Here is a 129,099-nt window from a genome sequence, read left to right on the forward strand (position 1 = left end):
CGCTGGCTGTTCCGACAATCCATTTTATAACATTTCCTGGTCAGATTCGCCAATCTCTGCACCAGGGTTTTAAACGTTTTGCCATCTTCATTAGTTTTTATTTTTATTTAGCTTCGACTCCAGATTTTCAATTTTTACCAGTTGTAATCAGTTTTTACCAATCAGTCGCTAGTTTAGTCTAGTTTTTATTTTCTGAACATCCTTAATTTCAGTTTAGTTTTGATTAGTTTCAGTTATAGTTTTAGTTGTGTTTTGCAAAAATTAAGTGTAACCAAATCCCAGTTCCATCATATCAATCATGCTCTTCCGCTTATCCTTGGGTATTGAGACTATTAACTCTTGCAGCACCGGGTGTTCCTAATTTTGGTTCAAGTGAACTGATAAACTTTTTGAAGGCGATTGACTCACACAATTATTTAGATGTCCCAGTCCTGTTGTCTCGGGACGCATCACGCTGCCTTATCTGGGGTTAGCTGTTTTCTGGGGATGCTGGTTAAGTGGGGGAGCTCTTCAAGGAGGGGGGGGGGGGGGGGGGGGGGGGGGGGTGTGCTCCCCCTGATGAGCTCTTCAAGGTAAGCTAGGTTAACCTTCTTGTGTGAGCTTTTCAAGTGCACTTCAAGGTTTGTGGGATTTTTAGTTTTATAAATGTCCCTCATAACCCCCTGATGACCCAGTAATTCATTTTTGCACACTGTAGTACACATTTAGTTTTTTTCTTGTAGCTCTCATACTCTACTTGCCACTCCTCTAAGTCCTGATGTTTCTTAGAGAGGACAACAGTACCTTTAAAATTATATCACATGTGTGGGGGTGTGGCCTTGCCAATTGTTTTCCCACCTTTTCAAAATGGCTGGCATGCCCACCAGCACATTTTAAGGAAGAAAGAAAGGTAAGCTTGATATTTACATTTAAAATGTTTTGTTAAACTCAGATTTTTATTAATTTTCAAAAAATAAACATCTAGTAAATAATTTGAGGGGTCTTTAAGAATTAGGCTTATTGAGTTTCACAGAGAACATGACTAATTTATTAATGTGTACTCTAGTGCACGTCGGGACTTTGTACTTATATTTATTTCACTTTTTCCTAGTAGACAACTCTTTGACAAAGGCAGAGAGAATTCTTAACAGAATAATTGAGCGAGATTCAAACAGAGATTTTTCAGAAGATGAGAGTCATGTGAGCCAGATAGGAGAGGGTGAGAACCCAGGAGGAGCCACACAAAGATTATCGAGATGCAGTGGCAGATGTGATAGAGAAAAACACAGGGCCACCTGAAATCTGTCGTCCTATCTGGTCCAAAACCAACATGTAGGAGAATCTGGAATTTTTGCTTTGAGTTAAAAATAAAATATGGGTAAAATGCAGGAATGATTTCCAGTATAGTAAAAAATAAGAGTCGCATTTATAGCTGAATCCATGACACCTGATTGTTTCTACACGATCACGTCTTTGCTGAAAGTTATCAATGATCTCAATGTGCGAAAAGAACTCCCAGTATCTGGAGTTCAAGCTCCTCTTGGCTGAGAAACCAGGGACAAACATGTGAACAAGACCTGAATAATACCAGTAATGAAGAGTTCTCTCCAAAAATCAAGAAAAGGAGGCCCCAATCAGATGAGAGTGTAGCAAAATATGGTTCCCTCCACTTGCCTGAGATGGTTAACAGTCCAAGGCATTTCAGTTGTAGAATGGTTGGGTGCAACAGTAAAACATATGTGAGATGTGGGAAGTGCCAAATGTTGCTTTGTGTCTCCAAATAAAAAAATCACAGTACTTCCTCAGATATCATAAATGAATTGATTTTTGTGAAATAGAAAGCCCAGTGCAATCACTTGTTCCTGAACCAATGGCTTACAGCTAGTGAAGTGTCAGTGACTTCTAAGTTGGTCCCTGATCTACATTTTTATTATTATATTGTTATATAAATAAGTTTTAATATCCTGCTTACAACAAATTCAGTGGAGCTTTTAATTTTCTTAAATAGCTCTTGAATGTTGTTAGTTTCACATTCGTGATCAATGAACTCCCCTTGTGCACTGTAGTGCACATGTTGTAAAATTTAAATAAAATTGGTTAAAAACAATTTTGTTTTTGTAATGTGTTTTTTTTACCGTCCCAACACTTGATTTATCTGAAAAAGAAAAAAAGAAAAAGAAAAAAGGAAAAAGCTTTTCCTTTTTTTCTTTTTTCTTCCTCCCTGGGTCTCAGGAGGACATTGTGTCTATCTTACTTTTAAATTGCTGACTATTTCAAGAAAGCACCCAAAAGACGGGGACCAGTGTTTATCATTACATATCTCCATTTTGAGTGTGGCAAGTCTATCATTCCCCTGTTATTCATAGACCTCAGTGGAGGTTTTTGTTTTTTTTACCTCTATAAAAGTTAATTGACTCTTTACAGTGACCTGCTATGGTTAATAATAACCTGCTCCGTCATGAGTGGAATCAAACCTTTTCTTCACTTTAGCATTTAACATTCCCAACCATATAATATGATACATTAATCGAACTACAGCTACTAAAAACACAATTTTCTTAATGCAAACATCAGTAACTCAAAATTAGCAACCAAAGGGTTCAGTCTGCAGTTCACACTCATGTGAAGCTACAGCCTCCCCCCTTAGTCTCTATCATCCTTCTGTTCTTGCAAAAACAAAACAAAGCAAGACAAAACATCCACCCTTCTTTTACAGGCTGGGTGAATTGTTGTGGACATTCACTAATCCTAAAGTCGGTACCGTTTTTGTCTCAATATCAAGTCAGTTAAACTTTTAGTCGTCAGTCCGTCACAGTCCAGTCACATGCATACATCCACACACATTCATACCAGATATTGCTGATAATGGAGTCTCACGCGCAACCTATTCGAGCCTCCATCACCAGCAAGATGACGTCATCATTTTGAAGGAAACAGTTCCTTGTTTTTGGACTGGATTGACTCGCTGCAATCCTTTTAGGCTCGGGACTTCTCATTCGATCAGTGTCCCATATAAGTGAATTTCTCCCAAGCTCATTATAATCATGGAGAAAAATACTTTGCGACTGTTTTCAGTAAGAATATTTTATAGCGCTTTAAAGTTCAATCTCTCAGGCCTGGATTAAAGAGCTGATTTGTTAAATCAGGAACTCACAAAATACCAAAATATCACCACCGGTGGATCATACAGTGGGGCAAAAAAGTATTTAGTCAGCCACCGATTGTGCAAGTTCCCCCACTTAAAATGATGACAGAGGTCAGTAATTTGCACCAGAGGTACACTTCAACTGTGAGAGACAGAATGTGAAAAAAAAATCCATGAATTCACATGGTAGGATTTGTAAAGAATTTATTCGTAAATCAGGGTGGAAAATAAGTATTTGGTCAATAACAAAAATACAACTCAATACTCACCAAATACCAAACAGGTAAGGTGTAATTGAGCCATAGTGCTTGGTCTCTTTGTCCGATGTAAATCAATTGCAGTTAGAGGCTACATTAATTTCCCCTCTGTAAGCACTTATTGAAATTATCTGAGCACATTACAAGTACATATTTGCTTACTCTGTATGCTCAAATGTGACCCGTTATGGCCACTAGAAAAAAAGAGGAGGCCCGAAAAACAGGTGGGGGTCCTCCACCACCACCACTCACAGAGCCTGGCCACTTGGCTTCCACATTTGTGATAATGTTGGCAGCATCACATATGATCTTCACAGTGCAGAGAATACAAATTAGCATCCATTACTATAATGAAATGATTTGTTAGTTTGAAATGCTACAGGGAACTATGTACCTGCACATTAATGCTGTGGAACGACTTCCTGTTCACATAGTCTCCTTCATTTACTGAAGGAGCAATGATTGGAATGTGAGTGCCATCTGTACAGCCAATCACGCCTGGGAACCCTGAAAATAAATGTAAAATTTAAGTAGTAGTTCAAGTATCACCACATCATGAATTAAATTTTGTTCATCCTGCTACCTGCAATTTTGTGGCATCCCTCTTTGATAAATCTTGTGGGTCTATGACCGGGGAACACCACAAACGAGTACAGGAGACGTTTCAGTGCAACTGTAACATTCCTGACTGCCCGACAGACGGTAGCCTTGGAAACGTGCTCAGCGTCACCAATATTATACAGAAAGCTCCCGTTTGCAAAAAACCGAAGTGCGATACAAATAATATGTACAGAACTGAGAGCATGTCCACGATGTGTCACATGAGCAATATTAGGCCTGAGGATGTTATTCAAATAACTTATAGATTGTGCTGAAAAACGGTAACGTTCACACAGGAAATCATCAGGAAATGATAAAATGTCCGAACGCGCTCTAATCACTCTCTCCCGGCGGAGAGCTCTGCGGAGAATTTGGGCTTCAACATCTACTGGCTCTTCAAGGAAGGAGCACGCCATGTCTGACACTTCCTACAGTCAGGTTTCCGACACAGAGGCGGAGAACGTCAGGGTTAGTTGAAGTAAACCTGCTAGGGGGCAGGTTAGCTTCACGGAGTGTGTCGTCATAGTAACTCACTCAGGATTAATCTAAACTCGCTTTGTGAAACCGAAAACCCAGAGTTTTCGTTAACTCAGGGTATACTTACTCAGAGTTTGCACTAAACCGGCTTCCTGAAATAGGGCCCAGATCTAAATCCAATCAAGAATCTGTGGCAAAATCTGAAAACTGCTGTTCACAAACGCTGCCCATCTAATCTGACTGAGCTGGAGCTGTTTTGCAAAGAAGAATGGGCAAAGATTTCAGTCTGTAGATGTGCAAAGCTGGTAGAGACATAAGGCAAACCGGATTATAAGGAGCACTGTCGATTTCCAGAAAAATCAAAGGACTGATTTTTAGAGTGCCTTATTTTCCGAAAAGCACAGTAATAACATAATAACAACGGCCCGCTAGCATGCTCTTGGTTGCTGAGGGCTATGCTGTGGCTGAGCTGCAAGATTAACTCTGCAAAACCAACTTTCATCAAGTAACAGGGCTCTAGAGTGCAACCAATTTGGTCGCAAATGCGAATCCGTGTAAATGAGAGCAGGTACACTGATTCCACACAAAGACGTAAACACAGAACGGACCGACGCATCAGAATCAGCTTTGTCTTTCTCGGCTTTCTCACCCGACGGCTCGTAGACGGACACGCTGTCGGAGCTTAGCGATCCTGATGCGTCTGGTCCGCGCTGCGATTACGTCTTCTTGCGCTGATTCTGAGCTGCAGGTTTTGTCTCTCCAACCAAAATTCACAGAGCCAGCAGCAAAAGAAGCAGCAAACTGCGCTTCACATTTGATCAATGTCATTAATTTTGCTGTTTTGCTTCCACGACTATTAAAATCACACTCCATGCACAGCTAGCTCTCTCTCTATCTGTCTCTGTACTTCAAGAACAGTTTCCCGTCTCCAATCTCTGTTTTCTGTATTATTCATGCGCTTATTACCCACCAGTCTACCGTTGTTTTTTCCCTGCTAATATTAGCATCACACGGCACAGCTTCTGTATCACGTGGTATAAGGCTCCGCCCTTGTCATTTGTTGAGCAGGAAGAGTGAGCACTTGGTTTCATGCAGAGTACGTCCCGGATCAAAATGCGGTACAATCGTCGTCGTCTTTTTCTTTTTCTTTCTTTTAAATCGTCATTTGGAAATGAGATCGCACATAAGTATGAATCGAGATCGCGATTTTCTAACGATTAATCGTGCAGCCCTAATCCTATTAGTCGACTAATCGCAAAAATAATCGGTGACTAGTCGACTATCAAAATAATCGTTTGTGGCAGCCCTAATGCACACAGGGAAAAGTTAGAGAGGAAAAGAGAGAGCAAGAAATTACTCTTACTCTTAGGACGTATATGGCCCAACAGGCCTCGTGATACAGATGAGCTACATCCTCCTGGAAAGCAGCTGCCAATACAGTCTCCCCCATCTGCTGGAAGGCAGATGCTTCAAAACAGAGTGAGAAGTAAAGAGAGAGGGAAGGAACTCAAACAAATTAACACTATATTTTATCTTTAATAATCATATATATTGCTTTACCAAAACAGCTTGTTTTTGTGTTTTTTAAACTACCATCTCTCTTAAACCAACTTGAATTGAACAGTGAGCACAGCCACTAAGTTCTATGTAACAAAAATACAGGGATGGAAATAAAGAAATAAAGAACCTTGAACCTTGATGGGAGGGAGGGAGACGGTACCTGTACTGACGTTTAAAAAGAAGGAATAGGAGGAGGAGGGGTGGAGGTGGTGGAGCTCTCCGACAGGGGGAAAACTGAGATTTCAGTAAAGCTCAGTCCAAAGCACTTTCCTAATGATTTCCCTGTAACATTAGTCCTCGAGGTCCCCGTCACAGCAGACTACTGTGAGCGCCACCAGACAGTTAATGAGACAAAAACGAGACGCTCTTACAGCCAGGAGGATGCTTCCAGATGACGCTTGATTAATTTGATTGATTATCTGTGAATAAGTCTTGAGCCTCTCCTCAGTTCTTTATATTTTGCCTGTGCTGAGCCAGATGTTCTTCTTCTTCCTTTCTTTAGACTTTCTGAAGGTCATTTAAAGTTTTTCTTTGGACATTAACTGCTTTTTCACCCATTTTCAGTCCAGTCTTTGTACCTGATCGCTTTCAGAGCGATATTTTTGTTTTTTGGGGGGGTTAAACCACTTAACCTAACTCAAGGGGACAAACCCGAGTTGTCAAATACAATACAAAACACACAACTTAGCAAAGAACCAATTTTAAATTTTATCTTTAGGGACTTTGTTACTAGCAACCTGTCACAGAAACACACTATTTAATTTCTTTGGATTGGGAAAGTAGAAGACAGAAAAAAAGGGGACAAGCTGAAAAATCTATCTACAGTGGAGGAACAGTACCTGAAAGTCATGTCAAAAAAAATTCAGCAAACACCTGACACAGGACCTGAAAGATGCACTTGGTCCTTCAGTTGATCCATCTAGTGTTCACCAAAGCCTCATCTCATGGTGTCAGTGAAGGGTGGCTGTCAAGAAGCCATTATTAAGGAAGGGAACAGGGAGAAAAGGCTGAGGGATGCCAAATTACACAAGAACTGGACTGAAAATCAGTAGCAGCAGGTCTGATGGAGTGATGAACCAAAATTTGACAGTTCTGGTTCAAATTGTGGTAATATGTCTACAACCACCTGTAAACTACTGTACAGCTCTGCCATAGTTTGGGTCTGCATTTCAGCCAGGGTGTTGGATTTCGTCAAAATTGATGGAATTATGAAAAGTACCACCAGACTTTGATGCACCATGCAATACCATCTGGAAAGCGTCTGATCGGCAGCAGCTTACTAAACACATCGAAACACCATCATTCATGGACTGACCTGAGCCGTGTGGGATCATCTCGGCAGAGAATGGAACAAAACGGCAGCTGATATCGAAAGAAGAGCTCTGAATGTCCTTAAAGAAGCTCGGAGAACTATTCCTGAAGACTACTTAAAGGAATTCCAAAGAAATGTGCCTAAGAGAGTTCAGGGCGTGCTGAAGATAAAGATGCTCAAGCTCATTACCTCATTATATCAACTCTGTTTTTGCCTTTTATATTGTATTTTCATGTAAACTTTTCAAATTTAAACTGTTGCACCCGTTTCCCATTACCCAGCAAGTTATATGTTAGAATTAAGGTGTGGCTCAAACTTTTGCACAGTCCTACATTTCCCATCTATAAAATGATTTGACACCTGATAAACCTTTAAAAGCACTGACCTGCCTCTCCAACTCTCTGTTTTAAACAACACACACTTACCAGCAGTTGTGTTGCGTTTTTGTCAGGTTAGTGGCTCAGACCTAAAACAGCCCAACATTATCTCTAATTCAGGTCTGGACCCAAGCTGACCCATTAAAGTACGTGGTACTCCTTTTATTTGTACTTGTGTACTCAGGCATAAATTAGACTTTTCAGGTACAAACTAAATAACACAAAGAGGAGCTTATGAATAAGAATGAAACTGAGAGGCCCACTGCAAGAAGATACACACCCAAGTGCTGAGATTGTAAAGATGAAAAGTGAGCAGAGGAAAACGAGCGTTTCAGGACACCGAGGCGGTTTCCTCTTCTTCCCATCTGGCAGCCTCACAGCGGGGAGTTATGAGGTAGCCCCAACCTACCTCACATCTCCCCGCTGTGCAAGAACGAGCTCAGCAACACAAGCATCCTCTCTCTTTCGCGAGTGCATACGTGCACATCTACAGTGCTGCATGCCAATGAACCCATTTTCTTGGAGCACCTACACAAGCTGCAATCTACAGATCGTGTTTCACAGCGCTACAGCGAGAGGCAAACACCTCCCTCTGTTTGTGCTTCATTCTCAGTGTTGGGACTAACGCGTTACAGTAACTACGTTATTATTGTGGTAACGAGCACGGTAACTAGTTATTATGCCAAAATCAGGAACACGTTAGTCGTTACTGAGATTTAGATAGGGTCGTTACTCGTTACTTCGTGTGGTGGCTATCGCGGAGTTTCCACAGATTCAGTAACATTAGCAAGTGGTGGAGGGCAGCAGGTGGATGAAGGAAAGGGGACACAGAAGGAAAAGAGACCCGAGGCGGCCGCCGGTCCAAGTGAACTGAACTTCAGGTAAGAAGTTATGACCTGCAGTCTCTCTGGGTCAGATATGAACCAAGTTTAGGTGGAGTTTATTTTTGTTATTCTGACTTTTTCCGTACTGCGTGCTAGCTAGCATGACGGAGTTTCTATACAGCTGGGTGGTGCTATGAAGTTAATGATGTTGAACTTTATTTTGTTCATAAGTTATTAGAGTTGCCAACCGTCCCGTCTGGTATTCAGAGAAAATATTACGCGTTTCTTATTGAGGTGAAAAGGAACAGTTTGTCCCGGACTTCAGCTACAATGAAAAAGACACAAAGCTGGATTTATTCTGTGTCTTTACACTGTCATTCTCCCCCCTCTCTCTCCCGTTTCTACTTCAATCATGAAAACTGATCAATGATCAGCTGATCGGCTCTCTTGTTTGTTTATCGCTCACTTTGCGCCGAAAGAGGAAACCAGCGGATGTCGCGCTAAACAACAGCAGCATGTTTAAGCTTGATCAGCTGTTGTTAGAATTTATTTAATATTAATTTCTAGTATCAGCTGATGTTTGCTGGAGCCACAGCTGTAAAGCTGCTGGTCATGATATCGGTTTGGTTATGTGGTGAGAGGGAAACATGAAGATGAAACCAGGAGATGTCCTTACTGGATCATCAGAGCTGAACAGGTGATGGAGAGATGGAGAAACAGGTTTACCTTTTAGGTGACATGAATGAGTTGAAGGGAAGTTATGAACTGTTTCTGAGAGACAAATAACACCAGGATCCTTTTTTAGGTAGCTGACAGCTGGTAACTGTGCAGGTGCGGATCTAGCAAAGTGTTGCCAGGGGGGCATGTAGGGCATTAACAGGGAGAGGTGGGCACAAGGAAATACTTTTCTTTCTTATTCTCATTTAAAATGTCTAGCTTTTAAAAAATAATAATCTGAATCTTACAACAAACGATTGATAGATTGATGCATATATACCATCAAAACAGTGTACATCACTGTCACAACAGCGTTTGTTTTCATTCAAAGGCTTTAAGATTTTTCCTATAATGGTGGGCCGGTCTCTAGTTAAAATACCCGGGCCAATTTTTTGTCCCAGTCCAGCCCTGTATGCAGCTCATCTGCAGTCTGGTGTTACCTACATCTTCCTATTCAGAAGGCAGAATTTCTGAGTTCTGAGTACAATCAAAGCACCACGACTGCAGTTTTTGTGTTGATGTAAAAGGCGCACATGACGCTGTGACGTAGGCTAGAATCATGGCAGCAGTCAATGACGGTCCAGACGTGGGATTTCTCTCGTGGAAATGTGCACATTATCTTTTCCTTTCTATTGGTAGGTGGCACAGTGCACTGTGGCAAGTAAGCAAGCTAGAAGACTGGCAAAGTTATGGAAGCAACACATTAACAAGAGAATTCTGAGTAAAACCAAAGTTACTTTCCCTAGTAACTAGTTACTTTGAAAATAACGAGTAACTTGAAGTAACTGAGTTACTTTTGAGAGAAGTAACTAGTAATGTAACTAAGTTACTATTTTAAAGTAACTTACTCAACACTGTTCATTCTAGCTTCGCCCTTCTCTTCCCAACCACACACACCAACACCTTCCTCTTGTGAATTTTATTTTAATCCTTAACATAAAGACAGCTATAAATTAGGATAATCAAACTTGATTTATTACCTCCTGCACCCCCCCCCCCCCACTGTGTGTTCAACAGGAAGCTAAAGACTGGTGCTGTTAAAGTGTTCAAAAAACAGCAGGAGCTCGGTGTGAGGCCACAGTGGGCCAAAAAACACAAGATGACCTCCAGCAAGGACAAAATGTATCTGGACGTCTCTGTGAGCATCTGTCTCACTGTGTAAGTGTAGCACAGTGTCTGTGTGTGCATGGCTGGGCAACAGAGACAGCACAACTGAAAGCCAGCACTCAGACGAGGACCCGGTGCATCGTCTGTCTCATCTCAGCCAGTTTACTTACAAACTCTTTAAGTTTGAATTTTAAAGCCGACAATGTGCACAGGGCAGTGATATTTAAAATGAAGGTAAACTATTCCAATCTCTGCAGCCCCAATTGTGTATCTCACACACACACACACACAGTCCTGAATTCATTACTGAAGTCTCATCCAGACATTCAATGTGCTCTGTAATTAAATTGAGACGTGGGGTCAAAATTCCCACCTAGATTGAGTGAGATGAAATAGAAATCGGCTCTCCTCTAACTGACTTTATAGAAATAATTACATAAGCTGCATTTATAACTGTTATTAAATAACAGCAGCACACGAGAACTAAAGTGTAATCCCAGCACATTTCGCTTCGCTTGCACTGATTCTTTAGAGATGACGACCGTGGTGGGTAATTAAGGGCAAACAATATACAAGTGGCGTGAAAAATGGAGGCTGCATTACCTTTCCAAAGCTTCCTTTCCCGATGGCCCGCAGTATCTGGAAGTGGTCAAAGTTTACTGTGGAGAAAATGAGAAGCAGTTAGTGAGAACGTGTCAGTTTGAGCTGAGCTATAAAACAGGGAACATGACATGTACAGCACTGTGCAAAAGTCTTGAGCCATCCCTCATTTGCTTCCAGGGATCCGGACTTCCCTGTAATCTTTAAAGTGGTATTAAGGAATAGCTCTCCAGGCTTTTTAAAGTGTTTCTGATTTTTAATCCAGGGCTTGTATTTGACCACTTTTTGTCTGTTAAGACCCTTCATACTAATCTCTGAAACATTCAAACATAAACAGACACCTAAGTCATGGAAAGGACCAGAAAACTTAACAAAGAACCAATTTTAAATTGTATCTGTACACATTTACTTGCAGCCTATTGCAAAAAAACAAAAGCCCACATCATTTGTTCTCACTTCTTTAGTTGAAGAATGCAGTTAATAACACCGTTAACACAGACTGACCTGGCAAAACACGAAAAAATAAGGGGGTGGTTCAAGACTTTTGCTCGGTACTGTATGAGAAATGGAAATGTGCACTTCACAATGTATCGCTGCACTTCGGCAGTACTGTGCAGATTAAATGTTTTTTCCTTCCCGATGCATGTGAAAGGTTAAGACTTACATCTCCAAATGTACTGGAACTGATTTGAAGCAGAGGACTCAGCCACACTGTTACTATGTACTGCATAAACACGTTTACCGATGAAGGTAAATCAGACGCTGTCCTGACTGTGTGGCTAAATTTTGTGCTGAAAGCATCAAATCAATTGAATATGATTAACTTGCTATGAGAGGTTTTTACTCCAAGTGTGACTTTTTCTGGCTTCATACACCTTTCAGGGTCAAATTCAAGCACTTTGTGAGCACGTTTAATGTCCATTTTCAACATTTTCCAGCATATTACCATAAAAAGGATGCATATTTCACTTCGCATCACCTGAATAAGACCACGTGAAAGGCCAAATTAATAATAAGTCTTCTCATCAGATATTGATGCTTCTTTCTTATGTGACACAAAAAACAGGAGGAGACAGATCTTTGCTTGTGTTGTTTTTTAAGTTCATTCATTCAAAACTAACTGTAAGACGCTTAACTACATTGCAGTCTGTGTTATTGTTGTAGACCTAATTATCACCTTTAAAGTGTTTGTGCTAATAACATCATGTAGAGTAAGACAGGCATAGAGAACAGCACTGACTGGGAGAGGCTTTGAACAGATGACATACTCAGATCAATTCAACACTTTAGACTTTAAAAATGCACAAGCGTCTTTCAAAAACCCATTTATTTAATCTATCATCATTGATATTATTATGTACAGTTATAATGTACTGTTCATCTCCCTTAAATAAACAGGCAGCCTTAAAGTGTGAAATAGTCACTTGTCTACTGTCTCAGTGGCTGATAGTGCCCCACAGGCCTCAATGTCAGCTTGAAGCCATCATGTTTCAATTGTTTAATGAGAAACAGATTTTGAATGAAAGCGAGGAAACTTCGGTAGCACAAAAAAGTGCCTATTCTTTGTTCCCATATGGTTCAGTCATATTACCGTCATTTCCCCCTAAGCTGTTCCCAAAGACACCAGGTTAATACTTGAAAAGGCTGCAGCGATACACAAAAATATCATCAATATTCTGTTTACTTGGTGACAACGTCGCTTTTAGCCTTCAATCAGAAAGCCTGACGTTGGCTAGTTAAGCATCGGGCTAACGTTTAACGCTTTCACTTGAGGGAAGTAACTCGTATTACTGCTACTGCTGTGTAATCTTGGTTCAATTCACAGCATATTCTACAAGTTACCCTGCAATAACTAACTGTTAGAATAGCGCCACCGTATTGTATCGCACTGAGTGCACTTCAATCCTTTATCCCGCGAGTTTGCTAGCTAGCAAAATAATAATACCAATTTTAAACAAATAACATGTGTAACGTACACACTCGAGAAAATTATTTACTAGTACTTACGCAAACTCCCCCGTTGTGAAAACGTACAAATCCTTCTTGTATTTTTCGTTTTCCAGCAAACACTCATTAAAACGGCCTCCAGGCACATTAGCGCACTCACCCCCGACTGATCAGGGAGGGGGTGAGGGGTCACACACTGAAACAGACTAACGTGCAGAGGTACAGCCCAGGCAGAGAAATGTTGCTTTTAGACTTTGCGACTCGTTTTATTTCTCTATCTGATAAGAAAAATATTCAATCAGATAGTTATTTGTGGTGAATGAAATACGGTTACAGTTTCAAGAAGTTTTAAGCACCAAATCCGAAATCCAAGCACTGCAATATTAAAATCCAATTCAATTTCTTGTTTGCTCCGAAATCTACGACATGACTATATACAGAAAAGCTTGACATGGTATGCAAAAAAAAACCCGAAGACAATACAAATACAAATACATGAACAAAAAAGGTTTAAACTGTCAGTTATGTCATTTTAAAATTTTCCAAAACTAACATTTTCTTTGATTGACTGATATTAAATTGATTAGGGTCAAGTTTAGTGTGAACAATATTACACAAACAAGCACGTGTGTGCGCATGCGCACATATGAGAATCCCTTCGATCGCTTGTGACGCGGTAACTTTGCTTTGATCCTTTCTGACGTTATAACTTTGCTTTGATCCCAAAACCCATAAATAGGAGCGCTCACCTGTTACTTTATGCTTAACGGACGTTGACCTGCAGCAACTGAAACCCTTTTGAGAAGTTTTGAGAGCAATTTACGAGAGAAACCAAAACAAGTTCAGTTTTGTTTCTCACCAATCCACAGCGCAAACAGACACATTACACCATGTCAGCCAACCCATCCTTCGGCTCAGATGAGCTTGGAATATCTAAAGGGACCATTTTGGGAGATCACCACATGGTGGAGGCTTTCCTTGGAGAAGGAAGCTTTGGTGTTGTAACGAAATGTCGCGATACAAAAAACAACAAAACTGTTGCTATTAAAGTCAACAAGAGCGACCCTGAAATTCTGCTCCAGGCAAAACTGGAAATTTTCATCCTGGAGCAGCTACAACGCTTGGATCCAGACAGGTGCAACATTGTCGAATGGAACGGCTATTTCCTCGATGGAGAGCGCATTTGCTTGAATTTCGAACTCCTCGACCAAAGCCTGTGGGACTACATTGGGGACCGGAATAACCAAGGTCTCCCAATGAGAGAAATCAGGCCAATTTTGCATCAGCTCGCAAATGCTCTATTCCACCTGGGTTCTGTGGGAATAGTGCATGCTGACCTCAAACCTGTCAACATCATGGTTGTGAACCGCAGTGAGTCTCAAGTCAAAGTCAAACTCATAGACTTTGGCATCGCATGTAACACCTCTGCAGTGATTCCTGGTGACTGTGTGGGGACAATTGGTTATTGTGCACCTGAGATTATGCTTGGCACTCCATATGATGAAGCAATTGACATGTGGTCTCTGGGGCTGGTAGCTGTGGAGCTTGCTACAGGGGTGCCTCTCTATCCTGGGGAAGACGATTATGATGTTTTGAAATTCATAATTGAAACTCAGGGTCAGCTACCAGATCATCTTCTAGAGTCTGGCTTGTACACTGACAGCTATTTCATCGAGGATAACCACAACGAACAGCGCTGGACATTTAAGACCCCAGAACAATTTCAATACGAGACAGATTATCGATCCAAGGAAACTCGATCGATAAAACTTAAGTGTCTCGATGACCTCGAACAACTGCTGAAGGTTAGGCGAGGACCGGAAAATGGCCAAACATTATTTGTAAGGCTAATCAAAGAAATGTTGGCCTTGGATGCAAATCAGCGCATAACACCCTCGGAGGTTCTGAAGCATCCCTTTTTCGACCCTGGCCTCTCAAGGAGAACCCCCTGCACTGACATGAATAGTACAGGGGGACAAAACCTTGTGCTCTCTCAGCAGCAATCATCGTTTGGGTGGCCAGAATTCTAGGGGAGCTAGAAAATTCTTGTGGAAAAAAAGCCCAAAACAATAACATCAACAAAAACAACCAATGAATGTGGTCTTAAACTTGGGCACAATTTGGCTTGAAATCCATCAACTAATCTCTCAATATTCAAAGCGGAACAGCAGACAACTTACCATCACATCAGTCCTTCAATCAGACCTACAACAAACGTCTTCCTTCTCTCACCCCAACCGGTCGCAGCAGATGGCCGCCCCGACCTGAGCCTGGTTCTGCCGGAGGTTTCTTCCTGTAAAAAGGGAGTTTTTCCTTCCCACTGTCGCCAAAGTGCTTGCTCATAGGGGGTCATATGATTGTTGGGTTCTCTGTATGTACTATTGTAGGGTCTACCTTACAATAATACATACAGCCTTGAAGTGAGTGGTGATGTGATTTGCTGCTGAATGAATTGGGAACTAATTGGAAATCTGGATATTAATTAAATAAACCTGCTTTGAGCATCAATTAATTGTTGTTTGAAATTCTTTATAAATATATAAATATAGTGCCACTCTTCTACTGTTTAAATTGCAACTGTTTAAAACTGACTAATTTATTCATACACTTGAGCATAAACACACGCACAGTAAATGGCCTGTATTTGTACAGCGCTTTACTTAGTCCCCAAGGACCCCAGAGAGCTTTACACTACATTCAGTCATTCACACATTCACACACTGGTGATGGCAGCTACATTGTAGCCACAGCTGCCCTGGGGCGCACTGACAGAGGCGAGGCTGCCGGACACTGGCGCCACCGGGCCCTCTGACCACCACCAGTAGGCAACGGGTGAAGTGTCTTGACACAACGACCGAGACTGTTGGAGGCGGGGCTCAATCTGGCAACCTTCCAATTACAGGATGAACTGCGAACTCTTGAGCCACGATTGCCCTATATACACATATACTTTACAGTACTAGTCAGTGCTTACATACTAGTTCTTTTCCCTACTTTTTCATGCTTACTGGTACAAATGCCTGTTACTAGAGTTAAATGCTATCAATGTATTCTCACAGTTATGGAACTGTACAAATGCATACAAAATAACGCTCACGTAAACATAACTGTGCACTAGTTTGCCCTTATTGCTGCAGTTTGTTTCAAGTTGTTCTCACACACACACACACACACACACACACACACACACACACACACACACACACACACACACACACACACACACACACACACTGTAACGTTTCAGCAAGAAAATACCGCCCCTCCCCCCCACAGTGACACCACCACCACTAGTCTGCACAGCTGACATGAGGCAGCATGGATCCATCCTTTCATGCTATTTATGCCAAATTCTGACCCGACCATCTGCATGTCAGAGCAGAAATCAAGACTCATCAGACCAGGCAACATTTATCCAATCTTCTCATGTCAAATTTTGAGAACTGTAGCTTCAATTTCCTGTTCTTAGCTGACCAAAACGCTCTTCTGCATTCTTTGGTTGCAACAAATGGTTGTATGAGCTACGGTTGCCTTCCTATCAGACATTTTTCTCTGACCGTTGACATCAATAAGGCAGTTTTTCCAAGAGAACTGCCTTTCACTGGATATTTTCTCATTTTTGTCACCGAAAAGGGTGTCTGTGTTACTTCTTGTCTTATATATATTGTCTCTGTTTTCCTCTGTCCTTTGTCAGTGTCTGTTCACCTACCCCTGTGTCTCCATATTCCCAGTGTTCAAGGTTTCCGAGTGTGCTGAACTAAAGGTAGGCCTAGTTTCATTTTCATGGTCATTATTATCATGACAATGATTACGCCTTATTCTGATTATTTCTCCCTTTTGGAGATGTAACATTTACATGAGGGGTGTAGGAACATTTCCCCCTAAATATTTTTAGATAAATTTTTGTTGAAGTCACTGTTTTTGTCGTATTGATGATGCAGCTAGAATAAGTGCTTTTAAATAAAAGAATAACCATTCAAAGTGCTCAGTGGTGAAACTGTAACTCTTTCAGAGTTTGACAGCTGGACAAGTGATGCCGTATTTAAAGAAACATGAGATGAGTGCAGCATATTATCTGAACAGAGATCATTCAATGAGCAAGAATAAACACTGAAAGAGAAACACTTCACTGTTGATTATCATATGAAGTCTAATAAAAGCTGTTAATCTGTTAATATCCTGCTAATCTGCATACAGCAAATACAGAACATGCGACTTTAAAGCATCCAGCAAAGTGATAACTGTCCTCTGCCCACTAAGTAGTGACTCTACAAAAGATTATTTTCAATATCATCTTTATATTATATTTAGTTATTCTCCAGCGCAACAATGTGAGGAGCTCTGTGATTGGTTAGGAAAGGACAGACTGGCCACCTCGATTTTTCTTCACTGCACATTGATCCATAGCTTTGCTCTGTAAAGGCTAACAAAGTGCTTTTGCTTTACAAAGACATTCAGCGTCGGTATTCACTCTTTTAAAATGCCACTGAACACTGGAGTGAAATGGAGCCCTGATCCTCAGAGTTTTATTGTTGCTAACATTTCTTATAGATAGCACAGATAGTGCCCCACTGCAGTAATCACTCATGTCTAGATATTCCTGTTAAAAAGGAGTTTTTCCTCCCCACTGTAACATGGCAAACATAGCAAACGGATAATCCAGCTGAAGCTTCAGACAGCCGTCAGACAGTGAAACACTGCCATCTGCTGGACGCGAATAACAAAGACGCTGCTTTGACGGGTGAGGGAGTTTCAACAAGTCTGCAACGACTCAAGCATCAAACTACAGAACTATTCTAGCGGACATGGTGCTCTAATGACTGCTTCATTAACGCAGCTCAGAAAGGATCAAACATATCAATAAATCATAAAACACAAAACGTCTCTTATTGCCCAGGGCTCAGGAAGTGAGTGTGTTCCTTATAGCCCAACACGTTCTCACTCCCAACTCGTCAAACGTGTGACGCATGGTCAGGCTCCCTCTGCTTCACTTATGGACCATATGGACCACCAGGTAAGACCATTTAAACGGACAGCATTTATAGAATGACTATTAAAAGTCTGCGAGTGTCAGTAATGTTAATGTGGTTATGTTAGTAATACACCGAGTGCTAATATAACAGCTTTAAGATGCATTTGTAGATATTATTACGTGTTTTACCGTCTTTATGGTGCTAGCTTAAAGTTACGGTGTAAACGTTAGCTTATATTGGAGGAAAGCTGTTACTGTTTAAACGATGTTAGCACAGAAATATTAGCTTCTGTCATGACTGATGAAGTTACTAGTTAATAAAGTTTCCAGTAAAGTGTTTAATCGCAGCCACAGACTGACAGCAAATATCTCGATTAGCTTCAGTGCATCTGTAATAAATATGTGCAAGTTTCAGTGCTTCGTTTAAACTGTATGATACTTATACTGACCCAGGGTCAGTGTAAAATACAATCCTAGCTGTGTGAACAAAGCCTGGCTGCTTTAATCCTGCATGACAAACCTCAGGATGCAGGTTATTATTACTCTTTCCTGCTGGCACACCTGTCACACCTGAGAGTCAGCTAGAAACTCACAGTGACGTGGACATCATGCAAAGACTGCCAGACTCTGTAATACTGCAAATGATCAGTGACTCAGGTTATCACTAAACTTTAAACGGCACCTCTGTGTCTCTGTGTGCTGAACATCTAGGATTGAGTCAGGCTGCATTGACTGTGGGACTTTAATGTGTTAAAAGCAGGTTGAAGACGGCTCAGAAACATTTGAAGATTAAAATTTAGCATTATGGCTGCTGGTGGTTTGTAAAGCCTCTACTCAGCTGTATTTTTGTTACTAATTTATGTTTGTTGTTGTTTAACACAGATTTCAGAAGAGCAAATATGCTTAATAGTTTAACTAGATTTCATTTGTCAGTGTGGGACTGCTGAGTCACCTGAAGAACTCATTTCATTCATTCTCCACATGATGTTCATTTACAGAAATGTTTCACAGGAACTGATTTCTCCCAAAGGGTGAACTAGTGTGTTTCCATAGATTACCTCTGTATGAATGTACTTCTTAAATGAAGGCAAGTGTTTGTCCTTTTTTGTTCCTCAGGTACAGTACGTGATATCAAGGGCAGGCGGTCATCACTGGGGGTAGACAAGAAGCAGACGTACTTCCAAGAGGGAGCTGCAGTGAGGTCAGAGGTCAGAATCTGAAACGGCTCAGGTTTATATTTTAGAGGTTATAAAAAATCAAAATGTATTATTTAAAGAAACCTTTAAATAATAGTCATAATTATGATTATTATAAGAAATATCAAACATTTAAGTGGATTTTCTGTTACACATATCGTGTTAGCCCTGCAATAAACTGGCAGCCTGTCTTTGTCCTGTATCAGCTGGGATAGGCTTCATCCTCCTGCAACCCTGAATTGGATACATTGTATTCCAATTATGTAATCTGATCATTTACAAACTCAAGGTATCTAATCAAAATGTAAGTGATGCCACCCTTGACAGACAGGGAGATTTTATTCCTCAAAGACCATCATCCAGTCGAAGTACTAGTTGCCACGTGGTCAGTGTTCTCACAACCATTGATTTTATCTCACAACTAGTTTTCACCAAAGAATTTCAGTAAGTAAATATTCTTCAATCTCTTTTTCCCCCCAGTGTCTGCAGATCAGCATCAGTGTCCACGTGAAGAACCTAGTTATGTTGCCAGTGTCAACCCAACAAAAGGTACTTTACCTTCTTGTATATATTGTGATTCCTTTACTTTTATATTTGTTGTTATAGTTGAGTTAGGCAGGGCTTTTGTGCAGTCCTAAGAAACATACTGCCTAGAGTGTTTTTCACTTTGTGGAAGAGTTTCTTTATTTTTTTTCTGTTAGTGTGTGGAACTGAGGTGCTTCGTCAGGAGCTCCTTCAGTTGTTGGAGGATGGAGAAGAGGACGCAGCCATGACTTGTGAGACGTTGTCTGAGTCAGCTGCTACTCACTGGGCGATCAGAAACATGGTGTCCTTGCTAAAGTGGAAAGAGGCCAGGCCTTGTCTTATAGACAATATGTTAGCTACTCTGGATCCACAGTCACACCGTGTGTGTCAGTGTGGCAAACAAGTAGTTGTGAGGTGTCTGGACTGCCTGCCTCTTCCATTCCTTTGTGCTGACTGTGATATTGCAGTTCACACACGCTTTGTCCTGCACAGCAGAGAGGCAGTAACAGGAGGGTTTTTGCAGCCTTCATCAGAGTTTCACAATCCAATAGGTACGGTTTTTAAGTCTTATGCATTTATTGCTATGTACTATGAGTGTGTGCTGTTATTGTATATTTATTGTGTATCATTTAATTTCCAATTCTTTTTATATATATTGTGTGTTTTTAATGTTAGTTCGGCTGTTGCCTGTGCAAAGACCAGACTGTGTGTGACTGCCCAGCAGGTAACGTTGAGGTTTCACCCGGTGCAATTGTGGCTCTTGTAACCATAAATGGTAAGTTGCTCTTTTGTCACACAGTACATACACAATAGATGTGTTTGCAGGTTTTAGTGCAAATTGTACATTGCTACATTGTTTTGAATTACCCTCGGCCCGCAGTATATGTGGGCACCTGTCAAAGGTCATTTGGATTTACCAGACCGCTTTGAAAACAACATGGGAAAAAATGAATGTCTTTGTTGAGCCATGACTGGATTTCTCCTTATCCTTCCTAAAGGCCGTTATAACCTTGCACTGCCAGTGGTGAGCTGCACCAGCTGTGGCCTAATGTGGTCCCCCTCAGTTAAGGACTTCCAGGGTGGTGGATATTGGCCTGGCACCTTAAATTTCTGCACCCTGTTTTCAATGGATGTCTTTCAGTCTTTCTATGACATTAAGAAGCTGCAGCAGGGATGTCACTTAAGGCCTTTGTCAAAGTGCTGGATGAACGAACAGCCCATTTTGGAAGGGTGAGTTTCTAAATTTGTCAAGTTTAAGGAAATTGTGCAAATCAATGTTTATGATGACTGTCCGTGAATATTCTGTTGTTTGTCCTCTACTTAAAAGACTGGCCGAATATCAGCTGATGCCTTCAGCAAAAGTTTCTTGGAGTGGAGTGCTGTAAAGTGTGAGGTGGACAGGATGTGCAAGGAGCCATGCTTTAGCTGCCCTGCCTGCACTCCAGACATGCTCGCCGTCTCAGTTGATGGAAACTGCAAGCTTTATCGCTTTCAATCAAATGCAAGGTACGTTATGCATTGTGTACATAAATCAAATATGGATTTGTACAAAAATTGTATTTTGATGTTTCTTTTCAAACAACTGTCACCGTGTTCGTTCAGCACTTCAGAGCAGGGGAACTTTGAAGGTGTCTTCATTGAGAAAGATGAGGAAGTTGCTGAGTTTGTGAAATACATCCAGAGACACACAAATGATGTAAGATACACATATATATCAGTGCTGTCAGCGTTAATCTTGTTAAAATGACGTTAACGCCATAACCATATACTCATACGTGTGTGTGTGTGGATACATATTTGGATGGGTGGATATTTATTTTGTTTTTCTCTTGGTGTTGTCGTAATACTATTTACTTGACTTTATCTTAATGTGTACTTCATTTTGAGTAGCTCACACTTGGATGTGCGAGGTATACTGCAGCTTGTAGTCTTGGATACGTTTAAGACATTTTGTTATAAGGTTGAATGAATTCAGCAGTCATGTATTGTGACCTCCTTTCTATAGATCAAATGGGGAGGTGCGTTTCAGGATGGGGCCGGTTCTACAGTTGGAGAAGAGGTGGAGCAAGTAAACAGTTTCCTGTCTAGGGCGGCCATCACAACGAAGTACATGTCTAAAGCAGGTGTGTGTCTGTGTGTGAGATTCCACTCAGTCTCCTGCTCATTCATTCTTATTTGTATACTAACTGAAATGCAGGGCGAACAGACATGCTGAGCCTCCTGGCTTTGGGCTGGAACAAAAGGAAAGTGGAACAACTGGGCCGCACTTTGAGCCAGAGATATCTAAAGGTCATTTTTTCAACACCCATTTTAATGTGTGTGGTAATGGGGGAAAACACCAGTACTCTAAAAATGTCCATATGAATGACATTTATTAATGTATTCTTAGATCATAAGGATCTTTAGAGAACAAGTGGAGAGCCTGAATGCGAGCAGAAATGAGCTGGGTGTGGATGACGACACACTGCAGCAATGGGCTGAAGGTGAGTCTCAATATAATGCACTCGTGTATAACAACAGGACCCACCATGGCCTCATTAAAGAACTTAGAGTTAAGATCTTTCTGACAGTGTCAACAAACAATGAAAAATAAGCTTGTAAAAGCAGAATTGATGGCAGAGTTGTTGCGTTTGATCAAATTGGATTGGACCTGGGTTGAAGTGATGTCGTACTAGTTGGTTTTATAAAGCTGAACACCAACATACTTGTTATCTCATGATAATGCAGCACATGAAGGCTCCAGATGTCTTATAATGAATATCATCAAGTCAGTGATTACAGAGTCCACTGTAGTTTGGTGACTGTTACTCATCCTGTGTTCTGATTAATATTCCTCTCACTTAGAAACGGATCAAACTGATGGCAGCCTTGGAGCGTTGCAGGCACGAGTAGAGGAGCTTGTCGTCATCATCAGAGTGCGAACACAAAGTCTTTACAGACAAAATGGTGTCACAGTTTCTTTGAAACGGACCGTTTGATGCTCAGTTTGTACAGCTTGTACAGCTACTTTGTAAACAGAATAAAATCAGATCCAGGTTTGTTTAAGCTGGATGTGATTTGTTCTAGCAAACGAATTGATGAGTGTAGATTAAAATGTAAATATATGCATTATGTGAAGGTGTTCCTTTTTATGATTATTTACAGATAGCAACAAGAGGCGACACAGAATTCACAAGGTCATCTTAGATGAGAAGAAACGCTTGGCGGCTGCTGTTGACGACTACAACAAGGAAACAAGCAACAAAGCAAATCGTATCCAGTGATGCCCTCATGCAGAGCGACGTTTGGCCCTGGCAGAGCACAAGTGAACGTAAGCTCTTGATTTCTAAATATCCTTTTTAAACAAACTCCCAGTATCTGAGCAGCAGTTGAATGTTTTGTTCTTGAATCATAATATGCTGCTATGTTTTCCCATCTGATGTTGTTAAACTGCAGCTGCTGCTGACCTCCGGACAAAGAGAAAGGTCTTTGAGAAGGTGATGGCTGTGAGGCGCCTGAGAGAGGAGGAGATGATCCTTTGCAGGGAGATGCAGCATCACTGGACAGTGTTGCAAATGCGATCTGTGGTGTTGGGGACAATCTCCTCAGACTGTAAGCACATCTTTTATTTATTTATACATTTGGTGATGAATTGATTGAAAATAATAGCAGATGCTAAAGTCTTACTGGATCTTTTACCTATATTTGGGTTGCTAGCTAACACTGCCTTCTCCCTTAAAAAAAGCTTAATTACATGATCCTAACTCCTTGTGTTTATGAGGTGAGGTTTGTTTGTTTGTTTGTTTTACTTATATTTAATAGTTTTGTTGTTTTTACAGCCTCCCTTGTTGGCATGTCGGAGGATGCACAGAAAGGACTCCATAGCCTGGTTTAAAAACAAAGTGAACTGAAAGCTGAAACGCTCAAAGTAAAGGACGTGTACAAGAGAATCCTCAGCCACCAACCACTCCTGGAAATGGACTCGGAGGAGGAGGAGGACGTTTCAGACGATGAGAGTGATTTGAGCACTTCTGATGAAGACTGATTGTGTCATCATTGATGTTATGTTTGCTAGAATAAAAAGTTAATCACATCTGTTTAATGTGATTTTTATAAGGTCTGTTTCAGAAATTGCTTATCAACAGACATTTTACATGTTGAGAAGAAAAATGTAATTCCCTTGGTGCAGTTGTTTACCCTGAATCATTCTTTCCCATCTAATTTAATGACTCGTGTACATGTTCAGATACAATAACATCATTGAATTCATGGGATGCTTTCTGGGCTGCTCAAATTACCACAAAATGTAAAAGCACCAGGCAGCACACTCACAAGGACATGTTTTGTTCAGTGTTTTGTTGAAGAAATCAACAAGTACAACTGAGATGTTTGCTGTAGTGGTGTGTTTGTTAAGAAGCATGCCAGCACACTGGTGAACTGACAGTCCCAGAATGCACCCGAGCCAGTGACTCGCCCCAGAACAAATGACATTAATTATCTAGAAAGACAACCGTGATCAAAGACTAAGTAAAAGAGTAGGAAACAAAAGATAAGGAAAGGTACTGTGGGGTAGGAAAGAAAGGCCAGAGCTGTGCAAAATGACCTCCAGCAGGCCACAAATATGCACGTCTGCTCAAACGGTCAGATACTGACTCCATGAGGGTGGTATGAGGGCTCGACGTCCACAGGTGGGGGTTGTGCTTACAGCCCAACACCGTGCAGGATGTTTGGCATTTGCCAGAGAACACCAAGCTTGGCAACTTTGCCACTGGCGCCCTGTGCTCTTCACAGATGAAAGCAAGTTCACACTAAGTACTTGTGACAGAGTCTGGAGACATATTGGAGAACCTTCTGCTGCCTGAAACATCCACCAGCATGATGGTTGGGCAGTGGGTGACTAATGGTGTGGGTGGCATTTCTTTGGGGGACCGCACAGCCCCCCGTGTGCTCGGCAGAGGTAGCCTGACTGCCATTAGGTGCTGAAATTAGATCCTCAGACCCCTTGTGAGACTAAATGCTGGTGCGGGTGGCCCCGGGTTCCTCCTAATGCAAGACAGCGCTAGACCTCATGTGGCTGGAGTGTGTCAGCAGTTCCTGCAAGACGAAGGCATTGATGCTGTGGACTGGCCCGCCCATTCCCCAGATCTGAATCCATTTGAGGACATCTGGGACATCACGTCTCACTCCATCCACCAACTGCACCACAGACTGTCCAGGAGTTGGCAGATGCTTTAGTCCTGGAGTCTGGGAGGAGATCCATCAGGAGACCATCTGCCACTTCATCAGGAGCATGCCCAGGTGTTGTAGTGAGGTCATACAGGCATGTGGAGGCCACACAGACTACAGAGCCTCATTTTGACGTGTTTGAAGGACATTACATCAAACCAGATGAATGATTCTGTATTGCACTGATCAAGGAACCAACCCAATAGGAGCTAAAGGCATCCTCTTCACATTACTTAACATAGTGAGTTTATACTATGTTTAATGTGCATTTTCTTCATCGGTCTAGAACATAACATGTTAGCGCTCCCTGGTTCTTTTTGGAGACAGATCCTGAGACAGCAGGCAGCTTTGGAGAACTCATGCCAGCTGTGGTCATTAAGGAAAACTTTGATTTAATATTGATTTCATGACAACTATCCTCAGGCACATATTCCTGGATATATACAATGACACGAGTAGACACTAACCCCCAGCAGTCTGGTGCTATGACAGCATAACTAAGGGCTGACCTGAACCAGCCCCAACTATAAGCTCTATAAAGAAGTGAAGTCTTATGCCAACTCTTAAAAGTCTTGACCATGTCCACCTCCAAAACTCATAATGGACGTTGGAGGTGGACAGCTATCAAGCTCCTCACAGAGGAGCAGCTTGACAGCTAAAAGCTCCCAATTTAGTTTAGTCCAAATACATGAATTCAAATTGAGGTGATAACTATTTATCAACAGTATGAATGTCTGTTCCCGTCCAACAAAGTTGTTACTACATACCATGTTGAGCAAGGCTTCCACTTGACTTTAACTTCTTTTTCCTGAAAAACATGATATAAACAAACAATTAATTCAGAAAGACATGCAGGTTGCATACAAAAAGGAGCCTACAAACATTTGTGTACTGTTGAATGGCTCAATATATTATACAGTTAGTTTACAAAAATATAAGAACCACTACAATGCTTGTACTGCCAGCATCGAGTGCATGTCAGCAAAGCAACACTGCTTACATTGTGGCTCACAAGCTCCACTCCTTTTCATCAAAACCAAAATTTTATCTACATTCTGTTTTTTACACTTTAAATCCCAGTTAGGTTAAATATTACCAGTAGCTTTTCAGATAAAACAGTAATAAAGTCCTAATGGTTTCATAAATCTTCATATTTTTTTTTCATATAAGCATCGGGGACAAGGCTGTCTTGCAACTGTTGAGGTCACTAGTGTGCGCCCTATTTCTTCCAGGATCACTCTTCATTTGTAGGTTTTAGTGGACTCCTACTACTGTGAAGTGGTTTTCATGGGACAGGGGCTTGTATTCCAAGATCTGGGAGATTGTAGAAATGAGCTGTGATGCCCTTCTTGCCATCTTTCCAGAAATATCAGTGATCTGGAAGCTGTTAGGCTGACTTACAGCAGCAGCACTTTCTGCACCTGCAGAAACTCCAGGACACATTTACTAACAGTGTTTGTTGCTGTGTGTGCTGCAGCTGCAGCTTTGAATTTTTTTTGAGAGCTAATATTTTGGCTTTGGTGTCTTGTTATGAAATGTACAAGAGTAAGAGTGTTAGCATGTGTGTCAAAGCTACGTTTGACTGGGAAACTCAAAGCTCAATAACCTGTATCAACAACAATTCACTGCAGCCTGTGTAATATTTGATGCATCATAATTTATTCCAGTCTATCTTGCAAATACATGTTTGCGTTGCAATGTCATGCACAACACACACAACTATTAGAGCCTTAAGATCAAACCTGCGTCATTCTTTTGGTCCACTGCAGTGTAGCAGTCAAACAAGGAGAAGTGAAGTGGCCCCAAATGGCCAGGATAGAGATCAGAGGGTTAATGCGTAAAATGCATAAAAATATTATTGATTACAGGATAATACATTAATGTTAATATCAACAATAAGCTTTTTACTCTGAAGTTACAAGTATAAACAATGCTGTTGCATTTACACTTACATTTTTTACTATAAGTATGGAAACAAGTGAACAGCATTTTATAATAAGTTTAACTGGAATTCTGTACACTGAAAAACAAACAACAGATAAAAAACACAAACAAACAGCCAGTGCCTTCATCTGTCCATTAAATGTCAAACATCGCTTTGACCTGTAGTCTCTGCTCGTCAGCACATGCTTTTAAAAAGAGCTCCATGTCCTCTGCAAACTGAAAAACAAAGAGGAAGAAGTCCCTCTACACAAAAACACTGTGGATGACAGGCCAGGCAAACATCTATTGACCTGTTTGAATGCCTCCTCATCATGTGAGCCTTGAAGTTTTTTTGTAAGAAGACTAAGACCACAGTGAGGACGTTTCATTTTCATGGACTTTCCACAAGCCCCAGTTTCATTTAGCACAGAGGGTGGAGCACATGAATGTTCTACCCAAGATTCAGGAAATGGTTTAGATGCTGGAGACGAGACATGGAGAGGGAGACGAGGCTCCACGGAGAGTTCAGTGGGGAGCAGTCCTGAATGCTGACATGACAATAATTGCCTTGCCATATCCCCACGCTGTATGACTGTCATGTTACAGAAGGGCAGTGAAAGTGCACCGGCACATCATTTTGTCTGTAAGAGAGAAAAAAAGAAAAAACATGTAATTTAAATGTAGTTGTATAGAATGCAGTCAGTTTATCTAACAATCAGATTGTACATATTAACAAAAATATCCAAGCCGTCCTCAATAATGAAAGCAAAATGGTGTGGATCACAAGAGCTGTCAGGAAATGTGGTGAACAGGAAAAATATTTAATGAAAACACTTTTTTCTCTCGCTGATGAATGAACTGAACTGTACAATGTGAAAAATAACTTTTAAGTCAACAAAGACCTGCAGAGGTGCTGAAAAGAAGTGCATATTTATGACTTTAACTATGAGGTATATTTAATACCAACATACCTTTGAAAGGCAAAGCACTTTGAATGTGTCCATTTATATGCTGCTCAATCTTTGCCCTGACAGCAGGGCTGAGAGTGGGGCACAGAGGGCAGTGAAACAGCCAACACGTGGTGCATTCCTGCAATTCTGGCCTGGAGGCAGAACTCCAATTTGATATTTGCATCTAAAACAGAGAGAAAAACAGATAAACACCATATACACATTTAAGTTCAGGTTTTAGCAGAAATAACACGTTACAGTTAGCATGTAAGAGATTTGGGAGAAAATTCTTTACAAAAACATAATTTACAAGAAACTTTTATTTGTGACATACGTATCTATTGACATATAAAAGACAATTGAACAAAGGCTAACTAACATCTGGGCAATAAAGCAGAATAAATAGAGAATATTAGTATTTATACATACATAAAACTCTCTGTGACGACCTTTACAATGTTTTTGCAGGTGGAATGAGAGACATGAATAAAGTGCAATATGCAGTAAATGGAACAATGTGCATTGATGTTACAGATCGTGACATGCCGCCCTCTGCTGGACAGATATCGTGTTGTCCCTGAGTCCTTCTGATCCTCAGCACTTTCTATCAGGAGACAACGCACTCAGGTCCCATCTGACGTTGTTCACTTGATGTTCTGAAGCCCAGTACGGACCTTAACACGGGCTCCATGTGGACACATTAGATTAACTGTTTTTAAAACCAGTTTCTTAAATTACATGACGGTGTGGTTTTTATTTTGTGCTTTTAGTGCAGAGAGAGTCTCTGTGGAGGTTGGATGTTCTCCCCGTGTTTGTGTGGGTCCTCTCAGGGGACTCTGGCTTCCTCCCACAGTTCACAGACATTCAGGTAGTGAGGTTAGGTTAACTGGTGAATAAGTGTGAGCGTGAACGGTCGTCTGTCTCCTCACCCTGTGTTAGCTGGGATCCACTCCAGCTCGTACATGCCCGTCAGGCACCGTCCTCATACCTGTTCTGGTAAATCCAATCCTGGAAGACACAGCTCACCTGGAATCTGTGTTCATGTTATAAAATGTTACATTTCATTAGAAGTTGGTTGTATTCCAGTTTTATGTTGCAGTTTTCACTTTTGAAAGGGAAGGTTAGTCCAGCTCAGTCAGATGCTGAATGCTCTCTTTCAGTACGTTGTTGTATTAAACGATGACTCAGCAGACGACACATTGTAGCCATGTTAAAAATCATGCAACAGACCCTTGGTCACGATGTCATTGTGGGGATGTCTAAAGGCTGGCTTCCTTCTAATAACCGTAACAAGTGTTTATGGCGCTCCTTGTGATGCTGGGTCAAAGTTCAGCCTCTGAAGACCTCGACGTGTTTGAAGTTATCCACAGGCTGCGAGGTCCACTTCAAAGGTGTTCTATGTTAGATGTTGGTCAGGTTAATCAAAATGGAAACTGTTGAACGTTTCAGAAGTTTACACATTAACCAACATGGTCCAGCACTAAACATCGTAACGCCTTTAGTTTATGGAGAGAGGATGCTGCCATCAAATTCAAAATGGGCTAATATTTTTCTTTAAATGTTTCATTTTCTCACTTTGTTTAAAATACTGGTTTATAGGATTTGCAAATGATTGAATTCTGTTCTTAATCATATTTAACACAGCGGATCAAACGTGGGGAAGTGGGTGTTATATTCAGATTGTGGGATACATTTAGGAAATGTAAAACTTTTGATGTCAATGTTGTTTATTTGCAGGCAGTGGCGGTCCTAGCCTGTTTGGCACCCTGGGCGAACAATCCCTCTGGCGCCCCCCCCCCCACACACACACACACAGACACACACACACACAGAGAGTATGCATTGTATGCAGACGGCTACCAAACAGCCATCATAATTCGTCATACAATGAGAACAGGACAAATCAACAATTGACAAGGACTAATTAATATTTAAATCTGTAACATAATGTATTGTTTGGAGTTTAGTCTGTTACTGTTTGTTTTTTTTACCATTTCTTCTTGGAGCAACTGTAACCCACATAATTTCTGACTCACTCTGATTCTGATAGTTTCAGGATGACCTGCCATTATCCAATCACACATCTGCTTACCTGCATCTTTTGCTCGTTTCTCCTCCTCTTCTTTTCTATTTTTTCTAAGTTGAGCACCATGATGGCTTTGAACTTTTCTTGTCCATCTTCCATTGGTTTTAAATTTGCACTCCAGTATGAACACAAATCCCCCAACACAAGGATCACCACAACATGATCTAATAGACCGACACCTTAGTTCACAGATTCACTTCATCTAGGGTGCATTTCTGAGATTTCACACAACCCAGGATTCAAATCACGAATACATAATGGACTTGGATTTACAACATTATAAATGAAATGTGCTCTTTTTGGAAGCAGCAGGGGCCCCCTCCCCTCAAACTGTAAATTTAAATTGTTATTGATCCTTTACCCCTGGTCCTAAAGTGTATATTTATTTTCTTACTCTTCTTATTGTTTGTTTACTTGCACTGCTGTAACTGGAGCCTCGTCATCTCATATCTCTGTATACTGGACTGTCTGTAGCGGAGATGACAATAAAGTTTACTTTGAGTTTGGCAGCGAGCAGGCGCACCGAGGGCTCTCGCGCTCACTTTCGTGTATAGAATTTCGAAAAAACATTGGTGCAAATTATAAGTCTGTATCATGATGCCTGGTGTTTTTGTGTTTGTTGGTTTGTTTTTATTTTTCTTTATTTTGTGAGTTGGTTATTAGATGCTGCTCCAGCCGGTCAGACTCATCTGGCTAACCTAACAGCAGTCCTGGCCAGGCTAGAAAAATATGGATTGAGAGCAAACAAAAACAAATGTGAGTTCTTCAAGGATGCCATTGAGTATTGTGGACACAAGATCGACAGACATGGGCTCCACAAAACCGGGGACAAAGTTGAAGCAGTCCTGAAGGCACCAGACACTAAAAATGTGAGTCAGCTACGTTCATTCTTGGGCTTAATTAATTATTACCACAAGTTTCTACCAAACCTTTCAACAGTCCTGCACCCGCTGAACTCTCTGCTGCAACAAAATGTCAAATGGAAATGGACAAAAAACTATGAAGAGGCATTTCATTTAGTTAAGTTAAACAGCTCATTACATCAGAGGAGGTTCTGACACACTTTGACCCCAAGCTACCACTTCGCCTCGCCTGTGATGCCTCACCATATGGCATTGGTGCCGTGCTATCTCACAAAATGCCTGATCGATCCGAACGACTACTTGCCTTTGCCTCAAGGTCCCTAAATGCAGCCGAGCACAACTATACGCAGATAGACAGAGAAACACTCAGTCTAGTGTGGGGAGTGAAGAAGTTTAATCAGTATTTATATGGACGACACTTCACCCTGATCACAGACCACCGACCGCTGGTGTCCATCTTTAACCCTCAGAAAGGTATTCCAACCATGGCTTGCGTACGCTTGCTTGGGCTTTGTTCCTGGGTGCACACACCTACGCCATTGAGTTCAAAGGGACAAAGCTACATGGAAATGCAGATGGACTTTCACGTCTTCCACACATGCAACCCACCGAAGAAATGACTGATCCAGCTACTGTGTTTCATGTTACACAAATGGAACCCCTACCTGTCACAAGTGCTCAGGTGAAAAGAGAAACGAGCCAAAACACAATCTTGTCAAACGATCTTACTGTGAATGGTTGGCCGTCCTGTAGTGACACTCAGTTCTCTGCGTACTCCACCCACAAAGACCAACTATCCGTTTGCCAAGGATGTGTCATGTGGGGAACTCGTGTCATCTGCCACCCAAACTACGTACAAAGGTACTGGACTCACTGCACGATGGACATTTGGGTGTTAAGATGAAAGGTCTTGCTAGAAGCTATGTTTGGTGGCCAGGCACTGATTGTGAAATGGAGAATATGGCTAAATCCTGCATTGTTTGCCAGCAGACGCTGCGCCAGCCTCAAACAGCACCTGTACACGCGTGGGAGTGGCCATCCGCTCCATGGCAACGCATTCATATAGACTATGCTGGCCCATTTATGGACTAAATGTTCCAGGTTGTGGTTGATGCCCACTCAAAGTGGCCAGAAATCTTCCCCGTAAAGCAAGCAACAGCTGCCAGCACGATCAATAGTCTTTGGTCACCGTTTGCTCGCACAGGTCCGCCACAACAGCTCGTAAGTGACAATGGTCATCAGTTTACTGGAGAGGAGTTCCAGTGTTTCCTTGGGAGTAACGGCATACGACATATCACTTCAGCTCACCATCATCCTGCAACAAAGCTGAACCAGCCAGTCGCACAGAGGGGAAACCGCTACAACAGAAAATTGACAATTTTTTTACTGTCTTACCACTCATGCAACAACTGGACACACACCTGCAATGCTCTTCATGGGATGAGATCTGAGATCACATCTAGATTTGCTGAAACCAGACATTCGCAAGGATGTCCAAGATAAACAGTCTTCCATGGTGGAAGCAACAAGAAACAAAACCAGGTTCTTCAATGTTGGACAAAGAGTTCTCGCCAGAGACTACAGAGACCCAAGTCAGAAATGGCATTCTGGCACGATTCGTTCACGGACCGGACCGCTGATATACACCATAAATGTTGGAGCCAACTTAGTCTGGCGTAGACATGTTGATCAGATTCTAGATGCAGAATGTCACGTGGTTCCAGAGCAACCTGAGAGGACACATCTACACCTCAAGATTCAGAAGAGTTTGCCCTCGCTTCACCACCTGAGGTTCAGGGTTTACGTGAAACCACCAATGTTCAAACACCTGAACTTTCCACACAGAGCACTATGGACTCTGACCAAACAGGCAGACGTTACCCTGAGAGAAATCCCAGAGCACCTCAGAGACTGAACTTATAGGTTTCCAGTTCATTTTGTAAGGAAAGCGGTTAAAATGTTTAAGAGGAAACAACCTACCTCTATGTTGTAAATCACTGAGTAGGTGTCATATTTCAGTTTAAGTACAATCTTATGCTTATGCATAAGCTTATGCTTATGCATAAGCTTATGCTAGACGAGTCCAGAAGTACAGAAACCTTGTGTACAGCGTTGGAGATGAAGTTCTTCTCTTGAACATGAAACGTGGAAGGAAGGGAGGAAGACTTGATCCAGATTTTTCAGGACCCTACACCATTCAAGACATCGCTGGCAAATGTGTGAGATTAAAAAAACACAGAAGAAGCAACTTTAAGAAATCACTACAGCATTGACCATATCAAGCCATACAGAAGAAGCCACCATGTAAATATCAGTGACAATTAAAAATACCCAACTCGCAGTCAGACAGTGAACAGCAGCACAGACCTGAAGATGCCTCCCTGCCATCCTACTGCTAACCCTCAGTGCCAGCAAAGTCCAGAGGATTCATTATGCACCCAAAACGGCTGACACAAGGAGTTTAATTGTGTTCCAGGACCAGAAACGCGTGAACAAGAACTTCCCTCCCGGAAACAAAGCTTAGAAAATGAAGGTGACATAGTGAACAACTCTTTTTGACCAGTTGGTCATTTGTTGCCAGTTTGGCGTTGCAACTTAATTGACTGTTGCATGACTTTGTTTGCATTTTGAAGTCTTCAACTCATATTGGATATAAAGAAACATGCAACGTGCACTGAGCTTGTGGAAGTCTGGAAATGGATCTGCCTGTCAGTAATTTTCTATTTTGCCCACCCGCTGTACCTTTCCTACTTCTCTGCGTGTAAATGCATGCCTATTGTATTGACTTTTTTCCTGTTGTGGCCCGTTGGCCTTTACCAAGCTTATCCACTACAAATCTCATGCATGCCTGAGCTAACTTATCATATTTTTCTTTTAGTAAAGAGGCTATGGCGTGCAAAGGATACTGGGCGCTTGGAGGCAGCTGTTGGACCATACAAGTTATTGGATTCCTCTTTTCGAACACTGCAGGGGTCACGGTGGTTTCTGATGAGGTAAGAGAACTTATTATTGAGTCTGATTTCGAGGTTCTGCTCCTTCTGAAGCATTTGCAGTGCAGAGACCATTAATAGTTTAAAATGTGCGGGTAGGTGGGGGGGGGTTATATTGCAAAACTCTGATAAGGTTTCACCCATTCACTTCAACAGGAAAAAATGTTATCAACCACAACACAGATGTTGTGACATCTGTGACATCATAATACCCAGTTTCAGTATATGCAGAAAGAACCTTTATCAGCAATTCGATTCCTTTAGATGTTTTTGTGTACAGCACTCAAGCAGTTACTTCAAAAATTGTTGCTGCTGTTTTATAAACTCAGATTTTTCAAAACAGGTCATTGATGCATATCTGCACCGTGTTATTGACAGACGAAAGGTAAGTAAGAAATGTCATTTACCTACTAATTTTGAAATAAAAAAAACCCTATTTACTGTTCTATAACATTTTTGTATACTTGTGCAGAATGCTGCACACCTGCTCTGTTCAGTAGTTGCAAGCTCGTTGTTTTCTGGGCAGTTCAGATGCCTCAACTGGTATGTTGAAAGCTCAGAAGTGGTCCAAACAGTTGACTCCTTTCTGTTGCTGAGGAAAGAGTTCGGTTCCTTTAAAGAAGACTATATTTGAAAACACCCTGAGACGCATGGTACCTAAGTAAATCCAAATTACTCTGCACTTCCAATCCCACAGATGAAGTTCCCAGTTGAAGACGTGGCTGTGCCCTGTGAACTTTGGTACACACTGGATTCTTGTGGTATGTGTTCATTTTGTTATTAATTTGCGTAATTTGTTGTGAAGCAGTTTCTTGCACAAAGTGTTATTTTTAAATAAGTTTTCAGTGGCACAAACAATTGTAATTTTTAATTTAACTTTTTCTTTAGATTGTCAACATTTCTGCACAGAAAATAGTGCTCATAGACCCCATGGGAATGAAGGTGTTTATGACAGGAAAATTCTGCGCAACTGGAGGTATGTATGATACTGAGGTGTTATTCTTAGATTAAAAAAAAAAATCTTGTTTCATTACAAACACTTTTGTTCAACTAGGAATTTTCTGAGGATGAGAGGGCATGAAGACACCATGGAGTGGCAGTTACAGACTATGCAACACAACAAGCGACAGGATTCCAGCAGTTGTGGAGTTTTACTGTTAAAGGTAACCCTTATTCAAATGATTCAGTTTCTTGTTAGCTAGAATTAAGACTTTAAGTGAATTTAAGTGAAGTGAAAGTTATTTCGGTCAACAACAACAAAGATGATCATTTTACATAGAAGTACTTAATCATACAGTAACTGAAAAAGGAATAGGCTGAAGCCTTGTGGCTTATAATTATCCTATCCTTTACCTAATTAAGACTTTACATTCTAATTATGATCAATCTCACAGTTTGCAGAACACTACCTTGATTTTGGAGAGGTCAGTGAGGTGTCAACCACTACAGAGCCAGTTGTGCTGGAGCGAATGCAGATAGCTTGCACCCTACTTGAAAATCGAGGTAAGTCCAGTAAAGTCCTTATCACGTTAGTGCGTACTTCCAATTTAAATAGTGCTTTTCAAACAGCACAGTACAAATAGTGCTCTTCAAACACTTTCAGATAAGACCCTTCTCAAAGTCTAATTTAGACTAATTTTCCAGGAAGTATATTTGGAAAAAATGTACTATTATTTTTTAATTATTCAATAAATAATGTTTGATTAAAACCTAACTATGATTGTGTTTCAGGGAACGCTGAGGACTACTGCATTGTTTGCTCCATGTTAGATGCTAACGCTGACCGCAGCATGATTGAAATGGTAAAACAAAACAAAAGAAACACATAAGTCTTAGTATCATTACTTGCCAATCATAATTAAAATGTTGAGTAATAGTATTCACCAAACAGAATATGAGCCATTTATTTTTCCTTTCCAGGTGCAGTGTGAATCTTGCCAAAGATGGGCACATTTTGCATGTGAAAAATATAAAGAGAGCAACCAAGAATATAAATGCCAAAAATGTAGCCAGAGTCAGACAGAGACTGTGCAGAGACTGTAGAAGGACAGAGCAGCAGCAGAGCAGTCCAGATACACTGATGATCCTCTGTCAGATCCAGAGGGACACACAGGGATGATGCTGGACTCTACATTGTGTCTGACAGTGGAGCTGTTCTCAGAGCAGTTCACTCTGCAGCACTGACAGTCATCTGCACTTCTTCTCATTCCTCTGTCAGTCACTGCTGGATGAAGCTCTCCTCTCCACCTCCCAGTAACATGGCCCAGTCAGAGCGTCTCTACACACAAGCTGCTGCTGCTTCAACCTCTCTGGATCATCAGGACACAGCTCCTCCTCTCTCAGCACACACACCGTCCTGTTTACCATCATCACCTCCACCTGCAGAGAGAAGAAGGAAGAGCAGAGGAGATAAACGAGTGTTTCCAGAGACTCTTCATCAGCTGTCAGTCAGTGATGCAGCACATCCAGTATAAAGAGCAGCAGGGACTTCAGTGCTGGGACTGTACTAGGACTCATTGTTGCTTCACTTTTTCTAATCTTTGGATTTTTATTGAAGTTGATGAAAATGTTTTTCCCTCCTAGTTTGAGTTTGGACTTTCATTCATTAGAAGAACCTTGGTGTGTCCACTCTGAGCTCTGTAGGAACCCCAAGAACAAGCCCAACAATCCAGATGGACGGTTCCAGCTGTTAACTGGAGGAATTCCATCCAAACATCTGCTCTCACTAAATTCTTCCTCACCTACAGACTGTGTTCTTCACTGCTTTAAACTTGGAAATGAATGCAGTCATTGGTCTGCGTGCTGCTTTGTTCAGAGAGCTGATTGGCTGTTGACAGTATTTGATCAGAGCGTGTCAGCCGTTACCATGGTGACCATAAAGGTCAGAAACAGGAAGTGTTTGTGTCCAATCCTGAAGCCTGTCACCATTCTCCTCTCACAGCTTCACTGAGAAGCTGCAGCTTTACAGGAAACACTGGATCTTTGTTTCATACTGACTGTGTTTAGTACAATACTGCTGACAGCACCACCCACTCACTCCATCACTCTACTGACCTCAGAGTCTCCAGTCTGTAGTCTGGACTCTGCTGAAGATCAGACAGCTGCTTCACATCTGGATCCTTCAGGTTGTTTCCCCACAGGTTCAGCTGTCTCAGATGGGAGGGGTTGGACTTCAGTGCTGCTGCCAGATAATCACAGCTGATCTTTGACAAACCACAGCGACTCAATCTGTATAAAGAATGAAAGATGTAAGTTTATTAGACAAAGTGTGAGCTTGAAATCATTCAGTGTTTCATCATCTGTTCAGAGCTGAAGAAGGTTCAGAATGTAGAAGTTTAGAAAATGGAAACTCCAAACAGCTGAAGCCAACAGGAAGCAGCTTCAAACAGGAAACTGTGCAGAGTTTCAGACTATATGTCCTGATGCAGCCAGTTGGATTTTGGAGATTTGAATCTCTGTTCTGTGACTAAGTCCTTGAATCATTTCTTCCAGTTGGTCCAACAAGACAGACTAAGTGTTGGACATGTGTTGTGGCTCCATTAGGGGAGCTTCTAAATGTGATGTGATGGCCCCTCTGGGTCTGTCAGGTCACAGGACTGAAGAGAGCTCAAACTGGGCACACAGTTGTTCCAGTCTGGACCAAAGACTCTATACTGGGACTGAGGGACTGCTTTGACTGCACCCACTGGGACTTTTTAAAGGCTCATGTTCTCACTGAGATCATCGATTTCTACTTACATTTCTTTCTGGGAAAAATGGGGATTACTTTGGAAACAGGAAGTATTTTCCCCAATAAGCAGCCCTGGATTAGTAAATCACTCCAACATGTTCTCAGGCAGAAGAAGCTGTCTTGTTATGAGGGAGAGAAGAAAAAGATTGAGGCACAGAAACTTGTTGAAAGAGAGATAAAGCAGCTAAAATCAGGTGTAAAAGTAAAGCAGAGGATGAGCTGAATAAAGGACACTCAAGGCTGGCTTGGAAAGGAATGAAGTCCATGGTGGGGATGCAGAACAAGGAGCAAAGATGAATGTGATGCTGAATCAGCAGAAGACTTGGACTCATTTGATTCCAGCTTTGATATCATTGATTTCAATGAAGAGCTTTGTGATTGTAGCAAAGGGCTGGTAGCTCTGAGAGTCCCACTGATGAGGTGTTTGTGTGGAAATCTCTTAGTGGGACCAAAGAGAGAAAAAGCCCTGGTCCTGATGCTGTGGGAGGGAAATGATTGAAGTGTGCTGTGAGGAACTGACTGGGAGATTTTCACACATTTTCCAGTCCTCCTTGGAACAACAGGAAGTTCCCAGCATATGGAAACAAAGGTTAAGTGTCCTATGGCACTCAGTGATGATGGTGCTGTGGCCCCACCACCTCCACCTCTTTGTAAAGGAACTAACTGTAATCTGAAGCTTCAAATGGAACTAAGACTTCCTCCACTAGGTGGCAGTGTCTGATGAGAAAGTGTTAGTGGAGCTGGCCTGGAGTCAGAAACAGGAAGATGCAGGATTTGGGCTGAAATGGGGAAAAGTGGTTGGCACTAGTGCCTTAAAGCAAGAAGGTTGTAGGTTGAAGCTTGTTGGCCTTTCTGTGGAGGTTGGATGTTCTCCCACAGTCCAATGAAATGCTGCTTAGGTTCATTGGTGCTTCTAAATTGGCTGTAGGTGTGGATGTGAGAGAGTGCTTCTCTGTCTCTCTCTGTTGGCCCTGTGATGGACTGCTCACCTGTGCAGGTGGACCACGCCTCTTGCCCTATGACAGCTAGGGCACAGGCTGCAGCCCTGTGAGCCTAAGCTGAATAAACAGTTAGCAAAATTGATCCATAGATGGCCTGAAATCCCCCAGTTAGCAGTTTGGTAGATAGCTATGACATGCTAATCCCATCCAGCAGCTGTATTCTACCTGTAAGCTGATCCCTGCTGAGCCAAAGCACTTTTTCATATACAAATTACAACCTTTAATAGAAACCTATTGGTCAGCATCTTATTAGCCTGCTGTTAGCTTCATTCCACAGAAAACTGAGAGAAACTAACAGAGTTGATAAAGAATAAAGAGAAATGTGCTGATTTAAAGCCTTTGAAGTGCTTCAGATGATCTCTGTCCACTTCTGTCCACTCATTCATTCATGTAAGCTTTCTAATGCAGCTTTGATCTTCACAGTCTGCTTCATGAAACTCATTCTAACCCTGAATGTCAGAGTGTTCCTCCTTCTCTTTCCCATCATTCATGCTGGCAGTGGAGGAGATTTGGATGTTGGACTGTGTTTTGGATGATGTGTGTATGTTTGTGTTGGACTGCTGTCTGTAAAGCAAACGCACATTTTGCTTTGGATTTCAGTGTCAGACAGACTTTAAGGTGGAATGAAAAGTTGGAGAGTTTCACAGTGAATTATCCAGTGGAGGATTTTTCTTCTTCTTTGAAGGTTTGAAATGTGAACATTGTTCTGCTGCAGTCAATGGACTAAACCAGAGAAGAAGAAAACAGACTTTACCATGAAGATCCTCAGTGTGCATCAGTATAATATCAGCCTGATGTCTGCAGTTTAGTGTCAGCACAACTTTCACATCATATTCATCTCAGCACAACTAAAACATGCTGACTGACCTCAGAGTTTCAAGTCCACATCCTGGACTCTCCAGGAAACCACACAGATGCTTCACTCCTGAATCCTGCAGCTTGTTGTTGATGCTCAGGTGCAGCTGTCTCAGATGGGAGGGGTTGGACTTCAGTGCTGCTGCCAGATAATCACAGCTGATCTTTGACAAACCACAGTCTTTCAATCTGTATAAAGAATGAAAGATGTAAGTTTATTAGACAAAGTGTGAGCTTGAAATCATTCAGTGTTTCATCATCTGTTCAGAGCTGAAGAAGGTTCAGAATGTAGAAGTTTAGAAAATGGAAACTCCAAACAGCTGACAGAGTTCATACGCCTTTGTCAGGGTCAAATTCAAGCAAGACCATGTGAAAATTAAAACACATCATCCTAGGTGAACTTAAACACCTTTGTTCCCCTTTTGTTAAGACATAGAAAAGTACACCACACAAAAATACTGCAAAAGGAAACGGTCGCCTTATATACATAGTGTATAAACTCAAAATGCACATTTCACTTCAAATTAAGATTAAGGCTTTGAACAGATCACATAGTTCAGTTCAACATATAAGACTTTAAGAATGCACAAGCATCTACTTAAAATCTATTTAATTTATCATCCATGATATTATTTTGTACAATTCCAATGTATTTTGTTCATCTCCCTTAAATAAACAGGCAGTCTTAAAGTATGAAATATTCATATACAAACACATATAAATGTGTGTACTGTCTCAGTGGCTGATAGTACCCCACAGGCCTCAGTGTGAGCTTGAAGACATTTATAATGTTTAAGTAGTTTAATGTGCAGGTGCTGACGATAAACACATTTTGAATGAAAGCCGGGGAACTTTGGTAGCACAGAAACAAGTGGCTATTCTTTGTGACTATATGGATCACTCACAATACCATTATTTCACACAAAGGCACCAAATTAATACTCAAAAAAGCTGCAGCAATACACACAAATATAAACAGTACTTGGTGACAACTTTGCTTTTAGCCTTTAACCCTTCTTGACTACTTTTGATGTGGCCTCTATATTTTACCTTTAAAAACAGTTTATCTTGCCAATCTGTTATTTTCTCATTTTGACCAACTGTATCAGCACAATTTATCTAAATTCAGACAAAATTTAAAATACAAGTAGAAAGTGATATTTTGACTGTAAAAACCACACACATGTTTAACGAATCATCTTCATAACTTGAAATGCAAATAGAGATTGTACATTTTTAAAAATACGCACACGTTTTGCAAACAACAAAGTTATATGGTACTATTTACCAAAAAATGCAGCCAAGGCTCAGACGTTTTTCATATAATCATTTCAAACTATTTACAGAACAATCAGGTGTCAAACAATAGTTTGTGTCACTCTAACACATATGAGAACAGCACAGGGATAAACCTGCAGGTCTGACAGCAGGTGTGTCACTCAGCGTTTACACTGCAATCTGCCTTTGTTGGCTTTAAGGCAGCAACTGTGACGATCACTAGTAGAACTGACACACAAAACAAAACAACAGCTACACACTAAATACACAAGACAACAAACTAACTTGAGACCAAACACGGTAAACGTCACAAATCTCTCACGTATCAAAACTCTCTCTCTCTTTCGCTCACTCGCTCTCTCTTGCCGGTCACTCCTAAAACTTCCCCCTTTTGCTAAACAACCAAATGTCATGTTTCCATATCATTTTTGATTGGTCGACATGGTACATTTTCCCACCTATAGGGCTTTGGAGCGTGATGTCACGGGAGATGGGCCACGCCCCCTTCCGCCATGACAGTAGGCCAGCCAAAGGATACCATTTCAGCTATGGATCGTACGTGTTGTGTTGTCGGTTGCAACGTTAGATCACACGATCGTGAAGGCAAGAAGCTGGATAACGGGCTCTCTTTTGTTGAAAACACGCAGTTCTTTGAATCTTTGGGCTGAAGGAAGGACAATACTCGGTGTATCAATGCTCAATCAACAATCATTTATTTCCATACAATTCAACAGTCAGAGCATTACAACGTCCGGACGGGAGAGATGCTACCAGAGGGTCAGGCACATGTCTCAAAATGGTGACGGGTTGCTCAGCTTTTTATAGTCTCTAGTGGCCCCCAGCTAGTCGTAAAAGCCAAAACATCACATTTTTTCTCTGTTACAGCGCCTAAGTTATGACCTCGGCAGTTGTTTCTCTGCTTTCTGTAAGGTGGGGGTGTGGAATGTGGTCTATCTATCTCCCCTGTCTTTAGACACAGAGTCTCCTGCTTACAACCTTCTCTTCATGATTCAACAATTAAGCATGTCAAGAAAACAGTGTCACACATTCCCAGCAGATCAAGGATACAGAGTGATGCACATTTATCTAATGAACTAATATGTGAATATGTTCTGTTAACTCAAAAGTATAATGAGAACTAAACTACATACAGATCACACACTCTATATTAAAGGGTATAATATGATCTACAACAATATCATAATTCAACTATTTTGATTACATCTATAAGGTAACATATAATAACAGAATAATATCACACTTTTCATCGTTTTCCATCCTGGAGGCAACGTGAGGGATCCCATGTATCCGATATTACTAAACAAAGACGTCAGGCTTGGATTGCAGCGGTGAGACGAGCGGATATCGAGTTCTCTGCAATCCCCAGCTTTTTGTTGGTTTGCTCACGGCATTTTCTTTCCGGTGAGTTCTAAATTAATTCATATCACTCTTGAAAGGCTTTTAGTGTGATTTTCAACGTGCTGAGGTCATAGATAATGAGATAAAACATGCTAATGTGTGATGCTGCAGAACCACATCATGTCGACTGAGTAGCTTATGATTTGGCATTATTGCAGGCAAACCAGCATATGAAATGGATGTAACAAATCCAGACTGGGCACCAACACTGCACATGGGGCATGACGACATACCTGTATCAGACTCGGACCGGCACTCAAGGCGTACGCAACGGAAGCGAAAAAGAGCACCCATCGGAGGTAAACAACCCCCCCCCTCTAAAAACATACTAAATTGCTATCACTGTACACTAATCCGCACATAACTTCCAGATGAATCACACACCTGTCATTGGAATATTGGTGTACATTTACCTTATGTCTAATTTTATCTTACAGGCTTTCGTTATGCAGCTGCAGAGTCTGAAGGTGTGCCCCGTGCAGAAGTGATTGATGAAGATCTGACAGAAGACCAACAGCAAAATCACAATGTCATGGAGGCAGTGGACAGCAGTTGTGTTGGACAAGTGGAGGTTGAGGTAGCAGCTGCAAATGTGGATATACTGAAGAAATGTAAACCTTTTAAAATGATGACAGATTACAAACTCTCAGCTGTGTCTGTAATCAAACCTCTGTAACTTTGCTTCACTTCAGCAGCATCAGCTCATGTTCACATGTTGATTCATGGTTTGCTTCAGTTTTTGATGGACTGCAGAATATTTTGAAGGTTATCTGCTATAAAAAGCCAGAACAGGAAAATCTGCTTCATGTGTTTCTGTTTGATCCTCAGTGACTTTGACACAAAGGCCTCTGCTGTGATGATCACACCTCTGATCAAGTCTCACAGTGTCAGCTTTGTTTTTATACATATGGATATGTGCTGATAAATGATCAGAGTTATAATATTTCCCACTGTCTGCTGTGTGCCGTGACCTTTGACCTGCTAAAGACAGTCAGCTGTGGATTATTCATTGTTGTGTCTGATACTTAGAACTGTGAGGAAGAACACTACACAGTTAATCAGGGTCCCCTCTCTCTGAATCAGGAAAGGTGGGCAGGCCGCGTGTGGGCCGCGGGCCATACGTTGAGTCTCACTGTTTGAAATGTGAACATTGTTCTGCTGCAGTCAATGGACTAAACCAGAGAAGAAGAAAACAGACTTTACCATGAAGATCCTCAGTGTGGATCAGTATAATATCAGCCTGATGTCTGCAGTTTAGTGTCAGCACAACTTTCACATCATATTCATCTCAGCACAACTAAAACATGCTGACTGACCTCAGAGTTTCAAGTCCACATCCTGGACTCTCCAGGAAACCACACAGATGCTTCACTCCTGAATCCTGCAGCTTGTTGTTGGAGCTCAGGTGCAGCTGTCTCAGATGGGAGGGGTTGGACTTCAGTGCTGCTGCCAGATAATCACAGCTGATCTCTGACAAACCACAGCCCCACAATCTGTATAAAGAATGAAAGATGTAAGTTTATTAGACAAAGTGTGAGCTTGAAATCATTCAGTGTTTCATCATCTGTTCAGAGCTGAAGAAGGTTCAGAATGTAGAAGTTTAGAAAATGGAAACTCCAAACAGCTGAAGCCAACAGGAAGCAGCTTCAAACAAACACAACAAGAGAAAAAACTCTGAATGTTTCACATTAAAGTCGTACATTTATCACAAAGCTCAATTATGTGACAGACATTTAATCCCATGTCAGTTTGGCCTCATCCTGGGCCGGATTATCCAGCACACACTCTGACCACAGGCCCAGGGGCCACGCACAGCTGGGCTCCATCCAAGAGACAGCAAACAAACCAACACAATAATAAAAAGCACCATGTGATCTTCTTACATCTTCAAGACAAACATAGTAAAAACATGAGCATATTTGTTTCCTGATAAAATGATGTGACAGGTAGAACAGAGTAAAGTGGTGGTGTTACTGTTAAGTCTAATTGTTGAATGTTGTCATTGTGTTTCTTAAATTTGTACAGTCTTAGTTCAAGCAGTAGGATCAAAGCCATCCCTTTGATCCTGACCACCTCTCCAACCACTCTGTGCTGGGGGAGGTTTTATTGTAGATACATCCTATCTGAAAGATCTGTTTCTTTTGATGTAAGCTTCCTGGGTTTATGACCCTTTGGTCAGCAGGAGGTAACACACACACACACACACACACACACACACACACACACACACACACAGTGCCTTGTCTATGTAACCAAAGGGGGGTTGCAAGGGGAGGTGCTTTGTAAACTATTGTTTGAAGATTGTCAATAAAAGGCAGCGAGAGGAGGCCACCATTGGGGTCATTGTCGTGCTGGACACAGACGAGGCCTCCCTTGCGCAAGTAATGGATCGATCGACTGTCTTGTTTTCTTCATGATGAATAAGTCTCTAGAATTAGCGGGGTTTGTGGAAACACAGACCCAACATTTATTTGGTCCTTCGGAGCCGGAGCCTAACACATTGCATCCACCGAGGAGAGGGAGAGGACGCCACCGCAACGTCTGGGATGATTGACGTAAAGCCCTGGTGTTTTTGGCTTGCCACCAGGCCGGGAAGTTTGCTCCTGACCTCCCCTCGGGATGGATGACGATTGACGGGATCCAGAGGCTCTTCCCATGAACGTAAACAAACAGTGAGTACAGAAGGCCTTAGAGAGCGGCTACGGGCTGTGCGTTAAACGTGAGTCCGGGAGCGCGCTAGCCGCGTGAGAGAGACGCAGGCTTCTCCGCCATTTGGGGCGTAGAGAGTTCTCCGCCATTTGGGGCGTGGAGATAACCTAGGTTCGGCGTCTCCGCCGTGAAGGAGTCCGGAATCTCCGCCATTCGGGGCGTTAGAGAGTGTCTGAAGGTTGAATTCTCCGCCATATGGGGCGTTTGAGAGTTTTCAACAGAGAGCGCTAGCTGTGCGTGCAGACGCAAGCGATAGGCCTATGTTGTGTGTGTGTGCGGGCCAGACGTGGTCTGCGTGAGTGTGGCTGATTGTTAATGGAGAATAAAATGTGTAAGTCTGCCTTAGAAGGAGATTTAAAATTTATGGAGAAATTTGTACCAGGCAGCACGCAGTATGTAGGTTGTTGGCGTAAGAAATGTGGATTTGAAGGGACATTAGTGGAAGTTCAGTGTAAAATGCTGGTAGAAAGAATAGCTGTAAGTGTAGCTGGTAAAACAGGTAAAGCGAAGCAGAGGAAGGAATTGCAGTTAGCAATTGCTAAGTTGTGGCTGGAGCAGGTTCAGAAGAGGAGAGAAGCAAGAATGTTAGCAGAAAGTAGAGCCAGAGAAGAGCGTGAGAGAGCAGAGGCTGAGTATGGAGAGACATTGGGAGAAGCATTGAGTCCAAGACAGACTGGGCAGGGTAGGAAACAGAAAGTAAAGTTAGTGAACACAAACGTTACAACTACATATCCATCCCTGACACACAAAAAAACATATGGTGTTTCTGTAACAGAGTGTGAAGATGAAGAAAGTTTTTCTCCTGATCCAGTCCGTGAGTGTGTCTGACGTCATGGTGTGTGTGAAAGGTATCCAGCTGGGGCAGACGTGATTCTGCAGGTCACCTGCCCAGTGGACAAAAAGAAATAAAATAGTTGTGTGGATGAATGATAGCACGAAGAGTGTTTGGTGTTTCTAAGTCTGAAACAGCTGTAATGCTATTTTCTGTTTTGGAGAAAAGTACAGTTAAAGAAAAAAAAAACAGAGAGAGATGTGTGTTGTTTTAAGCAGTGATGAGAATAATGAAAGTGTGATGAGAGAAGAACACAAAAACATACTGAAAATGCATTAACTATACTAACCCTACATGCATTTACACATAAATGATACTCATGAAGACCAGACAGCATCTTAAGCATGAGATTCTGTTTGTCATCTTGTCCAAGTCACTAGTAAGATGAAAGTGATACATAGACTAGTGGACTGAATATTATAGGAGGACAGATGGTTGCATCATAGATGAGAGGTCTTAAATGAGTGAGCTGAGTGAGCTGATTGTGAGTTTCTGGTGTGTGAAGAAGTTTTACCATGGCACACATTTAGTTACATGAGAACTAAAACTTATTATGTGCTAAGACAACAGGGTTATGCTGTATGTTGTGTGTATGGCTGATTGGATGAATGTTTGAGATTAAACTGGCTGTTTGATTTGTCTTTTGTTATTTAAGTTGAGCCTGCCAATTGGGTTGTGACGATTTATCCCCCTGGCATGAAGAACACGTGTCATGACTTAAACAAGGCCTTTCTTTCCTTTGATTTCCTTTATTTTCTTTCTTTTATTTTGTTACTTTCATGGTGCACTGAAAGTTTTGTTTGATGATCTCTGTTTGAGCACGATCAGAATCGAAGCGTCGTCGAGAAAACTGTTGCAAAGTGAGCTTCTCCAAAATTAAAATGGGCTCAGGAGAAATCCACTTATTTGAGACAAGTTCCTGTCCAAAAGGATTCAGCGAGAAAATCCAGTCTAAATTATTTTTCTTTTTGAAATGATGTTGTTTTGCTGAGCGTGGAAACGGATGCGACGATAATTTCCACAATTAGCAAAAGAAGGAATCACTGAGTGAATGAGTAAGAGTTTTAAAATAAATGGGAAACTGACTGACTGACAAAAGCTGACAAGACTGACTGACTTAACACCATTGTGTGAAGTCAACCCCCACCTGACAAAGGTGTGGATGTGTCTCTGTGTGTGTCTCTGTTGCAGGAGCAGAAGGAGACCACAGGAGGAAACTTGGGTCACATGACTATGTGAACTCTGAAAATTTAACCTTTTTAGTTTAAATTCTATGTCTGTGAATTTACCATGTGTGTGTCATTCACTACCTTGTGTTGCTCACAGAGATTACTGTGAGAAAGTGTGTACACACCTGCGCAGCGCTAACATTTACATTTCTCTTTACAGCAGATGGTTAATCATGTGATTTGATCATGTGGTTTACAGCAGGACACAACTTAATGATGTTTCTCTACCACAGGATTACTGAGATTTTGTATGAAGAGAACTGTAGTTACAGGCTATATGTTGATGATGAAATTACACTGTGTTTTTGAGAGAATGTTACAGGGAAGAAATGAATGCAGTGTGAGACATACTGTGATGAGACCATTGTTACTTTTTCCACAGCGAGTGTTAACTTTATGACTTTTCACAGCTCCTCTGGAATCTGGATGGCCGACACCTGACAACCAGGATGAACCTTGTGTTTGGCTAATGTTGTTTTTCTTTAAGAGTGCTTGTAAAGGATTCAGCACAGACAGACGAGTGACAATTGAACAGATGTGCAGTGGTTACAGAATAGTTACATCGGGGCCGATTATCTGACCACACTGTTGGGCTCATGGTGAGTAACAAACTTAAGGGACGTCACTGATTACAATGTGGAATGACGGTGAGATGTTAAATAATTTGGAACAAATTATGGGGAAAAGTAGGAGTTTAATGAGTTTAGAATAAACCTGCAATGATACTTGTCTCTGTGATGCTGAATACTTTATTACTCTTATGATCTATAGTTGGTTGCAAATGTGAAGTTGTTTTAATTTTAAGACTTTGTCTTCTAGGATACAGGAGCTGGGAGCTAAACAAGCTGAACATTTCAATACTGACTAATGTTTTTACACAGGGTTACAGCTTGGAGTGAAGCTGCTCCAAGGGACAAACCTTGGAGATTGTTTTAGGGAGACTGTGCAACACTCTTGTACATGTCTCATTGGGGAGTTGACACATGGCGAAAGCCGTGTGGCGAGAGGAGTGTCATTTTTTAATTTGTAGATATCGTGAGGTGCCATGACGAGAAGGAGTGACTGAGAGGATCGTCCACAAGATGGAAGCTGAGGCCAGGAGAGAGTTTTCAGGAGGATCGGAGATCACCTTCAGCACAGAGAGCTGTGTTACTGGTCTTCCAAAGGATCGTCACGAGGAGACTTTGCACAGCAAATCTTAAATAAGATGAAAGAGTTTCGACGTTGACGTTAAGGAAGACAACTAAGCTGTTTGCGTGTCGAGGAGCCTGTGCCATCACCAGGGAAGTCTCAAATGTCCCAGGAATGGGTGGACCAAAGACCAGCTTTCCAGAGTCATTATTTTGTTTTAGGAGTTTTATTTTTCATTTTGTTAGACATGGCACAGTTGAAAGTAAAAGAAGACCACTCTAATTTGTCATGTGTTGTCATATTTTGATATATTTGATTACTTTTCATTGGTTATATTATATCGGGTAAAAATCACCCGGCATTAGTGATCGTGTTACTATTTATAGCGATAGTGTTCTAGGGTTAAATCTTCAGCAGCGTTGGAAAATGGAACCTGAGGGAGCGTGCCAAGCTCCAGAAAGTGACAGCGCAGAGGAGGTCCAGCGATGGACTTGTGGTTCTGTGAACAGCACAAATGCCAGGTGACTGTAAAATAACTAACAGCACTTTTTCCACAAGTGAAGCCAGTAACTTACTATCCTAAAAGATTAGCTCTAGTTGCTCGTGCTTTACCTCCATGCGTGAGATCAGTATGTGCAGCAGTTTAAGCTGTACAATGTTTCAATAGTTTATTTCACCTTTTGACATTGTTAGTTCCACACGAGGTAGATGTCTACTACTGCAGACTAAACTTACATTTCTGACACCTACAAGACACTTGTCTTTAATGTTACTCTCACAACCACACATATTACCATAAAGTGGTGCACAATTCTGAATCTGTCCAACCCTTTTTGCCAACGGAGGAGGGCACTTCTCATGAGTGTAGAGAGCGCGAGGAGAAGAAGTGTAAGCTGAGGGATGACTTAATAGATGTGCCACTCGTTGAGGGAAAGGTTTGGTTTGCTGATGGTTTGAGTTTTACAACAGCAGAGGGACAGACTAGAACACGTTTTACTGTAGCAGACAGTGAGAGAGAGTTATCTATGTAGGACAACTAGCATGTTTCATATTTGCTTGAGCAGCAGAGATGCTAGCTTTAACGGAAGTGTGTAAAGCTGTAGAGAGACAATATACACTGATAGGCAGTATACATTTGCTACTGTACATTTCATCTTCCGGCGCCCCCCGTGTGCGGCAGCCTGTTACAGCAGCTCTGCTCAATCTGAGTTTCTTTCTTTCTTATCTTTTCTTCTCGTAATTTTTTATAACTAACGTATCAGTAATTAGACTCTGCAACCATGTTCTACCGTTTTGTGCTAGTTCTGGTCGTTTTTCTTAGTTTATTTCTACTTTTTTCACGCGTGTCTGGGGACCCAGAGCAGGGATCCTTTGTTTACAGTAAGGATCAGCTGTTAGCGCTGCGTCCCGCAGCGGTACTGCCGGCGGACAGACCCGACATTCCCAGCGAGCTGAGGAGGAAAAGACGGGGGTGTCGTGCTGGGAAGGAGCGCCGTCGCCCGAGAAGGAGACGTTATCGACCATCTCTTCCTTCTGTAATCATTGGAAACGTAAGATCTTTGCCCAATAAGATGGATGAGCTCACGTCGCTAACCTGGTCACAGAGGGAGTACCGGTGTTGTGCCAAAAAGTGATTGCCAATGTTTCCGTGTATTTTTTATGTGTAATATCTTTACGTATGTTGGTAAATAGACTTCGGTGAACAGCGTTTACAAAGGGGTTATATATAGAATTAAAAGATTATCTGTTTTTTCAAGTATCTTTATAACTCTGTGTTATTGTACTCACATTATAACCAATCCGGTCCTTTTCCCCCACTTACAATATTTTTACTGAACTATTGTAATATTTGCTGCCATTTCTGCTGTCTTACTCTTACAAGAGACATTTTTAATGTTAATGAGATTTTTTTTAACTGCATAAATAAAGGTTCTATAAAAGTCGCTGCCAAAAACTGATTGCGGCTTCTACCTTGTTACACGAATGTTGTTTGTGGCTCAATATGACTTTGTGTCATCCATGAGGGATGCATTTGACATATGTTTCACATATTATAGGCCATCAAGTTACTTATAGCAGTTTAAATACGAGCAATCAGTTTTTGGCAAATACCGGAAATCAGTTTTTGGCAGACAATCACTTTTTGGCACAACACCGGCAATGTAGCATCATGATGCTAACGGAGTCGTGGCTAACACCGCTAACTCCGGACACAAGCGTGACACTACCGGGATTTCAGATGCTGCGAGCGGACAGGACGAGAGAGAGCGGTAAGAGGAAAGGAGGGGGACTGGCAGTTTTTGTGAACGACAGATGGTGTAACCCTGGGCACATCACTGTGAAAGAACAACTCTGCAGCAGAGACATTGAGCTGTTAGCCGTTAGCATGCGTCCGTACTATCTGCCCCGGGAATTCTCGCATGTTATCGCAATAACAGCGTATGTCCCCCCCTCGGCCAACGCGGATGCAGCCTGTGACACTCTCCACTCAGTGGTCAGCAGACTGCAAACACAATCTCCGAGAGCCCTTCTCATAATATCAGGGGACTTCAATCATGCCTCTTTGGACTCCACACTGCCCACCTTCACCCAGTATGTGACCTGCTCAACCAGAGACAATAAAACACTGGACTTACTGTATGCCAATGCTGAAGAGGCATACAGTTCATCACCTCTCCCTCCACTGGGCAAATCTGACCACAACCTGGTGCACCTTGTCCCTGTGTATGAGCCCTTAGTGCGCAGGGTGCCACCAGCCACCCGCACAGTGCAGAGATGGTCAGAGGAGAGCAAGGAGGCTCTTAAGGACTGTTTTGAGTCGACTGTGTGGGAGGTGATCTGTGACGACCATGGAGAGGACATCGACAGCCTTACTACATGCATTACTGACTATATTAATTTCTGTGTGGATAACACCGTACCTACCAGGACTGTACGGTGTTTCTCCAACAACAAACCTTGGATTACCCCAGAAATTAAAGCTGTCCTCAAGCAGAAGAGGAGGGCCTTCAAATCCAAAGACAAAGAGGAGTTGAAAAGGGTGCAGAGAGAGTTGAGGGGACTGATAAGGAATGGGAAGGACAGCTACAGGCAGAAGATGGAGAACCAGCTTCAGCAAAACAACGTTGGTGAAGTCTGGAGAGGCCTCAGAACCATCTCAGGCCACAAACAGCAGAACTCTCTGCCTGGGAGGGATGTGAGGTGGGCAAATGAACTGAATCATTTCTTCAACAGATTTGATTCAACCATGAGACAGTCTACAACATCGGCTGCAGACTCACCCACCCCCACTGCTGCTGTTCCACCTCTGACACCTCAGACACTTCACACCTCTTCTATTCACCCTGCTCACTCCCCCCCACCCCCAACAACAGCATCCAATACACACTCAACACAAGGCTCCAGCCTGTCTCTCTCAACCACCCAGGTTAGGAGGGAACTGAGGAGGATTAATGGCAAGAAGGCAGCGGGTCCAGATGGCATCAGCTCGAGGGTTGTCAGGTCCTGCGCGGACCAACTGTGTGGGGTGATGGAGCACCTCTTCAACCTGAGCCTGAGGTTGGGAAGAGTTCCACAGCTCTGGAAAATCTCCTGTGTTGTACCAGTGCCAAAGACTTCACGCCCCAAGGACCTCAACAGCTACAGGCCGGTGGCTCTGACATCCCACCTGATGAAGACCCTGGAGCGGTTGGTCCTGGCTCAGCTTCGGCGCCTAACAAGCTCATCACTGGACCCACTTCAGTTTGCCTACCAGCCTGGCATTGGCGCGGATGATGCCGTCATTCACCTCCTACATCGTTCCCTCGCTCACCTGGAGACCGCTGGAAGCACTGTGAGAATCATGTTCTTTGATTTCTCCAGTGCCTTCAACACCATTCTTCCCTCGGTTCTGAAGGACAAGCTGGAGAACTCTGGAGTGGACCATCACCTCACTACCTGGATCCTGGACTACCTCACCGACCGACCACAGTATGTGAGGACTCAGGGCTGTGTGTCGGACAGGGTCGTCTGCAGTACGGGGGCCCCACAGGGAACGGTTCTGGCTCCGTTCCTCTTCACCATCTACACTGCAGACTTCTCCCACAATTCCACCCAGTGCTTCCTGCAGAAGTTCTCTGATGACTCTGCAATAGTCGGCCTCATCACTGATGGGGAAGACAAGGAGTACAGAGGACTGACTCAAGACTTTGTGGACTGGTGCCAGCTGAACTACCTCCAGATCAACGCCAGTAAAACCAAGGAGCTGGTGGCAGACTTCCGCAGGCACAAGCATTCTCCACTGCAACCACTGAACATCCAGGGTATGGACATTGAGGCTGTGGACAGCTACAGGTACCTTGGTGTTCATCTGAACAACAGACTGGACTGGACTCATAACTCAGACGCCCTCTACAGGAAAGGGCAGAGCAGGCTGTACCTGCTGCGGAGACTCAGGTCGTTTGGGGTGGAGGGCCCACTCCTGAAGACCTTCTATGACTCTGTGGTGGCTTCTGCTATCTTTTATGGTGTGGTCTGCTGGGGCGGCAGCATCTCTGCTGGGGACAGGAAGAGACTGAACAGGGTGATCCGAAGGGCCAGCTCTGTTCTAGGATGCCCTCTGGACCCAGTGGAGGTGGTGAGTGACAGGAGAATGGCGGCTAAGCTGTCATCCCTGTTGGACAACGTCTCCCACCCCATGCAGGAGACTGTGACAGCACTGAGCAGCTCCTTCAGTGGGAGACTGCGGCACCCACGGTGTGGGACGGAGAGATTTCGCAGGTCTTTCCTCCCCACTGCTGTCAGACTCCATAATAAAGACTTTAACTGAACAAACACACACATCCACACATGTGCAATAACACTAAGTGCAATAATCTTTTCTGGCATCGTTGTATTTTTACTCAGTTGTATATAGCATTCGTATTCTATTTTTATCTTATTGTATATTTTTATTCTATTTTATTCTACTGTATATAGTATATTATTTTATTCTATTCTGTACAGCTGTGTACTGTATTTATTCTTATTGTATTCTAATTTTTGCGTCATAACTTTTGCACTGTCCACTTCCTGCTGTGACAAAACAAATTTCCCACGTGTGGGACTAATAAAGGTTATCTTATCTTATCTTATCTTATCTTTGTAGTGCAGTGAGTGAGACGAGGTGTGACAACCTCTACAGGGAAACCTGCAGAACACACCAAACTCTTGCAAAATCTGCTGGAGGCAGTGTTATTAACCAGTAGAATTGCCGTTTGTAAATGTGCAGCACACATGTGAGGGAAAGATCCAGTTGCATTAGGGAAAGTTTTGCAGATAAGATCACAAAAGAAGCAGCTGTAGTTAAACATGGTGTTAACCTTTTATTAGTACAGCATCAGCAGACATGCAGGCCCACTCACCTACAGCAGGAAAACAGTTGTGACTTACAGAGGGAGCAAGCTTGCAGGATGATGTTTTATCTGTGTGATAAACCAGTACTGCCTGATAATTTGTATAAGACTGCTGCTATTTTGAGCCATTGGCTTTGCCATGTCTCAAACAGGAGGGAAATGAGCAGTCGTTATACTCATTCTAGGATTATTAAATACTTTTTAAAAAAAAAAACTTTTGCAGGCAGAGAGAACTAATGGAATAGTAAAGTTAAGATTTAGGAAGACAGGCAGGACATGGTTAGACTGTATAGAATAAGTACATGAGGATTACTCCAACAGAGAATGGTCTGACTCTTTGAGATTACACATGTTAGAGCATTTAGAGTTCCAGTCTTCTGTAGTGATGATAGAAAAGCAGAAGAGAGAGCGTATTAGCAGATTAGATGCTTGAAAATGTTTAAAAGTAAAGTAGTCATGAGAACAAATGATCTGCCAGATGATTCTGTTTCTCCGCAGGAGCAGAGTCTGAAGTCTGGAGATTGGATGTTGATAAGGCCATGGAGAGGAAGTGCTGGTCCAGTCCATGGTGGGAAGGTCCATATCGGATGCTGCTGACGACGACCACAGCAGTGAAGATTGCTGGAAGGAACACTTGGATATATCAAGCGCACTGCAAGAAGGTGACACACATCCAGGCCAGCTCGGAGTAAGTGGCAGGAAGACCGGGAACAAAGGGGGGGGGAAAGCCTCCAGGGCCCCTCGTCTCAATCCGGTGAAGAAACCAACTGAGCCACAGGTACTCATCAGAATGGCTGGGAATGTGCTGTGCATCTTCTTGTGCCTGTGGACCCTGAGTGGGATGACAGGGAGCGCACTGGAACAGAGCAAACCACACCCAGTACCAGCATGGGTTTTCAACAACTACTGGTGGCAGTTTAAGAACACAACCGCTCACATAAAGAATGAGACCAATGGTTATGCTTGTGATGCCACTGGCTACACATTCTTCTGGACTGTGGCCCTATAGCATCACTGAGAGCGAGGCAGTTTGTCTGGTTGCTTTAGCAACACATCCGGGAACACTGCCAACTTTTCAACTGCTCTGAACCTGAATGGAAGGTTGATTCACCAGTAGCTGGGAAGGTGAACTGCTCTGGTGAGACAGACCTGCTCGTCTGACTCAAAGAATATGACTTGCTGCAGGACATTGAACAGCTAAACGAACTGGAAACAGGCCAATTGCCTATGTGTATGAAGGACAATGGATTAGCCCAAGTTGGAGATCAACCATGGAACATGGCAACATCACCTATTCTTTTGTCTTCTGCAAGAAGGATGTAAACAGAGAAGCCTTTTGTCTACATTACATCATGAACACTTGAGGTTTCGAGCCAAGAAGTTCAAAACAGCTTGATCCAATTTCCTTTACAAAGCTTTTTCTGTGGTGACAACAGAACAGGAGAAGAGTTGTAAATGCAGATAATTCACCAGTTGACTCTAACCCCCACAGGATGCCTACAGTGAAAAGATTTGGGGGGTTGATAGGAGTCATAAAGAAGGGTGTTGACCAGGCTGCAGCTTTGAAGTTAGCTGAGAGCCATATGGACAAACAATAAAGTCAACTGATGCGTTTAAATACCTATGTCTGTATACAGTTGGATTGTAGTGACATATGATTTTTGAGAATGATGATTCTTCTTGTTTGACCTTTGACATTCAGTTGTTTACTTAAAGAAATACATAATGAATTGCACGACAGGAGTAGATCCGCCACAAGGCTGGATAGCTTGGTTACCGTCTGGTCCTTGGTGGCATCTTCTTTTGAAAAAATTAATTCCTGTTTTTGGACTGTTGATACTGATTTGCTTATGTATAGGATGTAGTTTACTGTGTATGAATGAAATCTATACTGACACTGTCCAAACAAAGGGTGCATAAGTTGAAATTTAAGAACAATGACAAAAAGGAGGGAAATGTTAAGTCTAATTGTTGAATGTTGCCATTGTGTTTCTTAAATTTGTACAGTCTTAGTTTAAGCAGTAGGATCAAAGCCATCCCTTTGATCCTGACCACCTCTCCAGCCACTCTGTGCTGGGGGAGGTTTTATTGTAGATACATCCTATCTGGAAGATCTGTTTCTTTTGATGTAAACTTCCTGGGTTTATGACCCTTTGGTCAGCAGGAGGTCACACACACACACACACACACACACACACACACACACAAACACACACACACACACACACACACACACACACACACACTTACATACAGTGCCTTGTCTATGTAACCAAAGGGGGGTTGCAAGGGGAGGTGTTTTGTAAACTATTGTTTGAAGATTGTCAATAAAAGGCAGCGAGAGGAGGCCACCATTGGGGTCATTGTCGTGCTGGACACAGACGAGGCCTCCCTTGCGCAAGTAATGGATCGATCGACTGTCTTGTTTTCTTCATGATGAATAAGTCTCTAGAATTAGCGGGGCTTGTGGAAACACAGACCCAACAGTTACAGCCTTTCTCCCCTCTGCTGCCGAGGCTGTTAGTCTCTCCCAAACTCAGCTACAGGACTTCCAAATGAATGAAAGCAGCAGACGTGGCTTTACAAATGAAAGAGGAAGAGGGGAAGAAGAGGAGAGGGAGGCCACCCTGACCATCACTCCAGCTGAAAACATCACACTTCTATTAAAGTTGGTGAGGAAATGTTGAGCAGGATGAGCTGCTGGCTAATCTGGAGGCTGTAGCAGCAGCTCACAGTCACAGTGGATTTCCACTCATGAAAAAGCTCTGGCTGCTTCATTTCTCATCTCATATCAGAGACTTTAATGCTTCACTGAAGCTTTACTGTGATGCTTCCATATTCCAGTGAGGCCTCCATAATGATTTCAGCTGTTCTGTACACACACTGTGTGCCCTGTATGGCTCAAAGTCTCTGCAGCCTGTTTTTATCTGCTATCATCAGATCTTCATCATCCTCATTCACATCCCTCACACACTCTACAGCCTCATCAGCACTGACTTCATCTTCACTGACTGATGGAGCACAACATGAACCTGTGGAGGCTGAAACACTGTCCTGTCAAACATCTCCCCGTCACCACTCCACTTCTGTCAGCCTTTAAATGAACCCTGCTCAAGTCTGTCACTTCTGTTTGGAGCCAAAAGGAAAAACTGTTGTTCAGTCGTTTGGAAAGACAACATTTCTGAAAGCACTCAAACTTCTTCACATTTGTCTTCAGACACATCCTGAACATTTAGGAACTAAAGAAAGTTTCAAACATCAAAGACCTGAAATATAGAAAAACAACAACAGCCGCAGTCAGTGAACTCACCTCAGAGTCTCCAGTCCACAGTTTGGACTCTCCAGTCCAGCACACAGAAGCTTCACACCTGAATCCTGCAGGTTGTAGTTGTTACTCATGTCCAGCTCTGTCAGATGGGAGGGGTTGGACTTCAGAGCTGAGGCCACAACTTCACAGTGAGACTCTGAGAGTCCACACTGAGTCAGTCTGTGATGATAGAAAATATAAAATGTGTTATTATAAAAGCAGAAAATCTGCATTATAAACACAGACTGAATGTATATGAAGACAAAACAGAGTGAGGTCATAATCTGATGCATCTGCTCTTCACATCTGTGCTTCAGCTCCTCTTACTGTGTTTGACATGACACAACGATTGAGTCTCTCTCAGACCTGCAGACTTTTAATGAGAATCTTTGTTTGGCTTTAATCTGCAGATGAAGGAGGAAGATGGTGTCACATTTAGGCTTCCATAATGTCCACAGTCTGTCACTGAGATCTGATCCAGAGTCAGACTGAAGACACACATTTGGACTGTTTCCTGTTTTGACTCCAGAACATTTTGAATGAGTTCAGCTCAGTGAAGAGTTCCAGCTGGAAAGATGATCTCTGTTTGCTACCTGCTGTCAGGTACGACTGTTCACGTCCACACGCAGGAAAAACCTGCTGACTGTTACCAAACGGAGCAGAAATCTCATCACTGGACAATAATGATGAATGAACTCAGAGCTGCTGATATCAGATCTGATTTCAGGGGAACTAAACACAGAAATGATTGGCTCATTTGAGCTTTCTGAGCCATTATCTGCTGCTGTGTTGCTAGTTGGCAGAAAATGATTTGTATTCCTGTTCAGGGCTTCAGTGTTTATGAGTCCAGATCCAGGTGACAGCAAGTCAAAATGATGTTACCTGTCTGTGTCCAGCAGCAGCCTGTATTCACTTTGAATATTGTTATACTTGAGGGTGCATGGGAGTTTGCCCAACCAGTCTACATGTGTTTTGTGGACCTGGAGAAGGCATTCGACCGTGTCCCTCGGGGCGTCCTGTGGGAGGTGTTGCGCGAGTATGGGGTGTCTGGCCCATTGCTACGGGCCATTCAATCCCTATACAACCGTTGCAAGAGCTTGGTTCGCATTGCCGGCAATAAGTCGGACTCGTTCCTGGTGGGTGATGGGCTCCGCCAAGGCTGCCCTTTGTCTCCGGTTCTGTTCATAATTTTTATGGACAGGATTTCTAGGCGCAGCCAAGTGGCGGAGGGCTTTCGCTTTGGTGGCCTCAGAATCTCATCTCTGATTTTTGCGGATGATGTGGTTCTGTTGGCTTCATCGGGTGAGGGCCTCCAGCTCGCACTGGAGCGGTTCGCAGCCGAGTGTAACGCAGCGGGAATGAGGATCAGCACCTCCAAATCTGAGGCCATGGTTCTCAGCCGGAAAAGGGTGGAGTGCCCACTCCGGGTCGGGGATGAGTTCCTGCCCCAAGTGGAGGAGTTCAAGTATCTCGGGGTCTTGTTCGCGAGTGATGGGAGAAGGGAGCTGGAGATCGACAGACGGATTGGGGCTGCGGCTGCAGTAATGCGGACGCTGCACCGGTCAGTCGTGGTGAAGAGGGAGCTGAGTGTAAAAGCGAAGCTCTCAATTTACCGGTCGATCTACGTCCCTACCCTCACCTATGGCCACGAGCTGTGGGTAGTGACCGAAAGAACGAGATCGCGGATACAAGCGGCGGAAATGAGCTTCCTCCGAAGGGTGGCTGGCCTCTCCCTTAGAGATAGGGTGAGAAGTTCGGCCATCCGGGAGGGGCTTAGAGTAGAGCAGCTGCTGCTCCACATCGAAAGGAGCCAGCTGAGGTGGTTCGGGCATCTGGCAAGGATGCCCCCTGGGCGCCTCCTGGGCGAGGTGTTCCAGGCATGTCCCACCGGGAGGAGGCCCCGGGGCAGACCCAGGACACGCTGGAGAGATTATATCTCTCGGCTGGCCTGGGAACGCCTTGGTATTCCCCCGGACAAGCTGGAGGAGGTGGCTGGGGAGAGGGAGGTCTGGACCTCTTTGCTTAGGCTGCTACCCCCGCGACCCGACCTCGGATAAGCGGATGAAGATGGATGGATGGATGGATATTGTTATAACCTGACATGGATCAGTTTGTCTTTGATTGGTTTGTAAATGTCACTGTTTCCATTGGACCTGAGTGACGTACAAAGACAGAGAGGGAGAGAAAGGAGAGAGAGGATGGAGACAGCAAAGAGAGAGCAAACACAAACAGGTGAGAGTGGACAGGTGACCAAGGTCAGCAACCAATCAGAGAGCTTCTGTTTGACCCACAGTCACTGATGATGACTGCACATAACCAAGCAGTGTGTTACTCTGATATCAAATATGGATCCTGCTCTTATAATAATGATCATCAGATGATATTATTGTGTTATTTTGTAGCTGAATACGATGTTTGTGTGATTATCAGTGAAAGAAGCAGTGAGGAGGATGGAGAGAGAGAGAGGACAGAGGGTGAAGTTAGAAACACTAAAAGGATTTTTCATGGATTTCATGGATGATTTGATGATTTCCAGCAGGACACTTAAACATGTCAGTGGACGTCCTAAAGAACATATTCACTGATATGAAACGTGTCATTGAACAGGATTAATATCAGTGGAAACATGGTGGAAACAGCTGTGACTGGATGGATGTGACACACTTCAAATCTGTTCTCCACTCTTGGATTTGGGATCCATGGAGCTGCTGCTGAGTCTGTACAATAAAGGAATGGTGTGGAAGGTTGCAGCGTACGGACACAAACACTTTGTGGTTACAATCTGATTTTATTTCCAAAATTAAACTACTAACCTACACTGATCAATGATGTTAATGATCACATCTGGACTCACCCAGCCTTTCTGCAGGTCCTCACAGCTGGAATCAGTCTCTGTCGTCCCCGCACTGATGTGTTGTACTTCTGCAGGTCCAACTCATCCAGAACCTCCTCTGACATCTGCAGCATGAAGGCCAGAGCTGAGCACTGGATCTCAGAGAGTTCCTTCTTTGATCTGTTCTCTGACTTCAGGAACTCTTGGATCTCCTGATGTACTGAGAGGTCGTTCATCTCCATCAGACAGTGGAAGATGTTGATGCTTCTGTCAGGAGAGATTTCATCACTGTTCATCTCCTTCAGGTTGTTGATGACTCTCTGGATGGTTCCTGGACTGATCTCTGTCTGACCCAGCAGACCTACTAAGAGTCTCTGGTTGGACTCCAGACAGAGGCCATGAAGGAAGCGAACAAACAGGTCCAGGTGGCCATTTTCACTCTGGAGGGATTTATACATGGCTCTGCTCAGGAAATCATCCAGAGAGGACTTGTTGTATTTTTTTCCCAAAAAGTTCTTCAGCACCTTTGTCTTCCTGCTGGTGTGACAGTGGAACATGTAGACAGCAGCCAGAAACTCCTGAATGCTCAGATGAACAAAGCAGTAGACTGGTTTCTGGAAGATCACACACTCTCTTTTGAAGATCTCTGTACAAACTCCTGAGTACACCGAGGCCTCTGTCACATCCAGACCACACTGCTCCAGGTCTTCTTGGTAGAACATGATGTTTCCTTTCTCCAGATGTTCAAACGCCAGCCTCCCCAGCTTCAGAAGAACTTTCCTATCAGCCTCCGTCAGCTCCTGTGGACTCGTCTCACGTCCCTCATGGTACTTGTTCTTCTTCCTCTTTGTCTGAACCAGCAGGAAGTGTGAGTACATGTCAGTCAGGGTCTTGGGCAGCTCTCCTCTCTGCTCTGTAGTCAACATGTGCTCCAGAACTGTAGCAGTGATCCAGCAGAAGACTGGAATTCTACACATGATGTGGAGGCTCCTGGATGTCTTCATGTGGGAGATGATTCTGCTGGACAGCTCTTCATCACTGAATCTCCTCCTGAAGTACTCCTTCTTCTGGGCGTCAGTGAAGCCTCGTACTTCTGTTAGCCTGTCAACACATGTAGGAGGGATCTGATTGGCCGCTGCGGGTCGGGAAGTTATCCAGACGAGAGCCGAGGGAAGCAGATTCCCCTGGATGAGGTTTGTCAGCAGCTGGCTGACTGATGACTTCTGTGTGACATCAGACAGCAGCTTCCTGTTGGTGAAATCCAATGAAAGTCTGCTTTCATCCAGGCCGTCAAAGATGAACAAAAGCTGAGAGACAGCCAGCTTCTCTGCTGTGACCTTCTGTAATGTTGGATGGAAAACATGGAGCAGCTCCAGAAGACTGTACTGCTCATCTCTGATCAGGTTCAGCTCCCTGAATGAAAGCAGAACCACCACACTGACATGTTGGTTCTCCAAGCCCTCTGCCCAGTCCAGAGTGAACTTCTGCACTGAGAAGGTTTTTCCAACACCAGCCACGCCGTTGGTCAGAACCACTCTGATGGGTCTCTGTTGGTCAGGTAAGGCTTTAAAGATGTCCTGGCACCTGATTGGAGCGTCATGGAGGGCGTCCATCTTGGAAGCTGTCTCCAGCTGCCTCACCTCATGTTGGGTATGAACCTCTTCACTCTGTCCCTCTGTGATGTAGAGCTCAGTGTAGATGGTGTTGAGGAGGGTTCTACTTCCTGTTTCATCACTTCCTTCAGTCACACGTTCACATCTCCTCCTCAGACTGATCTTATGTTCATCTAAAACCTCCTGCAGACCAACATCTGCTGAAAGAAAGAAAAACAATGAGACTAAAGAGAAAGAAAACTCTTCAATGTCTGAACAACACAAGAAGTCCAGTTTTCAGAAATGAGTCCATCAGCAGACAGATGTTCAGTCTTACTTTGTACACAGCTGCTCTGACTGGCTGTCTGCAGTCCAGCTCTGCTTCTGGATCTTTCTCCACACTGTGCAGAAGCTCTGATGGTGACACAGAAAAGTCAAAGTGGAGATACTTCTGTCCACCTTTGATTAGACTCATTATAAAAAGGAAAACAAAGTTTGAACACAGTCATGTTTCCAGTTCACTGACTTACATTTATTCCATGGACACTCACTCTAACCTGAAGCACAGCTACAACCCAACATTGTTGAGGCCTCATCTCCTCCTTTCCTGACTGTAGAGGTTAAATATGCAACAACCGACAAATAAAAGAATTTGGTTCATTTCAAAGAAATTCACACGGTGACCAAGTAAAGTAACCGTAGTAAAGGAGACAACATCCCGTTGATGGTGGGATTATTTGAAAGATTTGCTTTAGTCACGTCACCAAATGCAGTTGAACCACCCGTGGATCCATGTTTGACCATTCTACCACTCTGAGCTCTGCTTTTGAATCATTTTATTATTATCATCATTCATTTATTCATTCTTTGGAGGGGGGCTATTTCCTAATGCCGCCCTAATAAGCTGATGTTCAAGGGGAAATATAACAGAAACTCTTTCAGTGTTATTCATTAATAATTTAACAGATAAACTGTGAAGAAGAAAAAACTGAGATTTAAAGGAGAGAGTGAGAAACTTGATCATCCATCCTCATAATACATGTTTATCAGTATCTGCTGTGACCATACTGCAGTAATAACTACAAGTCTACATTTCTGTGACTGTTGATCAATCACAGCAGGAATCTGAGCTCATCTCTGCACACAGAGCAGCTTCAGCTCTGGGATAAACTGCTCGCTTCACGTCCTTCTCAGCTCACAGACACTCATCCTGATATTTTCCTTTAACATTTGATGGTATAATTCATCAGAGTTTACACTTTATCTGCATAAATACAGAAAAACAGACCCAAACACCAGAAACCATCAGTTTCACCATGTAGAATATATTGTTGTTTCCTTGCTTTTAATTCAGAGAAAAACTCTGATTTGGATTTTCTCTGTTCTCTTTGCCACAGCCCATCCTAGCAGCAGCTGAAGCAGCTGACTGTCACAACACTGAATAACACTTTAGGAGGAATTTCAGAGGTCAGTAAAGCTCCAGTTTCAACATCAGTTAATTAATCATAGTTCATCATAAATGTTAACCTGGCTGGCACACATGTTAATGTTAGCCATTTAAATATTAGCAGTTAGCTGAGGCCACAAGAAGAAGAGGCCCTAGAAGAACAATGGATGATAAGATTAGATTTTCAAGACTAGGCAGAGACGTGTTTTCCTTACCTAACCTAACCTACAGTTATGTTTCCTTATTTCTGCTGTTTGCATGTTCACAGCTGAAATAAAGCTGCCTCTTTGACTTCATCCTGTTGTGTTTGGGTCCAATCCTGCCTGCCACACAGCGCTACAGGACAAAGTCTAATATTTTTATCTTTTTAATGAATCTTTGGTCATATTTATCCAGGAAAACACAAACATGTAAAGGAGTCATCACAGTTCTCTGACCTCGTTGGTTCAGCACTGAAGTCTGGAGGGTAATCTTTGGACCAGTCACTCCTCACCAACGGACAGCTGGATCCTGCAGACTGTGACCTCTGACCTCTGCAGACACAAACATGTTTTATTCAATGATCAATTCTCTGATAAAGTGATTGAAGCAGCTGTGATCACACAGACTGCAGATAATGCAGCTGTTTCCTGTCAGTAACAGTCCTCTTAGATTAGAGTTCAGCTTTTTACAGGAAAACAAATGTCCCTGAATGCAACAGTGAGACACAGTCTGCCTGTGTGGCTGTGATAGCTGCCGTTAGGAGCGCTCATGTGTTTGCAGTTAGACGAGGAGATGTTACCATCATGGACACGTTAACAAATCCTGCAGCATCACGTGGCACAAACACTTTGTGTTCCTGTCATCTGCAAGCAACAGGAAGTTCATTAATAAAGGCGGGATGGAGACGCGACTGTGATGGTTCTCCTTCATCCAGCTGTTACACACATCTGGGCTCACAGGACGAGCCTTTGTCTAATACAGCAGCTGCTCTCTGAACACTTTTCTGAAGAGGAGCTGCACAAACCTTTGTTTGCTTTCTAGAGCAGCGTATCAAAGTCAAACTACCCACTGCTAGCAGCTGTTTCTATCATAGTTTAGGATCCAGATGTGTGAGGTCTAGATTTACACCTCTGATTAAAATACATAGTTAAAAACAGCCAATTGTGTCCAAATGTGTCTTAAACCAGATAAACTGACAGTTACAGCTGAGCCTGTGTGTCCTTGGAGACACTGCTCTGCTACAGAGATGCATTTTAGAAACCAGGAAACATCAAAATCATTTAAATCAGAGAGTTCTTGTTACTAACAGCTCACCTCTCTGCAGCAGAGACAGGCTGGGATTTAAAACCAATGAATCGATGATTGGACCATCAGGATCCTGTAGAAACAGCTTCTGGCTGCAGCCGCTGTGGAGCTCCACAGTAACTGGAAACACGTAACTTCAGTTAAATCGACTTTGACAGCGAAACTAAATTGCGTTTTTGTTACTATTGATGCTGCTGAGAAATAAAAATGGTTTTAAGTTTTTTTTAACGCTCTGGGTTTGTTCAAAAAAATTCACCATCCCCTAAATTGTTCGTGGCCAAAAGTGACACTTGCTGTTTTGCTGATTCATTTTTTTTTTTTTACAGTACATCGTGTTGTGCGTTCTGATTGCTGTAGACCATTGTCAATCAATCTAGTCCAGTGTCTCCTGTACAGGAGCGGTCCCTAATAGGCCCACGGACCGGTCCTGGTCCGTGAGTCTTTTGGTACCGTTCCGCGAGAGTTGATCCTCCGGTGTGAAATGTATGGTTGTAGTTGTGTGTCTTATTTTGAAAGAACTATTTACGCGTTACCATAGTGACCAGAGAGCATTAAAAAGCAGAGAGGAGGATGTCACTGTCATTGTTGTTGGCGCACAGCTCAAGTCACGTTTATTATTATATTTACAAAATACCACAGTTTCTTTTTTTTATTCTTTTGTTGTATTTATCCGCGACACCTTAAAGGTCGTTCCCTGAAAATATTGTCTGACATTAAAGTGGTCTGTGGTGCAAAAAGGTTGGGGACTCCTGCTGTACAGTACAGAATGCGTTTAGCTTGTCGAATTTACATAAATCTTCGATCGCTAGCAGTGTAACTCTGAAGTGCTGCACTGTATGTTTGTACGTTTTCTCCCAAACAAACACAACAATGCCGACGAAACGTTTTGCACCCTCAAATGCACCTTCAGGTTTCATTCCATGATACTGGACTTATGTTTCTACGAAGGTTTGAACTCTAAGAGTGTTTAACATGATAGTGATTTATTGATTCTAACCCTAAATCTATCCAGTAATGTCTGCACATATTTTCAGTACTGATTTTAAAGTGTTTTAATCCTTCTGTCACTCAGGGAACCCAATAAGGATTCAAATACTTCAAAAGTCAACCAATGACATTGATGTGTAAGACTATTTAATAATTATTTATTGTTTATATTTCATTTATTCATTCATTCTTTGCACTGTGATTTAACCCATCTTTGTGTAAAGCAGGGGTGTCAAACTCCAGGCCTTGAGAGCCAGCGTCCTGAAGCTTTTAAATGTATCTCTGCTGCAACACACCTGAATAAAATTATTAGGTCATTAGCATGACTCTACCCTACTCAAGTAAATTTAAATAAATGTAAGTACATACCACCAGGTAGCTCCACTCGTACCCAGTGTAACGGGAAGTGAGAGGGTTAGGTTTTGGCGCTTTGAATGTTCAGTTGTGTGATGCAGCGATTAACGTTTGAGTAAAATATTGGGCTCCCTCGTGTCTTCCCTACATTCCTCCACAATGTCCGTTTTTGCAAAAATGTACTTCTAGAAGTACTTTTATTGCACGATGTTCATTCACTCATGAGCTGCTGCAACATGAATCAAATGGCTGAACTGCCACCTTGGCGTGCAGTCAAGTTCTACAGTCTGCTAATGATCTAATAATAAGTATTAATATTCCTCACTCACCTTACTAAATGTTTGTGAACACAGCCAGAAACATTTGCATCACAAACACAGACTAGTGTTTATTAGCAGAAGCTTTTGGGTGGTTGCTCTCAAACCTGTGTACAAGTTGAAGCATTAATGGTCCCTTCACTGATTTCCAGGTATCCAATGTCAGGGCTAACAGATGGATTCAGACACAGGCAGCGTTCTGGCAAGCAAAGGGTTGACAATTTATGAACACAGAAGGGAAACCACAGTGATGTGTATATACAGTGCATGGGGCAGGGCTTCAGGGCTCCAGGGGAAGGAATCCACACTCGCTCCCCACTCGGCCCAAACTCCGCCACTCCTCTTCTTACGCACACTCGCTTCTCCACAGCCACTCTCGCTCCAATTTCCACTTATGTTGACACACACAGGGATCACAGGTCAGGGTCCGCCACCAGTTCCGGGGAGTTCTAAACACAAAGAGTCCAATTAGATCAATACGCCACACAACACTGGGAGAGTTTGTCTTAGGAGAGCTGAGAGCACGAACATGGGAGGTTCAACGTTCCAGTGCCGAATACTCCGTGCCGCAGCGTTAAATAGGCAAGGGGGACACCGCCTGATCAGCAACAGGTGTAGAAATCACCGCAGATACGTGGGCCAAGGGTGAGAGCCCACAATGAGCTCCACCCAGGGAAGCAGGAGAGAAAACAAAACAAACCTGTGGCCAACATGAGCGAGCCGGAGAGGCACAGGGACCATGACAGCCAATACCAAGTGCACAAGTTCACCCCAGATGGTTCCTCTTCTCTGTAACTTGGAGGATGTGGAGTAGGCTGTATTTTAATCAAAGACATATCAATCAATCAATCAATCAATCAATCAATCAATCAATCAATCAATCAATCAATCAATCAATCAATCAATCAATAACCATGTCTAAAAACAACACAGGTTGACCAAAGTGCTGTACACAGTAAAAGAAAAAGTAAAAAGTAGAAACAAATACACACAATGAACAAAACAAAAAATAATCCCAAATTTAGTTTTTTTTCCTGAAGGGGTCAAACACTTTTATGAAAGAATGACAGCGAGGTGAAAAACCTTCACCCGCAAGAAAACTCGAGCTGTGACTCATAGTACGAACACACACCTCACAGTAACACACTTTGTTTAATGTGAACTTTTTGCCAAGCTAGCTAATCCTGACCAACACACCAGACACAGAAGATAAAGGAACGATGTTTTACTGTTAGAGACAGAAAGGTTAAAACATTTTGGCAGAGGGCTAAAAGGGGCTAAAATTACCCAAAAAGAAATTCCATTTGACCAAAAACACTTAATTTTTAAAAAATTAAATATATAGTTATGAATAATGAACAAATAATTAACAAACTGGGGTTTATAAATCGTGTAACACATCCTTATGGTAAGAAATTTTACCTTAATGCGTTACATGTGTTAGAAGTCAATGTATCTTTAACAATATACTCCTTATTTTATATCTCCTGATCCTTCACAGAGCTGCATGAACCTGCTGTTGATGTCAGAGAGTCAAACTCTGCTGAAGAGTGGGTTGTTTCCTGTTCAGCCACTGGTCGACCTGCTCCCACTGTAACACTCTCACAACAAGACCTCAGCTTCTCACAGTACAACACTGTCAGTGTGTCCAACACCAACGCTACATTCACTGTCACCACTACAGCTGTGCTCTCAGGTTCACGTAAACACAGCACACAGGTGGGATGTGCAGCACGAGTGCTCTCTGCTCCTCACAGAGAGGTGATGGAGACGATTCCTGAGGTCCAGCAGACGTCAGATTATCAGTGATGGTGAGAAACTGAGATGCAATAACAATGCATTGTGGTAGTATGCATTTTCTCTTTGATCAATAATTGATGTATTCATTTTGATCAGTGTCACATTTTTCCTGCTTTTTCAAGTTTCCTCCTGGATCATTGTATTAGCTGCAGTATTGGTGATGATGGTGTTTGTCAGTGTTGCTGCTCTGCAGTAGGCTACTCTTTAAAGAAAAAGACCAGATAACTTTCATTTTTCATTTCTTGTCATTTTTTTCTACACCAAAATCTATCCAATAATATCTGCATAACATTTTCTACTTGTGATTTAGTTATTAATTCTTTGCTTCATGATTCAATCGGTCTTTGTCTAGTATTAAATTTTATGTCTCCCATTTAATCCCACTGGCTTTAAAGTGTTTCACCAGATTTTTACGAAGTATTTCCAGTCTTTTGTTGTCTCTGTCCCAAATGTTCTGAAATGTGTTGCATGTATTAAAAGAAGTTGGACCAAAAAATGTACTATGTACTTATAAACTTACATTTATGAAAGCTGAACAAACATTGATATACTTGACTTTTGTAACAGTGAAAAGGCGATCTGTTTTTATTGATAAATATATATGTTTGCATTACTGTTTTTAGATTGCCATGTTAGAACGTAGCAAACAACATTGTTTGTTCCTCTATGGTTTCTTTATTTTTACAAATCTAAATGTTTTTGGTCAAAAGATTAATAATTTCATATTGAGGTCAGATGGTCAGCAGTTTTGATGTTTTTGCAGAGATTTTATTTTTTGCAAAATAGCACAAGTAAACATTAAAAGTAGTTCCTAAATCAAGGCATTTATTATTAAGGCGGCCATTATTATGGCCCTGTGTGGAAAAAGTGATTGCCCCCTAAACCTAATAACTGGTTGGGCCACCCTGAGTAGAAACATCTGCAATAAAGCGTTTGGGATAACTGGCAATGAGTCCTTTACGAGGTGCTGGAAGAATTTCTGCCCACTCATCTTTGCAAAATTGTTGTAATTCAGCCACACTGGAGGGTTTTTGAGTATGAACCACCTTTCCAAGGTCACAGCACCTCAATCAGATTCACGTATGAACTTTGGCTAAGCCATTCCAAAGTCTTTATTTTGTTTTACTTAAGCTGCTTAGAGGTGGACTTGTTGGTGTGCTTTGGATCAAGTGCACTTCAGCTTGTGGTCGTGAACAGATGGCCAGACATTCTCCTTCAGGATCCCAGAAACTGGATTCTGTTCATCTTGACGTTGCATCTCCAGACTGAGAGATCTCAATTACTTTGTTTCTTATTTGCTTCTGAATTTCCTTGGATTGCGCCATGATGTGTAGTTTTTGAGGATCTTTTGGTCTACTCTACTTTGTCAGACAGGTCCTGTTTAAGTGATTGATTCAGCACAGGTTTGGCAGTAATCGGGCCTGGCTATGACTATGGAAAAATTGTATATTTTCTATTGATAAATGCAAATATTTTATGTCTGTTATGTGCATTGCCGTGTGGAGAATATAAGGAAAACAATTGTGTGGTTTACATTGTTTCTTCCTCTTAGAGTTCTTGATTTTTTTTTTAAATTGCAATAACTTTATGTTAATTTCAGTGCACTTTCACATTTCTTTAAATTCAAACTACAGTCCTGTGAATAACTAGAAACACTTCTAGCAGCACAAATGTGAGCTAATTGTTTTCTGCTTGACTTTATCAGTCTCTCATATTGTTGTGGAGGAATGTTGGCCCACTCTTCATTACAACGTTGCTTCAGTTCTTTGAGCTTTGTGGGCATTTATTTAAGCACAGCTCTCTGAATGTCCCAGGTTGAGGTCTGCACTTTGCTTTTCAGCTATTCTGCTGTAGATTTGCTGCTGTGTTTGGGATCATTGTTCGACTGCAAGACCTAAACTTTACCTATTAAACAGTTAACTCTGTATTTTACACTTTATGTGAATATTGTTGCAGATTTCAATTATTAATGTTTTTATAACTTTGTTCTTTCTTATATTTAATATTATACAATATTTATACTTCATGTCTCTGTCTTCTTTTGAACACTCCAGCACAGCATCACTATAACTTTGTCCTCACTGACAATAAAGCTGTTTTATATATTTCATTGCAAATGTTTCAAGCAATTTGTAGCTGTATCTTAAGATATTTTGTTAATAATATAGTATTTTATATTGTTTTTTTCCCCATATTTGAGAAATATTTAACATGTAAAAGTCTGTTTATGTACAATTTGGTGATATTAGCCCTGATTATTGGAGGAACTTGTACATGAAGCAGATTTCTGAGACTTCAGATTTGAAGGTTGTTGTCATATAATCTAAATGATGGCAGATTAACGTTCCCTACCTCTGTCCTACAACCACAGGACTCCTTTGCATTCGACTGATAGAAATTTCAAGCTCAGTGTTAATGAAGATTTCAAAGGCCTTAGTGCAGGGGTAGGGAACGTCTAAAACCTGCAGGGACACCGGCCCTCGAGGCCTGGAGTTCCCTACCGCTGCCTTAGTGTGAAAGGAATGAAGCTGTAGCGCCTCCCAGTGGTTGAAAAGAGGTACACAAGAGGTTTTTGCAACCTGCTGTTTAATGAAGGTAATCAGCTGGGACAAAGGTACATTATGAGAATAATATCTCTGACAAACCTCTCCCTCAATTAAAAGATGCATTTTGATTTACATGAATGCATTTCATCTTCTCTGCAAAGGCTACACAACCTTCTTTGCCATTTGAGTGTGTCCAGTCCAGCTGAAACCAGCTCATTACTGATGGCATGAAAACGATCTGTGAGGTAACATTTTTACTGTCATTCATTCCTGTTGAAAACTTGTCACGTGTTTGCTTAGGTTCTTCTCAGTAATCCTCCCGTATCCTGTGTAAAAACTACCCGAGCTTAAAGTATACAGACTGCCGGGAGGGGCGAGACGGGAATTTTCATTGCATATATATATATATTAAAATACAGATAGCAGCAGCCACGAAAACATAGGCAAGAGAGAGCATAGCAGTGTCGTAGATGTAGCCAAATAAGACAGATAAATTAAGATGGAAAATCCCCAAAACAAAACCCAATCTTTAGTGTGGGAGCATTTCCATGTCATTCCCAAAGGTGTAATTATTTTCAGCGACTGCAAACTGAACACAAACTTTTCATAACTGAGTTTGTTTCTTCAGTTGTATTTTGGTAATGCTGTTGTACAGCAGGGAAGCAAACACAAGTGCTAACACTAACAACATCCAATCAGGATTTATTGGTTAGATCAAAGCTAACATCTGCATTACATGTGAGCACTACACATGTTATTTAACATATATAACGTATAAGATTTTTACATCTTTCTCTTTCCCTCGAGAAGAACTGCTAAAACTGTAGAAATAACATTACAGAAAAGCAGGACATGCTCAAGCAAAACATTATAGAAAGTCTGTCACGGTTCTGGGTCAGTTTGACCCAGTATTTTGAGTTGTCATGTTTTTGCAGGTTTAGTTTAGTTCCATGTGTCATTTTCTGTCTCTCTCTCTATGTCGAGTCTGCGTCTTAGTGTGATGGTTTCTTGTTCCTGTTTTATTGTGAAGGTCTGCGTCTCATGTGAGTGTGTTCAGTTTGACCTCTGTCTCGTCTTGGTGATTATTCCCAGCTGTGTCCACCACCTGTGTGTAATTCCCCTGTGTTTCTCTGTGTATTTAAGTCGTGTCCTCTGTCATTGTAGTTGCTGGTCCGTCTGTGTATCCATCATGTCTCACCCGTGTGTTCTCCCTGCTGTCCATCTCCTCTGCTCGTTCTTGTCCAGGTTTGTGCTCTGTAGTTTAGTTGTTTCCAGTCTAGTTTACTTCGTGCTCCATTTGCTGTTTGTCCATATTTATTTTTGTGTTCAATAAACCACCTTCACTTCTCCACTACTGCCTGCGATTGGATCCTCATTTATTATTTTCACACGGCTCTCCTCACTCGCCGTGACAGTACGGACCAGCCAGATATGGATCCAGCGGCAGTCACCCCACCTAGGGAGCTTCAGGAGGCCGTTATCGACTCTGCTTCTAAATTGATTTACCAGCTGTTAGAGCATGAGGGAGAAGCGTCTCTTTACACTGTGGAAGCCAACCTACAACACCTTATTTCCAGTTACCCCTGGTTATTGGACTCACTGCGTCCGCTCGTACAGAATTTTGTTCTTCACGAGCTTCACCTACACCCCCCCGCCGCTACCGCTCGCCTGCTCATGCAGTGATATCATCAGTGACAAGTCAGGTGATAGAGGCTAATGCAAAATGGTGTTTCAGTGAGGCACAATTTATTATGACAATACATTTTTTTTAAATACTCAGTATGAATTAAACAGGTTAAAGGTCAATGCTCTGTTGTAATATAAAGACAAAATGATTGACAGCAGCCCAGCAATATCAGTAAAACGCAAATTAGCCACATGGTGCAATGTAAGGAGCTCTGTGATTGGTTAGGAAAGGACAGACTGGCCACCTCGATTTTTCTTCACTGCACATTGATCCATAGCTTTGCTCTGTAAAGGCTAACAAAGTGCTTTTGCTTTACAAAGACATTCAGCGTCGGTATTCACTCTTTTAAAATGCCACTGAACACTGGAGTGAAATGGAGCCCTGATCCTCAGAGTTTTATTGTTGCTAACATTTCTTATAGATAGCACAGATAGTGCCCCACTGCAGTAATCACTCATGTCTAGATATTCCTGTTAAAAAGGAGTTTTTCCTCCCCACTGTAACATGGCAAACATAGCAAACGGATAATCCAGCTGAAGCTTCAGACAGCCGTCAGACAGTGAAACACTGCCATCTGCTGGACGCGAATAACAAAGACGCTGAAGGAAAAGCACTCAGAAGGAAAAGCACGCACACTTGGAAGACTTGACCATTTGCACAAAATGAATGGCTGACACTGGACAGATGAGAGAATGTGGATGGTCACACCCTCGTGCATTAAAGAGGGCTTTCAGTTCATTGAAAACACAAAACCAAACACACAAAAGACACAATGAGACAGCTGATCAGTTTGCTTCACTAAATCATCGACACAAGCCGTGTTGTAGAGGGTACTGCAGCCGTGGCAGGTTATCATCTTAATGTGGCCCTGACACTCCATCGTACGCCACAAAGCTGTGAATAAATGAAAAGCAAAGAGGCATCATCACTAACATAATAACTGTAGAAGTTATCCCGCTGCATTACATTTATCAGGATATCGTAATAAATGCTCATCATATGTTGCTTTGACCCATCATTGTTGTCATTAATATTGGTACGTGACACTGGACACTTCCTGTCATTCATATGTCCTGACTTTGTGATCAGTGTAGCAGCTTGAAAATAACTGCTTGTTTAACAGCAGGTGTACAGGCAGGTGCTCTGATCAAATAACATGTTTGGCTAAAGAAACAGAAAATAAAAACATGTAAATAGGAACACCCACATCTCTACTTCTTCTTCTATTTTCCATTTCACACTTACAAAAAAGTTCTCCTGCGTAGGTGTTGAGACAAATATATGTCAATTTAATACTTCAGACAGGCCCCAGAGCAGGTCTGAACAATTAGTCCACTTAAAATCAAAACTGCGATTTGAAACCATGCAATTAGCAATTTTGCAAAGAAAACTTGGCTAGGCTAAGCTAAGCTAACTGTTAGACAAAGTAGAGGAGTTGGAAGAGTAAAGGATTCTGGTTAACTCCAGTTCAACTTAACATTAAATTAAACTGACAAATATCATGTTTATATTCATATCTTAGTCTTTTGATGAGCTCTATCTTATAAATCTTTTAGACTCAGACGAGGTCGGCACAGGGACAGGCCTCGGGGGTCCAGGCCCACCCGGTGAAGTCCTTCTTCCCCAACATCTTCTGATGTACTTCATTTATACATTTTGGTAATGAAGTACTTAAACTACCACCTCACTGATTAGTTATTGCAGTGTGAGCTCAGTTCAATTAATCAGGTCACAGTAGTTTAGCACTTCTACAGCAATCATGCAACCAGCATGACTGAGGAGGACACTGGGTGGACGGGCTTTGCAGGTCAGACTTTGAAACTATCTTTTATTGTCATTATGCCAAAAGCAGTGAAATTATATGCTGTCCCATTCAGTGCAAATAAAGAATCTGTGTTTACTGACAGGACAAAGCACTGAACATGATTTCATCTGTTAACCTGGACAAATTCCAAAACAATTCCTTATTATTTCTTTTTCTTAAGTAAAACCAGTAAAAGCTTCTACTTCAAAAATATGGACTTAACACTGAGATCCTGATATTTTAGACCAGTTGAATTTAGATGATCTTTTTTAGTTCGTTCAGTTTGCTGGTTCTAACGACGACGGTCTTCATCAGTTTTAATGTCACTGTGACTCATATCTCTGCATGGCTGTTTTGTTCTGAGTGCACTGTGACAATTAAGTTAAGATCCGGTGATCAGCACAGCAGCCTGGGAGTGACTGCTTGGTTAACGACAAGGTTTACAAGACCTGATCAAATGTCACACTGGAAATATTTTGCAAGTGAAACAGCAAATGAAAAAATGTAAATATGTTAACTGGACCACCTACATTGTTTCGAGAGCAGGGGTGAACTAAAGAGTGCGACCCATCACTTCAGTTTCAGCATATAATTTCTATTTAACACTCAAAAAAATCTGTTGTACAAGTATTAAAAATATATTCACAAATGAAATTGACATGCCTGAGATGAAAACATTACTCATACAAGTTGTCAGGTAAAGTCTATAGCACTGTTACATCTAAATATGGACACTGAGCTGGGACGATGTCACAGATCTGAGCCTCTGCACCTTCACTATACGTTTGTGTATGTCAGGCCTGTCCTGTATCTCTCCACCACCTGATCCAACACACCACCAAATCCTGATCAGCTGATCATCTCTGCTCCTCTAATCACCTGAATATCCAAGTATCCGAAAGTGTCCATCGATCTGACAATACAATTGTAAAACCGATCACTGACCTGTGCCCTAATGTGTTCTGTGCACTTGTGAACACACTTCCTTATGGAGTACGTTTATTAAGGACACTCTTTCATTAGCACACAGGTTCAATAACACAACAAATAACCTCCAATAAACCTTTTAATAAACTGTCATTGGAGGCTGATGTGTTCTCTCTTGGCTTGTTTTCTTGTTGTGTGCCACACAGAAAATAAATGCATGGTGTCTTAACTCACTGATACGGGGATATCAATGAGCACAGAGTCCAGCCAACGATGGCACAAAGTCAAACCTCCTTCAAGGAAACTGGAGAGTCCAACACTGGCATTGAGGCTACCCCAACAATATCAATATGGTGTAACTTCCTGCTCTAACTCAGGCTCCTTCCCCACAAGAAAGATGATATTTTATGTACTCGAAGTCAGACCTGGAATCTGCGGGTCAGACTTCCTGGGCCCCCGACCCCTGACCTCTGAGATTTTCATGTCTTGTATTTTATAATATTTATCTTTTGTTCTCCTGCCAAAATTGTAAACACTGTCATCATGCCATATTGCACTGTTGTTCGATCAGCTTCATTAAATATACTTTTATATATACTTTTATCCTTTGTTTTGTTATACATCCATTTAAATCCTCATATGAAATTATTACAACCAACTGGTAGTAAAACAAAAATAAAAAGATTGTTCAACATTTTAACTGCAAATGGTCAAAACACTCACTTTATTTGCCAAAAATTATACTTAAAAAGGGGAAAAAAGAAGTGTTAATAGTTTATTTGAAAGGTCAAAATATACCAACACATCTTTTTATTTTAAATCTATTTGTTTGTGCATTAATTTTTTTTCTAAAGCCAGATGTGGAAAAACAGGCTGCATCTACATGCAGGTTCTTGTGGTCAGTGGTCATCATATTTGCATTATCTTTCTGAGTCACAAGCAGGGAAGTGTTAAAGTTTCCTAGAAGTGGTGGGCCAGTGATGTAGGTGTGGATGCAAAGGATTATTTGAGGTGGTGCTGATCAGAAGTATAAAAATCAAAGTGTCCAGATCCAAACACACTTTGTTCCTCTGTGACAGAAGTGAACTAGAACTCACAGCAGCATCTGAACTGCAGAAGAGATCTCTGCTCATCTCCGTCTGCATTCCTCTTTTGGTAAGAACTTATTATGTATCATTTAAAATGATTTTCCTTTTAAAGCTGGGCAGCAGGCTCACGTTGAACATCTCCATAAACTGTCATAATTCTGCTGCTACACTAAACACTGCATTCGGTGAGCACACTAAACTTACGTAAGCTGTATATTTGCACGGTGAGAGACCTGTTTTTGCTGATTTGTGTTCAAATACAACAAGATCTTATTTAAACTGACTGTCAGATGTTGCCTATCCAGTTATGTAATGAACCCACTATATACATGAACCACAGACCCTTCACCACATCTTCATCACCTGCTGTTCCAGACAACCAACTTATACCTGAACCACTGCAGGTTAATCATCATCATTAGTAAAGGAAAAAAAGGTGAGTGTCTTATTATTTTTATTTTGCAGTGTGTCACTGTTACTACAGAGCACACTGAAACATGTGACAGGAAAGAATAACTGAGTGCAGAAAGGCATTTATATTAAATAGGATTTAAACTTTGTTCTTAATGAACCGGATCTATTATGACCTGGACTTTTATCTATAAAATGGGCTTGTGAAACCCAGAGAAAAACTCTCTCAATATATCTGTAGATATAAATATATATTTATCCAAATCACATCAAGTAAAAAAGGCAAAATGACAAAATTTAAAAAAAAAAAAAAAAGTATAAATGAAAACACAAAATTTTAAGGCAAAAACAAATATCTTGATGTCTTAATACGATGAATATAAAATATAAAGTAATACAACAAGGTTAAATATCTAAACATTTAAACTACTTCAGCTTTTCAAAGCTTCTTTTTCCAGTTGAAAATGACATCATCACGCCTGAATCTGCTTCCAGGAGCTGTCCAGATCAGGCTTGTTCAGGATATTTAGAAATCATCCTAACAGTTGAAAAATAAAAAATAAACAGAGAACAAAGTAATATATATGATTAGAAATAAATAAAAAAGAAAACTATAAATAAAACGACTTCTTTCATTTAAAGAAAAAGGTCTATCAGTCCTCTTGTCGTGTGTGTTTGCAGCTCACAAAGACGACTTGCTGAGCTTCAGGATCCAAAAGGATGTATCTGCCAAATTCTTAATGTGGAAAAACGTCCATGTGTTTTCTTCTCCAGGAGACGATGAAGACACTGTTTGTCTGCATGATGCTCGTGCTGCTCTTTGCTTCCGGATTTTCCAAAGTGAACAATTTTCAACCAAGCGAGCACCGACCTGAAGAAACACCTTATGAAAAGTTTAGAAGACAGCATGTAGATGCTAAGATGACTGAAAAGCTGTGTAACGCAGAAATATCAAATAGGAATATCTACAAACTTGACAACAGTTGTAAGGAAACCAACACATTCATCCTCAGCATTCCAGCAAAGGTCAAATCCATTTGTAGAGGTGATGGGAGGTACGATGAAAATAGCGGCATGACGTATAGTACCGCAACGTTTCGCATAATTAAATGTAAGCTAAAGCATCAGGGAGCCAGGAAACCCAGCTGCCAGTATGAAGGCAGGCTTCTCACCAACAGGATCATTGTGGTGAAATGTGAAGGGAAGTTACCTGTGCACTTCAATCGGGACCTTCTACCCTCTGAGAGCAACGATGGCGAGCAACTATGAGGAAAGAGTGGTGTGGAGGGGGGCGTGGTCTGCGATGCTGCTGCAGGTCAGATGGATGTACCTGCGCTGCATTTGCTATCACGCCTCGCCAACTTAAAAGGCTTTGTGCTGTCTGAGTTGTTGGTGTTGTGGATGTGTTGGCTGGCAGTCCACAGACAGACTGATTTACACAACTGTGGAAAAAATAAAATTAATAAATAAAATAAATTGGAAAACATAGATGTGTCATTATTTCATATAGATTTCAAATAACATACCATTTGATGTCAACATGGTTTAGTTGCATTTGCAGTGCTCGTGCTGTTATATTCTTATGATTCTGTTCATTTTATGAGTGTATCCTTCAGCCTTGCTTCACATATTTACTGCTGCTTGATCAGCTTTAGTCCTGCTAGCATCAGCACAGGTAGAAACAGATCACACATCAGAGAATCGGCCGTGCATCTAAATGCAAATGGAAACTAAAAATGAAAACATAGATAACTGAGCTGAACTTCATAGATCTGAAAGTTGACCAATGCATACATAGTGCTAAAAATCAGGTATCGGGAAAACACATTATTTTATATTATGCTGATGTCAATTGTTATCCTTTTTTAAAACTATATCATATAATAAAGTCTGTTTTGAAGTTTACTATGGTAAAAAAAATATTTTAAGGCTCTTCAGATATACTGTAACTTCATAGGTATGAACCATCAAAGCATTTTCATCATAAATATAAAACTTCATTAGGTAGATCTGTTCAAATACTCATTAATGCAAATATCTGATCAGCCAATCACATGGCAGCAACTCAATGCAGGTGTAAAAGGTGAGGTCTAAAAAGAACCTTTAAGAAAATATGAATCATCTTAATCAGTCTTTAATTATGAAGCAATGGCCTAACTCCCTCTGACAAACAGACCTGTGGCAAAATTTATAAACCACTTTTGACTTTTTCCAAGGTGAACATTGTCTGGCAGCAGGTGCCCTTCCCCTCCCAGATCACGGTTCATATCTGATTTTCAGCTCTAAAGTTTATTTTTCTCTTCATAACAACTGTGCAAAGGATGATTTCTGAGGATGATGACTCATTTAAAATGCTTGGATGCTGACAATTATGCAGAGTCAGGCATGGAAAGGCTGCTCTTTGTGACAGGTGGGTGCTGTCATACATGGGTGTAGCTGCCAGCTGTCCTCGAGGCTTCACCTCTGCTAAACGTGTGTCTCTGAACTTGACCTCGTCTCATAAACTCTCCTGTGATTTTTATTTTGCATCCTTGGTTATTCAAATGAATGATTAATATATTAATATGAATCTATACAGATTTGTCCACACTGGATATGACAATAAGAGTTAGTAAAGCTCTGTTAACGTGTCCCTCTACAGCCTGTTGTTTCTTAGTTTCACCAGTGAAACTGAATTAAAAACAAAACATAGATGACATATTGTCGCCTAGGCAACCACCAAGCTCCCAGTGCCTACAGACATTCACTAAAACATGCTGGTCATTGGATCGTTTGAATAAATACCTTTAACTAAATATCAATGTTTTCGACATGTCTTAGTTTACATTATTACACAGTTATTATGAGAGAGCATGTCTAATATTTTTCCACTAAACAGTCGTCTTCTCCTTTGGTTTGTTTGTAACAACCATTTATAAAAACTTGTGTTTTGCTTTTGTTTTATTTTTAACTGCAATTCTGGTCGAGTAGCTTTTATAGTGTTAATTCAACATATACTACAAAATAAAATGACTTTTTTTAAAGTACATTTGTGGACATTTTATTTTCAAACTATCCAATCACAGAATCAAATGCACAAAGCCTGTGATGTCATCAAAGGCACAAAGCTTGTGATGTCATCAAAGGCACAAAGCTTGTGATGTCATCACATTCTGTCATTGGAAGGAGAAATTCAGTCAACTGTAGCAACTCTTTGGTGGCAGAACTACAAAACAACCTGTTTGTTAAAACCAAGATAAGGAAGACACAGAGACGCAGAAGCAGACGCAGAAGCAGACGCAGAAGCAGACGCAGACGCAGAAGCAGACGCTGAAGCAGACGCATATAAAATGGCAGAAGCACAGATGGAAGTGGTCGTGAGCCCAAATATAACAGTTTTGCAAAGATCGGAAAATGACCTCAAAAAAGCCCAAACACCAAATCCTGAAACACGTCCTCTGGCACAAGTTCAAACAGAAGTGGTCGTGAAAGGCAAGAAAAAAAGGGGGCAAAAACAGAAAAGAGTGGCTGAAGAACCCAGACGACCGATTACTCGGGCGTATGCTCGGGCTCTTCTAGAAGCCCAAAACAACGTGGCTGATGGAAGCAACCTGAGAAATGAAGAAGTGTCAGGAAACCCTGAAGGAACCTCTGAAAGGGAAAACCCTGAATCCCTCCCTATGTCAGAACCAAAGGACGACGTGAATATGGAGACAGAGGCAAACATGAATAACGCCAGTGGACAAAACCCTGGGCCAAATGGAGGGACGTGGCAACATCAGCCAAATCCCAGATTTATACCCCATCATGGCAGAGTCCAGTATGATTCATGTTGTGAGATTGCTGCTCTCAGGCATCAACTACAAGCTTCCCAAAACCACCAGAACGAGCTTTACTGGAAACTGGTAGCTGCTAATAAGTGGGCTTCTTATTACCAGTCTAAGGTGACCAAACTTCATGCACAGATGATCGCCGACAAAAAACAGCATGAAGAAACAATTAAAGAGCTCATAGAGCAACTGGAGGAGGCTAATGATAATAATAAGCCTGATAAGAGCAAAACAGAGGTTCAAGCAAAGGACAACCAAGCAGTTGTCATGCTGGATGACATGATCCGTGTCCTGCACGAAGACGTCAGCGACCCTACCACAGAGCAGTGTGTGGATTCTTCTACACAAACCACAGAGGCTTCACACACGGACTGTGTAGGTCTGAAGGAGGCTCAATTTGAAGTCCAATACAAGACTCAACAAGAGCAAATAGGAACACTCCAACAACAGCTCCTAGAAGCTCAACACCAACTCAAGGAACAGGAAGACAAACATAGGCAGGACCAGGAGACACTGAACATGGAAATCAGTGAGCTTAAATCCCAGCTCTGCTCCAACAAGGAGCTTCATGACATGAAAGTAGAGACTCTTTATCAAGAGTTGAAAGAAGTCAAAGCGTCCTACATTAAAATCACACAGGAGCAAAATGAACAAAATTCCAACACAGCAAATGGAAAATCTGAGCTTCTGGTGGAAAAAGACACCAAAGAACAGGACAAGGAAGAAGAAGAAGACTCCCTGACATCAACTGAGATGTCTCTGCATGACTCTCTACAACAAACAGAAGACAGAGAGAAAACGATAACTACCAATCCAGCTGAACTCGAAACTGAAGCTAAGACTGTGCCAGAGAAAAAACCCAAGAAGAAGAAGAGGAACTGGCTGCGTCGGCTTTTCAGCTGTACCAGTCCACAGACAGACTGATTTACACAACTGTGGAAAAAATAAATAAATACAAAAAAAATAAATAAATTGGAAAATATAGATGTTTCATTATTTCATATAGATTTCAAATAACATACCATTTGATGTCAACATGTTTTAGTTGCATTTGCAGTGCTCGTGCTGTTATATTCTTATGATTCTGTTCATTTTATGAGTGTATCCTTCAGCCTTGCTTCACATATTTACTGCTGCTTGATCAGCTTTAGTCCTGCTAGCATCAGCACAGGTAGAAACAGATCACACATCAGAGAATCGGCCGTGCATCTAAATGCAAATGGAAACTAAAAATGAAAACATAGATAACTGAGCTGAACTTCATAGATCTGAAAGTTGACCAATGCATACATAGTGCTAAAAATCAGGTATCGGGAAAACACATTATTTTATATTATGCTGATGTCAGGGCTCTGAGTGCGGGCAGGTGGAAATGTGGATCCAAATGCAAGACTCCGAGACGAAATGTAACTAAAACCACAGCTTTTATTGCTGGCATGAAACAAAAACAGAAACCAAACCATGAAACCAAGCAGGAACACACAGGCAGGGTCTGAGGGTACGACGCGACACCAAGCGTGGGAAAACACAGGGCTTAAATACACAGGGTAGTAATGAGGGAATGGGCCACAGAAGGGAGACACAGCTGGGGGAGCTGAACTTCATAGATCTGAAAGTTGACCAATGCATACATAGTGACAACACATTATTTTATATTATGCTGAAGTCAGTTTTTATCCAATTTTATAACTATATCATATAATAAAGTCTGTTTTGAAGTTTACTATGGTAACAATTCATCTTTTTAGGCTTTTCAGAAACACTGTAACTTCATAGGTATGAACCAACAAACCATTTTTCATCATGAAAATAAAAAATAAATCTAAAGGAGATAAACATCACAACTGTTCAACCAAGCATTAAGTCCATTTTGAAACAAAGAACGATGTACACTCAGCCAATCACATGGCAGCAACTCAATGCAGTGTAAAAGGTGAGATGTAAAATAAAACAATTAAAAATATTAATTAATCTTAATCAATCTTAAAATATGAAGCAATCTTCTAACTCCCCTTTACATACAAAGCTGTGGCCAACCTTACAAACCATTTTGAATTTTTTCCAGCCGAGGCGTTCAAAATAACCAAACTGCTGATAGTCACGGTTTAATTTGGGCAGCTGCCTGCCTAATATAATGTAAAATCATCACAATATTTTACACAAAGAGAGTAAATGTATCCTTGTACTCAGCTAAGACAGCTGGGCTGCTGTGGCTTGTGTTTATGTTCAGAGTGACATCTGATTTAAAAGCAGACTGTCATGGTTGCGGCTGTGTGCAGGCAGGATGAGGACCCAAACGCAAGCTCACGGAGGCAGGAATGAACTCAAAACACAGCTTTATTGCTGGAGAGAGAAACCATACAACCTAAACGAGGAAACTATAACGTAATACACAGAGAAACACACGGCCATGAATGAGGGAGAACGCGACACAGAACTGAGGGAGACGCAGACATAAATACACAGAGGGTTAACGAGGGAAGTGGGAGCACACGGGGAACACAGGTGACACTGATAATCATAACAAGACACGGCAGGAGTGAACGCAACACTGACGGGAGACTGTCAAAGTAAAACAGGAAGTACACGGAGGTTCAGAGAGGAGGAGAGACAGCACGGGGAGAGCACGGACATAACGGGCTGGGAAAACATGGAATAAAACTCAAGGAGGGGAAACGAGGGCTCACAGATACACAGAGGGGCACACAGGAGGTAATCAAATAAGGAACATCTTAACAGAAACCATGGCATAAATAAAGAACAACACACAAAACATATGAAAACTAAGAATGCTGGGCCAACATGGCCCAGGATCATGACAGACAGCAAAAGACACTGAGCAGCATATCAGTCAGCATGGGAAAAATGCCATAGATTTAAGGAACCAGGCTAAAATAATTGGTTTCTAGTGGGTTCTATTGTAAGTGCTCTATATTTCAGCATGACATACTGTATGCATCCTACACTGAGAACCCTTGAAGCTGATCATCAGGGTATGCTGTGTACTTCTTACACAGAAGATAAGATAACATGCAAAGATTTTAGATGGTTGTGGTTGGTCCTTACACACAGATGTAAGGTCAAAAAAAAAAAATCACCCACAATGGATCGTTCACAGACGCTGGTCCAGTGGAACCCACTTCCACAAAGGCTGCACCTGCTCTGGCAGAACAGGAAGCATCAACTACATAGTAGCTATTTTCATAATTAAGACATCAACTATAGGTGTTCCCAAAATGTGCCATGTTGTCTGCACACCTGACAGCTCAATAAGTCCTGTGTTGATTACAGATGGTGGTTGTTTCCAGAAACAGCACTTGCATAAAACAAGTACAGAGCACTTTATGAGCCAACCTGCTTCTTTAATGAGCATTTAGGTTGTTTGTATTCAGTGTTCACAGATAATATGCTCATTAAAAGGGGGGATCCACTATGTCCTTCTTCACAATCCTGTCTGCCAACTTTAAGAAGAAATCAGAGTGACGCAGAAGCTTTAAAACAGTGTTCAGAATAATCAGTGATGCTTTTATCTGAACTGATGACAGATAAAGATGAACGCGAGTGTGGCAGAAGAGTCAGTTCTCCCTCTTTCTTGGAAGTATACAAAAGTCTGTTGTTTCTAAAAAGTTAATAAACAAACAACAAGTTCTTACAGAATGAGACGTGAAGCCTGGAGACGAGCAGTTCAGACACGCTGTTATTAAATTCTACCTGAGCAGGTTATAGTTCACCTCAGTTACGGAAGAACAAATAACACTTGGCTCTGGGAGCTTCAGTTTTTATACACTGTCGTAGCACCACCCTAAGCCATCATTTGCATCAACACCTACATCACTAGCCCAGCAGTTCTAAGAAACTTCTCTGGTTGTGGTTCAGAACCTAATGTGACACCAATGAGCACAACAGCATGCAGCTGCAGGTTGTTGTTCATACCTGGCTTTACAATAAAGAGCCATGTTTGCAGGCAGCTGTTTGAAGTTTTGTGTAAAATATCATTTTTATAGAAATAAACCAAATGTGTCTAAATATATTAAGTAAACAATCAGAATAAGAACATTTTGAAATAAAATCCAAAAACTGCATCTGGCTTAGTTTTTGTTGAATAAATAATGACTCTGTGTAATATGTCATGTGTTGTATATGTAAGTTGTATTTGTACAATGAAGCCAGGCTTTCTTTGTGTTAGCTGCCTGACAGAACCTAAAACTCTAGTCAGAGATTGCAGGTGTCACAACAGACATGATCAGCTTTCTCTGTCGATCCTATCTTTCTGTTTCACACTCTGTGCACTCATAGAAAAAATCTTTAAAAAAAATAATCACATGACTCTTCTTCCACACAACATGATCCCTGAGTGCCGCCTGCTCCAACCAGACATGTTCTCACAGCGACGATGGTGATAATTAAAATCTACAAAGAACGTGATAAACATTATTAAAATGCAGCACTGTTAAAGCAACGTGATTAATGCTGCATTAAAATGAGCCTTTAGCACATAGAGATGATTAAACTGTTTCATTTGACTTCATTGTTTCTAAGGCAGATGCTACACCAGTGAAGGTGCACTTAGTTTTCACACACTGCTTCTGCATTGTGTCTTAGTTTTAGTGGATTAAATAATGACACAGTGTTTGTTTGTTTTTCTTTAGTAACAAATGACCTCAGACCAGCTTCTAATATTTTATAAACAAATAAGCATAAATGCATAAACTCAGCCTGGAATCACATGGGATAAACATGGGATGTGCATTTTTTTATTTGTTTTGTGTTACTGAGTCTTGCAAGAATGCCAACCTTACCAGCAGCAGCTTGGTTTTTTTGTTTGTTGTTTTTTTAATTGAATGAGTGCTGAAAGTTGAGCAACAGCTGTGACAACGAGAGAAGATGGAGCCAATCAGAAACAACTGTGAAAATGTACAATATGCAAGCTAAGAAAGCAAAGTGTAGCAATGTTGCCATCATTTTTGTTGTTGTGGGATTTTTTTCAACATTCACTGAAAATCACTTCTCTCATATTTCCTCTTTATTATTTTCATCACTGTTTAAGAAACGTAACAAAGTCTTATAAAGCATCTAAACCAGCATCATGAAGTGATGTTTAAAGATGGCAGCAAGCTCACAGCATCTCTCAACTCAAGAGCAACATTCAAAGTGCACAGGCTGAAGGAAAGTATTGATTTTATCACATGCAATTACAATACGCCTTTTCATCTGTATCTGGATGTACAATGGGTATCGTTGTTTGTCCCAGCAGTTTACAATACAGAATGTGCACGTCTGTGGGGCTTTTATAAAGATTTCTATTTGCATTGATACGATTGCTTGGATCACAAATTGTTCTAACTTGATTAAAGTCACCAATGATAAAGGTATTCTTGCGCTTACAGTTACCATTATTATCTCTGTTTGCTATCAGATCATCACATCCCCCTTGTGGGATCATGTTGATGATATGCTGGTTTTCTGAACACGTCCGTTAGTCATGCAGAGCACAGTGCCAGAGAGCGCCACCAGCAGGAACATGGAAGTCTTCATTGTATTTCTATATCGAAAAAGTAAACAGAGTGAATATATAAATCAGTATTATTTCATTTCATTTATTAACTTGTTTATTTTTCCATTTTCCTAAATGTTAATCGTGCTTAACTATTAAAGTAAAAATACAGATAGATAGGAAACTCTCTGAAAAGTCAAACTGTTTTCAGTGAGTTTATATATTTGCCAGAGGAAAGGTCAGAATCTGCATATCTGACCACTTTGAATCAATTTATATCTAAACAGAAATCAGTAAAAGTTCAAATCAGTTCATCACTTATGAGGATATTGATATCCGTATAACTGGAGTTATTATAGATTTTCATACATGACATTTGTGAAAAAGGCGAGGGTGTCAGGGTCCCTGTGTCTACCCGGTCGCCTCAGTGTGGCTACATGTGTTTTTTTGTTTTGATTTTGTCCCCGCTCTCTCCCTCCCTCCTTCTCTCACTGCCTGGGCAGAGCTCATCTGTGGGCTCCTGCCCTTGGCCCACGCACCTGGTGACACCTGTGGCTCATCACCCAACAGTGTTCCAGTCCCCTTATAAGATGGCAGCCCTGTATTTCTCGTCGCTGGACCGTTGCCGACTCTCGTCAGTGTTAACCCCAGCTCAGTTCGTTCTCGTGTTTCCCTAGCGATCTTCTTACAGTAACCTTTTGCATCTCTGTGAATAGATTTCCCTGGACCTGCCCCTGTGTTACCTGAGCGATCAAGTGTGTGAGGATTGGAGCGAGCTTTTGTGTTTCTTGTGGAGTGTGAAGAGGAGCGTGGAGCGTGGATGGAGTGAGGACTTTGGAGCGTGTGTGGACTGCAAGTGTCTTTCCCCCCTCCTGTTCATGTGTGGATTCCCGGAACCCGTCTTTTCCCCACTGTGTAAATAGATCACCTGGTGCTTCTGTAAATAAAAAACCTTTATTGTTCCCTACTCAGAGCCTACGCGTGAGTCCATTCAGTCCCGTTGTGACAGAGGGTAAGGACGTAAATCGACTGGTAAAGAGGGACTGGTGAAGAGTCTGCAGCCGCAGCACCGATCCATCTGTCCATCTCCTGTTCCCTTCTCTGATCACTCGTGAACAAGACTGCGAGTTTTGTAACTTAATAAAAGCAGTAATTTGTTTGCCAGAGGGCCCCTTCCACGTCACACCCTGTTCTTTCCTTCTTGTCTCATATGAAAATTCACTTTGTGTAACTTTTTGGGAAATTGTTAAACTTCAGGAAGATTCTGAACATGCCCCATCGTTTAGCCAGCTCTTTGGAGCTGAGCAGGTTCAGGCCTGTTGTTGTAAGTTTTATAAAACGATCTCATTTAAACGGATAATCCAGCTGAAGCTTCAGACAGCCGTCAGACAGTGAAACACTGCCATCTGCTGGACTCGAATAACAAAGACGCTGCTTTGACGGGTGAGGGAGTTTCAACAAGTCTGCAACGACTCAAGCGTCAAACTACAGAACTATTCTAGCGGACATGGTGCTCTAATGACTGCTTCATTAACGCAGGTCAGAAAGGATCAAACATATCAATAAATTTTGAAATAAAAAAATTACTGTTTCACTGCACACACAAACCTTCTCTTATTAGCACAACACTGCCCAGGCCTCAGAGTGTATTCCTTATAGACTATTAAACCTTAGCATGTTATTTTAAAGTCTTACAGGTGAAACAGCCAACCAGTGATCCTAACTGTAATTTAAAATATTCAGCTGCAAAAATGCTTTTAGCAAATAGTTTTTTATGACTGTGCTAAGATTCAATACTAGATTTTTGCTGGTCTGATTAAAAGGTTAAATGTAGAAGTTTTGGGATCATATATTAATACTTCCAAAACAATAAAGTTGTTGTAGAGAATCTATGTTCATTATTGTTGCTCATCATGGAAAGACAAAGACATCAGACTCTGCTGAAAAATTTTACACTCCTACTCTCTGCACACAGCGGTCTGAGGGACCTTCCAGGATCGGGGATTTTATTTATTTTGTTCTTTTTCGGTCTTACTGGTTAGTAGGTTGTGATTTTCTACCTGTTGATCTCTCATTTGGAACATGATTTGCTGTTGAGCAGATTAGGTTCAAAGCATGAGTTGACCTGGCATTATGTCTTAGATTACAAAAAAATCCCACATTAAACCTTGAAGTTAGCCGGATAAGACAGCGTTCTGTTTCACAGTAAAGGCCTCAGAGAGTTGTTGCTAACCAAAGTCTATCTTGTACAGCCATGCAGCATCTAATGACGTTTTGTAACCTGTCACTACAAAGGAGCAGTGAAATGATTGCTGTTTTAGTGCACATACACAGTGTGGTGATCAGTATAAGGACATTAAAGTGATGTTGCAGAAAGCTGCATCTGGTCAGAAGGAAAAAAAACACGCACACTTGGAAGACTTGGCCAGATTTGCACAAAATGAATGGCTGACAGTGGACAGATACAAGGATGTGGATGGTCACACCCTCGTGCATTAAAGAGGCCGTTCACAAAACCAAACACTCAACAGACACAATAAGACAGCTGATCAGTTTGCCTCACTAACTCATCTACACAAGGCGTGTTGTAGAAGTAGAGCAGGGCGATATGGCCAAAAATATTCATCACGATATAAATTTGAAAATGTGCGATAACGATATAACTGACACGAGACAAAATACTTTACAACTCCACTTCATTTGTGCAAAAAAAAAAAAACAATCAATGTATTTTCACTTAAATAAGCAGCTGCTTTTCATGTGCATTAAACTTATATAAAAATGTAACAGTGCAAATGCAAATTCCTCCCTGACAGTTTAACCAAAAGGCATTTCCAGTGGAAACTGGCCGATATATCCTCAGCACAACCATGTATAATATCCACAAAACTTAAAAAGAGGTTAAACAAACACACAATACAGTGATATTATGTTGAAGCACAGTACGTATCACTCCGCGAGGCTCCTGCCTACGATAGCCGTAATGCTCCAACAATCCATCAAGCGGTGCGGCTTCGTAGCTTAGCAAAGTCGTACTAAAACATTTGACAGATTTTCGAGCGCCGTGCACATAAAATCGTTTCCAGGTCAGTAAACACAACCAGGATTCATACAGTGGCTTGCAAAAGTATTCGGCCCCCTTGAACTTTTCCCCATTTTGTCACATTACAGCCACAAACATGAATCAATTTTATTGGAATTCCACGTGAAAGACCAACACAAAGTGGTGCACACGTGAGAAGTGGAACGAAAATCAGACATGATTCCAAACATTTTTTACAAATAAATAACTGCAAAGTGGGGTGTGTGTTCAGCCCCCTTTGGTCTGAGTGCAGTCAGTTGCCCATAGACATTGCCTGATGAGTGCTAATGATTAAACAGAGTGCACCTGTGTGTAATCTAATGTCAGTACAAATACAGAAAACATGTGGAAGAAGCTGCTCTGGTCAGATAAGACCAAAATGCAAAATGCTCTGTGTGGAAAACTAACACTGCACATGACTCTGAACACACCAGCCCCACTGTCAAATATGGTGGTGGCAGCATCATGCTCTGGGGGTGCTTCTCTTCAGCAGGGACAGGAAAGCTGGTCAGAGTTGATGGGAAGATGGATGGAGCCAAATACAGGGTGATCTTGGAAGAAAACCTCTTGGAGTCTGCAAAAGACTTGAGACTGGGGCGGAGGTTCACCTTCCAGCAGGACAACGACCCTGAACATAAAGCCAGGGCAACAATGGAGTGGTTTAAAAGCAAACATATCCATGTGTTAGAATGGCCCAGTCAAAGTCCAGATCTAAATCCAATCAAGAATCTGTGGCAAAATCTGAAAACTGCTGTTCACAAACGCTGCCCATCTAATCTGACTGAGCTGGAGCTGTTTTGCAAAGAAGAATGGGCAAAGATTTCAGTCTGTAGATGTGCAAAGCTGGTAGAGACATAAGGCAAACCGGATTATAAGGAGCACTGTCAATTTCCAGAAAAATCAAAGGACTGATTTTTAGAGTGCCTTATTTTCCGAAAAGCACAGTAATAACATAATAACAACGGCCCGCTAGCATGCTCTTGGTTGCTGAGGGCTATGCTGTGGCTGAGCTGCAAGATTAACTCTGCAAAACCAACTTTCATCAAGTAACAGGGCTCTAGAGTGCAACCAATTTGGTCGCAAATGCGAATCCGTGTAAATGAGAGCAGGTACACTGATTCCACACAAAGACGTAAATACAGAACGGACCGACGCATCAGAATCAACTTTGTCTTTCTCGGCTTTCTCACCCGACGGCTCGTACACGGACACGCTGTCGGAGCTTAGCGATCCTGATGCGTCCGGTCCGCGCTGCGATTACGTCTTCTTGCGCTGATTCTGAGCTGCAGGTTTTGTCTCTCCAACCTACTTGGTAAGATTTTGAGTTTTTGCAGTGCATGTGACAATCTGATTGGCTTAGGAGTGATGATGTCACAAGGATGTCACAAGGATGTCACAAGGATCCTTTGAAGTTTTTCTATAAATAGGGGTGAGAAACAGCAATTTTCAGTTCGTTTCTTCGCAGCCTTTGTGTTTGCAGCCTTCAAACGTTGACTACAGAAAAATTTGGAAACCTCTCAGAGTCATCGGATACAAACGCCAACATGTATCCAAGATTACGGCAACCGAGACAAAAAGATTTCGCCGCCTCTCCTTCCACGCGTGGCCGGCCAATTTCTCCAAATGGCCTCTTATCCATCCAAAGGGCATTACAGGAGAGTAGGAATGAAAACAACCATCTCCAGAACAAAATTCGACAAATTGAAGAAGAAAAACGTCACCTGGAGAAGAAGTGCTTACAGATGGAAGCACAAAACAAACACCTGGAAGAAACACTACAGCGCCAGCCCGACATCAACATTATTAATGAGGGCTGGGGGATCAAGTTTGCTCAAGCCAGAGAGCAGATTGTATCCCTCATCAAAGAAAACAAGAAAAAGAGCGCTGAAGTTAAAGAAATGTCCGAGCAGCTTCAAGGCAGGAAAGCGACGATTGATAAAATGGAGTGGGATCTGCAATACATGGACCAAATGAATCACCTGCTCCAAAGAAAGCTTGATGAAGCTGAAGAAAAAAATAAAGAAGTCCTCCAACAGAAGGAACAACAGGACACAAAGCAAAAAGACCTGCAGCGCGAGCTCCAAGGCATGCAGGAAAAGTACAGAATGGTGAAGGCAGAGTTGGAACAAACATTGGTCCAAAATAAAGACCTCCTTCAAGAGAAAGAGCAACAGAAAGAAAGACTGCCAGAAGAAAAGTGCATTATCAAGGACTTTGAGAGTAAAAATCAAAAGTTGCAAGGATTCTGTGATGAACTGAAGGTCAAAACAAGTGAGCTGGAGGGAGAAAAGGAAACACTAGAAAAACGATGCTCACACATGCAGAAAAAGATTGATCACATGGCCAAAAACAACTCAGAGCTCATTAAGGGGATATTGTTGGAATTCAACAACTTGAAGCGGGAAAACACAGAAATGCAGGCCCAAAAGCAAAAACAAGACAAAACGCATGAGGACCTGCAGTGTACGCTCCGCGATATCCAGAAAAGAAATGAGCAGCTAGAAGGCCTGCACAAAGAAGATCAAGTGAGAAATGCAGACCTGCAGAAGGCAAAGCTGACACAGGAGGCAACATCCAAAGACCTCAAAGAAAAGCTTGAAGAAACACAAGCAACATTAGAACAGGTGGAACAAACATGCAAGAAACTAGAGAGGCAAAACACAGAAACCATCGATGAGTTGAGAACCCTCATCCTGGACAAAAAGGCGCTCGTGGAAAAGTCCATGAAAAAGAAGAAAAGATTCTTCAGCTTTTTCCGGTAGAGGGACAATACTGCTTCTTCAACTGATGTAGCCTCGTCTTGCTCCACCTCTGTTCACCCCCCCAACCAGTCCCGGCAGTTGACTACCCCCTCCTGAGCCTGGTTCTGCCGGAGGTTTCTGCCCGTTTAAAGGCAGTTTTTCCTCCCCACTGTCGCCTAGTGCTTGCTCAGAGGGGATTGTTGGGGTTTCTCTCCTCTGCCTTGTTTCTTTATTTACTTGTTAACTTTTTGCTCTTACCTCATTTAACCTTGTTTCTTTATTTGCTTGTTAACTTTTTGTTCTTACCTCATTTAACCTTGTTTCGTTATTTACTTGTTAACTTTTTGTTCTTACCTCATTTAACCTTGTTTCGTTATTTACTTGTTAACTTTTTGCTCTTACTTCATTTAACCTTGTTTCGTTATTTACTTGTTAACTTTTTGCTCTTACCTCATTTAACCTTGTTTCGTTATTTACTTGCTTGTTTAACTTTTTTTTCAACTTATCTAACAAAATAAAACAGTTGAATTTATCCTTTGAGTATTGTTCATCTAATCTTTACAGAGTTTTTCCAAAACACTTTCAAACATTCAGATCTGTCTTTCATTTTCTTCTTGAAACCTCATGAACGGTGACCTAAAAACTCTGGAACATGGTTTGAAACACTGAAATTGTTTCAGCTGAAACTGGCAAAGTCATACGTGCGTGTGTGAGTGTCACAGGTGATATGGTGTCATTAGTCCGGTCATCATGTTTAGGCTCATTCACTCCAGAATTATTTAGGCCAAATCTTTAAACAGTGTCACTGCACACACATTTCAATCACACAAATGCAGGATTAATTCTTTGCAGTATTTTATCTGATTTATTATGAGAATGTCACGCCTGATCATTTGCACCCACAACATCAAAAATGGGGGCAAAAGAGAGGAGATCACGTTTAATCGATTATAACACGAGGTCAGAAATATAAGTGCTGACATGAGTAGTGTCCACAGAAACCTCTGAATCTCAGCTAAAAACTCATGTAAACCATGTCTACAAACACCAAACAAAGAGCAAAGACACCAGACAGTTAAAAGAGCAGTTACTGCACCATGAATCTGTGGACAGGTAATATCCATATTTTGATTTATGATTTTCTGGAGTTAAATGTGAACCAAAGCATATTTTCAAAGGTGTTATATGCTATAAAATACTTTTAAATATTAGGTGAGGGAAATAAAAAATCTATTTTTCTATGTTTGAGTCACAGTAACTTTTAAAGTGTTTGTGCTAATAACATCATGTACAGTAAGACAGGCATGGAGAACAGCACTGACTGGGAGAGCCTTTGAACAGATGACATTCAGTTCAATTCAACATATAAGAATTTAAGAATGAACAAGCATCTAAGTAAAATCTATTTATTTAGTCTATCATCTGTGATACTATTATGTATAATTATAATGTATTGTTCACCTCTCTTAAATAAACAGGCAGCCTTAATGTATGAAATATTCATTCATTAAAACACTAAAATTTGTCTGTTGTCTCAGTGGCTGATAGTGCCCACAGGCATCAATAGCTTGAAATAGCTTGAAGCTATTTATAATTTTTATGTTTAATGGGTGGGTGCTCACGATAAACAGATTTTGAATGAAAGCCCGGGAACTTCAGTACCACAAAAAGTGGCTATTCTCTGTGCCCATATGGATCAGTCCCTCTTATTACCATTATTCCCTTAAGCCTCAAGTTGGCTAGTTAAGTATCAGACTAACGTTTAAAGCTTTTACTTGAGTGAAGTAACTCACATTACTGCTACTGCTAAGTAATGTTAGCTATGTTTACAGCATATACCATAAATCACCATGCCATAACCAACTACTGTACTATCACACTCAGTGCATTTCTCCAGCACGTTTGATAGCTAGCAAAATAATAATAATAGTTTTAAAATTAGCATGTGTTATGTACACATACTCGAAAATTATTTACTAGGACTCACCTGTCATGTGACTCAGAGTGCAAATTCCACCAGTGTCGTTTTCCATCAAACACTCATTAAAACAGCAACGTCAAGTTAGTGCACTCATCCCCAGGGGGAGGGCGGGGTCACACATTGAAACAGACTGGCACGCAGAGGTGCAAGGCAGACCAGATGGAGAAATTTTGCTTTCACACTTTGTGACTCATTCAGTTATTTGTGGTGAATGAAATATGGTTTCAACCACGTTTAAGCACCACATCTAAAATTCAAGCACTATTCAAACCTTGAAAAGACAATATTTAAATTCAAGCCTTTTTTAATGATTTCAAGCACCCATACGAACCCTGCATATGAAAAAGCCAGAAATCCAGAAAGATGGCCAAATGAAACCAAATGTCTATGATCACAAGAAAACTACATCAGTAGAGTTGTCAAGTAGTCACAATATGAAAAGTCCTCACCTTAGCCTCCTTTTTACAGAGCAGCATGACTTGTCCCAAGTGTCCTGCAGCAGCTGAGAAGCAGAGGGGGCTCATGCCGTTTTCTGAAACAACATCCACGCTGGCGCCGAACTCGAGCAGCAGTGAGACAATTTCCTGGTGACCGAGGTGACACTGGACGCAAAGCACTGGTGCATTGTTCAGGACTTCTGTGCGGTAATTCACGTTTGCCCCTCCCAGCATCAGGAGACGGCTTACCTGATCATACAAGCAAAAAAATAAATAAAAAATGCAGAAAGCATTCACGTTTGAATATTTATTTCAAGGTCTTTGCAAAGAAGTGAATTTTTTATCACATGTACTTAAAGGTGAAAGAAATCTGAATTAAAAATAAATGTTATTCTCTTAAGAAGAGATGACTGTTTAACTATTTTACTCTTTATTGGCTAAATTATACACTTAAAAATGTGAACTACCACCCATGTTTGAGCAGCAGAATTGTTTCCATTACTCATTTTATGGCTCATACAGAGATCAAACTTCTTATTCTCATCTTCAGATTTTTCAGACGGCAAATGAAACGGCCACATTCTAGCAAATGCAATTATCAAGTGTGGTATTCGCTTTCATTACGAGTAAATCAATAATAAAGGCCTAGTCAAACAAAACCAAAGAGTGAAATGAGTGTTTGACGACAGGAGATGAAAGTGTGTGTTATTTTCTGGATCCTCTGTAGCATAATTAACCCCCCCACCCCTCCCCCAGAGGAGTGAATAAGGTCATTTTGTAAATGTCTGTTTGACTAATACTACACATTTATACAATAACTCACAAACAGACACCAGGTGATGGAACGCCCTCTGAAACAATAACACTAACGGCAAAGAAGTACGGAGGATAATTTTTCTTCGAGCCAGAATGCATCATGCTGGCAGAACAGCCTTTCCAGGAAAGACCAAATGATTATCGCCCTTCGAAACACGACTGAAAAGCAGTACACAGGAAGTTGGCTCGTGCGCGAAGCTTATTAACATTTACCTGTCAAATTATAATTGGACACATTAACAATATAAAAGGACAGCGGTTATTAATAAAACATTCTCTGCGTGGAGCAACATTCGGGGATTAAAAGTGTAACTAAAATCTAAAGAAAGTTGCAGTTATTTCTGAGATGCATTTGCTTTAAAATGACCTAACCAGTGTATATGATTATATTACTCCAATGTAACAAAAGGGTTATGAAAATGCTGAAAATTGGATACATATACTGTGTGTTTAATATATAGTGTTTAAAGGTTTCCTATATCCCCTCAAGAAGCTTATACTTTGCATTTCAACAAAAGCAACCTGTTGCATTTAGGCATTTCAGGTTATCAATAATGGGTTTTTTTCATCGTTAGCTAATAAGCCGATTGTTCTGCATTCAACAGACGCGCAGGAGCAAACCTGAAGCAAAGGCTTACCTTGACATTAGGTGTGTAGAGGTTCCTCAGGGAGGCCAGGGCTGCAGAAAGGCCGTCAGTGCTGCAGTTTATCCACAGAGCCTGAAGGACACTGGATGACACGCCTGTCTTCTTGCTCAGACCCTGCACGCACGCCGATGCATAAATGCATGAGTAAATACACAAACACACATATGTAAAAACCAGCGAATCTGAGGGGCATAAGCTGTCAATGTTGCTTTCCACATCCCACGGCTTATCCTCTGGTGAACCATTGTCACAGTGCATAAATCAAGAGAAAGTGAACACCAAGAAATTCCTGCAAGGGATGGATTTCAAATAAAGATGAATGCATAGACCACGTAGGTTCCACATCTATACCTTGAAGATGTGTGCTTTGAGTATGTGGTGTCCCAGCTCCATTGTCTGCTGCCGATTCAGTTTCCCCTCTTGGCGCGATAACATGAAAGCCATGAGAGCGTGACCGGTCCTGGGTTAGAAAACAAGGGAACAGATAGGATACTCAGTCGTCAACAGTAGGAATGATTGTTCCTCTGCTTCAAACGACATGAAAGTACTGATTCATTCTGCTGATGACGAGGAGCCTGGCACTGTCATGGAGAACTATTGTATTCTGGAGCTAGTGTGAATAAGCTAAAAATGTTTGGCAATGACCCTCTGAACAACAGGGGGGAAGAGTGTCACTGAGGCACTAATTAATGCAGAACTTCATTAAAAAGGCATGCATGATTGCGAATCCCTTTGATCTGGATAAAAATCCTCTCTAGTTGTGCCCAGGCACAAACAGAGAGGCAGTGCAGGAGGCTTTTGTCTCTCTGTGCATCTCCTGCGCCAGACTACAAGCCTTTGTTTTTTTAATGATGGAGCTGGAAGGCTGTGAATGACCAGAATACGAAGCTCAGCTCTCGTCCGTTTGGAGGCATCGCCGTGTGAGCAGAGGTGAGCAACAGGGAGGAAAAAAGTGACATCATTCAATTTATGAAGTGTGAATGACTGAAATCTCTCATTTGCGTGTGGCTCCAGCATTTCAATTAGGTAAGCACTGCAAGTACTGCTAAAAGAGATAAGCCTGCCTCGCATTGCAACATGCAATATCTGCAAAATGCATAGGTCAGTACCCCCCCTCCCTCACAAAAAGCACTATTTATTAAAACAGGGCAAATCAGTGTGAGGCTGCAAGACAACAAAAAAAAAAAAGCACTGATCAGGAGTCAAAAGTTGTGCGGGTGATCTACTAACAAAGCACAAATTCATGAGCACAGACGCAGCAGTTCATTTTACCGATGACCAATGCAAGCTGCCAACAGCAGCGCAAATTAGTGGGTTGCAAACAAGCAGATGAGGGAGCGAGTAATCCACTAACAACGCTGGTGCGGCTTGTTATTTGAAATTTGACAATTATAATACGGTACCAGCACATGTGAACAATTCAGACCGGGGAGAGGCAGTGGAAGGAGAATCGATGTGTTTGATATGAGGGTGAAGTCTGCAGTCAGGCATCTGAACTCGGATGAATCCTGACAGCTCCAAAAGAGCACAGGATTTATCTGCAGAGGTGCTGCTTTATTACAAACAGCTTCACTGTATCAAAGGTGCATTCTGAGATGACCTTTTGAATGTGCTGTACGTCGCAAACAGGCCTTGTGCTAATGAATTTAGTGCTGTGATGTGTCTGTAAATGCTCACATCATCACATCACTTCACACTCAATTTTTTTTCTGCATGCCGTGTGTATTTTTTCCGAGACAAAGGAAAGACTTTGGCATGCAACAAGCTGACACCAACAAACAGGACTTCAGGGAGTCTAATGTTTCTGCAAAATCTCAAATTACATTCAGTGAAGCCTGAATGTCATTGTTGCAAAATTCGAGCATTAATCTAACATGCTTCACTTCCACAGCTGTATTCTCACATTCTCACAAATGTTATGCAATGGAGTCATTATGCAAGAGAAGACGACTCGAAGAAGTGAAACAGCCTGCTTGAAATCTGATCTATGATGTTGCAGGGCTGCGTATGCAAACTGCTGACTAAAGGGGTTTATTTACAAATGGAAACTCTAAATGCATTACAGAAGCCTGCAAACCAAATTGAGAGCTGCGAAGTTATTGCATTAGCAGAAAACTGACCTGGGGTCACAAAGGAAGTCCGTACTCTCTCCATCAGCTCTCCACACCAGCCACTCTCTGAAGGAAGGGTGACAAAACATGCGCGTCTTGTCCCTCCGTTTGATGAGAAAGCACGAGAGCAGCTCCATGCGTTGCTGAAAGTCCTCCCATTGTAGCTCCCCCTGGACGAACCCCGCGTTGATGGCGTTGAACAGCTGCTCGTCAGTCAGGGGGTGCAGCGAGGCGAGCGATACGTTGAGGATCGGCAGTGAGCGCTCAAAGGCTGAATTGGTCATGAATTTCATGTTACACTGTAACTGGTACAGTTCTGCCAGTGAAACAGGCACGACTTTGTAACTGGCACTTTTGATCACGAGGTGGCCTCTTTCAAACAGATCCAGGGTGAGTTTGAGATACAGGTAGGACCCTTGGCTGCGGGAGATCAGGTGGCTACTTAGCTTGCCGACTGTGATAGGATCGGCCTTGCCGTTCAGGCTAATATTGTTCATGATGTCCTTGCTGCCGTTGATACGATACTGGATATATGCGTTGAGGTCATTGCTGATCTCTTTGTTGTCAGAAAAGTCATCCAGGGAGATTTTGGAGAAGGGCAGGAGGCTGGTGATCTCCTATTGAAGACAAGATAAAGACAGAGCGTGACATAAAAACATACATCTGAGCTTCAATGTACTATTAAAGTGTCAATGCATGAAAAAAAGTAATTTGGTGCAGTGTTTGCATTACAGACACAGCTGTATTACTCAATACCACAGCCAATAAATAAATAATTTAATTAATTAAAAGCAAAAATATTCTTTGCATCCTGAGCTGCCATTAAGAAAAACAAAATCTGCCTGTGTACGTGTATTATCAGAAGAGTTTCTTTGAGCAGTGGGGAAGCAAGCATGCTGAGCTATCAGGCCAAAGCAGACACTTGTTACTGTTCAAAATGTGGCTGTGAGGAAAACAGGAGTGGGGAAACTGAGTATTAAGAGGCAGGGGATGGATGGGATGGTAGCTAGCGGGCAAGCAGAGGTCTGAACTAGGGCTCACATTTCAATCTGTGTCCCAGGGGTTGGAGAAATCAATGCACCTTAATCCTCCAATCCTCTGCCTGTCTGAGGCTAGAGAAACATTGCCTCCGCAAGATAACATTTTTCCTCTCCCTCATCATGAGAAGGCAGCGCAAACAGACAAACACACACAAGCACATGTATGCACACGCTCAATAAAACATACCGAACACAATCCACAAGATTGGGGGGAGGGGGTGCAAACAACACCTCAGAGATTGTCCAGATATTAGTCTAGCAGGCAAGGGCCAATATATCGAACCCTTCCTCCGAGGTGAGATGCTATTTGTCTGTTCAAAGCACAAAACAATAGCGTGACAATTTCATCTCTATGCACAACTCTGATTCTGTCTGCAAATAAGAAACATTTCATGCCTTCATATTTTCTTGTCTTAACAATGCTATCTTGATTATTCTTCCATGATTCATTTTTGCTATGCCCCGAGTTAGTCGGGCAGTAAAGCAGATAAGCTTTATTTATTCACTGAGGGGTTTTTTGCAAGAGACACCTGAGTACAAGCGACAAGTACAAATGTACACGCATAATATTACAAGTATGAAGTGATAATGCTTTAAAGTCGATCATTTAGTGCTTCCAATTTCAAGCTAAATTGCAGCTTATACAAACACTAAGCTGCAGAGTTTCTGAACTTGTAGCCGAAAGCTTAGATAGCAAAGCCATACACACACAGACGCAGGTTTACCGATGGCTTTTGCATATTAATGATGGCCAAATGGTTCAGATAACTTACAAAGCCGAATGTAACCACTGTCTGCACTGAATGGCAATGCTGCTGACTGCTGTGTCCAGAGCTTTAATGTTAGGGGAAACGGTATGAGAATACAGCATGGAGCGTACAGTTTGTGCTTTTGATCTTTTGTAGGAACTTGCTCTAAAAACTTTTGAAGGAAGTAGGAACCATCATCATTAGCTCATATTTCAGTTTCAAGAACCTTTGAGTAATGCAAGTGTATGGTCATTATAGTCTATTGCATGGAGCAGGACTGACAACCATCATGTCCAAACAACATTTTATATACATTTTCTTTATTTACTGTATTTATTTCTCTATTTATTTTATTTTGAATGCTGTGCATGGTCCAGTTATCGTAGAATATCTTCAGTTTATCATTAATTCTGTTATTAAGCATTGTGCTGTCGTTATGTGTCATGGCATGTGGTTGTACGCAGCCCTGTTTGTTCATCACGTCCCACCGGACATAGAGAATTCAATTTTGGAATTTCTTTGTGATTTTGCAACCATTTCCTGCATCTTACCCAAATATGTGGACTCGTAGCCCCCCCCCAAAAAAAATAAACAATAAAAAGAGAGGACATACAGGGTTTTTCTGCAAAAGACTGCCAACTCTCTTAAAAACTATTTAACTGACTTCAGTGACTAACAGCCTTTCCATTGCACTTAAAGGGAACTTACTGAACATCATAGGAGCCTGATTTACAAAAACATTGTCAAACCGACTCCGAGGTTTTCACATGCGAAGTCGTCATATAGCTCCCATTAAAACAACAGTGCCATTTGATTCATTACTGCAGACAACTGCTAAGTGGTTACAGTGGGAATGTGAACAAAACAGAAATATAACAAGAAAAATATGATTACAAGAAAGTAAAAGACACATATGGCATGGTTAACAATGTGCTATCCTTTGCCACAGACCAGCATGTGCACAGGATTCACTAACAGAGGTTATAAAAAAAACAGCTACTGTTACATATGCCTTAAACCACACGTTTCCTTTCCAGCACAGTTGTTACTATGAAATCTACCACACGGACAACAAAAACACATCTCCGATAACCGACTGCAACCTTGTTGTTGTTGCTGTTCTTGCTTTGCCAGCCTCCAGGTGGCTAAAAACGTCACCCTAGCAAATTCACACAAACAGTAACTCCCTCTCATTAAACACTGTTTCACTTTGTCAGAAGACATTACAACACATATGTTGCAGTGTTCTGCTTATGGATGGATGGATGGATGGATGTTGCAGTGTAGTCGAAATGTATTACTTTAAGTGCAGTCACCTGGAACATCTTTCCACGTCAAAAAACCAATTCTAATGCATTAATAGAAGAGCATAAGAGGTGAATACAAAATATCAGCGCTACAATATATTGATTCACCACACTGACAGGGCCTTGCCTGAATTCTTAATAGCTAGGCTGAATTCACTATATAGTACAGCCCACACTGATGGACAACACTCGACCCTGGCTTCTGACTGAGCAATAATAACTCAAATTCCAGATGTCAATCAAAAACCACATTATTATCCAAGGCTCAGTGCTTTCTTTTTTCCCCCAGCAAGGAAAATAAGTTTTCATGTAGTTCATCAGTAGTGTCAAAGCCTCAGTTGTCAGCAGCGTGAATTTAATCCAAGTCCATAGCATTTCTGGAACTGGTCAACCTAGTGTCAGCTCAAAGTGACTGACTCATCTCTCTCCTGCCCTGCAGGTCATGTGTCTCAATTCTTTCCTGAATGTTGCTGGATATGCCTGACTCTGTAAAGAGTAGAATAACAAGCGGGAGCAGCTCAGGAAACACTTGTCAAAATGTAAAAATGTGCAGGGTCTGGTGACAGTGAGTGAGTGCCTAGAGAGGTGACGGCATGTCCAGCTAGACATTTGTTAAAATGAGAGAATTTTGATTCATTTCTTTTCTAGGGTTGCCACAGTGTTAGATTTTCCGATTTAGGATATGAAATGTTCTGGTCAACAAATCAATAAATGTGTTTTACAGTGTTTTATGGATTGGGAAACAGGGCCAGTGTGAACTGTAAGTGCAGGAGGACTGTTGGCTACAACCGGCATACTTTTTTTTCCTGCACTATAAGCCACACTTAAAATCCTTTAATTTTCTCAAAAATCGACAGCGTTGATGCTTTATCAGGTGTAACTATTAAGTTCAACATCCAAGCATCCATGAAAACAAAATTTATTAAATTTAACGGAGTTAGAAGTTAGCTCACTAGTTCCACCTAAACATGATATACATGACTAAGAGATTTCTGAAAAAATTTAAATGTACAGCTCTGCCGTCCCTTTCGACATAAATGAAGACAGAAAACTAAACAGCAGTGACATTTATAGGGTTACTGAAGCTTGGCTAGCTGGTATAAAATGATATGCTAGCGACACAGCTATGTTAGCATAACATAAACACAGTGAAGCTAGAGGATGAAGGCTAACTTTTTTCCACTCATAAAAGTTAATGTGAGGGTTCCCGAGGGTTAGGGACAAATGCAATCGCATGGCGGGATGCTGTAAACGGACCAAACTTCAATCAGGAGAACAACTGAGGTAATCCATCCACAATACAAAGGTTAGTCATTAATATGCTGCAACAACATGGGAATAGAGCAGCTGCAAGAGAATTCAGCATTTATGAATCAATGTGGATTGGAGGAAGCAAGAAAAATGAGTTGACTTATCTGACTGTTTTGTTTCGCTTAATGCGCCTTATAATCCGGTGCGCCTTATGGTCCGAAAAATACAGTATATTAAGTAAGTGAAAACTAGCACTAATAACATTAAAATATATTAAAAGGTAAGACTGTAAAAGCACTTAGTTAAAGATGCTTAGTTAAACCAGCCTGTGCAAATTTCATTCAATTTGTATAAAAAAATATAACAACAGAAGTCTTGAGTGTTCAAACTTTTTGATAAGCTTCAGCTCAGAGCGCTTGGAAAGCAGATAGTAGAGGATAAGAGCAGACACGAAACTGGTAATTAAGTTAAGAATCAAGCCCTTAACAGCTTGCCTGTATCCAGTACTTCACTCAACAGTGTAACAGCCAAACTGCACCTGTGTGAGTTCATTGTGGGAAGCGAGTCTCTGAGTGTGTGAGAGAAGCAGCTGCAGCAACAGAAGAGTGAATGCCATTAGCAGTAGTTACTTTAATCAGCCGTAAAGTGTGCGGATAAGCAGAGTAGTTACCGAGAGGGAAGAAAGAGTGATAAACTTTTTAAAACTAAAACTCATCACCAGTATAATGTGACATCTGTAATTCTGACTCGAGGTGATTATAACAGTGAATATTTTGTCATCTGAGTGAACTCAGAGCCATGCTTTATAAGTTCTTTCTTACCACCAAGTTGATTCGAACAGTGACAACCAGTTTTAGCCAGGAGGGGAACTTGGCAATGATTTTTGTGATGAAGGATGCAATGGTGTCTCCATAGTCTGGTTTGTGGAACTCCGCTTCATTCAGCCCGTCTATTAAGATTATGTAATCTTCCTCTGGAATCCTTCGCTCTGCAAAGACATTTACAAATAAATTAATATTAAAATACTATGAAATGAGATTAGTGGTCTCATACACGATGAAAATGAAATAGTGCAATATACAACTACAGTGTTTTACCTTTCCGAAGGTTGGCCAACGGTTCCAGGACTCCTCTCCGGAAAGCAGCCATGGGGTCTTGGACACAGGAGCGCAGACTGAGCATGCTCTGGAGGTGGGGCTCTTTCAGCAACAGCTCCCGGTACGCACTCAGTTGATGAGCTCTGCACAGAAGGGCTGCGATGCTGTGCACAAATTCTGGGACCAAGCAAGTGTACGTGTTATCTGCCTGGCAATAATGATAAGCCACCACCTGGAAGACAAAAGGAACGAGAACAAACGCGAGTGAAGCCATTGCTTTTTGAGAATCAGGAAGAATTAAAAATATGATTCACTGACTGATGGGTACATTTGATAACTTTAAAGCGTTTACAAACACCAACATCTCTGGTGACTGAAAAACTACCATGACAAAGTAAGTAAGTGAGGCTTTTGATACCAACAAGCCTCCATAAAACTACATATTATCTCTACAATGTCAAAGACATGATTTTATCCTTTCATTATTTCACACAGAAGGGATGATGAAGAGATTGGGCAACGGATGAAAAGCTATAAAAAGAAGTGAGTAGATCCCAGGTGGATATCTAAAGGTAGAATCTTCTGTACCTGAGCAGGTTTCCGCAGCATTCAAAGGAGGTCTGATTTAAAAGGAAAATGTAGGGACAGAGGTGGAGAAGAAGGAAGATGACTGTACTAATTACAGTCCAACCTGGAGGAGCTGACACACTTCCAGGCCCACAGGAGGAGGAGCAGGTGATCGGTTCCTCTGACGGCTCAACCTCAGCTGTTGCTGTTTAGTTCTCCACAGAAAACCGATGACCAGCTTCTAGAAAAATGACTAAAGCCTCAAGATATGAGACTTTTTTTTTTTAACATTTAGCATCAATAAATGTTTTGGACCCAAACTTCTCCCCACAGCACAGATCTAAATGCATATTTATGGTTCTTTCTTTTTCAAATAATAACATATAACTCACATGCCAATAAAGGCACAATTAAAGCTAGCGCAAATTAGAAAAGAGGGAGGTAAGATTTTAAAAATTATAGCTGAACTCCCTGGATGTATATAACCCATCTTTAGTAAGGAAAACATGTGACATCCAGTCAGAAGATGGACCAACTGAAACAATAACACAACCACTGATTCACATCTTCTCCAGAAACTGTCAAAAATCACGACCACCAGAATTTTTCTCTGATGTTATGCTTTACCCTAAAAGCAGCAAACGTCTGAGAGAAGTCCGAACACTCCTTTCTGTCATTTTTGCGTCACGCGTTTTTTGAGCTTCATCACAAAGAGGGAAACTGATATATTGAATGCCTATTATTGTACAAAGTCAAGTAACCTGCTGTGTGCATGAACACAACTCTTAATAAGCCCCCTACTGCAGTGATGATTTAATTTAGCATACAAGTCACGCAGACTACCGCCTCATCAATGAGCAATACGAATCTCGACACACGATGATGCAAGGCTCTGCAGTCAAACCTCGGTAGCTCATCTGCTGGCAAAACAATAAATGCATTTTCAGAAATGTTACCTAAAGGCACGTCTCGATAATAAGAATAAAGCAGAAAGGGTAGTAGCCTCAGTGCTCCTGTTATGAGACCACTTTTAAATCAATGATTAAAAAAGCACTGGCAGAATCTGACAGAAGCTGCTCAGCGTTGCATCACACATCACAGGAACAGAGCCCCTGTGAAGGCGCCTATTGGAAACACTTTTCACCATAATTGGCTCAAGAGATACTGCTTGAGTTTCACAGACATTTACATGAAGCTCACTGCATTACCCTAGCTGTCTGGTGCATGAACTGTCCCCTTTGACAGGGTCACTAATTAGGAGGCCTCCCTGACAGGATAAGAGTATTAAATTCTAAAGGTGTTAGAAGGACAACAGGTTGTAATCAGTACCATTAAACGCAGCAGAATCAGTAGGAGACGTCACATCCACTGAGAAAGTCCTTCACAAAGCTGCCACCTATTAAATTACCTTACAACCTACCATCACAGCACTATTCAAACTCAACTGACTACAACAGTGGATCACAAATCTTCTCTGAATCCCGGTGGCCCCCAATCATCTTTATTAGACCTGCTACAAGGCAATAGCAGTGCCAAAGTCATCAAATGGTGCTTTTAGCAAGCAGTATTTCCAAAATGTAGTGAACGTGCACCTGCTATGTGACTGAACCCTCAGCAACACAAGAAGAGGTGGTGCGAGTAAAGATGCGGGAGTGAAAAATCGACAGAGAAATTTCAGTGGAAACAGAGCGAACAATTCCAAAACTAAAATAAAAGAGTCGTAGGCAAAAACCGCACACTGCTTAGTCGGCGTGCATCGAGAGAGGAACATTTTAAAGTGAAACATCGAGGACTTGTCTGTCCACTTCACAAGTCTGAAAGAGAAAGATGTGCAGAAATATGCTCAGTGTCTGGTATGCATGTTTGGGGGGGGGGTTTCGGTCACAGACAAGTGGTTAACAATGTTACTGACGGTGTGGGGGAGTAACAGAACACATGTAAAGCTGTTACCGTGCAGTACTTTATATCTTGTGAAAAATGTTGACAAGCTTATACAAGAAAACACTTAATCTTCTGCTCAACAGCGCTGACACGTAAACTTCCCAGAGAGGCAGTATTTAGACTTTATTTTGCGATCCTTGTAACGCCAGAAAAATCAACAGATGGAATATTCATCTGTCAAAAAAGTAAGCACTGTCCTCAGTAGTCAGTGTTGCTCCGCTTCATGGAATTTTGAGGATCCTTATCATGTTCAAACATCCCAGTTCAACACTTGAACAGGCGGCCTTACAATATATTTAAGCACCTATTTGAAGTTGACACAGGAACGGATACCAACCAGTAATTAAGCAGTAGTAGTGCCATACATGTCGGTATAACTGATAGCCGCCTAGATAAATGGTGTTGCTATTTGAAACGTGTGTTGATGTTTGTAAATTCCTAAATGACGTCTAATATTGATGAAGCTGGCTCTGTTTGACGTTGGAGTGTGTTTACATTCTGTGCTCTCAGGTCATGGCTGACAGGGCTCGCTGTGGGTTGTTGCTCCCTGAGGAGGTTCTAATCACTGACTAGTAAACTGCAACCTACCCTTATTGTTATGTATAATTTTATGCATCATTCAACAGAATATATCACAATTATCTGTGGTCACTATTAAAGAGGAGTTTTCAGAAGTCAGACTGAAGCTGTTGTAGAAGTACTTGGTAAAACCTGAGATGCTTTTTGGTCGATTTTCCTTCTTTTTCCTTTTTTTTTTTTTTTTTTTAAAAAAGAAAGGAAGAAACAACAAATCCATCCATCAAAAACAAAAAATAATCTACTCACTGTTGAAAATTGTTAAAATTACTTTTTTTGATCCAGTGCACACACCAAACATTTTTTCCCTGAGTAAACACCACCATAACTAGTGCAATCTTTTTTCAGCTTCTTTGATTCCTGCTTCTTTGTTACTGTGAGCTCTCTTAGATGTTGAAAGGCGCACCTTTGCAGCCAGGCGTTTGACAGCCTCCTCCCTGTGCCGCTGCATCTCGGGAGTTCCTGGGCAACTGCTGGTCCTCAGTGTGTTGGCAGCACTGGATGGTGGAGTGGGCTGTGGAGGCTGGCTGAGAGGAAGTTCTGTGCTTTGTCCTGGGCCAGCTGGAAGACATGCACATGGTCACCAATATATAAAGTTATTACATTAATATAAACTAACATCTCTCTATATATGTATATGCTAGCATTAATAACATTAGTTGTGTGTGAGGGCATTCTTTTGTAAGGTAAATGTAATATTAGTCAACTTGATTTTATATTGCCAACGAATATATAATTACTTCCCTCCCACACTTTGCAAGCTAATGTTGAAATGAAATTATAATAACATTAGCTAAACACGAGCAGTTAATGTAGTGCTCACATCCAAAGGCAAATACTAAAACTAATTACTTTTCGGGGAGGCGCTGGGACTGTTGGAGGCGATCTGACGCATGCGTCCTCCATGGCAGCTCAGCGCCACAAGTCGGGAGATGATGGCCGTCTTCCCATACCCCACGCTGCCCACCACCACAGCACCGTGGTTCTCTGTGGACTCGCCGGCCTTCAGGACATCTTCCAGATGCTGAAAGAGCCAATCTCGGCCCACAAACACAGAATCTGTGGTGATGCTGGGAACCTCGAACAGCAAAGGTTTGAGCATGATGTCCACGGGTTTGTAGGGAGCAAAACGCGCTGAAGGAAACGGGAAAAGAAATGAAACAGATTAAAATTGTTTACACTACTTCTATTTTTTTCCCCCATGTCTCCGGGAAGTTAACAAATGATTACTTCTTTTAAATGCTGGAAACTTTACTGTAATAAATCGTTTTCCGTTGCAGTTAACCTACAAACATGCTTTGAGCATCTCCCGCATTCTTCTTCCCAGAAGGAGCCACATACATGAAAAACCCTGAACACTGTAGAGGATACATTTTCAATTAAGTGGAATCAGAGTGAAGACCTGAAAGAGGACTCTTATCTGGTCTACTTCAGCACTAATTAGATCTCATAACACTTGTTAACTAACATCACTAAATGACTGCTACCTTTAGTGCTAATGCACCTTTCAAAATTACAACTATCACTGCTGTTAGCTGCTAGTGTTTTCACCTTGCGAGTTTGCCTGTGTTCACAAAAGCCTATTGTAATTGGAGGGGCAGTTGAGAGTGTTTATATTGGCAGGTGTAGGTCTGTTTATGTTTCTAGTGCCCTACAATGAAACCAAAAAGCGAACGAGCTGGTTCTGAGACACTTGAAATGATCACCACCTTCTACTATACCAGCAAAATAAGTACAGTGTTTGAAAAACTCTAACTTGAGCAAAAGGAGTATCGACGGGAACTAGAAAAAGAGTTATCTTTTATTAACCTCTCTTTATTGGATCCCCTTAGATTTCAAATCCATCTTCTTGAATATAAAGCCCCTAATGACCATGACTTGCTTTTTCAGTATCCTAAGCCGGAATGACAAGCAGAGGCTAAAGCTGCTTCGCTCCTGTGGAACCAGCTGGCTGTTTAGGGTTGGGAGCCAAACCCAATCTCTAATTTTAAGATTAGCCTCAAAACCTTTCATAGATTTATAGTTAAAGCTCGCTCAGCTAACGTCTGAATCACCCCTTACTTATTATGCTGCGACAGGCCTTTGCTTTCAGGAGGCCTCACATGGTGCACCGACATCCTCACCTCTTCTCCATTTCATTGTTCATGCATGTCAGTTTGTGTATTCTCTCTCCCACAGTTGAAGCTTTTCTCCTTCTCATCTTTTTTCCCCCCTTTCTTTTCACTCTCCTCTCATGGCAATCAAACGAGTGCTGCTCATCCCGAGTCTAGTTCTGTCGGAGGGTTCGCCCAGTCAAAAAGGAAGTCACTAAATGTTGCTCAAATCAGAACTGTAAGGTCCTCAGCGTACTAGGTTGAGTTTCCTAAGATGGCACATGTTGGGATTTTTGCAATATATGAATACAACTGCAATGAACTGCACTGAAATGTTGACCTACTGTTGCAAAATTTAGGTAAAGGTGGTGCCATCACACCCAAATCTGAAAAACAAATACCATAAATCATATAGATAGGGCTGGATCAGCTGACCCTGAATCCTCCCTTAGGTATGCTGCAATAGGTGTAGGCTGCTGGGGGATTCCCATGATGCATTGAATATTTCTTCTTCAGTCACCTTTCTCCCTCAAGATGTGTTAATAGACCTCTCTGCACTGAATCATACTTGTTATTAATCTCTGGCTCTCTTCAACAGCATGTATGTTATCCTGTCTTCCTTCTCTCTCTCCAACCGGTTGCTACAGATGGCCGCCCCTCCCTGAGCCTGGTTCTGCCAGAGGTTTGTTCCTGATAAAAGGGAGTTTTTCCTTCCCACTATTTCCAAAGTGCTTGCTCATAGAGGGTCATATGATTGTTGGGTTTTCATCTGTATGCGTTATTGTAGGGTCTACCTTACAGTATAAAGTGCCTTGATGCGACTGTTGTTGTGATTTGGCGCTGCATAAATAATACTGAATTGAGTTGAACTGAATCTCCCATAAAATTTATAGAAAAGAATCCAATTGTTTAAGATTGTTGCGTATGTACGAATTCATGTAGAAAAAACCTGCTCAGAACCACTGACCATATGCTTATGTATCAGCTTCATGTTTGAGACTGAGTGAAAATGAAAGAGGACATTTTCAAAAGGAAGACTAAATAGTCTGAGTATATATCCAGTGATGACTTATTCAGTAATTCATGTTCCCATGAAATATTTAATCTGCAGGATCTCTCAGAGGATTCAAAACACATAACCAAGATAAAAGTTAGCTGGGAAAAAAGGCATGATTTAAAAGCCAAAAAAAGGCTTTTGAGGATAATGTTAATACCCATAAGTGCTGCATTGTTTACATTGCAGTGTTCAAGTATTTGCACAGTTTTGTTGTTGGCTCTGCACTCAGACGTGGTACTTTGGAAACTTCAGAACTACCGTTGGCTGCCTATTAACTTCAGGGTTTTTCAGAGTCATACCACATAACATTATCCTATGTACTGCGATATTTTACACGTTTATTTTACAAATATCTCCCCTGAGTGCCTACAGCAGTAGTATGAATAGCCCAGTCACCTTTAGCGTCCTGAGGGGGCCTTCCTCCTGTATTATGCCAGGGTAGGCGAATGGATGTCCGGAGGGGGGTATTGCGCTGTTCATCAAGAAAGCTCAGGTCTTCAAGCTTTGTGGAACTGGTGGCTGTAGACAAGAGAGAAGACATACACACACACACACAAAGAGTGAAGCTGACAGTCTAGTACCTCCCGAGTACATTTGTCATCACAACTATAAAGAGAAAGACAGAAACACACACTAGAGTAAAACCTTGTGGCACTTATGCCATGTCTGAGGGTGGATGAGTGAGGAAAGAACAAAGCCAGTGCGCTCTGACATTTGCAGGGGCAGTGTGAGCAGCTACCAGCATATACTGTGGCAGGAAGAATAGCAGTATTCTAAAGTCAAGAGCAATATGCACCGATTCTCTTTGATTTGAGCTGACAGCTGGACACGATATAGCAATGAGAGGTCCATCCCCACAAGCACGCCTGCTAGGCTGTACGGAGAGGGCAGATTACCTTTACCTTTCATAAAACTACAACGAGTTATAGAAATGCTTCACCGCGGGTTTGGCACTCATCACTGTCAATCTACAGGACGCACAGGTGTAATCTCAGGACTTTTGTGTACTACAAACTACAATATCTGTAAGTCATTTGACGTGAAATGAAATAATAAAATTAATTAAAACCAGATCACAACTTGAGTTGTTATGGAGTTCAAATCTACTGAGATTTCATTAGGATTTAGCTTCATTTTGAAGCAGAGAGAGAACAAGTCTCAAAGCAGGCAATGATTTCCATCCCCAAACACAGGATATCTCCTGAAACTACTAGTCTACAGATTAAAACCACTTGATGAGCCAGTGATTACAACTCAGCTTTTAATTTGAAGTCTAAGACACGGTCTGTTAACATAATAAAAATGTGCATTAGTGCGGCGAGGCCTCTCCTCCAACTGCTGCTCGTTTTTCAACTATGCTATCGCCGTTGCCATCCACGCTCTCCTGGGCTTAGTGAAGAGCAGAATCAAAGCCTCTCTTCTTCTTCTTTATCAATATCAGCTGGGAAAGACTGTCACTAACGCTCACTTCACTCCCTCACTCGGTCGCTAACTTACTCTCCGGAATGTCCCGCTAATTAAAACCGGTCTGCTGGCAACGGGAACTGAGGAAGCTGCCATCAACGCAACTTTGACTGGAACAGGAGAAGGGCCTGATGTTACTTTTACTGCAGTGCATTGTGCATACACACACATCTACACTGGATAAAGCTTAAGGAATTGCAAACAAAGAGAAAAGAAAACAATAAAAGCAAACGCGCATGACCTGGAAGACCTTTTGCTGTAAAGCAAATGCCACCTTTCATCAGCTACAACTACTTACATCTAAGACCAAAGCAAGGAAGGATGGTGGGAATTCTCAAAGCCCTCTCTATCTCCCCAGTGACGAGATACTTGGGCAGGCATACAGTCAAGTAGGCAGGGTGTAAACTCACAGCTAAATCTCTGGAGAGTGTTCCCAGTGGACGAGGGCACAAAAGCGATTCCTCCACCCCGGTGCTCCCATGCCGGCACTCTGGCAGCCGAGCCGAGTGCTTGGCTGCTTCCTCTCTAGTGTTCAGTCAGTCACAGCACCCACAGCATTAGGCACTTGCTAAATGAACGCGCTGCCTTCCAACAGAGCATCACCCTCTCTACAATTTTAACACGTATGCGTACATCATCTCTGTCCACATGCTGCACGTACACACACACACATAAATAACTCGGTATGCAAGCAGCAGAGGGGGAAATTGAGAATATTAGAGGAAATATAAACGGAAAACCAAGAGATTCACTTCGCAGTGGTTGATTAAAGTTTGTTATCCAACGGCTGCAGTATTAATCAACAATCCAGACTGCACAGAGATGGGGTTAAAAGAGGGGAATGTGGAAAAAAATGAAGGCGAAAAAGCAGCAGACTCATAAATGAGTGCAACAAAGAGTATCACGTGGATTTTGTGGGAGGTATGGACAAGACTCAAAAGAGAATAAAGAGAAAAATCAGCTTTATGCAACAAATCGCCACTAAATCCTCATGCTGACACAGGAGGGCCGCAAGATGTCAGTCTATTTCCCCCCCTTCCTTCTTTGTTTTGCATGGAATAAAAGAAATAGCACAGTAGAGCTTTATTCAACAGACCTAATCTGTCAATGGAGTGCCGAGCACAATTTTAAAAGGGGCTTTCAAACGGATTGATCTGTAACAGATTTTATTTTTCTCCTGCTGTGACAGCTGGACCAAACAATTCTCTGAAAAAAGGGCACGTTAGAAGATGTCTCTGTGACCTTTTCATGCTCGAGAAAATGAATGGGCTTTCTTTCCTCTTTTTGTTTTCATTTTAAACTCTGCACTAAACAGATCAATATATACATGAAGCCAGAAGCAGAAGTGACTCCCGTGTCTACCTGGAGACATCGCACACACTGTTGGCATGTCTTTAAACATGATCACACAGCCTAAAACAATACAATAGACCACATGGTCTCAGAAACTACTGGGAAAGACAGCAAATGAGAGCAAATGAGATAAATCAGTGTGAGATTATTAAATTTAAGGGCTACGCCACTTTATGAGTTTGTAATTACTGTGTGACCTTTGCAAACATCTTTAAATCATAGGTTGTATTTATGTGGAAAAGGTTAAGATGATTTTAGTCGTTCTAATAAAACACAAAAGCATTCAGATGTTACCTCATCAGTGTTTTAGTAGACAAACAACATATCCTCGAATTTGCCTGTCAGCAGTCCACAGTCTTGGCTCCGTTATCATTCGTGAAGAGAGCCCGGCGCACGAGCTTTGCCAGAGGAATGTATGACTTTGGAGTACAAGCGAGCAATGAGTGCGCCATACCTGACTTTGTCTCAAACCACAAAGCTCTGCTGAATAGCTAAACACCACACAAGCATTGTAGCACCATTCCTCCGCCACGGTGACCCTCACTCAAATCTCCCTGTCTGAGAAACCCAACCACAAGCAGCTCAGGCTAAGATTTCAAAACCATGGAATTCCAGTGGCCAACACTAATATGGCCCTTTGACTCTGTAAGCCTTTATAGAGGAAAAAAGAAAAAAGCTCAACTCCAATTACTCAAAATTAGGATTCTTATAAACTGAGTATATCACCTCAGAGAGGAGGTGAAATTCCATCAACAACTCTAGTTTATACAGAAGATCTTACAATAGAGGCGACAGATAGATGTAAATAGTGGATTGCAAATAATAAAACAAAGAAAACACCAGAGCATAGAGTTAATTTACAAGTGCTTATTACTAATCCTGATGCTGAAATTTGACATCAAGTTTAATTTACCACAGCACTGCTTTTTGGTTTGATGGAACTATTTGGGGGAAACAGGGCAGACTGGCTTCACTTTCACAGAAACTGATATAGAGAAGTTCACAAAGCACCTGGAAGCCCGGGAAAAAGCTGTTCCCATTTATTTCAGGCTCTTAGTGCATCTTACACCCAATGCACCTGCCACGTTTGTTAGATTTAATGAACAGCTGTTGTAAACATGATTACACGTAGATTATTTCACGTATTAGATCTTTAAATGCAATATTTCGATGCCAGATGAAAATCAGTAACAATTTTAACAACCTTTTAAATCTGCCTCAGCAGCAGTTTCCTTTAGGAGGTGGACAGTAATATACAATCCCTAATATAAAGCTCTGCTAAAGACAAATCTAAATGAATTCATGTTGTTCTTGTAACATTTGTGCAATTTGTCACAGGACATGTTGGCACCAAAAAGTGGCGCTCCCACCAAAACCTAGGGACACCCACGCTACATGCAACATCAAGGCAGTGCAAACGACAGTTCTCAGCAATATGCAGACATTCCTTCTACATAATTACGGAGACTTCAAGAGGCCCAGCAATGCATCTGTTGATCGGCATCAGACAGATGGCCAAAATACACTCTGACACTAAGAAAGTGTGACCTTTGTCCAACAACGAGCCATTTTACAAACAACTGTCTGGTGAGTCTTGATTTCTGCTGTGACACTTGAATGCTTAAGGTGAGAATTTAGCTTAAACAACATGAAAGCATTGATCCATTCTTGGTGGTGGTTCTCTGCACTTTTTAGCCTGTTAGTACCAACTGAACATGGTTTTAAATGCCACAGGCCACCTGGGTATTGTTGCTAACCATGTCGATCCCTTGTGTCCAAAGTGTACTCATCTTCTGTCTATAAAAACGAGTTTACAGTACTCACTCTACCTCCACAGTCACCAGATCTCAATCCAATAGAGCACGTTTGGGATGTAGTGAAACAGGAGATTCACATCATGGATGAGCAGCAACTATATCATGCCATAATTTCAATCACTCTGAGGAATGTTTCCAGCACCTTGTCTTTTTGGTGGAGATAATCATAAGATAAAATTAAAAACTAATAGCAATACTGTAGCATGAAGCAATTATGCCCTAAATGAACTCATGATTATTTGTTTGCTTCTGCCTTTAATCTCTGTGCTCCTATTTAATATCTATCAATAAAATAAAGAGAAATTTATAGATTAACCAGACAGCTCATTATCTCAGATGCTGTTTCACAAACACAGGACAAACAATAGTCACCAAGGTTCTGGCACAGAATGAATGCACTAATGATGAATACATATTATGTTTCGCCGTGGTAGCTTCTTTTCTCTCATTGCTTCTTTAGACTCGTTACTTTTTGGGGGTTTTTACCGAATACAATTTCCTTGAACAGAAGTGCCGTCTCTGCTATGCTGTGACCCCAAGAAAGATTTTACACTGTGTGACGAAACCCTGGGAGAGAGCATCAAGGACGCGATGAGACAACTTCATTTATGGCCTAAACCAATCTAAGGTGCGTGTTCTGCCGGTCTCAGAGGGCAACACTGCATAACTATGACATCAGCCCATAAACTCTGGGAGGACAGACAGACACAAGCACACCGGTGCTCACACGCAAACCAACACACATAAACAGCCAAACATTTTCTGGTCTGTTAAGCTTTATGAGCCACTGTGCGCCTGGACCGTCCAGGTTTATGTCACACACAATAATGATGAGATGTAAAAATGGTACGGACTCTTGGAACAATAGAATCATCAGGGAACAACACATCCAACTGTGGGCTGCAGAAAATATCAAAGCAGTGGCCACTGTGTAAAATACATGCGCAAGCTATGAGCTATGGTATGCAAGGAAATATCAGTACCGTGAGCCTACCATGTACTACTCCTTACTTCTTCTATAGCTTGTCCTCATCCCATCTTACTCCATTACTGCCTTCACAAGTTAAATTGCTTACCTGCTTCTAATTGTAAGGGCCTAGAGTGGACATTACACAGTTGCATTTCTCTGGTATGTTGAATAGGAACTGGGACTAGATTTTATCAAAGAGAGAAAACAGTCTAGAAGTAGACACACGGGAACTGTTACTATATTTCATCAAGAATAAACCCAAGGGAGGCAGGAGTCAAGTATCTGAACTTCAAAACATTGGCAGCTGCTACATACAGACTAAAGAGGTAAAGCAAAACAACATATTCAAGGAAGATTCTAGAGGAAAAAGTCTCATGAGGTCTTTTAAACTTTGAGTCGTCTCTGTCTAGGCCAGGTGTTTGACCTGAGTCACTCATGTTTTTATGCTTCTTTTCACAGCTCAGCCCAGGTTGCCCCTGCTGTGATTTTCCCTCACTGGCAGAATTGTCTGCTTTCAAAATTCAATGTAACAAACATTTCATCTGTGCTCTAAACTGTTTGTCTTTTCTTCTCTTTCTGTTTGCTCCTTTGAGTTGGACTCTAATGTAGTCTCACTCTTTTGTTTCTACAGCCTTACAGTTAACATACCACTCTGGTCCGTCAACGTTTATTCAAGTGTACATTCATTCTATCAACAAGCATGGGCAGCCCTGCTAATTATGGAGTAAAATCATTAGCATAAGCTTGCATTAACATTTGAGCCATAAAATATACTCCTGATTAGTTCAAGATTCACTTACGTGTCAAAATACAGATGCACCGAGTCTATGTCCATGCGGAACATGTACACGGCGGTGCAGGCAAATAGTCGCAATCAAACTTATAGCTACATGCTAATATGTTGCTAGTGTGAAGTATGTCAGGGAAAGCTGGGTATAATTCTTTGTGCCTCTTTGCAATAGCAGAGCACTTTATTTTCAACTAAGTGTGAGAAGATCTTGCAACTTACTGCAGCTTGAGGGAAAGTTTGATCATGTCTTTTGTAATAAAAAATAATATTTTGCATTTGAAAGGTAATTTTTGGGGGGGGGGGGGTCCTGCGCATCTCTAGTCAAACCTGTCCAGGGCGTACCCCACGAGGATAAACTGCAGGCAACGCCTCCAACCCTGAATGGGATAAGGAGTAAAGAAGGGAGGTGGGTGAGTGAGTGGATGATAAAAGCTGTACATGACTCATACTGTCAGCTTAGCTACAAACTGCATTTAGGCAAAATTATATATAGGAAAATGCTAAACGTACTGCTGTTTGATTCACCAAAAATAGGCCGAGGTCAAAAGCAATAAGGTATGAGGAGACCTGGGAATAGTATGGGTGAAAAGACATAAGGGAAAAGGGGGTGAAGGGGGAAATATCAACAACTGTGACAGCTGTGTGGATATGGTAAGCTGAACCACAACAGGGAGGCTCCAGGGCAGGAATGCAGAACAGATCAGCCAGACCGGAGCGTGTGCTTAGGTTTGACATGGCGAGGCAGTGGCGAGCCACACCACACAGCAGCTGTCTAATCCCAAACTTCTGCCTTGATACTCCTGTTCTGAAAAGCACAGTCCGTTCTTTGAACTATTGACTTCTTATTTCTTCTAAACCTACTACAGATGCTCTCACTCTTCGGTGTCTATCACTCGCTTGGATTAAACTGACATGCCACATGTCAGCCTCTGGCACGCCACATGTCAGCCTCTGGCACAGGTCGTATCTCACGGTTACGATCTTGACAGGCAACACAATGCAGTCACAGATGAAAAGTATACAGAGCATTTCCTGTATACTTCTTGAGCTCCAGATGTCAAGACCTCAAAAACCAAGGAGTCTTACCTGCTACAGAGTTTGGCCTCGGCATCATGAGGGAAGCTGATGTCTGTGGCGGGTACGCAATGGGTCCCTCAGGTGAGTGACTTGGAGGGTGTGGTGGCCCTGGAGCACCCGCAGATATGTTAGGGTGCTGCTGGTCTGTCCTGGATGGGGTGTCTGCAGGTGTTGCTGTGGCACTGCTGGAGTCTTCTTCGGCCACAGGAGAGCAGGTGTCCGCCCGCACGCTCTGTGCCAGGCCATGGCGACCGCTGCCTCTTAGGCTGCCATCTTTACTCCACTCCAGGCTGGAGCCGCTGCGGTCATCATTCTCTGAAGAACTAGTGATGGTGGCTGAGAGCAGATTTAAATTAAAAAAATTTAAAAAAAAAGAGAGAGAGAGAGAGAGAGAGAGAAGGGATTTTCAGCAAGTGAGGGAGGTGAAATGAGGGGAAGAGGCACAAGATATATCTGAGTAATGGTCTTTATGTGCGATGAACATTTATCCATCTTAATCTCTAGTGAGACACCGAGCTGTAATGGAACTTTCAGCTTTGAGTGGCTTGGTGGTTTTGCTGATTGCCCTATCAACAGTTCTCAGAAGCTCATTTTATATTTACAGCGATCGTCTTCCTATACTCGTGAAACTCGGAAAGTAATATTGCACAGATTTATAGAACGTAATGTATTGTTATTGTTAAGAATCAGCGTTTGAATGATTTGGAATCATCCAGTGCAAACAGCAACTGCAACTGCAACAACTAGTCGGAGGGGAAAATGCAAAAGAGCAGGAATAACAATATAAAACCAAACATGGACTTTTTTTTTTTACCCCTTCAGTTTAGACAGGTGTCTCTTCTAGAAGAAGAACTCCTTTAATCTCCCCTCGAGCCAACACAGCGACCTACCACAATCTTAAAAGCAAAGGAAAGGACTTACTCTCCATGATGACAGGCAGCTGGATACAGGAACATCAGCACTGTTAGTGGACTGGAGCCGGCCAGCCAGCTGGCCATGTTTGCATCACACACTACTAATCTGGATTTCATAATGGCGCAGCACGTTGCATCACCACTAATATTAATACAACAAACACATCTTGGACCCTGTGATTCCTGCGCTGGTTTCCTGGGCAAACATGAAGTCCTCTCATGGCAGCAGTCACGATAAACCCTGCTCGGACCACGGCATTAAAAGTCATCGTGATCTGACTGGCTAAACTACAGGACCTTGCTAAGAAGAATATGTAATTATTTATTCAAGCTTAGTGAAAATTTGAATTTTTATTTTATAAACAACTACATGCAGTCAAGTCCAGGCCCCTCGTGAAGGACCTTCTGAGGGAGCTGTTTTGTAAATGTTAAGACATTGCAAAGTCTCACTAATTCCATCAAGGAGCTTTTAATGCAAAACAAAGCCAAATTAATGTGCTTCTGAAATCAGAGTCAAAGTGAAACTTCAAAGAACAGAGAACATTAATCACAGGCATCAGTCTGACTTGTGGACGCACTGTGACTTTGTTCTTTCTTTTCCTTCCTGCACAATTTTATTAAGGAGTGTGGGTGGGATGTTGTAGACCAGTGGTACTTTACACCCCCTTCCCAAAAACACTCCACCCGCCCACTCAAGTACATAGCAGACTAGCATGCCATAGTCACCGATGTAACAATTTAATTTAACATCACTCTGCTGCAGATTTAAAAGCCCTCTGCTGCAGATACAGCTCAAGAATCTGCTGTTAGCAGTGAAGCAGCCAGTCAGTCACAGCTTCAAAGGATAGCTAAACACAGCTAATTAGACTCGAAAATTACATGCACATGGCATTTCATAGTTTGTAATGGGTGTACAATAAAGGGGTCGTAGAATTAGGGATCAAGAAGGGAAAACAAGCTGACCATAGTTATAGCACATGCTGCATTTCTGCAAAACTGTGTTCTGTCCGTTTCAAAGTTCAGGTGTTTGATAGTTGCTCATAACGGCTTCATTACTGACAGATTTTGATGCACAACTAGTGTTACTTTCTGCATGTCTGTGTGGGTCTGTGGGTTTGAGCAGCTAATGCACCCTCCCAGCAATCTGTCTGTGACCACAGCAAAGAGCTGAGAGAGACGGAGGCACCGATTTCCATTAAGAACTGGGTTTTATGCAGCATGACTTTACTTCATACCAGCTCGTTTCGCTAACTTTCCTGAAACCTGCTTACTGAAGTTAACAACCACACTTGCAGAGATGGCATTCTCTCACAAAACTCATTTTGAGTTAACTAAAGTAACGTAATTGCGTGCAACTGACAGCAACACATTTGGCACCAGTGCACATCTTATCCTGGGTGGTGTCAAAGCTGCAAGCTGGAAGATACTATATCGCAGCTTACATAAATTATTCAGCACGTTAGCAATGATATTGCTTTGGGGGGCAGAATGACTGAATCATGGTAATCATTTATGTCAACTCTGGAGTATTGGAAATCCAAATTGTTGTGTTGGATCTTGCTTTGGCATGCATTACTTTCTCCTGCATAACTATAATTTTCATCAGCAAGTCCGATATTCTTATTAGTTCAAGAATATCAGACAAATATAAGGGCAAGGGAAAAGTTTAAAATCTGGCACCCTGTCCTCTAGTCTAGGAGTGCAGTCAGGGAAAAAAAAAAAAAAGGGGGGGGGGGGTTCAACAGTGGATAAATACAGCATCATAGAGTTACAATTTGCTATTCATTCCTCACTCAGAATGGAATCCCAGCATTTTTATAGGCACTGGAGGCTTTGTGAGTAGAAACGGCAGTTGAATTAATGCATCAATAGACTATGCCATCTTCCTGTCAGCTTGAGTAAATCCCCTGACGTCTTTTAGGGCTATTACTACAGATACAGCACAACGTCACACTGTGGCAACTGTCACCTTAACGCCGTCTCATGCCGATACAGCTCTGTCTAAACCCAATGACGTACATGGGGAAGGATGAATATAATGTGACACAGATGGTATTCGATCCCAAAAGGTTTCACACAACGAGTAGTGACTGACACTGCACAGGTGTGTTTTCTTTGTTCTAACTCATAGTGCAGATGAAGCAAGTCAGATTGCAAATTAAAATTAGAAGAGCTTCACAGGAAGTGATTAGTGATTATAAGCAATGCTGCAAAGGGGACTGGGTGTCCATGCTAAAGTGCAAACTAATAGACTACTAAGGAATCAGCAGAGCTGTTGGTATTATTAATGTTCTCATCAAACCCAGAAACCAGTGCAGGCACTGGTAAGCTACAAGTGATAAATTGGAGGCTGGTGTTACATTTTTGTCATTGCTATGAGCTGTGCTACTAGTGCATCTCGCACCAAGCTGCTCAGTCATGCAGGACACATGGTTGAAAGGGTGAGGTGGGGACTAATTTGCACAGGTCCATGCAAACTAAATGAGGAGGCAATGGTGAGGCCATATTTCTGAGCTATGCACAAAAGAAATTATTTTCACTGAAAATTTCTTTTTTAGATTTATGTAATTTGGATTAAAAGAGATGATGTGAAAAGTAACAGTTTAATCAAAGACCATTCATTTAAATGAAATTTAAGTGCCACCTACTTCCACCTCTGACCTGTGTATAGCTGCTAGATTATGAACAACGTAAGACATTTTTAAATGCATACAGCGCAACCCTGAACTTCTGTACACATTACCCCGTAAAGAGTATTCAAATATCCTTCAAAGTCGACATTAAATGTTGTTTAATCTGTCAGATCCTTAGTACAAAGTACAAATGGACCAATCAACTGGCCAGGGATCGGAATCAGACGATATTCAACTTCTCGACATGGAGTAGTGACTGGCTGATCAGCTTCCAGTATGTCTGATTACAAGCCAGCTAGTTTCATATATGTGCACAGTGCCACAGACATATAGGCACACACACTCACAGACACACACTAACCTGTTGTTAGAGGCAAACCGCCTCACTGTGTTTCCAACATCAAACTCCACAGACCCTTAAATCACCCTCACCCAGCTGAACATTGAATATTTTAAAGAAGGTAAGGAAGAAGAAGATGTTGTTAAAGTTAAAGCTATCCAGAGCTCATAGCCAGCCCCAAGCCAGCAGCCTTGGTATGAGTAAAGATCAACACAAAAGAAAAATTCCAGAGATGAGTAAAAAAAAAAAAAAAGCGAGAGAGAGAAAGGATCAATGCCCTGTGATCTGGTGAAGTTCCTGACATTTGTTTTGGTATATGAATCTGTTGTACCTGCTTTATTTGTAAAGGTAAAATATGTCAGGCAGTGTGGATGCACAGCAACTCATTATTAGACAATTCTTTGAACTTGTTTCCAATAGACACATCATGCTCATCTGATCTGATCTTCTTTTGCTTCCTTAAAAAACCAGTCAGCTGCAGACCTTTTTGGCCAGAGCGGCGATAACGACGCCCAGGTTGGACAGTGAGCTGTTGATGGCGGTCATCTCTTTGAAACGGTCACCCTGAGACTGGCTCTTCACCATTCGCTCACTGCCAGCCAAGTCCACCAGGCACAGAGTGGCTACACACACAGAGAAAACCAACTCTTATAGGAAGCAGTGATCCGTTTTTCCTTCCATTAAAGGTAGTTTTAATACTTTACAAAACACTTCTTTTAGCGCTCAGGGGCTCAAACATTAACGTTGAGTCATCAGAGCAGATTTTGCACTGGTTACAGTAACAATAACTAACCAGACTAAATATTATAGATCCAAAAAGAAGAAACCACATTCCTGATGCTGGTACTTCCAGTGTGATACATTTGCACTTGACATCCCTGCCGGCATTAACTCCCTCAATATCCAGCTGGAAGACTGAGTGGGAGCGAGACGAGCGGTCATTCTGGGCTGTCTGGGCAGTGGAGCGATTCTGATTGGCCAAAGCAATCAGACGGAGAACCTGAGAGGACGAGGGAACGTTTTAAAACATAGAGCATCGATAAAGTTTGATGTATTTTCAAAGTTTGGTAACAATTTGTCAGCAGATTTGAAATTAATTTGTTCTGAGCTACAGATGTCTGTCTGCTGTACCTGATCCTCATTGGAGACCCGCTCATAGGTGAGATTAGTGATTGTCAATTCGTTGCTGGCTGTCTTGCGGATCTCATGCTCAGGTCTCTTGCTGGACTTGCCGGTGAACACAAGGTCCCTCAGGGTCTCATTGTAAATTTCGACGAAGCTCGCTGTGAACGTGAACTGTGAAGTGAGTGGGGGTTAATGCCCCACACTCTTTTCTGTCACTGCTTTGAATGCACAGACTGGTCTTAATGTTGATCTTTGTAATCTTCAGTGTTACGACCCGGCTCAAAAGCCGCAACATAAAAACAGAGATGAATAGCAGAGTGTGGGTGAGAAGAGGTTTCATCCTAAAATGGAAAACCAGGTTGGCTAAAATGGCTGGTGCCACCAAGGCAAAGACTAGTGCACTGCCGGGAAGCTTGCCTCAGGTATGCTTTTATCCACACCTGACTAGGTGTGGCCAATTAGCACCAGCTGAAAACACTGAGACGATTAGAAGCTGCAGAGGGACGTAACATTCAGTATTGATATTTGTAAATGTAAACTATGAGGATTTATTTATTTTTAATTCTTTTCTTTTTTTTTCTTTTTTTTCCCTCTTTTTTTCTTTTTCCAAATAAATGTCCCGATTGAGTAATGAAACTAACCCAAAGGAGAATTCTAACAATATTAGACAGGCCATTCAATATGCTTTATCGTGGACAACTCGTGGCTAAAAACCCACACACACACACACACACACACACAAACCTCTAATCAAACATGAAAACGGATAATCCAGCTGAAGCTTCAGACAGCCGTCAGACAGTGAAACACTGCCATCTGCTGGACGCGAATAACAAAGACGCTGCTTTGACGGGTGAGGGAGTTTCAACAAGTCTGCAACGACTCAAGCATCAAACTACAGAACTATTCTAGCGGACATGGTGCTCTAATGACTGCTTCATTAACGCAGGTCAGAAAGGATCAAACATATCAATAAATCATAAAACACAAAACGTCTCTTATTGCCCAGGGCTCAGGAAGTGAGTGTGTTCCTTATAGCCTATTAAACCTTAGCAGGTTATTTTGATGTGTTACAGATGAAACAGCTATCCAGTAACATTCAGCTACAAAAACGCTTTTTTATAATTACGTTTTTACAGCTTCGCACTTTTACACAAGTTTTATCATCAGTGTCACAATGGCTGCTGCTAAAATTGAGTACAAGATATTTGTTGGCCTGATTAAAAGGTCTTGATGCGTGCTCAATCATCAGGGAAGTAAATCTCCAAAAGTTGATTCTGTTCTTCTGGACGTAGCGTTTTCAGTCAGAGAAACCAGCCGACTGAAGGAACAATGGGCTGGGAGGTCAGTTCCTTAATCATGATTATGCAAATTCTCATGACCATTGATCAACAACCACTGATCAATGGTCCTGAGTACCATTCACAGAGAGTTGGAGAACGGCTGCAATCACAGCATTGTAAGATGGTGACAGATGTACCCTTAGGCCCCCTCCTTGATTCAGAGAGGGTCTTTCCCTTTTCACGTAAATGGCCTCCTTGACTCCGCCCTCAAACCAGCGTTCATTGCAGTTATTGTTGACAATCACATTGTGTCGTGTAACCATCCAGCTCACATATTCAATGTAAATGATTTGTTGAACTGAAGACATGATGAATGTTCCTGCATTAAACCACATCCAGCCTAGTGTTCTCACTCTCCCTAAATGGATCTGTTACATTAGTGATATATGGGAGTTGTGTTTCAGTCTTTTCCACATGAGGACATTTACATTTAGTTTTTGCTTTACTGATGAGTGGCTGGTTAACCTGCAGTGGTTGAAGTATGTGTCGGTCGTCTGGAAGAGTAGGTGTAGAAGACGTCTTTAATGAATGTAATGCTCTGAAGGTGTCAGTGATTACTGTGAATTCATTATAAAAGTGGATTTCAGTGAATAAAGTGAATAAAGACAGGCCCTCATGGTGACGCTCAGGTGTCCATAAAGTGTAACAGGAGAGCTTTGTCATACTTTCAGAGATTTTACATGAGCCAGTCTTTCAAAAATTACATAAATAAATAATTCATTCATTCATCCACAGGAAACACAATGCTCATATCTGAAAGTAAACTCTGATATATATCCCCGACTAGAGTTACTACTAAATAAAGGATCGCCCCAAAATGACTAAATATATAAAGACACTCTCCAGAAGAAGTTAAAGGGATTTTATTTATTGTACAAGCAATATCTTCATAAGAATTACAAATTCTGCAGACATATTACCTTCTTACTGAACCTGAACAACTCACACACAGACGTGTCTGCTGCTTATCTTTGTTCAAACATGATGTTTTATCTTCTCTTCAAAACACATTACTCATCTTTCTGGCATCGTGTTACATGAAAACACCTGCATTCTACCTGTGTCATTGTACCACAAAGACAATGATTGCAACACTGTGCTTGCAAAATAGAAGAAATAAGACGACCAGCAAATACATAAAAGATGGTAAAAGTGATTCCATCTTTGTGTCTCCTCCCATTGTTTCCCCAGTCTGTCTAGTTCCCATATTCCCAGGACACCGCTGGACAACAAGTGGGTATTCCAAGACTGAGAGACAGCCAGAGTTGGCAAAAGATCAGACATTCTCCACTTAAGTAGAAGTAAAAATACTATTGTTCCAGTGAAAGTTAAAGTACTGATTCAACTTCATTACTCAGCTAAAGCAAAAAAGTACAGGCTCGAAGCGCTTACAGAGAAAAGCAGACAACAGAATACAACAGAATGCTGATGGCGGCAGTAACACACACTTGGAGGAGAGGCTCCAGCCGTCCATTCCAGCCCTATCCCTAACATTAACTCTAACCATAACTTTAACCTTAACCCTATCAGGTCTTGTTTTACAAAGCGATTCATGATTAGAACAAAAAACACATTTACACATACCGATGATTTGTCACATAGCATCGTTACCTGTTGGGATGAGAACGTGTTGTTTCCAGAGCACCACAAATTGGGGTGTCTGTAGCTCAGGTAGAGCAGGAAACCTACTAATCAGAAAGTTGCTGGTTCAATCCCCGCCTGCTCCAGCCTGCATGCCAAATATCCTTGGGCAAGATGCTAACCCCAAGTTGCTCTCCGATGCATCCATCGGGAGGATGAATGCGTATTAATGTTAGATAGAAAGCACTTACAGAGAAAAAGCATAGAAAAAAGTGAGTGCATGAATGAGGCAAGTTGTAGAGAGTAGAAAGGTTTTATACAAGAACCAGTTCATTTACCGTTATATTTTAGTTTCATTTTCAGTTCTGTACTTTTTACATGTAATATTGATTCATTAGATTGACTACATGTATTAGACCTAACTTGCTGACAGCAAATTTAAACAACCGTAATAATTTATTTTCAGTGTCTGAAATATTTATTTAGTTTGTTTTTTGTTTTCTTTTTGGCTCCTGATATTAGTCAACTACTATTTGTCAATGTTGAACTAATAATGAATCTAAGAAAAGCTATTTGTCACGGTTGGCCAGCGTCAACCGTGGGGATGTGAGGAAGGAGGAGCCAGGCACGGAGCTCTGAATGCAAGCAGTGCGTTTATTTACAGTGAATGGAAAATAACAATAAATCCGCAGTGCGTTCCCGACTCCCGTGAAATGTCCTCTTCCCAGTGCTAGTGTTCCTTGTCTCCGCTCCTCAGTGTCTGAGCACCCCGTGCTCGCTGCCCTCTCATCTCCACGCTTCTCCTGGGGAGATAACAAACAGGCAGCCGTAAGACACATACAATGCGGCAGACTATCCGTACTGACTGGCCGAGAGACTAACGTGAAGTCACGCAATGATCCAGCGTCAGAGAGAGCGCCACCGCATTCTTAAGTAGCTCCTCTGACAAGGCTTGATCAGCTGTGTGATGGTCTTCAAGTGTGGCCAACCACCTGGCAGGGCCACACCCACCAGGCCTGAAGGTGCCTGTAAACAGGTGCTCTCAGAAACTCCGGCATCCACACACACACACACAGATATACCTGCAAGCAGGGAGAACGAGGGACAGCACACCAAAAACACACATGTCCATAACTGCTGGGTCGTTTAGACTCCTGAGCTGTGCACGAGGGGTCGAACACCCACTGGAAGGCCGGGCACTGGTTTTCAACCGTAATATACCTGATGTGCTCAGGTAACCTGTAGCGCCATGAAACCACTGTCACACCAGGGCGCATAAGAAATGATGCTTTAAGAGACTGATGGGATCGGGCAGCAGGGAAAACATCCACAAAATGCTACTTTCAGTTTGACTCCCTAAGACTACCTAAACTAAGTAGAGTCATTACATGCTTGTTAAAAGCAAACTCTCATATAGTTTTTAATGTGCTTCTTTCATTACAATGACTAGATAAAGAATGTGGCCCTGTCTCTATTTAACACTGGCTACCCCAAAATGTTTCCAAACCTACAACCGTAACTTTCACTGAGAGATTTTTAGATACGGTTATTGAAGCTGTGGGGTTAATTTTTTAAGTAACATGAGAGAGAGGCAGCAGCATACTGTTAGATTATAATATTATTTTATGCCATGTTATACCCCTAACTAAAGATTGTGAATTATTATGTAGTTTTAGTTTGCATTATTCTCCTGAATTAGAAGAAGCTGATAACTATTGCATTAGTTAAACTGATTTGCATTAAAGTAGACTGCTGATTTATTGTGGATGAATGATATTGTTTTATGATGCATAATACTGCTGCAGAAAGCCATCGCCTTATTTGTCTGATTAGAAGAGAACAGAGCATGCTGGAGTTTTCTGCCCCAACTCAGCAGGAGCAGATAAACGGGGAGCCAAGGTCGTAGCTTAGGCGTCGTGTGAGAGAAAAGCATGTGAATGTTTAGGCTTTTATGATAAGGTGGGAGAACCAGAGGCTATAAGAGTTTGATCAATGCTCCACCATTTTGAGATCTGAGGCTGTCTGCATCAGTGTCCATCTCCCACGCGTGTGATCATTAAAATCATCGTTTGACTTAACCCGGCCGGACCAGTGTTGTTATTGTGGTTTTTTCTCTTGTCTCTTGTCTCCATCCCCATATTTTGAACCATAACAATACACACAGAGCATCAGTGATAGAAAGCTAGGCTAACATAGGGTAGCTACCTGTTCAAGGAGAAACATGTATAGGCCCATCTCAAGTGCCAGTGAACATCTAAATGATTTAGGGAAGACTTTGGAGAAAGTGCTGTGGGGAGATGAAACCAAATTCCAATTATGTGGCTTTAACTGACCTTTTGAAATAGGAGTGTGATGCAAAAAATAGCATCCCCGCAGTCAAGCAGAGAGATGGAAACATTATGATGTGGGCTACAGGACGACTTAGTCGGGGTTCCAAGCAGTCAGGAAATGTGACATCGTCAGACTGCAGGCCACGGATTGGCTCGTCAGTCGCGGCACTCAATGAGTCATGAGACGGTGTCTTTCACTAAAATCAAAACTGCAGTTTTTTAAAAACCCTGCAACAAGGCAAATAGCTGCACAACACCGTGGTTTCCAAGTGTGACAAAAAGCCACAGATACATCATTCACACATTCACACACTGGTGATGGCAGCTACATTGTAGCCACAGCTGCCCTGGGGCGCACTGACAGAACATTGCAGAACCTTCAGCACCTCGTATGAAAAATATTTGACTGTGTGCATGCTTTTAGCACTGTTTGGATTTGAGAAAATCTAAAATAAATCGAAATTTGCTTTTAGAAGTTGTTTTATAAAGTTCAGTGGTATATTATGCATACAATAGGACATCTATTTAGATTTACATCTTCCACAGAAAAAACTGCACATTACTGAAACTTAGTATACTGGACTTTGTTGTTGTCCCACACAGGTTCAGTTTCGAGTGGTAGATGGCTCAGTGCTCAGTCAACCAAGATTTTATGATAGTGGGCACAATGAGATAGATAAGCTGCTTGTAAACAGTACTTTTATGCTCTCTTTTTCCATTTGGATAAGAAAGAAAGAACCAGGAAACAAAGGCAAACAAATAATCTGTGCCTTTATCCCAGATTCACATTATAGGAACAGCTGCTCAATGACCACTGTAGTCTTTGCTTACAGCACTTTTATCTAGATCTATGCAAAGTGATCCACTACACCTACTTTTACAGTTAAATCATTTTATGAGCACTGATGCCATTTTAATCTGAGTTTCTACTCAAATACAATCAGTAAAGAAAAACACAGTCTGTGATGTTTGTTTTGAAGGAAAAGGTATTCCCTGCAAATGTTTATCTGTGTGAGACTATTCAGAAAACAGTCATTTTGTTTTATAGGTGAGACACTTGGCCTCTTTTTTCCTTGTTCTACGTTTGTCTTTTGTCCGATTACTCTGGAACACAAGATGGAAAACTGATATTCTCATGTTAAAAATATAGAAAAAGGATTTTATCACCCATAAATGTTAACTTCTCATGCCTCTAAGCACAAGCAGGAGCAGAAGTGCCCTCTGCAGTTTGTGTGTGGAAGTGCAAAAGCTTACAGCACCTGGTTTTCCCAGGCGGTCTCCCATCCAAGTACTGACCAGGCCCGACCCTGCTTAGGTCACGATATCGGGCAAGCAGAGCTGAAGAGGAGGATGCAGGAGGCCTGTGTGTGTTCAGCAGCCTGCTGCATTGGAGTTTGCCTGGTAACAGATGACTCAAACAGCCCACACACCCGCTGGACGTGACCGCAAACATGCCCCCCTACACCTTTTACATAGCCCGGCTGCTCGAGTTCTTTTGCTGGTTTTTCCCGCGACCCCCCACCTTCTTCAAATCCAACAAAAGTGGTATCAAACGTTTATGCTACGTTTGTGCTGTAAAAATTTTTGTTTGTGCTGCTATCATTTTAAAGATATTCAAGAAAATTTCTAGAGGTCCCCAGAGGTCAACCAGCCCCCCCACATTAATTAAATCAAACAAAACTGGTGTCAATCAACTGTGCTACGCTTGTGCTGGTTTGTGCTGCTAAAATTCTCGTTTCTGCTGCTTCTGTTTTAAAGATATTAACGAAAATGTAAAGGTCAAAAGGTCTCTTCAGTATCCTTCCTGATGGCAGCAAACTGAAGACGCTGTTGAAGAGATGAGTGGAGTCACCTGTAATGAAGAGGACCTTTCAAATGAGGCAGGCACAGTAGATCTCCTGGGGAGGGAGGCAAGAGAGGACCCTGCAATCCTCTCCACTGCTCTCACTACCCGTTGTCATATTTTTCCTGCAGGACCCAGTGCAGGAGTCATACCACACAGTGATGCAGTTGGTGAGGATACTTTCAATGGTGCTCTTTAGAAGGTGCTCATAGTGGGGGTTGAATCTCTTGTCAGCAGAGTGAAGAGAATTGTTATGTGCATTATTATTCAGCCCCCTTTGGTCTGAGTGCAGTCAGTTGCCCATAGACATTGCCTGATGAGTGCTAATGACTAAATAGAGTGCACCTGTGTGTAATGTAATGTCAGTACAAATACAGCTGCTCTGTGACGGCCTCAGAGGTTGTCTCAGAGAATACTGGGAGCAGCAACACCATGAAGTCCAAAGAAACACTCTGATGGACGTGTGGACAGCAATGCTGCCTTGAACAGTACCGATGTTTCAGGGCTGGGTGACGTTGTTGGGTGGGACATCTACATCCTGACATATCAAGGTTACTTTACTTTTAGGTCAATTTGCTTTACAGAAAAATAATAGCATTTGTCATCAAGATATTTATATGACTGCACTTGCTCAGGTTTGTCCGGATTTCAAACTGTTCTAAAAGTCTTTTGATTCAAATCTGGGGCTGTGTTATTGAAAGAAGCAGAGAAATCGATGAACTGAAGTCCTTTACTGTCTACATGTTTGACAATCAGGTGAAGTAGAATCAAAAGCACGTCCTCCACTCCTCTATTGGGCTTATGTGCAATCTGCATTGAATCAAGCTGAAGTTCAGTGTCTTCCATAATCACATTTCTGATGATTTTTTCAAAGACTGAGGTGAGGGCAGCAGGCCTGAAGTCGTTTAGAACTTTTGGACGACTAGATTTAGGACCAGGAACCACAACAGCTTCTTTCCAAAGAGAGGGCATGAACGATTTATTCAGAATAACCTAAAATATGGGACTGAGTTGTCTGTGACGGTTCTCAGTCATCCAGGTCATTGTAGACTAAGGAGCTTGCAAAGAAAAGCGTCTGGACTTCTTTGAGTTGCTTGAAGACGTTTCACCTCTCATCTGAGAAGCTTCTTCAGTTCTAAGGGTCAGTTGGTGGGGAGTCCCAGATTTA

At 41.7% G+C, this 129,099-nt stretch overlaps 2 protein-coding genes across 5 annotated transcripts; both read right to left on the minus strand.

Moving 5' to 3' along the window:
* Window positions 1-45,386: 45,386 nt before the first annotated feature.
* Window positions 45,387-63,996, minus strand: LOC146577743 (protein NLRC3-like). The gene is made up of 6 exons (XM_085267703.1): window positions 63,959-63,996; window positions 62,785-62,880; window positions 61,238-61,314; window positions 59,330-61,121; window positions 56,479-56,655; window positions 45,387-45,488 (listed from the first exon to the last, which is right to left on the minus strand). The coding sequence occupies exons 1-6, from the start codon at window positions 63,994-63,996 to the stop codon at window positions 45,485-45,487; spliced, it is 2,184 nt and encodes a 727-aa protein (XP_085123829.1). The 3' UTR covers window positions 45,387-45,484.
* Window positions 63,997-71,929: 7,933 nt separating this feature from the next.
* Window positions 71,930-116,170, minus strand: LOC146577744 (protein TANC1-like). Of its 4 annotated transcripts, none has more exons than XM_085268309.1 (11): window positions 115,832-115,927; window positions 108,748-108,870; window positions 106,054-106,335; window positions 105,608-105,762; window positions 102,118-102,349; window positions 101,842-102,008; window positions 96,683-97,290; window positions 94,914-95,022; window positions 94,554-94,676; window positions 93,112-93,348; window positions 71,930-72,219 (listed from the first exon to the last, which is right to left on the minus strand). In XM_085268309.1, exons 1-11 carry the CDS (start codon window positions 115,857-115,859, stop codon window positions 72,178-72,180), a joined length of 2,106 nt encoding a protein of 701 aa, XP_085124435.1. In that variant the 5' UTR covers window positions 115,860-115,927; the 3' UTR covers window positions 71,930-72,177. The 4 variants fall into 4 exon arrangements, with proteins under 4 accessions (XP_085124435.1, XP_085124437.1, XP_085124436.1 ...); XM_085268311.1 differs by lacking the exon at window positions 71,930-72,219 and adding an exon at window positions 73,180-76,997 and having other exon boundaries at window positions 115,832-116,170; XM_085268310.1 differs by lacking the exons at window positions 71,930-72,219; window positions 115,832-115,927 and adding exons at window positions 73,180-76,997; window positions 110,226-110,591.
* Window positions 116,171-129,099: the final 12,929 nt, after the last annotated feature.

The sequence above is a fragment of the Mchenga conophoros genome, linkage group LG3 (genome assembly GCF_057382185.1).
Source record: "Mchenga conophoros isolate Kocher_MC1m ecotype Shallow Benthic linkage group LG3, M_conophoros_male_GT1.1, whole genome shotgun sequence".
Lineage (NCBI taxonomy): Eukaryota > Metazoa > Chordata > Actinopteri > Cichliformes > Cichlidae > Mchenga > Mchenga conophoros.

Coding starts and splice junctions, on each gene's coding strand:
- LOC146577744 (XM_085268311.1), bottom strand. CDS start 115,859: ATGATGCCGAGGCCAAACTCTGTAGCAG. Junction 97,291..101,841: donor CTGTTCGAATCAACTTGGTG/GTAAGAAAGAAC, acceptor TGTCTTCAATAG/GAGATCACCAGCCTCCTGCC. Junction 94,677..94,913: donor TCAAAGCACACATCTTCAAG/GTATAGATGTGG, acceptor GCGTGCGTGCAG/GGTCTGAGCAAGAAGACAGG.
- LOC146577743 (XM_085267703.1), bottom strand. CDS start 63,996: ATGGTCTACAGCAATCAGAACGCACAACACGATGTACT. Junction 61,315..62,784: donor TTCAGTGCTGAACCAACGAG/GTCAGAGAACTG, acceptor TGTCACCATCAG/AGCTTCTGCACAGTGTGGAG. Junction 56,656..59,329: donor AGGACCTGCAGAAAGGCTGG/GTGAGTCCAGAT, acceptor CTATCATCACAG/ACTGACTCAGTGTGGACTCT.